General features: G+C 31.6%; 4 protein-coding genes across 13 annotated transcripts in view; 2 read left to right on the plus strand and 2 right to left on the minus strand.

Moving 5' to 3' along the window:
• Positions 1-5,119: 5,119 nt before the first annotated feature.
• On the plus strand, positions 5,120-53,114 carry LOC111635166 (sodium/hydrogen exchanger 2-like). Of its 7 annotated transcripts, none has more exons than XM_023380039.1 (26): positions 5,120-5,254; positions 33,811-33,900; positions 40,992-41,103; positions 43,011-43,084; positions 43,174-43,218; positions 44,018-44,060; positions 44,140-44,205; positions 44,764-44,845; positions 44,918-44,945; positions 45,370-45,479; positions 45,545-45,620; positions 45,695-45,765; positions 45,846-45,957; positions 46,984-47,065; positions 47,192-47,287; positions 47,355-47,476; positions 47,598-47,674; positions 48,594-48,722; positions 48,799-48,888; positions 48,998-49,063; positions 49,227-49,330; positions 49,492-49,560; positions 49,822-49,925; positions 50,126-50,286; positions 51,200-52,282; positions 52,438-53,114. In XM_023380039.1, exons 1-25 carry the CDS (start codon positions 5,212-5,214, stop codon positions 51,692-51,694), a joined length of 2,547 nt encoding a protein of 848 aa, XP_023235807.1. In that variant the 5' UTR covers positions 5,120-5,211; the 3' UTR covers positions 51,695-52,282; positions 52,438-53,114. The 7 variants fall into 7 exon arrangements, with proteins under 7 accessions (XP_023235807.1, XP_023235806.1, XP_023235809.1 ...); XM_023380038.1 differs by having other exon boundaries at positions 51,200-52,251; XM_023380041.1 differs by having other exon boundaries at positions 51,200-52,220.
• Positions 53,115-54,343: 1,229 nt separating this feature from the next.
• Positions 54,344-61,151, minus strand: LOC111635168 (4-hydroxybutyrate coenzyme A transferase-like). Its single transcript, XM_023380047.1, has 8 exons — positions 60,935-61,151; positions 60,416-60,568; positions 60,113-60,346; positions 59,853-60,041; positions 59,251-59,466; positions 57,650-57,787; positions 55,026-55,154; positions 54,344-54,897 (listed from the first exon to the last, which is right to left on the minus strand). Exons 1-8 carry the CDS (start codon positions 61,119-61,121, stop codon positions 54,713-54,715), a joined length of 1,431 nt encoding a protein of 476 aa, XP_023235815.1. The 5' UTR covers positions 61,122-61,151; the 3' UTR covers positions 54,344-54,712.
• A 2,939-nt stretch (positions 61,152-64,090) lies between these two features.
• LOC111635165 (4-hydroxybutyrate coenzyme A transferase-like) lies at positions 64,091-72,836 on the minus strand. Its single transcript, XM_023380037.1, has 8 exons — positions 72,650-72,836; positions 71,584-71,736; positions 71,278-71,511; positions 70,168-70,356; positions 68,151-68,366; positions 66,656-66,793; positions 64,747-64,875; positions 64,091-64,678 (listed from the first exon to the last, which is right to left on the minus strand). The coding sequence occupies exons 1-8, from the start codon at positions 72,834-72,836 to the stop codon at positions 64,494-64,496; spliced, it is 1,431 nt and encodes a 476-aa protein (XP_023235805.1). The 3' UTR covers positions 64,091-64,493.
• Positions 72,837-123,496: 50,660 nt separating this feature from the next.
• LOC111635172 overlaps positions 123,497-141,835 on the plus strand; it is a 94,824-nt gene continuing 76,485 nt past the window's right edge. Inside the window, exon 1 of one of the 4 annotated variants that reach the window (XM_023380057.1) lies at positions 123,497-123,668. In XM_023380057.1, the coding sequence (XP_023235825.1) occupies positions 123,635-123,668 (34 nt within the window). In that variant the 5' untranslated portion in view covers positions 123,497-123,634. The remainder of the gene's footprint in view (positions 123,669-141,835) is intronic. The other 3 variants (XM_023380056.1, XM_023380058.1, XM_023380060.1) reach the window with 3 other exon arrangements.

The raw sequence follows: 141,835 nt of genomic DNA on the forward strand, positions 1-141,835 counted from the left end.
ACTAATTTTATACATTTCTTGTGAAAGAAACACTTCTTATTCAACGTCCATAAAAATTATTTATATTAATGATGTCTCCAAAGGTCAAGTTATTTTTCTGCCAAAAATTCGTTATTAGAAATCGCGGCCGCAGTTTAATGTGCTGTTCCGCGATGAAAACCAGCTTTAAGCAACGACATAATCGAACGGTACACACTCGGTAAGTAATCCTATAATTTTTTGTTTATAGCATAGTTTATACGGATTATTCCCAAAAAATTATACGTATTTTGGAAATGTTGAGTGGAATTAGTCTAGAATCGATTAATTTTATAGAAGAAAACCTTTCGAACAGCCTTAGTCTGTAAAGTTTCCACCTATCGGGCTGCGATTGGCTCGTGTATTTAATCGTTCCTACAACGTAAAATTCGATTAGCGTGTAACGTATCTAAGCGTTATAGGGGGGGTCTACTGTACTTTAAACTTTAGTATTTTTTATCATTAATTCTACTTCTAGTGATTTTATCTTGAACATTTCAAATTTTAACATTCAGTAACATCACTTGTTAGGTGTGTAGAATGCTAATTTCTATAGATAGACAAGTAATATTTATTTGTATTTGCATTATTTATCATCTATAGCATCCTCCCTATCAGTTGATATAAGAAATGTTATGTTTGTGTTGAATGATGATGAGCAAAAAGGGTTACAGGTATGTAAAGAGAGTGCATGTAGGCCTATATATATAGAAGTGTATTGTTTATTGACTTATAAATATGCTGTTTATACACCTCTTCACTCCTTCACACAGTTATAACATTTTCCATGTCAGCTGGATTTGAAAATTGTATATTTATCTATGGCTATTTTTAGATATATTCACTGGAACTTCACTGTATATTACATTACTTGATAGTTTTCTATGCATAATTAGTTATTCATTGACCTGTTATTCAATAAATACATACTGTAGTATTCATTTTAAGGATAAATAAACTTTTAACGTTGTTTAGACAATATCAGACACTCGCTAATCCGGCTGGATTAGCGGGCGTGCCGGATTACAGAAAGTGTGGAAACTAAACAGAGATGAATGAATGACCTTTTACCTTTCGGCATGTAATATGGTGCAACGTCTGGCACTTGATTGACATTTTCGTGTTAGCGGAACGTGCATATGCCGGATTGCTGAGAGGCCGGTTTAGCAGGAGTGAACTGTTATAAAGTACAAATTGTTAAACACGAATTGCTCACTTTAAAAGGTCAGTTCACACGGAGATTCGTCATCGAGGCGCGAAAAGCCACGCGAATTTCACGTCATTAGTGACGATGTTTCCGTTTTGAGAATGGCTCCGGAAGTCCATCACGATATCGAGCTTTTCCTCCATAGAAAAAAATATATATATATATTTCCACCAATCAGAACGGCGCATTTTGTCGACGTAATGGAAGTGACGAAGGTAGCGCGTGCGACTCACCTTCGTCGCTTCCGTCTTGGATTTTCGGATCAGCTTCGTTAGAAATATAATTAATATAATTAAAATAATTATTATTATTTATAACTAAAATAATTATTATTTTCGTTGTTCGATGAGAAGTTTTAATCTCATAACTAAAGACTAAATACTAAATTCTTACTGAAAATTTTTCCGGTAGATGGCAGTGCAATAAATAAATCGACATCATAAAACAAATGGGACTTTTCAATCGGTAGATTGCAAACTACTCAGACTAATTACAATTAATTAAGTTGAATTATGCTTAATTTTAATGGCATAAAAATTAAAATACAGTCGACCCCCCTATAAGATATAGATACGTTCCAATTTATTAGGAATCCGATTTCTTACAAGTCGTTCCAATCACAGCCCGACACGTGTCAAGTTTACGGACTACGGCTGATTGAAAGGTTTTCTTCCATAAAATTAATCGATTCTACACTAATCCGACTCAACATTTCCAAAGTACGTATAATTTTTGGTAGTTTTATAGGAATCGTAATTATAGGGACCGTAATTATAGGGGGGTCGACTGTATTGTAATATTTAGAGCAATTAATTAAAGCATATTTCCATCAGGTTTTTTTTCAGTTATATCCATTGTATGGCTAAAAAGTAAGGATCCATGTAAAAACCTTCGATATAATGGATGGTAAATGGATTATTTCATATCTATTGTAAGGACTTCTGCTCTTTGGCATCCATTTAATGGTTATAATAAGATATTATATCTATTTTTCATCCAATTACGCTCATTACATAGAAAGGGAATGAGGATCCAGGTAAAGGATCTTCACACTTTACAGCCCACTAAGCGAGAAACTAGGAATTTTTCGATGGATGGTCCCGAATATGTTAAGCCCCATTTGCCCCATTGAGCACCTGACTGAACCCGCAAATGGTCCTGACAAAGATGTCCCATTAGAGTTCATAGGAATAGAAATTCTACATAGAATAAGACAAGGCAACGCGCCGAGGAGGATGCCTCCCGGGAGGATTGTCATAGGAGCAAGTCTTCCGATGGAAAACTTGCTTCTATTTAGGTGAGGATCTACCTACTTACTGAGGACTTTCTACTGGAAATTGGCCCGTATTTTGGTCGTTAGACATGTGGCTAAATCGTTGATGAGGTGCGAACCCGCGACCTCAACGAGCTATGATTTTATATTCAGTGGTTTTATCCGCTGAACACTGATCAGCTCGTGTCCACGGGGCCCTAAAGAATAAAAAACAAGAAAAAATTATAAAAATAAATACTTAAATTTTAAAGTTTTCAAGAATAACTGAATTTTTAATTCGAAAATTGAAAAAAATATATATATTTTAAGAAAAATAATACATTTAATGTATTTAATAGTTTCTTAAGAAGAATATTTATGAATTCTCTCGATAATATATTAAATTTGCTTGAAGAAAACAAAATTAAACGAAGTCTGACTTGTTTATACATGTCTAGTCAAGTTTATCGATTGCATTATTATTATTATTATTATTATTTTGAAATTGAAGACTGAAAAAAATTCTTGGCTCACAAAAGCAGAAATCATTTTAAAAAGGAAACAACAATTTCTTAATTAAATTTTTAAAATTAATTAATTAATGAAATTTTTTTTCTTTCTTTCGTCTAACCTTAAAATGATCCTTGAAGTAAGCTAATTTTTAAGTTTTTTAAGTGTCGCTTCTACTTGAAAATAATTGTTTAAAAAATTAGTTTTTATATCATAAAAACTGTAGAAAAATGGACTGAAGTTTTTTTCATTTTTAGGCCCACCAGTGGCGAGTGGATAAAGCCATGGAGTGCCGTAGTGAGGCGTGGGTTTGCGCCTCACCAACGGGATGGCCGCGTGTTTTCTTCACGTGTTTAATGCTAAATTCAAGCCAGTTTTCCATAGAAAGTCCTCAGCATTTCAATCTCTCTATCAGTGGCCGAGTTGATAAAACCACTGAACTGGTAGTCGTGGGTTCGCGCCTCGCAAACGGGCTGGCCATGTGGAGTTTTCCGGGTTTTCTTCATGTTAGTAATACCAAAAGGGCCAGTTTCTCATAGAAGGTCCCAACCGGATGGCATCTCCTTGAACTTAAAGAGGGGACAGTTTCTCATAGAAGGTCCAAACCGGAAGGAATCCCCTCGACCAAAAAGAGGGGCCAGTTTCTCATAGAAAGGCCCTCTTGGAAGGCCTTTCGTTGCCTAAACAAAAAGAAACAAAACACTGAACTGAACCCACAACTATTTAAACTAGTTATATATTAATAATACAGAACACAGGTATATTTAAAAATGCAGTTTCTATGGTTAACTTTCGAAGGATTAAGCATTAAAACTGTTAATTCAGGAATTACAATGGGCACATACGGAAAATTACAGTACAGAAGTGTTTTTTATCTATAAATTTAACACTAAAGACCATTAATTCATTGACGACATTAGAAAAATCACAAGGAAAATGGAGGAAAATCTGTCACGAGTGACTTCAGATAACAATAAATGGTGAAGCTCATCACAAATACAATCATTTCACCTTGATACATTTACTTTATTCTGTTTAATTTTAACTTTGTATAGAATATTTATCCATTCTTTTATACCTTCTGAATAATTTCTTTTACGTTTGTACAGAAAAATCGAACAAAATCTCTCATAAACCAACTCAAATATGTACACAGAGCTAGAGAAATCCATTAGTTCTGTCGTATTTTCCGATCAATTATCTTTTATATTTTTTTAAATAAAATATAAAAGAGAATAAATAATTTTAAATGATAATAAAAATAAATAATCTTCTTTTCTTTTATATGCCGTAAAATCGGTTTATTTATCTGTAAACAACGCCCTTGTAGAAACGGCTCTTCAACCTTTCTCATGTTTAAAAAACATCCCATTATTTATGAATGTGTCTTGGGGTTCGCGATCTACCAGTTGAGAATTAAGTTATTAGTGCCTTAAAAATTTTCCAATTTTATTAATACAGAATAGAAATTGTTACGTTTCTTTTAGAAGAACTTAAAACTGTATGTATTATATTAGAAATAAACAAGATTCCCCAACCTTACTCCAGTAAAATTATGTAAATATACATATGAGTGGCTCGCGAGCTATTGGTTGAGTAACTAATTGTTAGCACCTTAAAATTCTCTTATTCTAACAATCCCGAACAAAAATTGTTACATCAAACAAGCGATTTCTTTTAGAGGAACTTAAAATTCCGTGAATTATATTAGAAATACACAACAATTTCCCAACCTTACTCGAACGTAATTATGTAAATATACATATCAGTAGCTCGCGAGCTACCGGTTGAGAAACTCATTGTTCCTATCTTAAAAACACTTTTTTAGTAAATGCCGACCAGCAATTTCTTCTCCGACGGCAGATAAGAAAAGATTTCCTACGAGGAAACGGCCATACCGATTATTTTTTCTGTCGCACGAGCAATTTTTATATCCCTCCAAACAATATAAGAGAAATTTCTCGGTAAGGTATTATAATTGTTATCGGCGTATTGTTTAATTAAGAGGGGGACGAGAGAATAAATTTTTTAAAACGTTAATACAAAGCACATTATGGGAGAACGTGTACGCCGCCGGATAGAAAAATAGATAAAAGCCGTGTGACGTCACAGGGTAGGTGCTGCACGGGAAGTTGTCGTAACCGTCGTGCACGAGAAACCAGAGATTCAGAGACGTCCGGGATGCGATCGAGTGAGGTCTTGTCGTTGCTTGTGTTTAAGTCACATGACATGTCTCACCCCCTTCTGGCGCTCGTACGTGACACATGGTGAGTACGTCACCCCCTATTTTCTATATACCTTATTATTAAAACGTGTGTTCGTACCTGGTGTTAACGTCATGTGTAATGTAAAGAATTAAGTGTGGATCACTTTAATGAAAGTGAAGGAGGATTGACTCTTAATTACACGCAAGGATTCGATGCTTTAACAATGGGTATACTTACTTAATAAGCGGAATTAACAGTCCTTTTAATAACTAAAGGAATGCATTTAGTGTTGTTAATAATTCTCGTGTAATTTTATTGTATGCGAGGATTCATAGATGTAAATAACAGGGTAAGGATGGGTTTTTAATGACTACGTGCAAGGATCGAAAGTCATTAATTAACGATTCCTATGCAAGGATTTTTAAATATTAAAGGTAAAGAATCGAAGTTATAACGGTGATTCTAACAAAGATTTAAGGATCTTCAAGGATTCTAATAAACAATCCTTAATATGTAAACTTAAAAGGACCTTTAATGAATCTTTGCCTAAATGATTTTTTAATAACTATGAATAATATGCTTTAAATCCTTAATTACAATTAAAAAAGTCCTTTATAGATTTGAATCCTTGACTAAAGGGCTTTTTTAATAATTGCAATTAAGGATTTAAAGCTTTATTAGAATAATAAAGGGGTTCATTAATCATTTAGGCAAGGATTCAAAGCCATAAAGGACTTTTTATTAATTGTTATTAAGGATTTAGTATATGCAAGGTTTTAAAGTCTTTAACGATCTAAACGAAAGGTATTTATTTATTAATGATTCTTTAATACGACGTTTTAATTAATGATTAAATATCCTTATTAATAATTGCAAAGATGTAAAGTCATTTAAATCCTAAACAATTGAAAGATGACAATTCAAAGCCATTAATATTTTTATGAAAGGATTCTTAAATATAAACAAACTCTCAATAATTACGACAAGGATTCAATGAATCTTATTGTATGTAATAGGCAAGGATTGACTGTTGTTAATGACTTCTAAGTAGTTGAATCTTGTTTATGTAAAGGTTCAAATCCTTTAACGATTTATAAATGAAGATTCAAAGCTGTAAATGACGTTTTAATAGTTTTAACAAGGATTTAAGACTATTAATTAATCTCATTATGTATTAAGATTTAAAGATTTGTATACAAATATTCACAGTCGTTAATAGCTGATCTTCGTTATATGCAAGCTTTTAATGATCCATAGACAAGGATTCAAAGCCATTAATGAATCCTTCATACATTAATTCGAAGCCATTAATGAGTCCTTAATACAAGGACTTGAAGTTATTAATGAGTTGTTATTACAATGATTTGAAACTATTAACGAGTCCTTAATACATGAATTTAAGGCCATTAAGGAGTTGTTAATACAAGGATCCAAAGCTATTAATAATCCTTAATACAATGATCCAAAGCCATTAATAATCCTTAATATAAGGAGCTAAAGCCATTAATAATCCTTAATACAAGGATCCAAAGCCATTAATAATCCTTAATACAAGGATCCAAAGCCATTAATAATCCTTAATACAGGAATTCGTTAGCAATTAATGAATACTTGATATACAAAGATCCTTTAGCCATTAATGAGTTTTTAATACAAGGAATCAAAGCCATTAACAATTCTTAGTACAAGGATTCGAAGCCATTAATTAATGAGTGCTTAATACAAGGATTTAAAGCCATTAACAATCCTTAATACAAAGATTTTTTAGCCATTAACAATCCTTAATACAAAGACTTTTTAGCCATTAACAATCCTTAATACAAAGACTTTTTAGCCATTAACGAGTGCTTAAAGCAAGGATTTAACGCCATTAGCGATCCTTTAATACGATTCAAAGCATTAATAACATAGTAACAACAAAAATAGTTTTCTTAGAAGTAATCGTCGTTTATTAATAGTTTAAAAATACATCACAAGAGTAATTTCCCATTGGACACTTCATATAATAGTTGTAAGATTTCAAGTGTTATGATTAAAAAAAGACTCTCTCTCGGCCAATGAAAGCTTTAAAAAAATAATAAATAAGTTTAAAATCTTTTAAATTCTACAAAAGATAACACAACTAAACATAAAAGCACCTTTCAATTTACGCACATTTCCTTGTTTATCTATCAAGTTTCTTCAGAAAGGAAAATAATACTACCACAAATACGTCCAGACAAACAGACGACCTTCCTATCACAGTTAGTTCCTTTGCTAAAAGGAAAGCCGTAGATCCTGTTATTATGTTACGTGATTTCTTTTTCCTCGTTGTAACATAAAATATATATATATTTCCTAAGTGTAACACTTAATAGAGGTGTAACAATTAATAAATTAGCCTAATAGTAACAGTATACAGTATATGGGAATGTGTACATGTATAAAACGAGTAACTTACGTTACGCTTTCTTTCATTGTGAACTAGTTTTGTGAGGTTACGCGTTACTTTATCGTTAGAAAATGTATAATACATATTTTAAGCGTAACGCCGTTAAAAATGTATACATTTACACGCGTATATTTCATTTGTTACGTTATATAAATGCGTAACATAGCGTAACAATGCCGTAACAATTAATTAATCGTAACTAATAGTTAATAAATTATTTACATATATAAATTAAAATTGTATATATATATACAACGTAACTTATGTTACGATTCTGAAATGATGTAACGTATATAGCCTATATACGTGCATTTAATATAGTTGTTACGCTTAGGAATAACTTAGCAATCATTAAAGTAAACATGTCCATAGATAATATATGAGTTTACATACACGTAACATAGTTGTTACGCTATAAGTCTAACGTAAGAAGGCGTAATACTACTATAATAATAGATAAATCATTATAAATTTTATATAAAGTAAACAAGATAGAATTAATGTATATACCTAAAAAAAACAGCGTAACTTATGTTACGATTTAAGATAAAAATCTATATAATTAGAACAGCATTGATCGGGTTTCTAACCATTTTAAATTGGATATATTTCGTGTAAATCCTCCGTCCTTGAACGTAAAAAAATCCAAAAAAAAAATGGAGGATTTTTATAAAGTAGTTCATGGACCAATTAACTAATATAAGTGGTTACTTCCGCCATGTTTAAATTGTACAATGCGAGAACAAACACTAGCATAATTCAAAAAAATAAATTAAATTAATTGATTTATTTTTAAATTCGATTCGAAAACGTCTACACCGTATTGAGAAACTTCACTTTGATGTATATGTTACGCTACTTTAAACGATTTCTATTATTTTAATAATAGCGATAGAGGAAGCTCATTGTGTTCAGACATACGGAACGTACTCGCCTCTATCTACATTGTGTTTTTTCTAGTGTTGTTTGCACTTATTTCTTAATCTTTTTAATAAAGAAACGTTGACATTTTAGGTTTTTAGGGTGATTTTTTTTGGATAAAAATTGAAAAATTTCCAACAAAATATGTACACAATAGACTTTTCTACACAGGAAATAATCTGTTTTGTACACATTCTATATAGAAAAAAGAAACACAGCCAAGCTTTCTCCCCTTGTAACAAATAAAAAAAAGGAAATACAATGTTAAGTTTCGATTTTTTTTTTAAAGATTAAGATCAATATTTTATATATTTTTAGATGAAATATGTAACACAGAAATAGATCCTCTTCTACAATTACATAATTATTAGGAAACAAGCAAAGATACCCCTTCTCCATTAACTTGCATTCCTATTGGATAAAAGAATTAATAAATAAAGCCGATTACACAGGAAACACGTAAAAATTTCACGCGTTCTATGACGTAACACACAGAAAAATAACATACGTAATAATAATTATTATATGATGTATTTACCTTGCACTTAACCCGGTTGAACACAGAGTACAGTGTTATTTATTCAAAAAATATAATGGAAACACCAGATTTTTTGGGGGTGTTATTCGATATATATATTAAGAGAGGGAGTTGTATTATTTATGAAGGTTTGAGCCAATCTTTATCGTTGAAGTGTGGAGCACAAAAGAACACTTCTCACTCGTGAGGTGTTCTTTTGTGCTCCACGGTTAATTTCGTGGAGACAAAGTAAATGAAAAGAAAAATGTTTCTGTTGAATTAAGGCAATGTCCAGCTGTATTACTTTCCTTTTTTTTTATTTTCTGTGTGTGTTTAAGGGGGTATGGTATAACACGTGTTTACTTATGAGAAGATATTATGTCTGAGATAGGAACTTATTACGAAGCAGTATACAATACAATAATAACATGGTGTAAATATTGTATGTAATGAATATACATAAAAGATAATATAAACGCTTAACTTTGCACTGAAGTGTCACATAAACACACTGCAGAAGCATCGTAACACTTACTCACAGCTTTGAAGCGTAACATAAACACTCAAATCACATACAAAACCAACGTATCACGCAAACAATACATAAAATACACTCGATTTAATACAACGTAATAATAAATTAACACAGAAAAGACAAGAAACCTCACACCACAAGACATAAATGATGTGATATAAAAGAACGAAGTGTGTATATTTTGATTTGGAACTTCCATAAAATCAATAAGTCACAATCACTCCGTAATACACAATAAATTTCATCGTAGACACTTCAACTGCACTCTTACGTAACTGCGTTTTATGGACTTTTTTTTTCTATAAAAATCTAAAAAAAAAAAAAAATTCACGTTAGAGTTCGTAACTATGGTGTTTTTTTTTTTGAAGTTTTCGGTGTAATTTACACATAGAAGTAGTGTTTTTTTCTCATAAAATCTTTCACTAGAAGGCACACCAAGTGTAACATCCGATTACGCGACATTCTTCTAGAATTTTTCTGGAACTTGTATAAATTCTAATTGACAAAAATGTTTTTTAAATAAATTATCCATGTTTTTATTATCTTATTCTTTGCTTCTCCGTGATTTATCCTGTTGCTGGGATACTGGGAGAGTTCATTGTATCCTGTTGTGTGAGTCTGGCACACGAGTTCATTGTTCCTGTATCGTTTTCTTAGATGTTTTTTCTTTGAAGGAAAGTTTTCAAGGATAATTTCTGAAGAAAGAACTTAATCCTTTAAGAGTTATTATATATATATATTTTTGTTTTTAGACTTTTTACAAATGAAATTCTCGTGTCGTTCTTCGGAAATTATCCTTGAAAAACTTTCCTTTAAAAAATCTTAGTTTAATCTATTAGTTTCTAACGTATCGGGTGGGCAGACAAACGAACGAACTGGTAAAATAATTACAGAAAAAAAAAAAAAAACATAAAACAAGTCTTTTTAAATTGGCCAATATTCTATTTTATATAAATTAATTTCAAAACAATTTTTTTAATCACGTTATACGAACTTTGACCTTTGGAAATAAGGTTAATTAAATCTTTATTTTTGGGACCTTTTGTTGATATTTAATTTTAGATGCTGCAGAAGAGACAACCCCGAAAATAGGTATTTTTTTCCCTGTATCTTTTTGTGGTGTTTTTTCATTGTTTTCTGGTCGAGGTGATCTTTTCATTAACGTTTGTTTTACTCTCGATTGTTTGGCACGTTGTTACGTCTGTCAACTTCACCTGGTTATCAGGATTGTTAACAATCCACTAAATGTCACAGCTTCTCTTCGTTACACGTGTGACGAGTTCTACTTTCTAACATTAATTAATTGCTTTTCCTGTGCGAATCTAACGCGTAACCGTTACGTTTGCCTAATAATATTGTAGAATATCGTCTGAAAAAACGTCGTAACGTGTTTAAAATGCTGCTGTTGACTTCCTTTTTTAGTGCGTAACAGTGCCAATCAGTAAGATCGTGTTACACGTTATGATAAGGATCAATAACGTGAGTAAATTTGGCTCATAATTCTTCTAAAATGGCGTAACTTAAGGCATTTTGATACTTCTTTTAGAGCGTAACAGTTATATTTATGTATCAAACTGTAAGAAAATTGTGTTTTAGATGTAATTCAGAGAGAATATTCTTTTGAAAAAGATCGTAACACGACTAAATTTGGGCTCGTAACTCTACTGTATAGTGTGTAAATCGTAGCTTCTTTTAACGCGTAACGGTTACGTTTAGCACAAAATTCTTTAATTTCCTGTAGCCGTTTTCTCATCTAATGCAGTTATTGACCCTCTTTCGTTACGTCAACGAGAGAAATGTTACTCTAGAATATGATTCTAGATAAAACTAGACAAGTAGGTCGCGAGCGAGTGGTTGGGTTACAGAGCTTAAGTAGGTTGTATATTTTTGTGTATATAAACTACAACAATAAATACTTTGCAGAAAATTATCATAACAAAAATAAAATCTTTGCACAGACCCATCATATATCTTGCATCTTTTGAGAAAGCCATTTGTTCATAGTCATGAGTTTGTGATTGTAATTTAAAATTGAGTTATAACTCACATCCTCTTTCAAACTGTCTTCTAAACATAGATAACCTGTAGGTTATGTACTCAAAAATACTTTTAAGAGAAACAATCAAAATTTAAAGTAATAGTTCATTATAAAAAAAATTCAAATAGAGTATCATAAAAAAATTCTAACATGCTACTTAAAAGAATAATATATCAATAGTATAAAGAAAAATATGNAAATTGCCACGAGGGAACCATTTTGAAATTAACCAAGGACATTTGTAATTAAATTAGCGCTCACCGGTGACCGAGTGGATTAAACCACTAAACAGTGGTAATGTAGAAAAACATTATAAATAATTTACTAGAATATATTTTATTATAGAATGCTTTAAAATAATAGTTTAATTATAGAAATTATTATAAATTTTGCGTAATTTAAGTCAAAATCTTTGTACTGGTGCATCAATATGTGTGTCATCAGTAGACATTTTCCTATAACCCCCAGCATCACTTGATCTCAATTCCTCGGATTTCTGGCTTAGAAATTTGATATTTTTAGGTGGTCCTACCTTAATTTGGTAACTGAAGGATACAGTAAACAGTGCCTAGCTTTTATTTCTTTATATTTATGCTCGAATATGCTATTTATAACACACGAAACTCTATCCCTTTTAAAGAGAATCGATGCTTGCTAGAGATAGAACCGAACCCACGTTCTATAATATTTCTAATACCGTTTATCACTGGAATATCCTGTTCATAGATAAAATTTGCATCTCTTAATCACGACAAACGACAATTTATCATAGTATTTGATTCATGTGTTGATAGTGTTTTGGGTATGTTCCTTGTTCAAAGAGGTAAAGATTTATGGTACAGGAAATTTTGTAGACACTTAATACTTATCAAATCACGTGAGCAAGAGCTTAATAGTTGCATTTTTAACAAATGTACAACAATATTTAGTGTTTAAACCCCGTTTGGACCCCCTAATTGGGCATTGAACGATGTATTTCCTCCCTCTTTACGAACACAGAATTGGACTTTTACAGTTACGGTTTAATTAATTTATAACTATTAAAAACCATTAAATAATGAAAGTTTGGAGAGGGTAGAATTTGTGGAAGCTTTCACTTGTCTTCCGTTCACGTATAAATAACGGAAATTCTCATCATTACTCACCCCTTCCTGTCATTCACCCTTTAACCCACAGATAATTGTCTAATTGTCTGTTGTTGTAGACGGTTATTTTTGCAAATTTCACGTAACGAAATCATTATTTTTAGCCTGTTTGTTTGTCGATCGGTTCGTAATGAATCAAAACTAGTGACATGTGTGACGTATCGAATGAGGTTATAGCGAAGTTCATCCCTTTCATCGGTTATCACTTATTTATCTGCTTGGACAGGCTCTTCTATTTAGAGGTTATCTAGGACATTTTTAGGGCCCCACCCAAACTTTTCGGTTGACAAATGACCTTAATTGATACTTAAAGTTTCCCCCTAATCCTTTCGCAGACACTTATATTTATTCTGGATAAGTTTTATTAATTTTAAATGGAATAAATGGATCGAAAGGGATGATTTTTTTCAAGTAATTTGATCCCTTTTAAAGCATTAGAGGGTCTCTTAGGGATTGCAAATCGTTAGTTGAAAAATAATTAATTCTAGAATAATTATAAACTGACAAATAACATCTAGAATTACATGTTATTCAAAAGAAAGACTGTAAAAGTAGGATTGTTACAGACTAGGATCCGAACCCACGCCCATTTAAGGGGCGTGGGTTCGGATCCTAGTGGCTTTATCACGCAGTTTGCATTCATTGAAGGATGTTTTCGACCTCACAAGAGTTTAATTCATATTTCTGTCTGTATTTGTAAGGATGAGGTTCGGACCTCATTTAATGCAAAACATATTTACATCCATAGCTCTGAATTTTAGCCAGAAAAAAAGGAGAAAAAGATACATTTCCTACCTAGATTATCAAGATGATGGTTCTGACCGTATCCAGATCTTTAAGGCGGTGGGTTCAGATCTCGTTCTGAGAGAGTAGGCTTAGTTTTATTATTTATTTTCATAAGAAATGGATCCTATTTAGGTGTTAAATCTAAATGAGATTCGAACCCACGCCTAAGAGATACAAACTAAACTGCAAGACGTGGGTTCGGATCGTACTAAAATTTAAATTTACTTTTCTGCATTCATTCTTTTTGAACGAGGTACTGTACAATAAATACACTTACCTTTTCATTTATTACAATAATTATTACGGATTTACCTCGTAAACAATGGAAATTTATGAGAAAAAAACACAATAAATTTATTGCGAAAAACGGATTACGGTACACAATACTTTGATAAATTGTCACCGAATGACAAGTTTGACAAGAAACAGCGCGAGGTATTATGTAATAACACTTTTGTATGGGCTTATCTTTTTATTTCGACTAAATTTCCATTACAAATTGTTAAAAAAAAAATGCAATTTCATCCATAAAAGTAACAAACATTTTTGGATTTTTACAGTAATTTAAATGTAAATTAATGTAAAATACTCTTGTAAATTTACGTGTTTAAATTTTGTATTATCTCAGTTTATTTAAAATTGCCACGAGGGAACCATTTTGAAATTAACCAAGGACATTTGTAATTAAATTAGCGCTCACCGGTGACCGAGTGGATTAAACCACTAAACACTGGTAGGTTAGTCGCGGGTTCGCGCCTTACCCACGTGAAGTTTTCCTCATTTTCGTGTCTAACCCCCTAAATAGGGTTTCGATTTCTTATAGAGATGCCTTCTACCTATGTAATTTCGTCAAAGGAAACCATACTTGCGATGAATAACAATACTTTTCTGACATCTATTGTTGTTCGCTACTAGTGAAAAACAGGTCTCTGATGAGCATTTTATTTAATCTTCTGTTCGAGGACAGACAAACAGACGTACGAACGAGCAAATTTAAATATCAAAGCCATCGTTTAATGCATCGTCTTTCATTCGGATTAAAGAGTTTTCATACAAACGTACACTACCGGAAATAAATACGTACTGCGTGAATGGAAAGATGCCAAAATAAAATGATTAATTGTAGAGTGAAATATATAAATTAATTTTATTTAACTGTTGTTTATTTACGGGATCGTAGCTAAATTATTATATACATTTATTTCTTCCACAGCTTTACAATATAAATTTAATTTGTAATCTTAAAACTGAAGAATTCAAGTCGAGAACAATTGTATAATTCTTGATCTGTGTACTGTAGAACTGTAGTACTATAATGCTATCCTTGCTGATGTGAAATGATATATTTATCCTCGTTAAATAAGCATTCAAGGATTCAGGGAAACATTCCAGAATCCCTGAAGGATTCTAGAATGTTATCCTTGTAATATCAAGCGCTTATATCATTTCACACCACTGCAGTAAGGCTAACTGCAGGCTACAATTATCCTTGAGATTCTATAATACTATTTAGTAGTACTTACATTTAATTTAGTAATATACATTTTATGAAAGTATAGAAGGGAAAAGTTTAATTTAAATGGTATATAGAAAATTGAATACTGTAAATAAAAGGGCTAGTGTTGTAAATTGTTTCGTCTTATACAATACTCGAAACTCCAACAGAGACAGTTTCTTGTTATTCTTAAACACTAGAGAGTATCTTAATGCTGAGTGTTCTCTACAATCCGTACAGTATTGTAGTTTTACATTGTGAAGAGTATATCACTGCGTAAGGTTTCTCGTAGTCTTTACATTACCGAAAAGACTTCAGTGTTTTCAATATATTTCACATTAAGTAGTGTTTTATAGTGTCTGTGTTGTGTGTAGTGTAATAGGGAATCCAGAAATGCTTAGAGGGGTGCAGAATGGAAAAAAATATGCCTTACAAATGTTTTACTACTTCGCGAAAACACTCCCATAAATCTGGTCCGATATAGTGTATAGTCTCTGTTCTAGTGTCTGTCGTAGTCTTTGTTCTACTGTAGTGTCTGTGATATATATCTGTGTAATGTCTATTGTAGTCTCTGTGTAATGTCTGTCAAGTATCTGTATAGTATACAAGGTATGTTGTATCCATATAGTGCCTGTATAGGGTCTGTTGTGTCTGTATAGTGTTTTTTATAGAGTCTGTTTATAGTTTTCTATAACATTGAAGAATGTTGTGAAATATACATTACTGTAATGACAATGAGTATGCAAAAATGAATAATGTGTCTTTGATGTTATACTTTATTAGGAATAGAATATTGTTTAGATATTTAAAGAGCAACAGTGTTTTATAATAATACATGCATTATTAATCAAACGTTTGTGAATTTTTAGATTTTTCTTCCTAAAATGTTAACGAAATGACAAGAATTTTAGATAAAAGCAAAAACTTTTGTCAGTAAAACACAACATTTACTGAAAATTCTTCTATATTTCTCTGTGAAAACGAAAGAAATTAGTGCTAAAAGGGAACTAAATATACCGAAAACAGGATGCCATTTAAAAATTAAAACAAGGATTTATATTAAATAACATCCTGTATAATTTTCATGCTGATTAAACGAAGAATTTATGTAAAATGTTCATAGTTCTTAATTTTCATTTTATTATTTCTTTAATAATTATCATTTGCTCACTTATTTACCGAGCAAAAAAAAAAAAATCATAAGAATATGCACTTCAGTTTTCAACTAGGAGTTCGAGAGCTTCGGGTTGGAATTTTTCATTTTTATTAAAAAAATATTATTTAATAACAATTTAAAATTCCGTTATTAAAAATTTTAATTTTTAAAATGTACTTATGAAAACATAATTTAAAAATTTCTTCGTATATATTGGCATTTTAAAAATATTTTTAGAAATTATTATATTATATAATAATTTTCAACAAGTAGGTCGCGATCTACTAGTTGGGAAATACTTTGTATTCAATTAAATATTAGTGATTATTAATAAAAGTAGATGCTAATTCTTATTTATAATTTGTAAAATACTTTATAAAAATATATAAAAAGTTAATTTATTATTTATAAAATGTGAGGATATAAATATTTAAGAGAAATACGAATCTATATTTTAATTCTTTAGAGAATTTCAGCGAAATAATAACACGAAAGAATAAAAATAATCCGACAAAACACAATATAATGACGTAAATCAAAACTGTATGATATAATAGAAAATAATATAGAAGAAGAATATAACAATAGCATCATTAACAACAATAATATAAAAACAATATACAACACAACAACAGTAAAATATTAAACTAACTCAATAATACAATAAAACACAACAACACATGAGCAGAACACAAGATAACAACTTAGCACAGTATAAAAATAAAACAACGAAGTACGAAGTACTGCACAACACCAATAAATAACGCAAGAATACGATGAAAATATATAACACAATTGGACAACACAATTACAGCAAAATAATCGTGTTTTGTTATTGTATTGTCCACGATTGTTATATTATATGTTGGGTTCATTGTGTTCTAGTTCTAGTTATATTGTGTGCTCATTGTGTTCTAGTTCTAGTTATATTGTGTGCTCATTGCGCTCTAGTTCTAGTTATATTGTGTGCTCATTGTGTTCTAATTCTAGTTATATTGTGTGCTCATTGTGTTCTAATTCTAGTTATATTGTGTACTCATTGTGTTCTTCTATTTGTATTGTGTGTTCATTGTGTTCTAGTTCTAGTAGTGATGTCTGTTCATTTTGTTCTAGTGTGTTGTCTGTGCATTGTCTACTAGTGTGTTCTACTTTATTTTAGTTCTAGTTCTTCAATTTGTTCAAATTATATTGCATACTCTTATCTAATAATATCCAACGGATATAATACAAACAACACAAGATATTCTTAGCAGAAAATGTACTATTGATTAAAAATATTAGGAAAGCTTTTTGAATTTCAGATATAAAAATTAATGTTGCCATAGTTACATTTATATTATCTCGTGATGGATTTGACTAATGTAAAAATCCAATAAATCATTTATTTTTTATTTTTCATTTTTAATTTATATTAATGCATGATAAGCGATAATATTTTACATCATTATTAGTTGCAATGAATCATCATTTTATCATTATTGCATTTTTTAAATTTATTTCGTTTCGATTTATAATTTTAAAAATAAATTAATTAAATTACACAAGGCTTTAATGAAAAATTTTACATAATTATGTGTTAATAACGTTTGAATTTTTTAAATTTGAAAATTTAATTTTAAATTAAATTAAATTAAATTTAATTTATTTTATTTTAAATTTGAAAATTAGAAAAGTTCAGAAAATTTAATTTTAAAAAAATCAAAATAATTAAATAATTGAAAAATTCGGAAAAATTCAAAAATAAAAAAATTCAAAAAGCCAAAAACTAAAAATATTCAAAAATTTAATTTAAAAAAATAAAAAATTTCAAAGCAGCCAAAAAGTCAAAAATTCAAAAACAAAAAATTCAAAAACTAAAAACATTCAAAAATTTAATTCAAAAAATAAAAAAATTCAAAAATTTAATTCAAAAAAATAAAAAATTCAAAAAAGCCAAAATCTCAAAAATTCAAAAAATAAAAAAATTAAAAAATTTAATTCAAAAAAATAAAAAATTCAAAAAAGCCAAAATCTCAAAAATTCAAAAAATAAAAAAATTCAAAAATTTAATTCAAAAAAATAAAAAATTCAAAAAAGCCAAAATCTCAAAAATTCAAAAAATAAAAAAATTCAAAAATTTAATTCAAAAAAATAAAAAATTCAAAAAAGCCAAAATCTCAAAAATTCAAAAAATAAAAAAATTCAAAAATTTAATTCAAAAAAATAAAAAATTCAAAAAAGCCAAAATCTCAAAAATTCAAAAAATAAAAAAATTCAAAAATTTAATTCAAAAAAATAAAAAATTCAAAAAAGCCAAAATCTCAAAAATTCAAAAAATAAAAAAATTCAAAAATTTAATTCAAAAAAATAAAAAATTCAAAAAAGCCAAAAAGTCAAAAATTCAAAAAATAAAAAAAATTCAAAAATTTAATTCTAAAAATATTTAAAAAATCAGAAAAGCCAAAAAAAAATTTAAAAAAGCCAAAAAAGTCAAAAATTTAGAAAAATTAATTTAAAACGTAAGAACATTGATTGAAACAAATAATTAAACATGGACAAAATTTAGTAAAAATTCAAAATTTTATTTCAAAAAAACTCAAAATCAAAGTAAAAGTCAAAAAATCAGAAAAAAATGGGGGGAAAATTAAAAAATCAGGAAAGTTTAAAAAATCAGAACGTTTAATTCAAAATATTCAAAAACAAACTCTTAAAAATTTTAAAAATTAAAAAAAATCAAACTTCAAAAAAATACTTTTGTGATGTTTTAAAAAACACAATTTACCACTTGTATTTTCTGAATAGAGTTTTTCAGAGGAAATTTTTATCCTATTAAAAAAAATCTATTTTTATTTCTTTAATTTGTTTTTAAAACAGGTGTTTAGAAGCATTTTAATTTAATACCAAGTTGCATTTAGTTAAAAATAATTTAATGGACGGACAGCTGACGAATGCGAGAATCTATCTTTTTTTAATAATAATAAAAAATGGCGCTTGTTTTACTTGTTCGGTATGCAAAAGATGTAGGCAATGTTATCGTGAGTACATTTTTGGAGTTTTTATATTGTGATAAATCTAAAAATATAAATTTATAATAGTATTATTAAATTAAACGTCCGTTACAGCTGTCGTCGATATGGTAAAATAACAATAGATCTAAAAATAGCCTTGTAACAAACAGATTCCTCTTGTTTTGCAATGTTATGCGGCCATTTTTTTTCGAATTTTCGTCAAATTTTCTGAAGTTTTTTTGCAATTTTGTGATTTTTTTTCGCTTAATTAATACGTTTTTAAGCTCGTATAAAATAATTAATGACTCGAATTTATTAATTAGTAAGCAGATTTGTGTAGTTTTGCAACGTAGTGGCAGTTTATAAGCTGTTATTATTTTAGAATTTTAATCGGATTTTATGCGTTTTTTTAAATTATGAGACCTTTTAAAAATATAAAAATTAGTTTTTTTAGGTTAATATAATGTAATTAATACTAAATTTTTAATTTATTTTAAGAATATTAGTGATAGAATTGTTTATACAGATATTTTCGCTTGTTACTTTCCCAGCTGTTATATATTATATAACAGAGGGAAAGTATGGTGACTGGTAAAAAATGGCCTCCAAGGTTTTTACACTTTTCAATTCAGGAAACTTTGAAATGTCGAGAAATGCAAAAGATTTAGGGGTTTCTTTCTATATGTATGGATGCCAGTGGGTCTGTGTCGTGTATGTGTGTGTGGGTGCACGATATTATTCACCCACTTTAAGGCTTAATAACTCTCGTGCCACTTGTCGAAAATTTCTGAAATTTTGCAGAGAGGTATGTGTATTAGGGTCATTGATGTCATAAAAGTTTGGTGGTGAAAGGTCGAGGGGATGGGAAGATACAGGAGATCGCGTGTCGTGTCGCGAGTGTGATCGGACTTAATGAATATTTTACTCGTTATTAGCTTGAACAACTTCTTATAAAACACATTTCTATATTAAAAATTAAGTTTTTTTTTGTTATATAATAATTAATAATATAAAAAGTTTTAAAACAAAATCTTCAAACAGATGGCGCCACACAAAATTCGAACTTTTCTTCTGGGAAAGTTACGCAACTCATTGCTGAATTTATTTCTTTTTTAAACTTTTAATCGTTCATAAACTGCCATTTTTTTAATTTTATAAATTTTTTCTGCAGTTCTTTAAAATTTTATTTATTTTTTCCGCCCACAAAACATATTCCAAAGCATATAAAATAATTAATCATTTAAAAATAAATACGAAATTAGCGTATTTTTTCGACCTTCTTAAAAATACAATGAATAGAAATCTAAAAAAAACATTCAGAAAATAGCAAATAAACAATTTTTTATGCTTGGTATCAAGATTTTTTTAAAATGTTTTTTTGGCGTGAAGAAAATTCATTTTCAAGTGAAACTGCTTAAAAATTAATTTAGAAAGGTATTAAAACTTTTAATTTGATTTTTTGAAGTGTAACTTAATTAAAATGTTGATTAAAATTTGTGTAGACAGTAAATAATTTCGTCATTCGACGAAATTACGTGACTTGTAAAGTCATACCAAGTTTTATACGAAGTAATTAAAGTAAATGGTCCTTCAAAACACGAAAAAGAAATATATATATATAAACTTTCCCCCTAGAAAAATTCCTGAAGTCAACACTGTACGTAGGGCCCCCTAATTCAAATTCTCCTGTACCCCATTAATCTATAATGGGCCACATATATATAGGGAAATTCCTATACTGCGTATAGAAATGATTCAAAGTTTTTTTATTTATCTAAACAACGAGTTGCGTAACTTTCCCGGCAAAAAAAAGTTTAAAAAATTGTGTTTGGTGCCATCTGTGAAGAGATTTTATTTTCAAACTTTTTACATTATTAATTTATTACTGTGTAAATCTTAATTTTCAGTGTAGTGAGGAGTTTTATGAAAACATTCTGTCTGGAAAGTAATACAAGAATATAATTAATTCCTATCCATTTTCATTGATGATTTTATTCCTTCGAATATCGTTTTCTCTAAGGATTTGTGAGGATCTATAGTTTAATTTCGAAGATTTTCATGAGTATTACCTAACCAAATCTTCCAATTTTGTAACCCATTGTATACGATCGAGATCCTCAAGTATCGAATGATCGTGCCAATCTTATTATGTAGTATTCAATTATGCTAATCCTGAATAATCCTGTTAGTAATTATTATAACATTATCAGTTAGGATTTCAACTACTTTTGAAGATCCTTATTGGATTAGATAATGCAATACAAGTGGGCGATCTGCCAAGGAGGTGCCTCTCCCACGAGGACTTTTCATATTTAGATGTAGATACATCAAGAAAACTAGGAAAATTTCACGTAATTAACAAGTTAGCGAAGCGCGAACCCACGACTAACCAGCGTGCAATGAGTTTTTTTCCACTGTGCCACTGGCAACCCGATACAAGTTCAAGAGGTTTGTTTACAGGAATCTGACAAAACCGACTTGAACAGTGTAGGATAGCGACAAGTTATAAGATAGAAATGTGTAATTTAAAATCATTAAAAGTATTAAATTTTGATTTAATTTTAAAAATGTCTTTCAAAAATACGCTTAGAACAAATTACTCTGTTAGATAATTTGTAATTTAATTAAAAGAAACGATAGAGCGAGTGAAGCAATCCATTAAACGAGGCGAAATTGGATGAGGAAACGCATTTGAAAATTAGTTATGTTGAATAAAACACCTGTGAACTGAAGTGAGGAAGATTTAAATAAAGCAACTAGTCGTACAATATAAATATTTACTAAGAGACGTTGCCCTTTTGTAAATGATATTGCGAAATTCTGCGGATGCTACGGGTTATTTTTGTCAGTTATTTATACTTTCTCCCATCATTTTAAAAAGTTCGGTTGTTTTTTTTAAATTACTTCATGAATTGTTTTTGTTTTTAATTTATATTTTGTACTCGTTACGTTTCTTTGTCACGCGTGTATTCAGTATAACATATCATTGTTCGTGGTAATTTCAATTAAAATCGTGTGTTAATTATTATAAACTAATAAAAAGTTTAATTTTCGGGATTGAGACGAGTTTTTTAATAAACAAATAAAATTTGTAAATGATAAAAATGAGTAAAATCTTCGTTAAGTGAGGCTCCACTCGAGATATGACACAATGCTCTTTCTAACTCCCCACTTCCTCGATCTTTAACTACCAAAATTTAACAGCATCAACCCCCTTAATACACAAACTTCCCTGCTAAATTTTAGAAATTTTCGACAAACGACACAGGAGTTAATAAGCTTCAAATTGGGTGAACAAATTTGTGCCTCCCCTCCACACACACACATTCTCAAACACATAGACACGCTCTAAAACATAATGTTAGATTTCCATAATCTCCATACATACATAGAAAACCCCTCAATTTTTTTTTGGCATTTCTCCACATTTCAAGATTCTCTTGAGTCTAAAAATGTAAAAATCTCAGGGGTCATTCTTTGACCATTGCCATACTTCTCCTCTGTTATGTAAAACAGCCGGAAAAGTAAAAAAAATTAAGAGAGTTAATACATTTCTACACCTCTTTACAAGAAATATAACAACAAATTCCTTCTGAAAATAGTTTTGTTTTTATCATTGAGATTTTAAAATTTGTTTACAAAATTTTACTTGTTGTTTGTATCATTTACCATTGAAAGAAAAAACATAGGCACAACGGCTCTAAAGGAAATCCTTTAAAAGGATTTCTTATAAAAATTTCTCACAGAATAAACAAAGAATACTTCTTTTATTTCTAGAAATAAATTACATTTTTGATTTTTATATAAATCGTACAACTGCTTAAGTCTTCTTAGACACTGTAAATCTTCAGTTAATCTTTGGCATTAAATTAAATTGTTTGGAAAGTTTCTTTCACAGAAATTGTATGTAAATTTTTGATCTCGAAATGTTTTGTAAAAATATAATCTTTACTCTCAATTTCCACATAAATATACTTTTTCTTCACAATTTTTATTTTTCCTGCGGTTATAACAGGGAAAATATGGGTCATAAATTGACATTTCAAGGTCCTTCGAGTCCAAAAACTTTTAATTTTTTGAACTTGAAGGACCTTGAAATGTCGAGAAATACAAAAAAAATTTACGGGATTTTTCTGTATGTATGGGTGTTAGTATGTGTGTATGGGGGGCATGAATTTATTCACCCAATTTGAAGCTTAATAACTCCTGTGTTTTTTGTCGAAAATTTCTCAAATTTAGCACGGAGGTTTCAGTATTAAGGTGGTTGATACTGTTAAATTTTGGGGGTGAAAGGTCAAGGGGTTGGGGAGATAGAGACGGTCACGTATCGTATCAGGAGTAGGGTCGGAATTAAAATTTTACTCATTAGTATTTACAACTTTTTTTTTTTTTTTTTTTATGAAACTCGTCTCTGCCCTCAAAATTAAGGTTTTTGCTATTTTATAATAATTAATAATATAAAAGGTGTTTTAATAAAACATCTCATAACAGATGGCGCCACAAACAATTTTAAGTTTTTTGCTTGGAGGATCACGTAACTTATTGCTGATTTTTTTTGGTAAATATAAAGTTTTTGATAGTTTTATTTTTCATATTTTTATTTACGATTAAAATAAAGTAGCAATATTTTGTAAACAGAAGAGCAATTATTTCTTGTCATTTCTTTAAAAATCAGGGCAAGTGCTAACGATCTGTTTAAAAACATTTGAATCTTTCGGGACGAAGTGACTTATCATGTCGTAGAAAGACATTTTTTATTTTTTTGTTCCAAATAAAGTTGGATCCAGTCCCAAATTTCTATAGTAATAATAATACTTTTTTTGTTTATCAATAAGTAACAAACGTGTAGATTAATTATGCTACCCAACTGCATAATTTACCTGCTCAGCAGTTCATACACTACCCAACTACATACTTTACCTGCTCAGCAGCTCATACACTACCCAACTGCATACTTTACCTGCTCAGCAGTTCGTACACTACCCAACTACATACTTTACCTTAGCGGTTTATATACTACGTAGCTACATTATCTTAGCAGCTCATACGCATACTTTATCTTTTCAGCAGTTATTATTCTACGAGTTATATACATTACTTTTCTTACATTTCGCAGTATTTTATTTATGTCCATTATTACAACAATAATTTATCATTCGTTGTCTTAAGTTTTATTGGCGTTTTCATTCAAAGAATCGCCACCCTGCTTGAGAATTTGTACAGTAGAGCGTCGTTTATCCGAATCAATTGGGGACTGCAGTTGTTCGGATAACTTATTTTTCGGATAACCGAATTATGTACGAAAAAATATATTAACCTATCCCGTGTTGAAATTTTTCTCCGTTGCGTGTCGCTTCGCGTTCAATTTTCGTCGATGTTAAGCCTAACGTAAACTTTTTAAAATAATAATCGTGGCTATTGTATCGTTAAAAATGATTTCTTTATGTTTTACAAACGAAATATATACATTGAAAAATATAAAAACAAATAAAAATTATACTTTAGGCCGACTGGAATTTTTTCGGATAACCGACTTTCGGATAAACGACGCTCTACTGTATAAAGATGACAGAATCGTTACAAACTTGTAGGGTGGGTCGAATGTAATTGTTTTTAAATTGCTGTTTAGAAAGGGAAGTTTTTGAAATACAGTACCAAATTATGAAAACAATAAGACGTGCTTAGTGTCACAATGAAAATATCAATATACCTTTATAGATTTCCTACAAATGAAAAGATGAAGAAGAAAAGACAAATCATTTTACGAATTGATAGAAATACGTTTGATTTCATTAAACACTTTACAGACAATTGCTTTATAATTGCACTGAATACTTTATAGAAAACATAAACACACAGAATTCAGCTGTTTTGATAATACAAAACAATTTTCAATTTATTTTACTCTGAAATTCTTTCTTGCTTCATATTTAATAGTTAATTAAAAGTGAGTTTTTTTTATATGATTAATTATGTACATAATCAGCAGAAAGTACTCTTACGAGTGACGAAACTTTATAATTACAACTTTGTAAAATCCTATACATCTGTTTATTTTGCCCATTGCCTCTTTAAATCTGTTCAGTTTGATTCTAAACTTTTCAATGGAAATACTAGTTTACAGTTTAATATAATGCCTTAACAATAGAAAACACTATATACAATAGGAGTAGATTGATGGAATTAGGTAATTTAGAAGCACCCAAAGTAAGTAAGTACTCGAGAAAAGTACATACTTCCTAATAGGTACCCTTCTTATGCTGGGTTGTCTTATTCAGTTAATCCCATTCCTATGGGAAATGCCTTCTATTTAAGTGTTAGACACGCGAAGAAAACCTCGAAAATTTTACGTGACTAACTCATTGGACACGCAAGAACCTGCAGGGTTCAGTGTTAAAGATGTTCATGATGTCAGTTAAATTTTAGCAGCTCGAACTTTTAAAGTTTTATTATACCCGTAATAAGTAATTTATATTAAGTGTACGCAGTTATATTATAGTATACGCTAACCCAATTATTATTTGGAGGCCATTTTTAGAAGTATAACGTGAAATTTGTCGAAACGTGTAATAATGGAGCCGTGTGAAATATTTGTAAGAGTCACGAGAACTCCTTTATAATTTAATATTTTATTACAAAGAACTTACAATCAATATTACATTGATTGCAATGAAGGTAAAATTACCAAAAATCGATTCTTTATTCTACTACAGAAGTTCTTTTTCTTTCGATATTTTTAATAAAAGAAGTTTGAATTTTCAAGTTGATCAATTTGAAAATCGTAGTTAATTGTTAGTTAGAAATGAATTACAATTAAAACAACCACTTGGCATTATTTACATTAATAAATGTCACGGATTTAATTTACGTTTGTGACTTCTAAACCTTCTATCGACGTTACTTTTAAGGGTAAATGGGTCGTTTATTGGTTTCGAAAGTGTGTTTTTGGAGCTCTTAATTGAATGATTGGAGGATAAACCATTTACAGGAGTATTAGAAAAATTCTTCTGGACATTCTCTTTGAATAATAATAGCACTGAAGAATATGGTACATATAAGAAGTTTACAGAAATTATGGGGCATACCGCGTGTCCTAGACGAGAAAACAGAAAAATTGAGGCACATATCGGAAGCAATGCTGAAAATCCTGAGCCACATAGTGGAGAGAAATTCACAAAGATCTGAGGCACATATTGGAGAGAAGTTCACAAAGTTCTGAGGCACATATTGGAGAGAAGTTCACAAAGTTCTGAGGCACATATTGGAGAGAAATTCACAAATATCTGAGGCACATATTAGAGAGAAATTCACAAAGATCTGAGGCACATATTGGCGAGAAAAGGATGAAAATCCGAAGCACATATTAAAGAGAAATCTTCAGACTAGAGACACATGTTAGAAATTCACAGAGGTCTGAGGCACAGTTGAAAATAAATTCAGAAAACTTTGAGGCACGTATTGAAATCGAGATGCACATCGTAAAGAAAAAAATGCAAAAGAATAACAGACATAACTTAAAAATCTGAAGTACATTTTGATAAAATAGCACAATACGACACACATCTCAGTAGAAAAATACAAAACGTTAGGACACAGAAAAAAATGCGAAACAATTCAATACGAGAATATCTCCGATAGAGTATCATTAAAAATAAATAAATTAGCAAATAATATGTTTTATAAACAATTCGCGGACTTAAATGACTTTTTTTGGAGGTAACCGAACTTTAATGCACCTGGCGAAGAATTCGAAACGACCAATGACATTCGCTCCCACGAGAAATTTTAGCCATTAGATTGGTGGGTGCCAAATTCTGTCGCAAGAGCATATTGTCACGAAGCTCGCCAGTTATTCTAAAGGAGTTATAAATATAGTTTGTAAAGGTCTGACCTTCATTCGGCGAATGCGATGAAACTGTTTAGCGCAGCTTCAATTCAATGAATGTTGTTTGTGTTAGCGTTGCTCCGTTTCGTGGCGACCTTCATTACTTAATTCCTCATTTAACCTAATTATTTCAAGTGGACGCAACGTAAGTATAATGGTACTTGTAGCTTTTTTTTTTCACAAATATCTGTATAAAATGCGTTTGCTCTACTATATTTGGATAATTAATTATAACTTCCTTGATCTATTTCGCGTGTTATAGACATTTTAAAACGAATTTCATGCCCTACATCCTCCATTTTTCATTTCCAGAAATTGTCTGCTTCTTAATTAGCATTTGTAGAATCGCCATTCTACAAATGCTAATTAATTTATAACATAACTAAGCCCCTCGAATCCTCGGATAGAGGATAAGCCTCATATTTTGAGTTTTTCTTATACACAAGAGCACTAGTATGAGGCATTATTATATTAAATTAATCTATATCTTGTTCTGCCTTAGTTGGGGAGTGGATTCAGGGATGTGAGCCAGGGATACTGACAATTGTAAGACTTTTTGAAGGGTCCCCAACAATGATTGAATGGATAAAACCCCACTAAATACAGCGACTAACGGGTCAAAGTGAAGTTTTCCGGGTTTTTATCGCGTGTCTAACACCTAAAGATGAGCTCATTTGCCATAGAAAGTCTTCCTGTGAAAGCATGGGCGATATGCCAAGGAGCATCCCCCTTGACATATCTCCTATGTATTGCATTCATCAAACCAAACCTTTTGAAGGCTTTCACAGGATTTATAAGCTATCGACAATGACGTTTAATATGCCCAAAAATTTGGCAAACGAAGGAGCAATGCTCAACTGCGATAAGACCAGATTAAAATTAAGATATTACACATAGAAACAGATAACAATAAATAGTATTAGAGCTACAGAAGGGAGTAGAAATAAGATAAGACCGCATTCCCGTTACACTAGAGGACTTCTACTAGATAAAAGTCACGTATGCTTTTGAATTTGAACAACCCTCATTCATCATCTACATTACACGATTAGCATACCATATAATGCTAATTATATTAAGTAGATAAATGAATTTTGCATTAAAATTAATACACTCTGTTACAAGCCCTTAGTGTATAATATATAAGTATATATTGGCCTTAATTTGCGTCATTACTAAATATGCAAATTCCTCTCTTCCTTACCCATTAATGAGCTTTAATTGTACAAGGACATAATTACCATAATTTATCCTAAATTATTCTATAAATCTATGGAATATACTGAAAAACCATCGAGTCTAGTTGATTTTCAATTCGAATTTTGTTCCGATAAGGTGAAATTTGAGTGTGAATGGCTCCCTGTTAAAATACCTTACGTGTCTAATCTAATTTAATGGCGTAACAGCTGCAATACAGGGTGATGTCTTCTGAAAGACTGCCGTTTTGTCACTTGTGAGTGAAGGGGATTTCGTTTCTCTCATTTTGCCATTCCGTTTTGTGTTGTTTAACACCAGAAAGTCGTTTACAAGTTTGTTTTGGAGACATGACAACGATAACAATCCGAGTGAGGTTAATAACACGACATGCAAACTCTGTTTAAAGTATAAACAAAACACGTTAACAGATCTGTTGTTTGTAATCGCTTCTTTTCTGTGTATTACGGGATCTCTCAGAAGAGAAGGAATCATCTACACCACAAACTTGAATTGGAAATTTCTATATTAAATTGGAAGCTAGAAAGATGTTGCTTCGAAAGTATAGAAGGACCCCACATCAATTATACAATAACAGGTGGTTTGCTTCATTGCGTAAGTGCTACGATGAAAAACAAATTAGTCGGATATTCTCATAAGAGGAAACTAAGAGATAAGCCGCGAGGCATTTTCTAAAAAGACAAATAACATTTTCATTACTCCTGTCTGTCATAGACTAACTCGTGTAAATAACTCGAGACGGAATTTCTACAAAGAATTTTGTTAATTAATTTTATATAGTGAATTCCTTATATTCTTCGTAACACCTGTTGAAATTGGCACCTGTGTTTAGAGGCACCTGGTACGTGGCACGCGTGTGAAGGCATGTGATACGTGGCACCTGTGTGAAGGCACTTGGTACTTATTTACGTGGTACATGTGTGTAAAGGCACGTGGTATGTAACAGGCACGTGTGTGAAGGCATTTGGTACGTGGCACCTGTGTGTAAAAGCACATGATATATGGCAGCTGTATGTAGAAGCACATGGTACAGTACGTTGTACCCGTGTTGGAAAATTTAAATAATGTTTACAGGATTTAGGGTCTTTACGAAGACATCCTTACCGGGGATTTCTACCAAATTTTTTTATTATTGTATATACACTATGAGAAGAAGCAAAGTTTATTGAATTTCACACACAAATTCACTTGTATTTTCTTGAAATATAATTCACTAACACTACGTGACATACCCACTAAATTTAGATTAAAGTTATTAAGCAATCTCAGGTCTAAATCGAGTTCATAAGGGAGAGTTTGTTTTGCTCTCGTTCGCATCACGTGATAACCAAATACGATACTAGAAGCGTTATTATGTAAAGTGGAAAGCAATCGAAAGTTAAAGAATAAACCAGAAACATATTGTTTATTTTCAATTTCTTCGCGGAGAGATTAAATTTCAAGTTATAATTTAATCAAAATTGAGTCACGTATTGTTTTCTTGTAGACTGGACACAACTGAATCGATCCTCTTCCAACTTGTTACGCTGTTTCTAGTTGATAAATGCTAAAGTATTTTTAACAATTGTGGAATTTTAATGAAGTTGTTACGCTTCAGAAGATGTTTTAGAAAGTTAAGAGTTTATATTTATATAATTATCATTCGAGACACGGGGTAAGGAGTCACGCTGCAAGGCTATAAGTGGATGGTAACAATATATTTGCATAGTCGCCAGCCAGACTGTTTGAATTACTTATCAGTAATGTTTTATGTAGTAACTGTATGTAAAATTTATCTATTTTTATGGTTGAAATGTTAAAGTAGAACGTATATACTTAGTTGTTAGAATAAATAACCCATAAAAGTTGGGTAACTCGCGATTTTCTCGCCAAACACTAACGTTTCGTGAATAGAATTGCAATGTTGTATTTAAACATTATGGATTTGTTTGAATGATCCGTAAGAAATGAAGGATTTTCAAGCAATTGACTGACGTTACACCCCCTTATAAATGGTCATAATCGTGAACGATTGTCAAACGAGAAGCCTTAGGTTTGTTTGAACTATTCGTGTTGGGATGGTGATGGGCTTATTAGAGAATTATCCCCATAAACTACTAATTGTGTTGGTAGAAAATGTGATTTTCCAGTAATAACACAGGATCTTCTCACAAATCGTCGCCATCTTGAATGGTTTTATAGGTGGTATCGTAGGAAAGCTTATCCCATTTGTTGGGGAACTAGTCATACATAAACGATGCATCGTAGCATTTTTGAAGCATTATCTGAGTGGTTTATGAGGGTGATCGTAATTTATCTGTTGGAAAATCATGGATAATTCATAAAGGAATTATGAGATTTGTTGGAAAACCCTAAATCCCTAAACTACCCCTTTGGCGTGATACACACGCGAAAAGAAGCTGCGAAACGTTAGCTAAATACTGTAGTTGTGTGGAGCGAACAATGGAAACAGGGAAATTTTCTAAAACGAATTACTCTATATCCTCCATTAAGAAAATAATGAAAAAAAAAGTAATTAATTAGAGGTAAAATTCGGAATTCGAATACTGTTTTCCGCTCGTAACCCATGAACCGACGGTCACGTGATAGTCCGGATGTAATTTCAGCGCGAGCCGACCAGGGACGATTGCTAAGCGTTACTAATTTAAATCGGTTCGTTCCATTATTCGACACCCAAGGATGGCCAAGGTCAATCGAGTAATTAAGCTGCCTTTGCAAATGATGCTAGGCAACCGGTACACGTGACCGACCGGGATGTTGCGATTAATAATTCGTACCGATAGTCACGTGGCACACAGTAGCTTCGTTACTAATGCCGAAGATCGGTTCGTTAGAAGGTTACGCTGTTATGTGTGTAGGTTGAACGAGTGACAGAGCGCAGGCTAAGGTTAATAAGATCAACATCGTCCCGAGTTCGTTAATTACTTCTAATACTAAACATTTTAATATTAAAATATTATAAGGTAGTGTAATCTCTAAACACGTGGCTCACCCAGTGGCGAGTTATAGCGTCATAGGGCCTTAAGGAAATTTGAATTAGGAGGCCCCGTGTACAGTGCTGACTTCAGATATTTTTCTTCTGGGGAATGTTTTGGGGGATATATTTTCTTATAAAGGATTGATTGGGCCCCCACCAACAGGGGCATTTTTCCGTAGGATATGCGCTACTGGGCTCATTCCCATTGTGTACCCTCATACCCATTCCCTCATACCCATTCCCCATACCTCATTCCCATTGTGTGGGCTCATACCCTAGCATTTATGACTAGTTAAGAAAGTTAAGAAAAAACGGCACATTAAAATAATTTAGAACGTTTAAGATGATTCATTGTTTACTTTTAATCTTTTTATTTACTCGAACACGGGTGGCCCCTTTATACGGATCCCCATCGGATCCGTATAATACAGTATTAATTACAAAGTCTATAAAATCAATTTACCTAATTAAAAATGCATAAAAGGAGGAAAATAAATGTATAAAGGGACCAACGAGGCTCTAACCAGAGCCTTGTGCACACGTCTGACATCGTTCCAATGTATTGCATATCACTATATTAAACGTATAATATCAGTTTAACCGAGCCTGTGATTGCAAATTTTATTAATAAATCATAATTAACGTGTTGCAAAGTGGCGAATCAAATTACGTTTTTTTACAAAAAAGTGAAAGTATCGATCACTTTCGTCCTTGAAAACTCTTTAACAAATGTCGTTTCTCACATCAATCAAGCATCAATAAGAGCGAAACGTGGAAAAGGAAATAGTCGTTCCTGTAGAAAATTTAAGATTATTAACAATATTTTATACAGAATTTATTACAATTCAAGAAATATTTATATAAATAACCAACGTTTTATGTGTACAAACGTTTACATATTGATACAATGCATCGTCTAAGCGTTTATGTCAATAAAATGCAAATTTATTTCCGGATTAGTTTATAAATTAATTTATGTTTTCTTTTCGGATTAGTTTAGAAATTTAGGTTATTTTAATATTAAATTTAGAAAAATTAAATAAAAAACATACTTAGAATTATTATTTTCATTTTTCCGACGGTGTACCTGACGTTGAAATAATACCGTAACACTTTAATAAGGCACGTTATAAAGGTGTTTGATATAATGGGCAAGTTAACTGTGATGAAATAGATATTTTGAGCATGTTTGATCTTATGGAATATATTATGGATGTATTTGATCACATGGTACATGTTATAGAGGCATTTGATCATTTGGGACATGTTATGGAAGTATTTGATCACATGGTACATGTTATGGAAGCATTTGATCACATGGTACATGTTATAGAGGCATTTGATCATTTGGGACATGTTATGGAAGTATTTGATCACATGGTACATGTTATGGAAGCATTTGATCACATGGTACATGTTATAGAGGCATTTGATCATTTGGGACATGTTATGGAAGCATTTGATCACATGGGACTTGTTATGGAAGCATTTGATCATGTAGAACATATTATGGAAACATTTTACCATAAGAGACATGTTTGGAGACATTTGATCATATAACACATGTTATAGGGGCATCTGATCACATGGAGCATGTTATGGAGGGGTCTGATCATATTGGACAAGTTATGGAGGTATCTGATTACATCAAGCATGTTATGGAAACATTTAATTAAGTGGAACCTGTTATCAATATTATAGAGGCATCTGATTACACTCTATATGTTATCGAACGATCTAATTACATGTAACTCGTTGTGAGTCATTTGATCACACAAAACAGGTCATTCAGGCATTTGATCTCTAGAGCTCATTACGGAGGCATTAGAAGAGAGAATTTGATATAAAATTTACTAAAAATGTTACTAAAAACACAAACAAGCGCACCAAAAAAAAGGCAAAACAGTTAATCTAATTACCAGGAAACGGCAAACAACACAGTAGAAAAGAGTAAAATTATTTAAAAAGAAATTGCAATTACATTAAATCATCATCGTTATTAACTTTTTGTATGTATTTTAAAAGACTTTAAAATCTCGCGTGCAGTTTTTTTTACACTTAAACAAATTGCATCAATCAAGATTTATCTAAAACGGAAACGAATTTCGCCACGTGTCTATCAAGGCAATAAACTGACACGCGATTCCAGCGACCAAGATATGCGATTTTATCGCAATCGAGTCGCGACCATAAATTAATTTCGAAGGAAGAGAAAAAAAAAATTTAATTAAACTTTTAAAAAAAGAAAACGGTTAGAATTTTCATCCAGTAAAATCGAAAGAGAAATTAAAATTATCGCTTGTTTACACTAACCTCGTCGCTTTCTAATTTATTTCTGGTCGGAAAAACGAGAGAAAAATTAGCGCGACTCGCAAAAATCTATTACCACAGCCGAAGCCAGGACATTCCAAGAAATGATGGAATTCTCTCGCTTCAGCGATTTCAACGTTTCTTTCTTTTTTTCTTTCTTTAAAAATGGAAGGCGATGAAGCGAATTAGTTAATTATTGAGAAATTTTCTCTCAACAGGTAGCGAGATGTTGCGCTTCAAGGTGTTGATCTTTACCTTGCTAACAGCTGCACAAGTGTCGGCTAATCTTACATCCTTCCATCTCAAAGGTGAGTTTTTTTCTCTTACTTTTTAACGTAAGTCGTGGGTTCGGAAACAATTCGGTATTGTTTCTGTGTTTCTAAATCTTAGATTTTCTGTTTTGTGCGTACTTTTTTGGGCTAAGGTGACACAACACAAGAGGGAGGGATACCGCACACTAGGAGTTTCTATGAGAAACTGGCTCCTAATTTAAATGATTAACACTTTTCCATGTGTCCAGTCTAACCTTTGGTGAGGTGCGAACCCGAAACTACTAGTGTTTAGATGCTTTTATTCCATACTGATGGGCCAATATTTTTAGAATTATTTTTCATAAATAGTTTTAGAGGAAGAGGGAGGGAGAGAGTGAGAAGTGAAAGTGAAAAGTGAAGTACAGGAGTGAGAGAAGAGAGAGAAAGTGAAAAGTGAGAAAGTGAACGTGAGAGCAGAAGGAGAGAAGGGAGAGGAAGAGTGAAAAGTGAGAAAGAGAACGTGAGAGAAGAGAGAGAGAGAAGTGAAGAAAAGAGAGACAATAGGAAGTGGGAAAGAGGAAGTGAGAGGTGAGGGAGGAGGGAAAAAAGGAGTGAAGAAAAGCGAGAAGGAGTGAAGAAAAGCGAGACAGTAGGAAGTGAGAAAGAGGAAGTGAGAGATTAGGGAGGAGGGAGTGAAAAGAGAGGGAAGAATGACGAATGAGAAAAGGGGAAGGGAGAGAGAAAGAGAGTGAGGTTGATGTAAGAAAAGAGAGGAAGATGAGGAGAGAGGGAAAAAAGAGGAGGATAAAAGGGAAATAAGTAAGAGAATAGCTCTTTATTCTATTCTATATTTCTTTATTCCGTTTTCTCTTCACTCTGGGAAAATAGGAGGAGGTAGGAGAGAGAAAGAATGGCGAAAAGAAGGACAATTAAGGAAGAGAGAAATGCCAAAAATATTCCTAAATTTATATTTTTCTAAGCGTTGGCGTTAATAAAGTAGGAAACAAATTAGGAGTAGAAACTTTCTAGTTTGTAAATTTGGCGAGTGTCATTGCCAGGAAGCAAGAAAGCAAACATTTCTTGTTTTCCACGCTCCGCTTGCACTTTAAATATATCTCCGAGAATTTTTCTTAACATTTTTACTTCATATTTTAGTCATTTTAATTCTCTCTTATCTTAAAAAATAGCTTTCGTTTTATCTGTTTGCGTCGGTAGATTTTGAGGTGCGAACTGTAAAACTGTACACTGTTTTATCTCTTTTTATAGACTCTTATCGCTTTATTAGCTCTGTTGATCTCTATGAAATGTTGTTTGCCGGCGATAATAAATACTTCGTTTTAATTATCTTCTGCGTATTGTGTAAATCATCCAACATTTAGTTGTAGTAATTGCACTTTGTAATCGTACTTTACTTGAAATATCAGTTTGAAACTTCAAACAAGTACGGTTTTAAAGCGTGATTACGTCCAATTTTATTAATTTTCTTACTAATAGAGAAATAAATTTAGCTAGAATTTATTTTAGAGTGAACGGCGAGAGGTTTGGAATTGATTTTCTTCCCGTCTATTCGAGTTAAAGATGATTACACGAGAGAAGGGAAGAGAAGAGAGAAGTAACTGGGAAATATGGAGTGAGAGAAATGATAGGAAAGAATAATGGGAGGCGAGAGTCAAAAAATAGATAAAGAAAACAGTGAGAATGATAGAGAGGAAAAAGGAGAAATAGTAGATAGAGATAAAGAAAAATAAAGGGGGAAAAGCAGAGAAAGATCAAGGAAGGAAAGAAGAAAGTAGAAGAAGAAAAACGAAAAGCAAAATAGATATTTAGAGAGAGTGAGAGAGAGAGAGAAAGAGAGGAGACAAAGAGACACAAGACAGAGAAAAATAGAGGAAAGGTTAGAGAAGAAAGACGGAGAAAACAGAGAAGAAAACAGAGAAAGACAGAGAAAAAGTGAGAGAAGAAAACAGAGAAAGAGAGAGAAAAGGAAGGAGAAGAAAGACAGTTCAAAGACAGAAAAGGAGAGATGAATAGAGAGAAAGACAGAAAAAAGAGAGTAAACAAAGAAAGACAGAGAAAAAGAGAGAGAAGAAAACAGAGAAAGACAGAAAAAAGATGGGAGAAAACAGAGAAAGAGAGAAAAAAAAAACAGAGAAAGATAGAGAAAAAGAGGGAAGAGAAGGAAAGAGAGAGAGACAAGATATAAATAAATTGCTGTAAACTCGAATACATGTATACCGATCCTTCACAACCGATTGTTTAACATCTGTGTAGAAAAAGAAAAAGAATTGATTTTAGCCGGATACTTAGATGAACAGAGAAAGGAAATGGTAGCCAATACTACTTTTCTACTTTCTAGATGTGTAAGTTCGTAATTTAATTCAGAAAAAAAAAGACTAACATTACCAGTACTTCTTCACTCATTTCCTAGATTAAAACGAGGATAAAACTAAAAGCATCAAAATTTCTTTTGACTTTATATGCAAAATTACAAATTTTTTATTATAGAGAAATTGTATTAAAAGTTTTCTAATTTCTTTCATAAGAAATTTTTAAGTGTAAAGTAAAATTTTTGTAATGTTGTAAGAGTTAAACAAATCGTGACGTTTTTGCATCTATGAGAGGAAGAGAAGAAGAAAAGAAAGAGAAGAAAAAAGGAAAAAATCCAGAAACAAGTTGCTTAACTTTACCGGCAACATTTGGTAGCGTCATCTGTTATGATATTTTAATTAAAAACTTTATATATTTTTAATTATTATAAAATAGAAAAAAGCTTAATTTTGAGGGTAGAGATGAGTTTTATAAAAGATTGTAAATGTTAATAACGAGTAAAATCTTCATTAATTTCGATCCCTCTCCAGATACGACACAAGACCCTTTCTAACTCTCCACTCTCTCGACCTTTAACCACTAAAATTTAACATCATCGACTCCCTTAACACAGAAACCTCCGTGATAAATTTCAGAAATTTTCGACAAAAGGTACACGAGTTATTAAGCTGCAAAGTGGGTGAACAAAATCGTGCTCCACTCAAACACACAGACACGTACTAAAATATCCATACATAAAGAGAAAACCCTCGAATTTGTTTTTTATTTCTTGACATTTCAAGATCTCCTGAGTTCAAAAATGTAAAAATCTTGGGGGTCATTTTTTGACCGATTACCATACTTTTCCTCTGTTATATATAACACTGGGAAAGTAAAAAAAAAGGGGGGGGGGAGAAAGAGAGAGGCAGTGAAAGAAAAGATAGGACAAGGGAGAGAGAAGAAAGAGAAAGACAAAGGAAGAGTAAGATAGAAAGGGTGAAATAAAGAGGACAATAGAGGAAAAGAAAGACGGGGGAGAGAGAAGGAAGTAAAAGAGAGATGAAAGAAAGGGAAAGATAGGAAAGGTGAGAAGGAAAGAGAGCTAGAGACAATTATAAGAGGACAATAGAGAGAAGGGAAGAAAGAGGGGGAGAAAAGACAGAAAAGGAGAGATGATAGACAGGAAAGCAGGAAGAGAGAGAGAGAGAGATGAAGAAAGAGATAGAAAAGAGAAAGAGGAGAAGAAAGAGAAGGCAAGAGAGAGGTAAGGTAAAGAAAGTGGGAAAAGAAAAAAGACACGAGAAAAGAGAAAGACAAGGAAAATAACACAAGAAAGAGTTAAGAAGAGGGAGAGAAATCATTTTTTACTTTCTTCCTCTTTTCTTATCTTTCCTATCGGAAAGATAAGAAAAGCGAGAGAGGGAGAGAAGGAAATCAAGATTTCACAGTAATAAAAATTGCTGCGAAATATGAAATTCTAAACCGAGAAGACGGATTATTATTTTTCGTGTCGTAATTCATAATTTTAAATTAATTTCGAAGTTATTTATTACAGAAATTTGAGTGGCTACACGAAAAAAAAAAAAAGATTTTTATTAATTAAAAATATTATTGAAACGTTCTTTTTTGTATTAATAATTTAAGTAATTTTAAAGTAATTCTATTCTTAAAATTATTTTACGTATTATCTTGATATTTTATCATTTATTTATTGTTTCTAGCTTTATTGTTTCTAGCTTTAAGAGCGTTGAACAAGTGTTCTTAGGGATAATGAATAGAACTGCAGCTTTCCTAAATCACTATAAACCACACTATTTTATTATGTTCAATCCTATGTTTCCTTCTGAATCACTCATCCTCAAATCTTTATCCCATCCAACTTCTATTGAACACAGAGTAGTATAATATAATAGTGTTCAAAGGCACAATAATCCACAATGGGCTTGCTGAAAAGAGGTCCTCTTAGTGCCCACACGGAAGAAAGATTTAAACAAAAGGAGCGTTGGTATCTTCATGGGGGCCCAGGCATATTTGAATTAGGGGGCCCCATGTACAGTGTTGACTTGAAATATTTCTCTTTGGGAAAATTTTTTGGTGGGAATTCCTCGGTACTGCGCTCTGCATCTGTGCCACACCGGCATTCTAGAGTACCCAAATATGGCCCAAATTTAATTACATTTTTTGAAAGTGGTTAAGTCAACGAGCGAGAATTCGGGATTATTTTTCAACCTATAGACTGCGATCTACTAAAATAACTCTGTATCTTGCAGTATGTGAGAAAGTTGAGAACCTTCTATTATACATAAAATCACTGGCAATAAATGTAATTATAAAGTGAAAATATTAATAAAAAATTTAATATATATTTTATTAAATTCAATAGAATAAATAACATTTTAAAAATTGCTTTTAATCATTTACATTGGTGTATTTGAGTGTAACTATGGTAATAACACACACAACAGAAGCAATAATAGCGTGAATAACTCGTAAAATATTATATTTTATAAGATTTTAACTTATAAAATAATTTTTAAAACATAAATTTACTAAAATTTTAAGAAAATTGTAATTTTATTTAATTTTTTTAAAAGAATACGAAGAAATCTAAATATTTACTTTCAATCTGTAGATCGCGAACGACATTTGTAATGCTCGAGTTATTAAACACGTGAGAAGGTTGGGAAGTCCTCGCGTCTTTACAAACTAAGCATTTTTATGTTTTCGTTTAACTATTTTATACATTGTTAACGTTTAAAGTCATATAAAAATAAATTTTTATAATTAATTTTTAAGAAATTATTATTAAAATTTGTAATTTTGTTAATTAATAATCCTTTCTAAATTCGAAGATGAATGCTTTGTTTACTTATCGAAATTATGAATAAATTACGCAGTTATATAATTAAATATTTAAATTATCTCTAACAATTTATTAAAATTTTTATTATCTGACAGTAATTTAATTTTAATTTTATTGTAATTTTAAACGGGAGCATCGCTTCATCTACGGACTGTAAGAGAGAAGAGCATGAGATTAATGTGAAAATATAAGGAAATTATTGAGAATTTTAATCTTATTTGATTAAAAAATGATTTAAAATAATATAAAATTCGATTTTTCAATATTTATTTTTATTATTTTGTATAAAATATGCAAAAAATCAATGCTTTTTTAAGCGAAAAAGAGAGTACTTGAGTCCACAAAAGCGCAAAATTCGTGTCAAAAAAAGAGAAAATGATTGAAATTTTGCATTTTGTATGATTAAAAAGGAATTAAAATATTGTAAAATATAATTCTACATCATTTATTTTTATAATTTCGTATAAAAAATTGCATTTTTTATGCCCAGTTTCGTGGTACCCATTTTCTATATTAACATTAAGAAATCTGTAGTTAAATTACAGTAAAAACCTGTCTAAAACGGAACCTTAATAAACGGAAACCTGCCGAAACGGGAAACATTTTTACAAACGAAGCGATTTTCCGTTAAAAAACCTGTTTAATGCAGAAACCTGCCAAACCGGAACCGTAGAGCTCACTTTACACAGATTTTACCGTACTCGACCCCCCTATAACACTGTTGATTATTCCGTTTTATATGAATTCCATGTTGTACGAGTCACTTAGATTTTACAAATACGTGAGCCATTCACAGCCTGGCATACGTATTTGTAAAATCTAAGTGACTCGTACAACATGGAATTCATATAAAACGGAATAATCAACAGTGTTATAGGGGGNCAGCAATTGAACGTTTTTCTGTGTGTTATGACGCACTTTTTACAGCAATTGAACGTTTTTCTGTGTGTTATGACGCACTTTTTACAGCAATTGAACGTTTTTCTGTGTGTTATGACGCACTTTTTACAGCAATTGAACGTTTTTCTGTGTGTTATGACGCACTTTTTACAGCAATTGAACGTTTTTCTGTGTGTTATGACGCACTTTTTACAGCAATTGAACGTTTTTCTGTGTGTTATGACGCACTTTTTACAGCAATTGAACGTTTTTCTGTGTGTTATGACGCACTTTTTACAGCAATTGAACGTTTTTCTGTGTGTTATGACGCACTTTTTACAGCAATTGAACGTTTTTCTGTGTGTTATGACGCACTTTTTACAGCAATTGAACGTTTTTCTGTGTGTTATGACGCACTTTTTACAGCAATTGAACGTTTTTCTGTGTGTTATGACGCACTTTTTACAGCAATTGAACGTTTTTCTGTGTGTTATGACGCACTTTTTACAGCAATTGAACGTTTTTCTGTGTGTTATGACGCACTTTTTACAGCAATTGAACGTTTTTCTGTGTGTTATGACGCACTTTTTACAGCAATTGAACGTTTTTCTGTGTGTTATGACGCACTTTTTACAGCAATTGAACGTTTTTCTGTGTGTTATGACGCACTTTTTACAGCAATTGAACGTTTTTCTGTGTGTTATGACGCACTTTTTACAGCAATTGAACGTTTTTCTTTGTGTTATGACGCACTTTTTACAGCAATTAAACGTTTTTCTGTGTGTTATGACGCACTTTTTACAATAGTCGGACGTTTTTCTGTGTATTGTGACGCACTTTTTACAATAACTTGACGTTTTTTCGGAAATGGCAACGAATTTCTAATGTTTTTCTGTATTGTGTGACCTGCAATTAAATGATTTTTGACCAAATAATAATAAATTTTCATTCGTTTTTTTCACTATAAACATTATCACGTTTTTTTAGAGAAAATAATTAATTAAAAACCTGTAATAGAATTGCTTTCCTAAATTGGTTCACAGTTTAAAAACTATTTAAAATTTAAATAAGACAGGTGATAAGTTTCTTGTTTGTGTAGATAATTTAAGAGCACAAGTGAAATCAAGTGATGTCAATTCGTCCGAGACCAAGATCCAAGTGGGAAACGATGGAAACAGTAAACAGAAAAGTGGAGGTATTCACGTGGCCACATGGAGATGGGATTACGTCGAAGATCCTTTCATCTACACCACTTTTGTTATCATTGCTGGAATGTGTAAAATAGGTAAAGTAGAAAGTGATTTCAAATTTTATATGAAAAATTACATTTATTTTTGAATGGGAATTTCTTAAAATTTAGTTTTTTTTCGTTAGGTTTTCATCATGCGGATTTCCTTTCTTCTATAATTCCAGAATCGTGGTAAGTAATCTCTAATTTTCATTTCTGTTTTGTAGGGTCTTTAGAATCCAATAAACTTACAGAACTTGTATACAATCCTCATACTTTGCTTACATCTAAATCTGAAAGTCGAATTCTTCAAATGTTTATTGAAGGATCTTGATGTTATCTGAAGAATTTATCGTGATCCTTTGGTGTCCTTCCTATCAGAAATCAAGATTCTTCGTGTCAAGTGATTCTTTAGAATTCAATTCTTTGAATCGAAGAGCAACATTTGAAGAACTCTAACCTGCTCTCAATAATCTCTCTTGTGTATTCAAATATTGGATATAACCTATACAAATCCCGCTATCATTTAAGTTGTAATTAATGAAAATAGTAACAAAATTGTGTTTAATCAGTACTTCTCCCGTGGCCACCAACGATTTCAGACGATGCCTTGAGGGGTTCATCGTGGAGAAAGCCGATCAACTAATAACAGGAATTGAAGATTGCAGCAATATGGGCATTTTTCTTACTCATACCAGATTATTCTCGCCATATGATTAGACTCTCATGATCACAATGGAGTTCGTACAGATGTCTCGAACAAAGTGTATGGTGTGTTCTCGCATACGTTCTGATAATCTCCTTTATAAGAACAAGAAACACAGAGGTGATGCGAATTCCCGGTCACCCTGCGTGAAGTCACTGATGGACAACAAAAACGTGACATTTCATAGTCATAAAGGAATTTTATACCGATAGTAAAAGCGGTTATGCCGTATATTAAATTAATAATTTATGGCTACGAAATAAGGATTGTAGTAATGGGCACCGAAGAAAAATGATTTATTTATAATTAAATTATACAGAAATTTTATTTTAAAATGTTTATTATTGTACTTTGAAAATTGCATAATAATTTGACTCCAATAAAAATTATTAGATTAAAAAATGAGGCCAAAGAAAAGGGGGGAGACATCCGATGCTATTCTGTGCTTGTACAAGAAAACACATCAATTATGTCAAGTATATTTTGAAGAAATCATTAAAAATCGTGATTTAGCTGAATATTTTTCGAATGAATCGACAATCAATTCTTTTGTCGATTTTAAATTATTGTTTGTCTGTACGTTGCAATTAACATTCCATGTTTATTTGCCTTTCGTGTTTCGAAGGACGTTATTTGTCAATTGACAATAGACTCGTAAAGATTAACTTAAAACCGCAGTTGAAGGCAGATTCTTTAGAATCTTTCCGTTTAAATAATTTCATTTTTAATATTGAACAATGGCCTGTGAACAAGTGGTGATCTTTCAAGGTATTTAGGAACATGAAAGTTAAAAATGGCGACATTTCAGCACACGGTGAGCTTTGAACTTATACGATGGTTTTTAATTAATTAAAGGTCGAAAATTAATGGAAATTGTCTCAAAGTTTCGCCAGGAACACCGAAAGTCCACACACGAATAACTTTTTCTTGTCTATGATTTATGACCTGATGAATGACCTTTTGCCATCTCGTAAATGAGAACGGAATCGTATATTTTTCCAAATGCAAAAGCTTGTCAGGCGAATAAATCTCATTAGTTGGGTCATTATCGTTTTATCTCGAGCTGCAAATTGCATTCTTCGAGTTACCTCCGAGGAAATTCCGAAAGATGGAACCAAAAAAAAAAAAAAAAAAAAAAATTAAAAGATAAACACAATCTTCACACATGCTATTCACGTGGCCACATGGAGATGGGATTACGTCGAAGATCCTTTCATCTACACCACTTTTGTTATCATTGCTGGAATGTGTAAAATAGGTAAAGTAGAAAGTGATTTCAAATTTTATATGAAAAATTACATTTATTTTTGAATGGGAATTTCTTAAAATTTAGTTTTTTTTCGTTAGGTTTTCATCATGCGGATTTCCTTTCTTCTATAATTCCAGAATCGTGGNTTTTTTTTTTAAAAACGAAAAAATAAAGTTATTATCTTTAAATAAAATTTACACTCATTTTTTGTATTATAAACAATACAAAAATGAATTTAAGATAATACAATACAATACAATACAATACAATTGCATTTACCGTTTTTTTTTTTTCAAATAACGTACAAGTGGTGCCATCTGTTACAGACATTTAGAACCATTTATATTATTTACGATTTATTTTAAATACAGTATCAATAATAAAATTTGCTTATACTGAAAAGTACTATTGGGTTTTTTTTCCTTCACGCCAGTAATACCGAAATCACGCTCTACTAACGCCCGTGTGAAAGAATACTTACAAAATACAAGGATTTCAGTGGAAAGATGAAGTGTACGCGAGTAAGTGAGAGGCCTGGTAGCCTGTCTGAAAGTGGCCTAAATGATTTGGCTCGCCGAGTGGATAACACTACAATAGACCCCCCAAAACACTGTAGATAATTCCGTGTTATATGAATTCCATGTTGTACGAGAGATTTTACAAATACGTGTGCCGGGCTGTGAACGGCTCACGTATTTGTAAAATCTCTCGTACAACATGGAATTCGTATAACACGGAATTATCTACAGTGTTATAAGGGGAGTCTAATGTATTGAACACTTATCGCATCTTACTAACCACAAACTTTCTATTTATAAGAAACGACGTTTTCTTTGAAGTTTTTATCATAATAAATTAAAATCTGTAATAAAAATTTAGTTTTATATATTATAAATTTAGAAATTTGTTTGTCAGTTTATTAAATTTTCTTTATTGTTTTTAGCTTGCTTATTATGTTGGGAACGGCAGTAGGAACGATCGTTTAGTGAGTATGATTTTATATAATTAATTAGATTTTGGAAAGGAATTATTTAAATATTTATTTACTTAAAAATATTTAATAGTTTTACAGGATCCGAAGTAGTTCCAACTTTCAATTCGGATACTTTCTTCCTTTATTTACTTCCTCCGTAAGTATAAATTCATCCATTATTCTCATTGATTTCGGTGTGTCTTTTGGTGGGATAAGATAACGCGACAAATGGGCCTGCCAAGGGAAGTAATTTCTGTGGAAAACTGGCTCCCATTTAAATGTTAATAAACATATTGCTTTGCCCCGTGAGCTCCAAGAAAGCCTTATTCCTAAACCCATCGTAGGTTCTGCCAGGCCCACAATGAGCCAGATGGCGAGAAATACAGTACAATATATTTAGGACGGATTACCTCTTGAAAAATTCCTAGAGTTGCTCGCTCGGAATCAATTCCGGATGCCCCAGAGCGCCTCAACCGCTTTGGCCAACTGGCCATCTCATAACATTACTTGTGAATTTGTATGGTATTGCAATGGGATTGCAGAACACCGCTTGGGAAATTTGATAAACATTACAATGAAATAAAACGTTGTTTCACTGATTAATTATATAATTATTTTTATGAAATCTTAATTAATGAAGTGATGAGATTTCATATAAGTAAATTTATAGAATTTTATTTTAGTAATTTATTTATGATATTATTCCGTGTTTTAGGATAGTTTTAGATTCCGCTTACTCTCTTCATGACCGTGCCTTTTTTAGTAACTTAGGAACAGTTCTACTTTATGCGGTTTTGGTAAGATAATGCTTAATTCATTTGCATATTTTTACAATTAATATTCTAATTTCAATTTCTTAAATTTTCTAGGGTACACTGCTAAATTGTTTTCTAATAGGTAAGTTTTATAACAAATATATTTTTGTTCTTATTTTTAATAAATCTTGAAGTATACAAATTTCTATATATACAAGTTGATCCCCCATAACACTGTTGATAATTCCGTGTTATATGAATTCTGTGTTGTACGAGTCACTTAGATTTTACAAATACGTGTGCTGGGCTGTGAACGGCTCAAGTATTTGTAAAATCTAAGTGACTCGTACAACATGGAATTCATATAACACGGAATTATCTACAGTGTTATAGGGGGTCTACTGTAATTGGAAACTTTACACCAGTCTTAAATACGGAGGGTAGGATTTGATGGAATAAGGCAACCCAACACGAAGATCTGCCAAGAGATGTGCCTCCCGGAAGGATTTGCTATGAGAAACTGGTCCCTATTTAGGTGTTAGTTAAATACTCTTATTTTCCCACAGGACCTACTTTATTTGGATTATGGAAAGTGGGTGCATTTCGCGCATTGAATTTAGGAGCTATCGAGTGCCTTATATTCAGTGCTCTGATATCAGCAGTGGACCCCGTTGCTGTAAGTAACAATGTTTCTTTAAGGAAAAAGGAATCACAAACCAAGTTCACCACAGAATTTTCCAGGTGTTAGCTATATTTCAAGAAGTCGGAGTAAATAAATCCTTATACTTTCTGGTATTTGGTGAATCGTTACTAAACGGTAAAAAAAATTAATTAATTAATTTGAAAATAAAGTTTTTAATTGTGTAATCCTTTGTTAATGTACTTCTACAGATGCTGTTACAGTTGTATTATATACAATGATGGTTGCTCTATCGACTAGCGAGAAAATTACTGCAGAACAGGTATTTGTTTTATTTTTTATATTTTCCTTAATATATCTTTATTATAATGTAAAATATTCTTAAAATCCTTTTCTTTTCAGATAGGATTAGGTGTAGCGACTTTCTTATGTGTCAGTTTCGGTGCATTGTCTATAGGAATTATTATGGGATTGCTGACTGCAATTGTAACTAAATACACCACAAATGTAAGAGGTAATTACATGTAAAACGTAATTATTTTAATATTTTACATTTCTGTGGATTTGTTGTTGTATTATGATAATACACATGTCTTCAAGTTTAGTGTATGAAAGAGATCGTGTCATAAAAATTTCACCTAGAAGAATTTTGTTCATTGCAATGCCAAAATGGCACTTAGGGCACTTAAATAATTTCTTTTGAGGCCAATTTTATATTTTATATATTAAGATGTAACGATTTTTTACCATAGTTTGAGTTAGGGTATCATACTGGTTACCCCTGCTGTGACCGACTACTCCATTAAAGACTGTAGGGCAATAGGGAAAAATTAAAATAAGGATTTTGGGGATAAAACTTGTGAGAAGCGCAATAGGGATTAAGGAAAAGATAACATTAGAGATGAAGAGATAGGGAATAAAATGATAATAAGGACAGATGATACATTTAAGAGGAAGAGGTGAAGCGATTTGATCTTTTTCAATTTATTTAAAAACGTGGATGCCGCGAATGATCATGGTATGGAAGATGCGTGGAAAAAGACCAAGAGGATGATGAAAGAGATGATGAATAGAAATGATTCATTTAGCAAGAGAAAGAGAAGTCTGCTGGACGAAGATAGAAGAAAACAAAGGATACTTCACCCGATTGTTCCTGCATCTAGGACCGTTCCGAATAATTTTGGTGCCTGAAGCAAGTTTAAGGACATTGACAATGTACTTATGTATTTCTGTAAACATTAACATCTTTCCAATTTGGCGCCTGAGGTAGTTGCCTCTCCGCCTCATCTAACATGTTGACACCACCATGCCTACAGTAAAAATACTAATAAAATAAGAAGACATATTATGTTAGATTAGAGTTTAGTCATATAGCCCTTAGTATAGCAATGTCTTGTGTCAATAAATAGAATTGAATCATACTTTATGCTACATGCTATTTTGTAAGTGCCATTGTTTACACTAGAAATTTCAACATTGACAACCACATCTTACTACACAAGTACTTTATTTTACTGAGAATTTCTTTATTTTATTACAGTTGTGGAGCCATTGGCTATGTTGGGAATTGCATATTTATCGTATCTTTTGGCAGAAATGGTCCATTTTTCGGGAATAATTAGGTAATAAAATAATTACTAATTATCTTAATTTAATTAGTTCAGTATTCGAATCAATTTGGATCATAAAATAATATAATTATGTGTATATATTTTTAAAATTTAACATGAAAATTTCCCTGTTTTCAGCATAATAGCGTGCGGTATAGTACAAGCCCAATACGCCAGACGTAATATATCCGAAAAGTCTTCCATAACAGTAAAATACTTCAGCAAAATGCTGAGGTAAATTATTATAAAATAAAATTTAAAGCATTTACATAAATTACATTAATATTATTGTTATTTTCAGTGCTATATGTGATACAATTATATTCCTGTTCCTGGGGATGGTGTTAATAAATGACGAACACGAGTGGCATACGGGATTCGTTTTTTCAGCCGCAGCCCTGTGCTTTATCTATCGTTTCGGGAGTATGTCAGTTTGTTTTTAAGTAAATTATGTACATACAGTATAACCGAATAAAAACACATCAAATATAAATAAAATAGCATTAAATTTCCATATTTATAAGTAACTTTTATGTATTTTCAGGCGTTTTCTTACTTACTCACATCGCTAACAGCTTAGAAAGGGTTCGTCCAATTAATATGGAAGAGCAATTCATTATGGTAAATTAATTAATATTTAAATTTTAACTGAAAACAATGTAATTTTTAGAATGAAATGGTATTTTATTCTCTATATTAATTGACACCAGATTGTGGTTCGATTGCAAAGTGGGGTAGCCAAAAAATCAGTTAACCGAGATAAATTATGCCTCGGTTAGCTGATTTTAAAGCCCCTCTGTATAAAAAAGACTATTGTTACTTCAGTATTGTTCAGTATTGACATTGTCACTTTTGTTCTTCTAACTTACATAAGTTCTTACACAGTAAAGTAACTTTATTATAACTTATAAGGGCCTCTTAAACAAGCCCATTGTGGGTTCGAGCAGGCCCACAATGGAGCAGGACGGGTCAAAACTTCCTGGAGGTTTCGACCTGTTTGGGTTTAATCCCGGGTCCCCAGAGTGGCAGGCCGTTACCTTAACCGCTCAGCCATCCGAACGTCTAGCAGCGTAACTAAAACCAATATTAGGTGTCCAAAATAGAACGTGAAAACCTACATTAACCCCGATGTAACAATGTAAACAAGGTAAAAGATTAATGTGTATTATCTCAACCAAAAGAACAGACTTCGTGTGTCTTGCAACCGTTCCAGTAACATTCAAATAACGTAAATGATAAATTTGATTATGGTTTAATACAGTAGACCCCCTATAACACTGTAGATAATTCCGTGTTATATGAATTCCATGTTGTACGAGTCACTTAGATTTTAGAAATACGTGAGCCTTTCACAGCCCGGCACACGTATTTGTAAAATCTAAGTGACTCGTACAACATGGAATTCATATAACACGGAATTATCTACAGTGTTATAGGGGGGTCTACTGTATTGAATTTATTAAAGTAATTTTTCTTGTGTTTTTTTGCTGAAAATTAATTGAAACTTTCAAAAAACAAACAAAAACGCTTTGATGTGTAGGCTTACGGAGGATTAAGAGGGGCCGTTGCTTTTTCTTTAGTCATCATGCTCAAAGAAGATGATGTTCCAAATAAAAAGTTATTTGTTACTGCCACGTTATTCATTATCCTTTTTACAGTTTGCATTCAGGTAATTTCTTACTACAAAAATATTATAAAATCAAAACAATATATATATGCAATATAATCCTAATATTTTGATCTAGGGTGGAACCATCAAACCTCTTGTTAGCCTATTGAAAATTAGGAGACAGTCGGGAAAAACTACCAGCCTCTTTACTGAAATTAATAATAAGGTAATATAAAATTAAATAAAAATTATTGTTTCGATATACAAGTATATAGGTAGGACCACCCTGTATATATTAATTTTTAGTTAATATTACAAGCGATATAATTTTATAGGTGGTGGACAATATAACTGTTGGAATCGAGGAGATTACTGGTGATCATGGTGACAATACTTGGATGGTAATATTTATTATTTTATTTATATTCTTTCTCTAATTATAAGCGTTATAGAGTAAGTTATATGTGTAAGGATTAATCCATAGGTGTATATTTTTTCATTGAATCTCGTTTTTTATTATAGATTGTGTGTGAATCTTATGCCTCATTTTGTGTTTATTTTCAGCAACGGCTTTATCGCTACAATAACCAATACATAAAATCGTGGTTGCTATCATCATCGGGGGATGATGATAAACTAACGAGGATATACACCAAAATGGTTTTAGAGTGAGTATGGATGATTATAAGAGATGTAACAATTTAATTCCTGGAATGCACCTACGCGTGGAACCTAACACTGAATTGCTATTGTCGCTTTTAAAATGCATCTATACACTACACAAGTGTATAATAAACATTAACTAATTGAGAAATGGTTCTCTGTTTAGGGACCACTACGCTCATCTGTATGGACCAGCAACAGTAATCGAAGAGAATCGTCCGCTTCCTACTTTCATGTGAGTTTAATTATATGAATTATTATGTGAATTTGGCAAAGTTTAATGGGCCGCACAAAGAATTATCCAATATATTTCAAGTCTGAATATCATTAACGCCATTTAACAATAGTGTTGGCGTACGAAAGATCAATGATTATGAAATCACTAGCTTCGGTAAACTTGAATATTGGGTGATGATGATCAGCATTTTTCACACTAATTCTAGTGGAAATTACACACGAGTTTACACTAAAAATTATAATTCATGTGTTTTTTTAGTGGTTCCGATTATTGCGAAATGGAAAAACTGGATTTGGGTGAAGAGGAGAACGAAATGATGATAAAAACTGACGAAGACGAGAAGAAACCTCTTAGAATAGAAGGTAAGCATCATCGTGTATCGTTAACAATATGCAGTAGGTAGGTTATGTCTGTGCATTCTTCTACGGTAACAACTCATATTTACAAAGCTGACAGACGTAAACTGTTTAAGGAGGGGTTCGGTAAGGTTTAAATCATTTAAAAACCTATCAGAATATTTAGTTATTATTTAAGGGTTTTTTTCCTCTCTTTTAATTTTTAGAAGAATCTTCGGTAGAAAACGCCGCTCCTGCCAACGATTTAAACAAACGTCGACATACCGTTATCAACATGCTTGCACCTTCTCTGAGACGTAAACATCCTCAGGAAGACAACACGTCGGAACTCCTTAAGAAAGCGCTATTGCATAATCCTTATAATAAGGTTAATTTCAATTTTTTTTTCTTTTATATAATTTGATAATCGATTAAATATTTCAACAGTTTGATATAATACAAGAAGCCAATTCTTTGATGTGCTCTTTATCTAGTTTTCTTAATTTCCATTGATCATTAAACAATGGAAACTGCGAAAAATACTTATAAATATAGTGGAAACTAGATTTTTTATTTATAATACTAATAAAGAATCGGATTTTTAATTGGGGATACAATGAGATCTGGTAATACTAATTGGGGATACTAATAGAAAATGGGCTCATACTATTTTGATATATTAATAGAAACTTTGAATACAACTGGAACTGGGAGTACTATTTAGGGATGCAACGGGAACTGGGAGCACTATTTAGGGATGCAACAGGAACTGGAAATACTATTCAAAAATTTTAGTCAAATATTGACATATAAAAGCAAATACAGTATAAACTCTTCTATCCAAAATGGCTTTCTAAACAACAAACACTGTATCGTTTTGTATACCATAGACTATAGTTTACAGAGATCAAACTCTCCAGGTAAACTGGAAATTACTATGTTATCTGTCGATTGTAGCGCCGCGAAACTAGGTCACATAAGTAACATTACGTTCAATTTTCAGTAAATTAATTTACTTACAAATACACTACGTGCATTACAGTATTTATACTTCACGAAACTTTAAATGCACAGCACTTGATGTACACAAAACACAAAACCCAACGATGTACTGGATTATCCGAAAGACCCCCTGATTCTATAATCACTTGTAATAACATTTAATTGAACAACACAATTAAATTTGACAACAATTGAATTGCATTTAATGTAAATAATAATAAATACAATAAAAATATTTTCTTTATTATTTTTTTAATTGAATTTTTCAGCTGAAAAAAAAATTTAATTCATTTTTCCAGTTTCATCAAAAATATAATCCGAATTTAGTGGGAGAAGAGGATCAGGAATTAAGCACGCACTTACGAGCTAGAAGAATTCGCGCTCGTCGTCTGACTTTAGCAGCCCTTCATTCGTGTTCGGCAACGGAAGATGAAGACATTCCAGAAGAACAAACGGAAAAACCTGAAGTTCAACCAAGAGTACAATCCGAATTATATTCCAGTCCCACAAATAAATTGTTAGAGAAAGCGTACAGACGTCGTTCGCTGATGAGTAGCAAACGTCCCAGATTGGAAAGAGCAAAGACTATATTTGCAGAAACTCAAGCAGAAAACGCGGAAGAGCAACCTTTAGTCAGACAGAAACCCAAAAGTGTTAACTTGGGTACGATATCCGAAGAAAATGGTGACGCGCAACCTTCGGACATCGTCCAGAGTCAAAGTCAAAAAAGAGTTAGACTTCAGAAGTCTATCACTATTGATACGTCTCCTGAAAATGACGAGACTACTATATAAATATTTAGTATTTGCCTTATTAATTATGCACCCGAAATCTCCATATGTTGCACAAACCGTGCTGTAGTCTGTTGGTCTTTTTTTATTGCACACAATATCCACGATTTCTTTACTAAATTACTCTTCCTCTTTCCATCTATAGAATATGGAATTTTGAAGACTATAATTCCATAAATACTACAAAGGATTTACATACACTTAATTCATAAAACCGACAAGGATGTGAATTTTACTAGATTCTGTACATTTTTTTCTGTACTGTACTGTAGTAAGGAATATCTGCTCTGCATTCCAGTTACCGGAACAAGACTTGCAAACCATTCTTACAACAATTGTAGCATTGGTGTGTGAATAAATTGTTTGGGAAGTCTTTTATTGCTAACTAGAGTGCAGTTGAGGTGTCTGTTACCGCACCAGAGTGCAGTTCCCCGGTGTCTGTTACCGCACCAGAGTGCAGTTTGAGGTGTATGTTACCGCACCAGGGTGCAGTTTGAGGTGTCTGTTACCGCACCAGAGTGCAGTTGAGGTGTCTGTTACCGCACCAGAGTGCAGTTGAGGTGTCTGTTACCGCACCAGAGTGCAGTTGAGGTGTCTGTTACCGCACCAGAGTGCAGTTGAGGTGTCTGTTACCGCACCAGAGTGCAGTTGAGGTGTCTGTTACCGCACCAGAGTGCAGTTGAGGTGTCTGTTACCGCACCAGAGTGCAGTTGAGGTGTCTGTTACCGCACCAGAGTGCAGTTGAGGTGTCTGTTACCGCACTAGAGTACAGAAAGAAGAGTTGGTTCTCCACTAATTTACAAGAATTGTGAATGCCCTTCTCTGTAAATCACTCTATTCTAAAGTACTATATGATAATCGTAACCTCTTACGAGCTTTGTGATAATGAGACGTACTAATTAATAATTTTGAAGTAAATTAGGATATATTTTCTCTAAACTGATATCTAAACTATTTTAGAATACCTCGTATTCAAAATAAAAAGAGAACTAAATTTATGAATAACAGAATTTTTCTCACTCTAACTAAAGGGGATAATTATTAACAAATATTTTTAATATTGTACAGTACTACTATAAAAAAAGATGCTTCCAGAAGTGTTTTAGAGTACAGAACTGATTATAGAATCACAGCTGTATCTAGAACAGAACGTGACGTTGTACCACGGGTGCTAGAACTTTAAATAAAGGGAAAATTCATCGTGCACAACACTGACACTAGAAGCTTGTCTCTGATTTATGCTGCAAAACGAATATATTTGAAGGTGAACATAATTGTTGCAATATTTTTTACGTTTGAATAAGACTAATACACTATGAGAAATATATATATAATGTTTACCGTGAATAATTTTGGCATATTCGTGCATTTTTTATACTTGTTGTTTATAAAAGTGAAGTGCTCGACGAGTAGAATATATAAAGAAAAAAATGTATTATACAAAAAAAAAATATGTGGAATAAAGGTAATTTGAATTTATTAAATTCTGTTTTTGATTTTAACCCGAGCCTTACTTTTTGGTATACGTGTAGTTTAAGTAAATTTAGATGTGTAAACGGGCCTCCGTATATTGGGACACTTGGAACACGTGCTCCTTTTTCTCCTGGGATGTCCTTTTCCTAACTCCAAAAGAGTAAAGTAGAGTTTTTCGGGGTTTTTTCACGTTGCAATACATAAATGGGCCACTTTCTTAAGTCCTCTCGGAAATTATTATCCCTCGGGAGATCGTCTACGTTGCCGTACACAAGCAGACAAACTTTTTGTTGGCCTACCAGTGGCCGAGTAGATAAATTCGGCCATTGAACATTGATGGTCAGTCGCGGGTTTGCGCCTGATCAATGGACTGCTTGCGAGCAATTTTCCGGGATTATTCCCCGTGTCTCAATAGGCCCACTTGTTGTTGTTGAGATCCAAGGTTTCCTAGTGTTGCCAGACATTTCATTGTCACCACATTTAGCCATCTCGTTAATCTTTTCAAACCACCTATTATGTACTACTCTACCACTTGATGGCAGAAAATTGAACTGCGCGTGTTTTCTGTACCAAGAACACTTTATAATTCTCACATAAATACATGAATATATCAATTATTTGTACAATTCCTTTAATTTATTACCATCTAAAGACAGTGTATTATTGGTTTTATTGGATTGGCAACGCACACACGGGCGATCTGCCGAGGGGGAAAATGCCTCCTGGGGTTACTGACACAAATTCCGATGGCATTACAACTGTAATCATTTACATATCTGTCTGAGACATAGATGTATGCAGAGTTTTGCAATAAAAGAACAGTTTCAACTCAATGAGGTAAGCATCTTTTGGTCGATAAGTGCATTATAAATGGAATATCTTGAATTTAGTTTTATATTAATAAAAATAATTATGTGTACGAGTATAAATATTAAAGTAAATAAAATAAAATTATTTATGGGAATATTTTCAATATATTTTATATGATTTATATTATTATTAAACTAAAAGAAATTTCGTTCGCGTGTATCTTAAATATTTTTTGCAACACTCCATTTAAAAAATTACCCAACCTTGCTTTATAACAATAGAGAACTTTATGTAAAATGGCTGATGATATTGTTTTATTTGTAATTGTTTCTAAAGTAATAAAGATGTCGAAAAGGGTGGAGATAAGCTTATTTATTCTACAAACAATTACACTTATAAATGGGCAAAGCACAGAGCTGTAACAAATGCATTAATTGAAATTTCAATCACGCTAATATCTCTATTTTCCATTCTGTTATATAAGGTAGTTCCTCTAATGTCTTAACAAGATCCATTAGAAGACTTTTGATGGATAACCGTGCATTTGTACGAATGTTTCCGATTTATGTCATTCGTTTTTGTTTATCACTACAAAACACATATTCAAAAATAAATGCAAGATTTAAAATAAATTTTTTCTGCCATTAATAATAACGTTGCAGATTTTTATAAATATATATTTTAGTCTATCTTCAACAAAGAATCTATTGCCAATTATTCTTCATCTGGTATTCTTGATCAAGGTGAAGGCATACACTTAAATCTATCGAATGCGGCTCTTTCTAAACTCTCTCTGTCGTCGGGATGAGCAATTCGAATTAATTCGTAAGCTCTCTGTCTTAGAGTCTTGCCGAAAAGATTAGCAATTCCATATTCTGTAACTACGTAATGGACGTGGCCACGCGTGGATACAACTGCCGACCCTAAAAATTTTTTACATTTTACTATGAATTGTGTTGAAAAGCTTTCAGAATTTGTCTTTCAATAGATTTAAAACCCTGAAATCTTTTCATATGTCTTTTTTAACCTGAAAGCTTTCAAGTCTACTTACCAGGCTTTAGATGAGGAACTATTTTGGCTTCTCCCTTACTGGTCCTAGAATATAATACTAGTATCGGTTTTCCCTTTTGGTCTAAACTTTCAGCCGCTCCTCTTAAGAAATCGGTCTGTCCTCCAAGTCCTAATGTATTAGAATGGAAATATCTTATTTCAGAATATCTATTAAAAGCCAGTTAATATTTTATACAAATATTTTTAATAGTTTTGTATTAAAATCTGTAGAACACAGTTAACATTGAACGATGAGAGAAAATTTCCAATAGCCATGAAACAATGGTAAATACAACGATGTAAACTTGCATTTGATTTATTAACAGCGTACCATCAAAGCTTTAAGCCAGTGGCCAAACAAATCTTGTTGTGGCCAAATCCGGACAGTTGCAAAATTTACTTCAACCGCGAAGATATCGAAGCACCTATTGCTCAAATATCTTTCGAACTCATCTTTAAAGGGTTATCTTTTTCATTATTTATAACAAATGATACCCATTTTCAAATACACTTTTAACTGGATATTGAGCCTACAGCTCCGAGGACCAGGATTCGAGTCCAAGTCAAAATTTTCAGGAAATCTTTTTATGGCGGTCGGTTCTAGATAAGTAGGATCCGTCTTCTCACCAACCAGCCGCTCCGTTGTGGGCCTGGGTATTTTTTTAATAACCCTTGTGGGCGCTAAGATGGCCTCTTTTAGCAAGCCCATTATGGGTTCGGAACACGGACAAGACACTTCTAATTTGAGATGAAAAGCATATATTTTAAATTAAATAAATTAAAATATGATTAAAGATTTCAGCCCGGCATTGTGATCGTGTCACAATAAAATAATTGCTCGTTTTAATTATTATTATTATTATATTCACGGTTATATTTGGAGGGTGGGATAGGGCAACGCAACATATGAGCGATATGTCGAAGGAAGATGCCTCACTAGAGAACTTTCTGTGTTCTTAGTGAAAATCATATCCCTCATCTCAAGAGGACTCGGAAACTTGCACGTTGTTGATACGCGAACCCATGATCGACTACCGGTGTTCAGTAATTTTTATCGATTCGGCCACTGGTGAACTTATTATATTCATTATTAGTTATGTGTAACACATACTGATGGTTTTTATGTACAGTAGAACCCCTCCAATTCCTCACCTTTGGGACTGGGGGTATGGTCGGAACGCAAGAAAGGTCGGATTATCAGAAAAAAGTAAAATAAAAAATCTTCCCCTTTGTCCAGTCTTTGTAGCACTGCTAATTTTTCATTTAATGAAAGAGTAACGTGTTTACGTTTCACTCCTGACATGTTGAAAGCACACACAAAACTCTACACGTACACACAATGTAAAACATATACTGTAACGAACACAGAAAAACGCTACGGACGGTGAGTCACCGACGAGTCGGGACAAGTTTCTCGACTCCGACCACGGTCGGATTAACCGGAGTGAGGGACTAGCCGAGGGCGGACTAGAGGGGTTCTACTGTATTAGCTACTAATAAATAAAGTGTACTTGGGACAAATACAAATATGAATATACTCAGCCAACGGAATGACCAGGCTTCAGCCAACCACTCTAGAGATCCAAGAATGAATCCTGGCAGGTCAAAAACCCCAGGAATTTTTCGAGGATGATCCGTGTTGGATATGTCGGGCTCCATTTCTCGCCCTATTGTGGTCATGGTCGAACTCAAGACTGGCTTGAAAAAAGGCCTGCTTAGTGCCGAAGGACGGAAATAATTAAAAGAAAAATTGTGTATATTGGAATCAATATAATAAATGTTATTTTTAAAAATTCATATGTCTCAAGCATATTTCTATATTTCTAGTATGTCTATTTGCACTGATGTACTGGCAATGCAATTGTACTGTACAGTACAATTGGATTGCCGGATTGATTAGTTTGGGTACTGCTACTTTAAGTGAATAAGTTGCTGGTTTTTCTACATTATACAGTATATGTAAATTTCTTTCTCTCGCTTGTATTCTATGTGTTTTTTGTTCTTCGCACTTAGTATACGATATCAATATGGGGCATACTTTGGCCGAAATTAAAAATTTAAATTTTATTTCTTTAAGTTTCCCATAACACTAAAATTGGAAATTCAAAAATATTAGATGAGCAGAGAAATGACTTAACCTATATAGCATACGGTATGACCCAAAATTGAACTATTAATATTATTTTAAGTAGAATTAAAATCATTATGGACAATTTCGTGATATCATTCGTGGGTCAAGTGGAAAAAACTGAAAACTAGTATTGATCGCAGATTCGTATGGAATTTCTCGGATTTTTTTCAAGTAAACAGGGGCCAGTTTCCGACAGAAAGTCTTCAGATCTCCCTATGTTGCGTGGCCTTATCTCATCAAACTAAACCACACCAAATAGAAGATATACAAACGTAAAAACTACGAACAGTACAGTAGACTCCCCTATAACACTGTGGATAATTCCGTGTTATATGAATTCCATGTTGTACGAATCACTTAGATTTTACAAATACGAGAGCCGTTCACAGTATTTGTAAAATCTAAGTGACTCGTACAACATGGAATTCATATAACACGGAATTATCTAGTGTTATAGGGGGGTCTACTGTAGTTTAACAAAAACAATAGCTTACCCGAATATATGTATGGTCCAATACAATCGGCTGCAACTTCTCCGGCTAAATCGATCTCGATGCAAGAATTAATGGCTACCATTTTGTGATTGGAAGCGATCACTCCCGTGTTGTTAGTGAAACTGATATCCCTCATCTCTATATTATAATTATCAATGTATTGTGTTAGTTATACATGAATGGAAAACATTGTGAATTTTAGACTGAAATCAAGAACAAATTTTAAAAATAATATAACGAGCGCACATATTTTATTGTGTATTAATATAAATTTAATACATTAAATAAATATAGCCTAAACATTATTTTATATTAATTTATTATATAGTTCAGCAGTCTGGCTTCCGCGCAACGACAATATAAAATGGCGACGATGAAGCATCGCCAGTGTGAGACCCGAAAGGCCCTGGGTCTAATTTATGAATTTTTATTAATAATGGTTAAAATATCGACACAAAATATTACTTCATTTTTTGTGAAAAACTAGTGTTTTAGACGTGGGAAAAACCCAGATAACAGATGCTATTTCCTTTCACAGAAGAGAACATCCTCTGACTTTCCCTTATCTGGTTAAAAATCTCACTCAGATGGGAAATGGTTACCCCTCATTCATCCCCCTTTCGTCCGTTCTCACGAAAGAGTTACTGGCCGATGATTGGTCGAAATTCAGGAGATATAAGGGGAAATTAGTCCAAATTCGAGGAGTTCTTCGACAGATCCGAAGCGTCTGAACTCCACGCAGTTCTCCTCCTGATGACTAACGCCCTTAAACGAGTCCCATAGACTAAGTTCCGAGTCTAAACTTAGTGAAGATACTTTTTTTGTGCACGTATTGATCTCCCATACGAAGAAGTAAATGAACTCTATCTACAAGGAGTCCCTTACCTACAGAAATGAAAACGAACGATGACAACTAAACAGGTCGTATGTTTTGGAATGATTTTGTGAGCTCTCTCTCTCTCGATCGCGCATTAGCATAGAATAAGTCTTAGCCTATATCTTGTCTCTTAATTGTCGTTCATCGATTATTTGTATTTGTTTGGTTTAGAATTATTAAATCTACTCTTGTTAAATATACTTAAATGTCTCTTCAATTGATTCCGAATAAGATCTCATACGCGTGTTAATCCGCGTATAATAAGATTGATTAACTGGTGTCGGGACCCTGACAATTTGGGATAAAGACCTCACAGTCTTGAATCCCCTTTTCCTAAAATTACTGCCCTCCTATAAAACGTTACGAGAGCCGATCTCACGATCGCGCGCCGTAAGTGTCGTAGACTAAGATCTACGTCCTGGCTGATCTCACACCAGCAATTTGTCGAATGTGAAGAGAATCGCTCGAGAAGCTGCAAAAAGAACACAGGTAAGCCATTAATGAAAGGAAGAAAATGTTAATAGAGTTAATGAGGAAACGCGAAATTTCAATGCTTTGTAAAATTCAGAGGGCTTTCCTTTCCCGCTTTTGCGTGAATCTGCAATTCAAATACATTATTTCGTTGTAAGAGATTTGATACACTCTTCAAATACTAGTAGATGTCGGTTGCAACAACAGATTAACAAGATTAATGTAAAGCCGAAAACAATTTAATTCTACTCACCTACGTCTATATTATTGTGTAGAAAATCATAAAGCTTTCTAGATCCGATAATATAACTAGTAAGTAGCTTCCCCGGAATAACGGTCTTGTATCGATTAGTAATGGCTCCAGAGTTAAACAGATCGACGAGTCCATCGCCGAACATTTCGGTGTGAACGCCCAAATTGCGATGTTGTCTAAGTGAAGTCATAACAGCGTCAGGAATCGATCCAATCCCTAAAATATTTATAAAATCTAATTTAGAATACGGCAAAGTGGAGTTTTCCGTGTTTAACACCCAAATGTTTGTCAATTTCCCATAGAAATCCTCTCTGGAAGAATCCCCATTTCTCTGGAAGATCGCCCGTGTATTGCATTCCAATGAATCTTATTATAACATGGGTTTTTTTATAGCGAGGTACTAAGGACGGAAATATTAGAAAGAGATATATGTATATAGTATTTTGGCGCCCGAAGCTAAACCCGTTGACCACATTCACTTGTTAGTCTATGCATTCGCGAGACGTTAGAAAAAACTTGTATTGAACCTTCTATGGGCAACTGATCTGATGTATTACGAGGTTGTTATTGCAAAACATATTTATTAGAAAGTCACGCCTTACCTATCTGAAACGTGGCACCATCATCCACCAAATTATCAGCAATTAATTTCCCTATTTTTAAATCCATTTCTGTAGTTTGCTTGGACGGCACCTCTATTAGCTCGTGATGCCCTTCCACTAAGAAATCGAAGCGATTTATATGAACTTGGCTATCTCCAAACGTTTTAAGTTGGTTAGAATTGACTTGCGCTATTAGGAAAAGAAAATAATTGCAATTTCATTCTATAGAAAACTTAAATATTATTATAATAAATTCATACCTATAACACATTTGGCAGTTTCGACCGCTGCTCTAGTGCATCCCACGGAGCCTCCTAACGAACAGAAACCTCGTTCGTCCGGTGGAGTTACTTGAACTAAAGCAACGTCAACAGGTTGTCGATGTAAGTACATCGGGAAATCCGTGAGGAAAATAGGCATGTAATCAGCTTTTCCAGTATTTACGACATGGCGGAGAAACGGACTAACAAAGGGTACAATGCAGCGGAACATATCTGAAAGCAATCATTTTTATAAATAACGAATAAATAAACATCTAACTCAGTTTCTTACTCTTACAATACCTGGAGATTCTGATTCCAAATAACTGAAATCGCCGTAAATTAAAAGAGAATAAGTAACGGGTTTCTTTTGTCTGGAAACTTTGGCATGTTGTATAAATGTTGAAATAAGCTTTTGTGGTAGAGAATATAGGCCATCGATAAATATTCTATCACCTGTAATAGAATCGATTAAAATATGATACTGTACAAGTCGATCCCCCTATAACACTGTTGATTTTTCCGTTTTATATGAATTCCATGTTGAACGAGTCACTTAGATTTTACAAATATGTGAGCCGTTCACATCCCGGCACACGTATTTGTAAAATCTAAATGACTCGTACAACATGGAATTCATATAAAACGGAAAAATCAACAGTGTTATAGGGGGTAGACTGGTATTTAATACTTAGAATAACGTTAAAATATACATAAATTTTTAACTTGTTTTTTTTAACAATATTTAGTGTTCACTAAACGAGGTAGCAATGACGTTCAGAGAGCGGGTGATTAAAATTATACAAGTGAAAAACAACTCACCAGATTTAATTACGGAGACAGCTTCTTCCGCAGAAGTCCATTTACTTTGTTTTCTTGGATAGTGATTAGGATTTTGAGAATAAGTGAAGTAACTCTTACTGACAATCCTTTGTCTCAATGATGTAAAAACTGGATTTAAACAATTTCTAGAATAGAATAAAATATTTCTAACACGTCTGGTCGCCATTGGATTCTGATCTGAAAGATTTGCTTTACTTTTTATAAACATTCATCACTATTGATAACATGCGTAGATTATGCAGCTAATTCTGTTGTCTATGCGCTAACTGAACTTAGAAGTGAATTTATAAACGTCAAGTGTTTATATAACTATTATATAAACATTTATATAAACATTTGACGTTTATAAATTCACTTCTAAGTTCAGTTAACGCATAGACAACAGATTCAATCACCCATTAATATTGCCCTAATTTTGCCTCTTCATTTAACGAATCGAACACCAATATACACGCCGAAGACACTGCATGTATTGTATTACGAGCGAACTGAAAAGATCAAGAACAATGTTCTCAGATGCCTTCAATTAGGAAAGAATTAAGATTAATATTTTAATATATGTATGTTGGTATATATATATATATATATGAGAATTTTTGCTCAAATATGATCATTTTAAATGGCAGATATGATAAATTGTAACCTCAAGTCTGGCGACGTAAGTGCCATAACGTTGCCATAACTGTTAAATCAATTATGGCCGACTCATCAATGGAAGGAAATAAGTTACTTTTACAGTTAGACAAAACTATTAAGCAGCTCTACAGTTTCTCCTCCCAAAAAAGAAGAATTAAATTAAGAATTAAAGAATATGGTATAAACTTTATGTAGAAAAGAACCATCATCACAATGGTTTTACCATACAGCATTGCAGAGTCTTTCCTGAATTAATGCGTGGCAAAAGGAAATGATATTCAGTATGGTAAGAAAAATACAGAGATAAAAAATGCAAACGTTCGAAGGAAAAAACGTTCCATATTGATACGTCTTTTCACGTATACTATGAAACTTTGTATATATAACATCGGTGGTCAATGTACTGTACTTGTGCTGTATACTTTTTCAAGGTCATAGGTCAACTTTCAAGGTGAAATGATGTGGCAAATTGCCAAAAACAACGTAAACATTTATCGAGGTCAAAGGTTAGAATTTTTAAAGTAAGAGATATACAGGGAGAATAAAAAAACATTCGGAAAATATTTAAAACTTGTAAAAATAGATTTAGAATCATAAATATCAGGCTTTTTTAAATAATTTATAAAGATAAATAAGGAAATAACATCATTTTTGTACGTATTTTATCAATTTTGTAATAGATACTAGTGTTATTTCCACTGTTTCCACCTTACCACATTTTTAAAAGTAAGTTTATTTTCACTTATTTTGCAGTATTCTTTGCATTTTATAAATATATTTATTAAATATTATAAAATGGCAAAAAGCTTAATTTTGAGAGTACGGATGGATAAAAAGCACGGGAGTTATTAAGCTTCAAACAGGGTGAATAAAGTCTTGCCTCCCACACACTAACATTTATACATACAGAAAATAACACCGAATTGTTTTGCATTATCTCGACGTTTCGACGTCTCCAGTCCTAAAATGTAAAAGTCCTGAGAGTTCATTTTTCGACCGATCGCCATACTTTCCTCTGCTATATATTACAGAGCCGGAAAAGTAAATACAATGACAATTTTTGATTAAATGCACGCTCAGGCTATATCTGAATCAGGCTGTTTCTAGTATCATTAAATAGGGATAGGTCTGATAAACAGATTTACTGGAATTTATCTGATCAATGCAGATTATCAATGTAATCAACATTAACAACGCTTGTACCAGGAATACCGACCGAGGTAAGTAAAGATTCCCGGAGGGTAATGGAATTTTGAAATTTGGAACACAAGGAGACAATGGAAAATTTGAAAATTATCTGAAATTCTCGAAATAAGAACAATGACAACTGTGGGAAATTCATTAAGTGCTTTATTAGTATACTTCATACAACTTAATCAAAATACAGTTGTCCCTCTATAGTCCGACATTTTTTAATCCGACATGCTCAGTAGTCCGACGCACCTCCCGTCAAGGTACCCCCGCGTTTTTTTATGCAGCGAGAGTGTAGCGAAATGACGTCACGATCAGTATTGGCCAATTAGAAACCAGTTTCAGTGTGTTCGCTGTAAAGCGCTTCTCGAGCGCTGCATAAAAAAACGCGAGGTACCCGTCCCCATTACGTGTCTGCTTGCACAGAAGCATGTCGCGATGTGAATCTCCCCATCCAATTCTTACTCGATGACACACATTTCGTGTGTTTTATGTGAGCAGTTCTGTTCGAACAGTTGGAGTAGAGAATATTGTATGTTACTGCTAGCAAAACAATGCGAAATATGTAATTATTTTCGGTAATCCGGACACTTTTGGTAATCTGACACACCTTTGGTCCCATACCTGTCGGATTATCAAGGGACAACTGTATAGGGAAATGACATAAGAATTTTAAAAGGGTCGATTGAAAAAAAGTATTTTCTATAGGGGCGATCAATGCAAGAAAAAGATTGGGAAACCTTAGCCTATACCCACGTTATTTTTTTAATGTTAATATAAGTTTTTATTAAAACATTCTTACAAGTAACATAAAACATACTTACTGTTAAATTTTTATAAATTAAATATATAACTTGCAAATTATTAAAACAAAACAAAACTGTTATTTTACAAAAAAAAAATAATAATTTATTAAATAATTCCGTATACAAATCGGATCAAATCCGCTTCAACGATTACTTTCGACACCCTTCGGTTAAAGGAGAGTGTCGCGTGGGTGTCGATACAGAGTAGTCACACACATTTAATTCTCTAAATATTTTCATTTACACGTAATACTAAGAATACAATAGAGAGGTTGAGGCGCACGTTTTAAACGTGTAAACGTGTACGTGTGACGTTCGGCGCCGCTTTCCCGTAAGCCTAAAAGTGTGACGATGGTGTTTGGAATGTCGAGCGTGATTCCACCGACTATCCAAACACCATTGTCAAACTTTTAGGCTTACGGGAAAGCGGCGCCGAACGCCACACGTACACGTTTACACGTTTAAAACGTGCGCCTCAACCTCTCTAATATGGCGAGCGAGAGTTTACATAATATCTGATTAAAATCAAATATCGTACAAAAGTCGAAGGTCTGCAGGTTGGTCGTTTGATTCTTTTTATGTCTGAGGCGATGAATGGTCACCGATCAAAGTCTCACACCCGACTCGATAGTCTCACACCCTTCGAATCTCTTTTATTCGAAGCAATATTTCCTTTCGAAATTACATATATTAATAGTATATATCTTGTATACGTAATTTACAATTAAGATGTTATTTTGGTTTGCTCATTTATCAGAAACTGAGATCCGTTTATGGCAGGCACGAGAAAGCCATTTGCAAACTATTCATTCTAATTAATTCTTTCTTTCTTAAATAACTCTTTGCGCTATTGAGTCTATTATCAAAGAGTTTATTGCCAGTTATTTCTAATCTTGATTTCTCGATCAAGGTGAAAGAATGCATTTGAATCTATCGTACGCATCCTTTTCTAACTTCTCTCTGTCATCCGGATGAGCGATTCGAATTAATTCGTAAGCTCTCTGTTGTAGGGTTTTGCCGAAAAGACTGGCAATTCCATATTCCGTAACTACGTAATGGACGTGGGCACGCGTGGACACAACTGCCGACCCTGAAAATCTTTATATTTTTACATGTTACGAAATTTTAATTGTTATAAATAAATTTTTGTCAACGAACCTGGTTTTAAACGAGGAACAATTTTAGTTTCTCCTTTCTTAGTCCTCGAATGTAACACTAGTATTGGTTTCCCCTTCCAGTCTAAACTCTCAGCCGCTCCTCTTAAGAAATCGGTCTGTCCTCCAAATCCTATTGAAATACGCTCGATATATCGTATTTTAAGACCGATCATAAAATTCTTTACTATTTAATAATTACAGAACGATCGTAAAGTCCCTCCACAGTGGACGAAGAAACGGAAGGGGCTTCCAGGAACGTCACAGATAGGTCGCGATTCGAAACAGTTAAAGTCGTAACGTCACAGTTCGGCCCGACCGATCACACGGGCGCGGTCCACTGCCAACGACTTTACGATCGCACTGGGAATAAATACTAGAAAAATAAAGAATACAGTTAAATAATCATAAAATAGGTTTCGAAAATAATCTGCAATTACTTCTTGTCTTTTTTACTTTTTCGGCTGTTATATATAACAGAGGAAAAGTACGTCCAGCGATCAAAAAATGACCCTCCAAGATTTTTACATTTTTGGACTCAAAACATCTTGAAACGTCGAAAAATGAAAAAAAAATCGGGTATTTTTTGTATGTATGAATACATGTGTTTGTAGACGTATGAGGGAACGATATTTTCACCCTATTCGAAGCTTAATAACTCCTGTGCTTTTCGTCGAAAATGTCTGAAATTTCGCAGGGAGGTTTGTTTATCGGGAGGATTAATAATGATAAAGTTTAGTGGTTAAAGGTTGGTGGAGTGGGGAGATAAAGGGAGTCGTGTGTGTATCTTCAGTAGGGTCGGACTTGATAAAGATTTTACTGGTTATTACCATTTACAATTTTTTATAAAGCCCATTCCTACCCTCAAAATTAAGCTTTTTGCCATTTAATAATAATTAAAAATATAACATGTTTTTAAATAAAATATGATAACAAATGGCGCCACCAAATGTTGCCGGGAAAGTTAAGCAACTCGTTGCTGGATATTTTTTTTTTCAGTTTTGCTTCCTCGGGTTTTATAAAATTAACATAGGGAGAGTGCGGAATCGATGAAACTGTGATCCTAATTTTTTCATGTCTCGACGTTTTGACACTTAAAGAGTCCAAAAATAAAAACAATAATAATAAATACTTTACCAAAATTTTGTGTCTGGGCATCTGTTTTGCGTTGTATCTCAGGACCAAATGAGTTAAAAATTTTGAATTTCGCAAGGTTATTTCTACATATGGGGCTTTGTTGATATTAATATTTTGGTGATTAAAGTTCAAGCGGATTGAAAGGAAAGATGTGTCATAATGGGGTCGATTTAATAAAAATTTTACTCGTCGTTGGCATTTACAATTTTGAAAGTCATCCTTAACCTCAAAATTAAGTCTTTCTCCTTTTTATAATTAATGTAATACAAGTTATTTTTGAATAAAATCACATAACGGATGCTTCATACAAGACTTTATGCTAATGTGTCTTAGCGTTTTTTAAACTTAAATGTTCTTTTGAATAGAGAAATTTATCACAATTCCTTTTAAGTTTTTATTATTACTTAAATTTTATATTGTAAATTGATAATTATCGAACTTATGGCTCCTGGAACGGGAGGACTTCTGGACTTCTGGCTCCTGGAACGGGAGGGAGGTTCAGGGAATGGCTCCCTGAACCCCCGTTTCAGGAGCCAGAAAAGTCGAGAAAGAGTCCTTTAATATTCTGTACTGGTTCATTAATGTAATTTGGCAACATCTTTAAAATTTTTGTATTTTTACCACCGACAAAAGAACTGATTAAGCGAATTTTAATGCTAGAAAGTTGGAAAATTGCACCGACATTTACACGAAACTACGCTTTAAATGATGTTTGCATACAATTTAGAATCTGTTATGAATATTTATAAACGTAAATCATATACAGAATAACTTACCCGAATATATGTATGGTCCAATACAATCGGCTGCAACTTCTCCGGCTAAATCGATCTCGATGCAAGAATTAATGGCCACCATTTTGTGATTGGAAGCGATCACTCCCGTGTTGTTAGTGAAACTGATATCCCTCATCTCTATATTATAATTTAAAATATTCAGAACGTAGGCTAATATTTTACATGTTACTATAGTAACATATTAAGTTACAGTTCGAAAGGAATTCAATTATAAGCTTAAAAAATAAAAATATTTGGGTTTTAACATATTTAGAAAACAATTGACGATGTTGCGAGTTCACAAAATAATCGAATAATTGTAAATTAAATCTAGGCTGTGTATTTTTCCAGATTGGAAAATGAATGCGGTCTTAATGGAATCCAAGAACCTAGTTTTTTAAAACTAGTATTTTTATAAAACAGTGTTCTTAGTTCATATTAAAGTTGGATTCCATATATATATTTTTCTTCGTATAAATTTCTATGTTTCTACCAAAAATCAAGCGTATTTGACTGTTTTTACCCCGAACCGAGTAGTTTTATTCACTTGGCCAATTGAATAAAATCACTGAACAATGGTAGTTGGTTCCAGTTTTGCGCCTAATCAACGTGCTAGCCACGTGCAGTTTTCTGTGTTTTCTTTACGTGTCTAACACCTAGATATAAATCAGTTTCTCATTGAAGGCCGGATGGCCGAGCGGTCAAGGTGGCAACCCACCACTCTGGGGGACCCGGGAACGAATCCGGACGGGTCAAAGAATCCCCAGGAATCTTTCGGGGGGGTGGTCCGCTCAGATATGTCGGGTCCCGTCCCTCACCACCCGGCAGTCCCATTGTGGGCCTGGGCGAACCCATAATTGGTTTGCAAAAAAAAAGGCCCTCTTAGTGCCCACAGGGCGGAAAGAGTTAAAAAAAAAAACACATATATAAATCAGTTTCTCGTTGAAAGTTTTCTCGGGATATTCCCGTTAACAAATTACCTTTGTATTGCATAATTAATACAATTGGGTTTTTATTTGGCTGCGATTTTTCAAATTGCAGCCAAATAAAAACCCAATTGTATTGATTATGCAATACAAAGGTAAATTCCCACTGTCGTCCGTCTGGCCGGCTCGCTGTCCTTTCTTAATCTCGAGAACAGATTTAGATAGATGAAAATCAAGACCGGGTGTGGAAACCGTAGGGGAGGAGGCCCCGATATATACGAATTTTCCATACAAACCAGAAGTCACGTACAAGTATATCAATTCAAACGTTTCCCCCCGAAAGGTGTTAGATAGATAACGAACACGACTCTATTGTTAAAGGAAAATTATGATGTAGAGAGGCAAGCCACTACTAATTTGAGACGAAGAGTATATATATTTTTAATGAAATAAATAAAATAATTAATTAAAAATTGTAGCCAGGCATTGTGACAATGTCACAATAAATAATTGCTCATTACTATTATTATTAGCATTTTTACTGTAAAATTAGGCATAATTTTACTCACCTACGTCTGTATTATTGTTTAGAAAATCGTATAGCTTTTTAGATCCTAAAGTATAGGAAGTGACCATCTTTCCGGGAATAACAGTTTTGTATCGATTAGTAATGGCGCCGGAGTTAAATAGATCGACGAGTCCATCGCCGAACATTTCGCTGTGGATACCCAAATTGCGATGTTGTTTAAGCGAAACCAAAACGGCATCGGGAATCGATCCAACACCTAAAAAGCATTGCCAACAAATTATTCGTATCCACAAAACCTAGTTCATAATGCATCCACACACTTCATCTATCGTTGTTAATTAATTTGTAACTATTTTTCTTAACCCCTAGCCTGAAGCACTAAAAGAAAAAGTCCATTCGTTCAGTTTAAACTACACGATTTCAATGGGTGAAAAGAATCGAGTAGACAGCTATAATAGCAAACAATGCGATATTAAAAAATCCAGCAACGAGTTGCGTAACTTTTCAGGCGAAAAATATTTATGCTTAATATCTCCCGAACCAATGGTCCAATTTTTCTGAAAATTTCTAGTAACATTTCTCCCTGATATACAAACATTTCTGCAGAATACCAAAAGCTTTCAACAAAAGGCACAGAAGTTATTAAAAATCAAAATAGGTGAACAAAATTATGCTCTCCACACACTCTAACATCCATTCATACCGAAAAACTCCCAAAATGTTTTATATTTTTCGACGTTTCGAGGTCCCCGAGTCCAGTTTAGATGAAATTGAAACAGATAAGTATAGAGGGAAATAACTAGTAAATAAATATTAATCGTATCATATTATGAACCTGTTTATTTAATAAGGTCCGTTGCTAAATGTCTGTGAACCATATCAACGAAGATTCTGCGCCTAAATGTAACACTCTATTGACATAGCGCTGTTGCTTCAGATTTCTCTGCATCCAAACGACGAGCCATAATGTTTCGAAGGTTATATTTATGCAAAACCATTTGTTGTATCTTTCTGGCGTCCTCCCAGACAACGCTCTGATTGAATTAGTACAGCAAGTATCGCCACTGGACTCAAAGCCAATGGCTATACAAACAGTGCTGTTCGCTGATGAATTTCGATTTAAGTTCCAACCTGGCTCTTAAGAATTATGTAAGATAGCTTGGACCTATTCGATATCATTCCAAGATTTTGAAAATGAAGTTTTGAAGTTACATTTTCACACTATAAACGATCTATATGCAGGGGTGGAGAAACCTTTTCATGATAGGAGCTATACAATGCCCATCAGAAATATACGAGAGCGATCGCAACCTTTCTGGAATGCCTATTGGCGAGCCACATCTTATATATAGTTAAAATGTTGTAGTTTTCAATGTTACTTTACTGATACTTTTTGAATAACAAGTACACAATCATTTAACTCTTTCGACTTTATGAATATAATGTACCATAAGTTTTCAGTCGCCTGTTCGAAGATAAAATTATACTTACAGTCCCTGTGTGTGCTATACTATGTGATAGAAAACTTACAAAAATATATCTGTGTAAATACACTTATATTTATCAAGTTTATATAAAGAAATTGTATAGGCCTATTGGACCCTTATGTGGTCTGCCGTTTTTAACAAACTAATTTCAGTTCTACGGCTCGTACCTTTGTTTTTATCAATGTTTAATCGTATCGAGTGAAATCGATCCTTGTCAATCCTATAAGCTTAGTGAATTCTACGGAAAATGAGTCCATAATAATCGTTTTACCATGTAAAACAATCACAGAACTTCAGTATCTATCGGGATTTATAATACATTGGAATTATTTCGAATCTGGTTTCGAACAGGAAAGCATGAAATCTAGTATTTTAGAAAACGATCATTTAAAACAAATTAACCATTCTACGAATTAATCTATATATCCAGTTTACCGTTCGGCTAATTGTTCTCAGCATCCAATTAATTGTTAACGTACTAATAGTTCGCAAAATTACAGAACATGTCCAAGTTGCATTACTGTATTCTTATAAATCAAAACGTAACTAAAGTAAGATACTTTTTCTCACCTGTCTGAAGTGTCGCATCGTCATCTACTAAATTATCAGCAATTAATTTTCCAATTCTTAAATCTTCTTCCGAAATTTGCTTCCTCGGTATCTCTGGTAATTCGTGATGCCCTTCCACTAAGAAATCGAAGCGATTTATATGAACTTGGCTATCTCCAAACGTTTTAAGTTGGTTAGAATTGACTTGCGCTATCGGGAAAGAAGATAATTGCAATTTCATTCTATAGAAAACTTAAATACAGTCGACCCCCTATAAGATCATAGATACGTTCCATTCTTTAGGAAACCGATTTCTTACGAGTCCTTCCAATCATAGCCCGACACGTGTCAAGTTTACGGACTACGGCTGTTTGAAAGGTTTTCTTCCATAAAATTAATCGATTCTAGACTAATCCGACTCAACATTTCCAAAATACGTATATTTTTTGTGGGAATAATCCGTATAAACTACGCTATAAACAAAAAATTGTAGGATTACTTACCGAGTGTCACCATTCGACATTGCCATTGCTCAACATTGTTTTCGTCGCGGAACAGCTCAGCAAAGAGCGGCCGATTTCTAACAACTTATTTTTCTGTGAAAACTTCGTTGAACTTCGGAGACATCATTAATATAAATAATTTTAATCGCCGTTGAATAAGAAATGTTTCTTTCACAAGAAATGTATAAAATTACAGTACTGTATTAGACTTACGGTACCTAATTTACATACTGACAGACGATAGTTAGCGTAAAAATCTCCGTAGCGTGGCGCCACGCTAGACGGCGGAAATTATATATTTAATTATAACAAAGTTACAATAAGTTAATATATAATTATATATACAGTACCTAATTTATATATAATTAATATATAATTATATGTACAGTACCTAATTTATATATAATTTATATAATACTGTCCAGACGATAGAAATCTCTCCGTAGCTTGGCGCTACGGACGGTGGGAAAGTAGTTCGGCTGCCCGATGACGTTTTACGTAATTATAGGAGGTTTTTTACCTTTTTTTTACGAATACCGTCACAATTTTTTCGTAGTTTTATAGGAATCGTAATTATAGGGACCGTAATTATAGGGAGGTCGACTGTATTATAATAATAAATTCATACCTATAACGCATTTGGCACTTTCGACCGCTGCTCTAGTGCATCCCACGGAACCTCCTAACGAACAGAAACCTCGTTCGTCCGGTGGAGTTACTTGAACTAAAGCAACGTCAACCGGTTGTCGATGTAAGTACATCGGGACATCCGTAACAAATATTGGTAAATACATAGCCCTTCCGGTATTTACTGCGTGACGGATATTTGGACCAACGAAAAATGCATTGCAACGAAATACGTCTAGAAATACAAATGATCTTTTAAACAATAAAATAAAATGAAAGTGTCGAGGTGAAATTTTAAAAAACCTACCTCGATTTTCCTGATGCAAATATTCCAGATCTCCGTAAATATAGAAGAAATAAGTGATAAGATTATTAATTTTGGAAGCTTTGGCGTGTTGTATCGTTGCCGAAACGAGCTTTCGTGGAGTTGAATTTATGCCTTCCACGTATATTCTATCGCCTGTAATAAATGATTAAAATAATTTTTAAAATAAACGTTTGTTTCCGATAGATTAAGCAAAGCTTCAGAATAAAGTAGCGCAACACGGAAACTGTCATGTCGTCTTATATAAATTCAAATCACTACCTTATAAGGAGCTCTAACCGAGTTAAATTTATATCTTTTGGTAGCAAATAAGTCATAATGTGATAAGAACGAAAAAGGAATAGTTATTTTCCCGGCTGTTATATATAACGGAGGAAAAGTATGGCGATCGGTCAAAAAATGACCCCCCCGAAGATTTTTGGAGTCAGTACATCTTTGAAACGTCGAGATATGCAAAAAAATTCGGGGTTTTCTCTGTATGTATGAATGTTAGTGTGTGTAAGTGTGTGAGGGAAACGATTTTTTTCATCCTATTTGAAGCTTAATAATTCCTGTGGTTTTTGTCGAAAATTTCTGAAATTTTGCAGGAAGGTTTGTTTATTAGGGAAATTGATGCTGTTAAATTTTGGTGATTAAAGATCGAGGGGGTGGGGAGATAAAGGGGGTCGTGTTTATCTCCAGTAGGGTCGGACTTAATGACGATTTTACTCGTTAATAGCATTTACAATTTTTATTATAAAACTCATCCCTATCCTCAAAATTAAGCTTTTTTGAATTTTATAATAGTTAAAAATATAACAAGTTTTTTAAAAGAAAATTTCACAACAGATGGCGCCACCAAATGTTGCCTGGAAACTTAAGCAACTCGTTGCCAGATTTTTTTTAAATTTGACTTAGACAGGTGCTTATGATTTATACCGCGGGTCGACTACGTTAAGCATTAGTAATTTATTTTAATTATTAATTGAAATAAACGAATTAAATACTTTAATTGCAGATAATTACATAAAAAGAAAAAAGTCATATAAATAAATAAATAATGACTCACCAGATTTAATCACAGAAACGGCTTCTTCCGCGGAAGTCCATTTTGTTTGTTTAGGTGAACAGTAATTAGGATTTTGAGAATAAGTAAAATAACTGCAACTAACCAGCCTTTGACTTAATAAGGCGAAAGCGCGATTTAAATTACTTTCCGAATGTAATAAATTATTCGCAACACTTCTAAACGCCATCGAAGTATTGTACGAAACAACAGATCTGTGATAGACGTGTGTAAAAAGCGCTATATTTATAAACTAGTTCACTCGTTTACGAAATCTTATTTTGCAAACGATTGAACTAGTTTACTCCAGAAAGCCTTTTAGTATTTATTTCTATCCGATTATACAATTATCAGAGATTAAAATTTCAATAAAATACCAGTCGACCCCCCTATAACACTGTTGATTATTCCGTTTTATATGAATTCCATGTTGTACGAGTCACTTAGATTTTACAAATACTTGAGCCGTTCACAGCCCGGCACACGTATTTGTAAAATCTAAGTGACTCGTACAACATGGAATTCATATAAAACGGAATAATCAACAGTGTTATAGGGGGGTCGACTTGTATTGTGTAATAATTGTAAAATGAAAAAAAAACGAGTCTATTTGATCTCTTATCGTTAAGATAAGGTTGTTTTTTTTTTTATCAGTTCATTTTAGTATAGACAATTCTCGATAAGGTGAACTCGTTTGTGCCAAATAAAAAATATCACCTTATCGAAGAATAACAGAAATTTCTTTATTTAAATGAGACGGTAATTTTGACTCTTTTCAACGAGTCATAACATTTAGTTCGATTTCGTTTAATTTATCAAAAACGAATCGGGTAACATCAGTTTTATTATACATGTATTATGTAGCTGCTTCCGAGCCGGTAACTAACGTGACACAATAGAGAGGTTGCCGCCGACGTTTACAACGCAAAAACGTGTACGTCGGACGTTCAGCGCCGCCGCCTTTTAAGCCTAGAAGTTTGACAATGGCGTTCGGAACGTCGAACATGATTCCACTGACGTTCCAAACGCCATTGTCAAACTTCTAGGCTTACAGGAAGGCACGTACACGTTTTCGCGTTGAAAACGTCGGCGGCAACCTCTCCATTCTTATTCAGTAACATTTTCATCATTACTATGAATCGTATCGACTATCATATTTCGTGAAATGGTCTTTACTTGTTAATTCTTTAGAGAGAGGCAAATTACTGTCACCATTAATCCAGTGATGACTACCATTGTTACTTAATGAACTTAAGCCGCCATTTGCTACATTAAACCAGAGGAGGCTTAAATTTATTAAAGCTTAGATAAGTTGGTCCAATCCTGGCCGGCGGTCGAGAGGATAAAAGTCCTACCGAAGAACTTCTCGCCCACGTGTCCCATCGCCGTATATAAACAGACAAAATAAAATATCATCATTGAATGTATAATCGTGTATATTATCATAAAATCTTGGGTTTTAAAACAATTAACAATTAATCGTTTGGGCGAATTTGAAAGTTTGCAATTGTTTTTTTCAAAATTATATCAAATTTAGTTCACCTTATCGAATATTTTTAACGTTAACTGTATAGCAAATGTATGAAAATAGTTCACGTTATCAAAGTTTCACCTTATCGAGAATTGTCTGTAATAACAATAATACTGAACTGATTATCCACTTAATATTGAGGTTCTTACCAGTGGCCAAGCGGCCTTCCTACCTTGAACACTAGGAGTTAAGTCGTGGGTTCGCGCCTCGCTCGCTCGGATGGGCTATCCATGTGAAATTTTCAGGGTTTTCTCCACATCTGTAACTCCTAAATAATGGTAATAATGCGGTGACGTCATTACTGGTAAAGCGTTACCTGATGAACATAATTGAAACTAATTTTGGCACGCCTGAAAAAAACACGCGTTTCCACGTGCACTAAAAATGTTTACTGACTTTTGGATCACCCTGTATACCGCCATTTGTTTTCCACTTCTATGCATAAATGAAGCTTTATTTAAAATGTTGAAAATTGCTTTTCGAATACGTAGAAATTGACCAGTTCTTGTAAATTATTCTGTTTAAATCTAGAGTTTGCAAGTAAATTGGCATTCACAAAACCGAATAACCCAGATTCTTCTTTGCAAAGTTTCGGGGTGGACGATCTACCTGCAGTGTTTATGGTATAGGTTTCTTCCCGTCTTACTGGACAAAGATTTTCGAGATTCCGACAGCCGGAAAGTATTTTTATGGCGGGTAGAGGGATGACAATTTGTCCAAATCGTCTTCTTGGAGTTGGTTGTCGCTCCCTCTTTGGCCACCACACGGATGGCATCGTCTTCCGAGAGTTGAAACGGGAATAAACCTAAGAAAATCCCGTTCCCAAGGGAATAAACCCAAGAAAATCCCGTTCCCAAGGGAATAAAGCCAAGAGAATCTCTTGGCTTTATTCCCTTCAGTTTCCCAATTCGATCTTTCCATATCCGAACGTAATTGTTTTTATTACTGAAATTATAATGCCAAGATTTAGTGAAATTATTTACTTTAAATGAAATTTCTTAAAACCGATATAAGCATTGTATGACGATAAGAGGTTACTGCTTCTTATTGCTTCAAACATGTGCAGAGAAACATGATTTACAGGATGCAAAACGCGCAGAATTCTGTTACTGTATTTATTAAATTAAATGTTAGTTGAGTTTACTAAATCAAGAAACGTATATAAATGTAAAAAAATCATTTTATTACACTTAAAATTATAAATATAACACGTGAACACGAGAAAAAAGCCAAAACTTCTAATTTATTAATTACATATTTTATTGTATAATTAATATACATTAGAAAAATATTTTTGTATGTAGTAAAGTATATGTACTTTATTACATACTGCAAACAAAATGGCGCCGATTGCAACAAACACGGAAATACGTCGCTATCACGTGGTTTAAAATCTCGATGCTGATTGGACGAATCTTCGAAAAGCAGACGACAAAAATCTATCCCGGGCGATTGCGTCGTTTGCGCGCGCTTTCTTGTTCGGACACGTCGAACGACAAACTTTTAGAAGTAAAAATCTATTCCGTATCCAAATTAAATTTTTTATATAAGTAACGTTACGTTAAAAGAGAATATATTTTCTTGTAATAATAAATACGGATATAACCGAAACTAAAACATCTATCCGTCTAATCAGGAACGACGTCAGTTTGACGTCATTATTCATATTTTTTAATTATAAATCTCAAGATATGACGTCAAATTGACGTAAGATTACAAAATACCATTCAAACCAAACGAACAAACCTAAGTAATTTAGACTCATTCCACAGCAAATTTTAAAATATACTGTACGCTGTCAATCGATATAATTTTTTAAAACGGTTTAAAAATACGAACGTAATTAATACCACAGTTAACACACAAATACTCGTATGTTTATTTAAAAAAAGACAGGAAAAAAAGGGGGAAAAACAAAATGAAGTCGAACAATGCTCCTGTGATAAGTATCCAAGTGTTCTGGTACCGAGAGTGTCACGATTGGCGTCTGCGCCTGCGGTAGATCGTTTCGGGGGCGAAGGGCGAAGGTGGTCAAGGGTTTAATAAAAGAAGTAAAAATGACGCAAAAATGGATGTAATAAGGTACGAAGACAAACAATCTGGATTGTAACAGTGAAAGGAAGACAATGAAATAATGACAACAGTGGTGAGTGTCTTCCTTTAAATCATACCTCTCTATGACAGTGACATTGGAAGATGGCTACTGCGCCTGATCCAAAGGCTGCGGGTTCAGTACCTGTACCAGCCAACGAAATTGAACCTTTTTACCCCTCTCTTTCTCATCCAAAACTTACTTTATATCAATTCATTAAAACTACTAATCAAAACACAACCGAATTTTACATTTTTTACATTGTCATTTCCACATATCTACTTGTCATTTACAGTCAGATTATATATTATAAACAGTTTTACATATTACAAATAAATAAAACATATTATTAACTTTTATTCCTCCTTTAAAATACTTCGGTGGATGATAAGCCAACGTTTTATGTGTTATTTCCAATGGAATCGCGTTATATATTTTTTCTTTTCGGTTTTTAGTGTCTTCTGTTGCGGCGAATCGTTTTAATACCGACGAGAAGGTGTTTTTGCGTAGATAAAAAGGATCCTTTCGCAGTTTTTAACTTTTTTTTAACAAATTCTCTTTGTACCGGTATTCCGGATACGGTCTCGATTACGATTGAGAAAAAGCGATGTTATAAATGAATAAGTATATATGCCGTATATGGTCGAATCCGGTTATTAGCCCGGTCGATTAGTAGGACGAAATGTTCGAGAACGGAACCAAATCCTATAATGTGAGCCCCGCCGTTTTGTAGCTCCGGTCCCGATGCCTTGCTATTAAGCAGAATTGACGGTATATATATATATATATATATATATAGACTGCTTTTNGTGCAGTACACTGTAGAAAGTAGCATACCTTGGAAATATAAATACAAGTATAAAATGGTGTGACCAAGAGCAGTACATAGGCCGTAGTGTAACACTATGGAGCAGAAGTATGCGAGGACAGATGTACAATACACGGAAGTAGGAATATACAAATACATTAAACAGTAACTATGACATGACATTGCCGCGGAGAGGAGTTAACAAATACAGGTGTACCGATGGCAAAGCCAACACAATATAGAGGTAATTGCGGAGGAAGAGTCTACGTCCGTTACATATTAACCCGTGATGAAAACGTGGCCAGGCCGCAGGAGCGGGCCAGGCAAACAGTACAGATAATTGGGAAGAAGGTACAAGAAGAAAACTTAAGTTAAAATTATCTACAGAGCTACATGCATACGGAATTACAGTTGTTACAACGAGATACATCTCGAAATGCGATATATCCAATATACATAAACAGGAATATTTAGTACATAAGAAACCAGTTACTGAGTATTTATACACAGAAATCCATCAGCATGGGACAGAGCCCACTTACTTGGAAGGTGCTCTCGAGGAGGACCCTTCAGTTGGTGCTAGTCCCTTGATGAGTATTAGGAGGGTCAAGGGCTGCAGTAGATTTCAGAAAGTCGATAATGACACTGTAGATGTTTCGGTCTTTAAGCAACTTGCTGTGTGAGCAGGGCCAGCTGTAATTATTCTTGAGTACCTCGCCCATCAGCCTTATCCGTTGTTGCTCGTGGAACTTGCAATCCCAGAGAAGGTGCCTGGTGTCATGTATAGATGAGTTATCACACGGGCAGGTGTCAATAGATTTGATGTTAAATCTCTTCAGGTATGCATTGAAGCAGCCATGCCCGGTGATTAGTTGTGTCAGTTGGTAGTTCGGGGTGAAGTAAGTCCACTTTAACCTATCACCAATGTTCGGGATAAATTCATAGGTTGTTCTCCCCGTAACACCATTGTCCCATTCATGTATTGAAAAGGTAATTAAAACTTTAGTTGTTAGACTCGGTAACCTGTGGAGATACTGTCACAGCTTTGCATCGAGGTCATACTAAGAGAGATTTTTTTCTTACATTTTATTAATTTTCAGTCTGTTGTCAATTATGGACTCCAGTATGATCTTCAACCTCATAATGTTTTGAATAAGGACATTTTTTATTAAATAAAGTTTATTTCCTTTTAAACAAGTTAGGCAATTTACCTTACAAAGAATTGGCATATATATTACAGTCTCATTTAATGTTACCTGAATTAACTAATCATTAAGCATGTTGATGAATTCTTTTTATAAAAGAATAATGGCTTTATTCTACTCTAGGATATTAATTTACATTTGTCCATGAGAACTAAGCATTATAATTCAAGTTTATATATTTCCAATCTTCAATTAAATGTTGTTTGTACTTTTATGCATCATGCAATCATAAATGTTAGTGATGTGTAGCATTTATGTACCTCATTTGTTCAATTTAACCTTTACTGTAAAAGATGTGTATATTATATTATTGAGTTTTAAATTTGTTGTATTTTAGTGTGGGCGTGTTCATTCTTGTTTCTATGGGAGCCAGTCATTTCTAGCCTTTATATTAAAAAAGTTTTAACATTAAAATTAATAAAATAAAAATTATATATATTAAATAAAGAAATTATCTGTTAATAGTTATACTATATAAACCTTCAGAACTCAAATTAGTAAGAAATTACACTTCAATGGAGTGAATTGATTAAACACTTGAAACTCAAGAGCTTTCATTCCTTGCTGGTTCAAATTCACTAACATAAATTCTTCCAAAAACAAACACATTAAACATTATACGTTTTAAAAACATTCCATGCACTTTAAGAACTAAAGTTAAATGTTTTTTTTTTCCTGTGATCTATTATTAAATAATTTTAACTTTTAAATGTTTAAGCTATTTGGAATGTTTTTAGATAATAGTATTTAATATTTTTATTTTTGGAAAGAAATTATGCATCTGAAGAGCAACTTAAAAAGCTTANTAAACTGCTTGTTAATTAACGAGAAGAACATCAAATATTTAAGAAGAAAATCACATATATAAATTTTTCTTCAATTTCAAAATATTGTTAGGATGATATAAATTGAGAGTAAATATTTTTTCCAAGCAGAATATGCCTAAAGAAATGATTTATTGTGAGTTTTAAAAGAGAATCGTTTAAGCGGAAGCTGTTATCGAGGGAAAAATTAATTATTATTAAATTCTTCAATTTATTGCAATTTTCTTCAGAGGATAAACACTGTTTTTCTCGGTTTTTAATTTAAAAGTTCTCCGTGTTTTGACAATTTTTTTTATTTTAAACAATTGTTGAGAATTGAAAAAATGAAAATTCTGGGTAATAGAATTATCCCCTTTATAAAATTTATAAGGAATACATTCTAATCTTATGTGAAACTTCTACAGAAATGTAGAGATTTATAATAAAATGAAAATATTTAGAAAGAATAAATTGTCTTCCTTATTGCATTGAAAGAATGATTTTTGTATTTAATGTACAAGCAGAAAAATAATTTATATACGAGACTTAAATTTGGCTCACATAGTATTAAAATATCAAACTTTTCTGAAATTATAAATATACATTTTCTATGGCAGAAAATATTTTTGGATATTAAATATGTTTAATGTAAGGAAATAATAAAAATAGTAATAGTAATAATTTGAATTTAATACGTATAATTTCAGATGATTTGTTTATGAAATATTTTGGTTCACTTTGAAAATAAATTTTTTGAAACATTATAAATATAACAATTTATTTATTTAAGTATTTTTATTTGTCATTTTTATGTATGCATTATTCAACATTATCATATTGAAAAGGTAATTAAAACTTTAGTTGTTAGACTCGGTAACCTGTGGAGATACTGTCACAGCTTTGCATCGAGGTCATACTAAGAGAGATTTTTTTCTTACATTTTATTAATTTTCAGTCTGTTGTCAATTATGGACTCCAGTATGATCTTCAACCTCATAATGTTTTGAATAAGGACATTTTTTATTAAATAAAGTTTATTTCCTTTTAAACAAGTTAGGCAATTTACCTTACAAAGAATTGGCATATATATTACAGTCTCATTTAATGTTACCTGAATTAACTAATCATTAAGCATGTTGATGAATTCTTTTTATAAAAGAATAATGGCTTTATTCTACTCTTGAATAATGGCTCTATTCTACTCTAGGATATTAATTTACATTTGTCCATGAGAACTAAGCATTATAATTCATGTTTATATATTTCCAATCTTCAATTAAATGTTGTTTGTACTTTTATGCATCATGCAATCATAAATGTTAGTGATGTGTAGCATTTATGTACCTCATTTGTTCAATTTAACCTTTACTGTAAAAGATGTGTATATTATATTATTGAGTTTTAAATTTGTTGTATTTTAGTGTGGGCGTGTTCATTCTTGTTTCTATGGGAGCCAGTCATTTCTAGCCTTTATATTAAAAAAGTTTTAACATTAAAATTAATAAAATAAAAATTATATATATTAAATAAAGAAATTATCTGTTAATAGTTATACTATATAAACCTTCAGAACTCAAATTAGTAAGAAATTACACTTCAATGGAGTGAATTGATTAAACACTTGAAACTCAAGAGCTTTCATTCCTTGCTGGTTCAAATTCACTAACATAAATTCTTCCAAAAACAAACACATTAAACATTATACGTTTTAAAAACATTCCATGCACTTTAAGAACTAAAGTTAAATGTTTTTTTTTTCCTGTGATCTATTATTAAATAATTTTAACTTTTAAATGTTTAAGCTATTTGGAATGTTTTTAGATAATAGTATTTAATATTTTTATTTTTGGAAAGAAATTATGCATCTGAAGAGCAACTTAAAAAGCTTAAAAGCATTTCAATTTTAAGTGTTAAATAAATTTACTTCAATAAAATATAAGTTAATAAGAAATTAACTATTTTGACAAAATACAAAAAGAAGTATTGATTTTATTTTATTACAGTTTATCCGATTTTTATGAGAAAATGATAGTGACACGTGAATGATTATAAATTATCTATTAAGTATAAGAATGAATTTTAAGTTATTATTCTTTTATTCGTATTGGTATGAACCCTATATATTTAAAAATTTGACTATATATACATTAAATAGATATCTATTTATGGTTATAATATAAAAGTATTTTTTTTTATCTCTATTTTGCCAGAAAAAATAAAAAATGAACAGTGAAGATCAAAACTGTTTTATTTACAAAAGTTAGATACACTTTTAAGCTATTTTTCTTCATAATTGCTGTTTTGATTTAGGCATTTATTATACCTTAGCACCAACTTTTCCATACCTTTATCAAAGAAGGTTACCACCAGGTCGTTTAGCTAACCTTTCAAACTAGCCTTCAACTCCTTGTTAGTTTGGAACCCCCATCCTCCTAATTGCTGCTTCAAGTGAGTGAACCGATGGCAATCTCTTAATGCTAAGTCTGGGCTATACAGTGTATGATCAAACACTTTCCATTTGAACTTTTGAAAGCGTTCCTTTGTCTGTACTGCAGTGTGAGGGAGCATTGCCATACAGCACTGAGTGATTTTCATCCATTCACTCACTTGAGCAGTAGTTAAGAGGGCAGGAATTCCAAATTAATGAGAAGTTAAAGGCCAGTGTGAAAATAAATAAGACCTACTTGAACTTTTAACCGATGTGTATAGAAATTAATCTTTCCAATACGAATGTTTTCTTAACCCCTTCTGGGCTCTTCTTCAGGTGAAATAGCTGGATCGAACCGTGTGATTCAAACTTAGCAGCGTTCAGATTTATTCAAATTTTTTCGTTTGAGGTTCGATCCAGCTATTTCACCTGAAGAAGAGCCCAGAAGGGGTTAAGAAAACGTTCGTATTGGAAAGATTAATTTCTATACACATCAGTTAAAGGTTCAAGTAGGTCTTATTTATTTTACACAACCCGGTGTGCAGTTGCTGTTTCATAGCCAGTGTGAAAGTTGGCTGAGCAATTTGGCTGCATCTATCTTTAATGAGGGTATAGAAAAGCTGGTGTTACAGTATGATAAATACTTAAATTGAAACAGCAATTACAAAGAAAAGTAGTTGAAAAGTATATCTAATTTTGTAAATAAAACAGTTTTGATCTTCACTTTTTTTTCCCTGGCACATTGAAGGTTGAAAAAAATCTACCATTTACATAATAAACTTTTCTGTTCCTTAGGCTTGGTGATATATAAAAAAGAACTTTACAGTTAAACTGTCATTATAACTCAAAAATTTTAATCTAATGCATATGTTAGATTTATATTACCAAATTTTTATTATAATTATAACCAACTATATTTAAAATTGAAAAAACTACTTTAATTTGACAAATATTTTACGAATTCAATGCTTCTCTTACCTTTTTCAATCTTCCAATTTCCTTCTTCTTGATCTCTCTTTTAGATCTAGTGTGTTTATGAATTCTTTGGTGTCTTGTACATCTTTTACTATCATTATTCCGTTGCTTCTTGGCAAAAAACTTTGCTGTGTCATCAAACATATTCCTCAGATTGCAAACTAACTTCCGGTCTGATGGATTCAACTTTCTAGATTGGGATGGACTCTTTTGATGTTTGATGACGCAGTAGTTTCTCTCCAGGAGTCATCAGAATATTGATACCAAAACACAGACAGGATGCCAAGTAATTTGTAAACACTGGATCTAAAAGAACAATTTATTTTGTGGAAAAGCAGAATTAGGAAAATTCAAACGTTTTATGAGTTTAAAAGAATTTTAAATTATATAATGATGATTCATTTTATATATAATTATTTATTACCAGCACTCAAAAATGATGCAATGAGGAAACTGCTTCGAGTAGCAAAATGAAAAGTCAAAAATGTTCAAAAGAAGAAAAAATAAATAAATAACAATAACTAACCTGAGAAAAGGGCCATCAAATAGCAGTGGATCATATGTCATAGTTGGAGAGTGGAGATTTTCCAGCATCTCTGATCATGCCATCAGAAAAGTACATGCCATTTTTAGATGCAATTGTGTTCAATTATATTCAAATGCTTGTTCGAATTTTATTCCGAAATGAAGAATCATCGAGGAATAATTTAAAAACTTGAAGAACTCGGAAGGAGTTGAAAACATTCGTTTTTGTTATTTTTGTCTGTGAACAGTTTTTAGACATATTTTTAGTAGTCACTAAGTTCATAATTTACACACTGCTTTTATAGAGGCTACAGAAAAATCCATAGTTGTTGACATCTGTACATGCATGTTTATCATTTTTGTTCCAAAGAATATTGTAATGTGAATAGTTTTGGAAATTTAATCATTTAATTACAAATAAAAAGGAAAGTTTAATAATAGCAGCAGAATAGAAAAAATATGACAGAATTTATAAAATCTTACTTTATAAATATTTCCAGAATAATTTGACAAGAACCAAATGAAAGAAGCAGTACACTTTGTATAACTCCACAATATATTTAATAAACTAAAAATGTTTTGACCTACATCATAAGCCTTTTTGAGTTGGAACATCAAATTTAAATGAAAAAGAACAATTAGTATGCTCTGACTCCTGCTTCTAAATAATTTAAAATATACTTTGATTTATATTAATCCAGAATGGCATTTCATCATTATCAAGTGAATCATTAGGCATACCTATTGAAACCACTGAAAATATTTATTATTTCACAGAGCTTTTTATTTTTGTCACTATCGTCATCTTCAACCTTACATTGACAAGCAAATGTTTTTCATTTGTGATTTATAGTAAAGTTTTCAAAAACACGTTATTGGTCTTTTGACAATAAAAATTTAGAATTACTAACACAGAATGTATTTGAACATAAATTCCTGAAAAGAAACTACAGTAATTATTGATATGCAGAGAAAGATGATGATATAGGAGAAATTATCATAATGTAATCTTGCATACAGAAGGCTCCTATAATGCAAGATAGGAGGTTAATGCTTCAATTAGGAACATTTAACCTGAACCCATATAAATTACATAATAGAAAAACAGGAGTCTGAGTCTCTACTGACTCCAACTTTTCCTCTAGCAGCAAATTTGTTTCTGCCTCTAACTTCACAAATTTCACTCCTGGCACTGCTTTTATGGATATGGATGCATAACTGAAAATTTAATGTAAGCATTGGCATCATTCACCAATGACACATTTTCTTCATATTCTGATGTGGATGGATGGTAGCTTCTCTGTGCATCTGAACTGTACGTGTGATTATTTTAGCTTCTAATGACAATTCTTGATTGTAAACATTCATTCACCACACTGGGATATAGTTAATCATGTACTCTGAACCAATTACAGTGTGTAGATAATGAAAACAAACAAAAACAAACTTTTTCAAACTCCTTCACAGTTCTTCTTCAGGTTGTTTAACGATTCCTCGATGGTTCTTTGTTTCGGAATAAAATTCAAACAAGAGTTTGAATATAAGTTTGAAAAAAATTATTAAAGCCTTGTCATGCCTGCTCAAACAGTCACCCTACCAGGACTCAGTGATCGGCTAAACCGTGTTGTCAATCAACTCTTGCCAGACCATTGACAAAAACCATTTCCTCTTTATAATTTATGCACGTAGATATAAAACTGGATTTACAACCTCCAACCATCTGAGGTGTTCCGTGGGGGCATAGCGAGAATGAACTTGGCCCGGTTAAAGTTCGCTACGATGACAGGATCTGTTGCATAAGTAGAGAGGGCCATGGTGGTTCTCACATGGTGGTATGATGTATCAACCAGATGTTCTTGTAATCTGATCCCTATGGAGTGGTTAGTTGACCCTATGTATACCAAGTCTTTATCTTATCTGTTGTCCCTTATGGGGACACTATATATGCCGGGGAGTCTGTCTGGGTTGGGAGGGTCTTTCCCATTACGTAGCATGTCAAAAATAGTCAGGCACCTTTTTCGAACTTATATTCAAATGCTTGTTCGAATTTTATTCCGAAATGAAGAATCATTGAGGAATCATTAAAAAACTTGAAGAACTCGGAAGAAGTTGAAAACATTTGTTTTTGTTATTTTTATACATCGTAATTGGTTCAGAGTATGTGATTAATTCTTGATTGTTTTCAGATGGATTGTGACATGACATTTCTTCACTTTAAGTCACCATCTCAGCACAGCAGCCACTGATTTCCACGCTTCAGCATGCAGAAATCTTTCTTTGAACATACAAGTGGTTTGCCTTTTGTTTTTTTGTAACTATGCATGCAGCCTTTCTCAGTCACTGCCCAGACTACTGATGCAGGAATTATAAAACTTGATTGATTGATATATGTGCACATAAATGTTTTTTTTTATGATTGCATTATTATTACAAAAATTAGCAATTTCTCAGTACCTAGTTGCTTTCCATCCACCTTGTATATAACAGCATATAATTTAAAATATTTTGAAGATTAAAAAAAAAAACAAATATGATTTGAAAATATTTGAGTACCAGTAATAAAATTTTCAACTTCTATAAATTTTTATTAATATATTATCCACTCAGCAGTGACCGATGAATATATTCGTCAAGGGCAATCATGTGGCAGTGGTGAGAGACGAATATATTCGTCAAATTCTTTTGAGGGGTATTATTATTATTATTATGGAAAGTATGTAGGAGGCGTTACTCAAAGGTATTTCCTCTAAGGGGATGAAATGAAGTGAGAAGGTCTTAGACGGAAGGGAAAGTGATTGATGGCAGAGGCCAAAGAGGATGAAGGTGGGAAGAGAAGTTGGAAAATGAAGGTGGGAAGAGAAGTTGGAAAATGAAGGGGGGGAGGTCATGAGCCACAGTGGGACGTAGAATTGAACAGTGGAGGATACACTAGTTACCGGATGATACAATAGCTATATACAGAGGATATATAAGTTGAGGATAAGTGGAGTACCGTAGAGGTGCAATACACTGTAGATACTTGCATACCTTGGAAATAAAAATACAAGTATAAAATGGTGTGACCAAAAGCAGTACATAGACCGTGGTGTAACACCATGGAGCAGAAATATGCAAGGACAGATATACAATACAAGGAAGTAGGAATATACAAATACATTAAACTGTAACTGTGACATGACATTGCCGTGGAGAGGAGTTAACAAATACAGATGTACAGATGACAAAGCCAACACAATACAGAGGTAATTGCGGAGGAAGAGATTAAGTATACGTCTGTTACATATTAACCTGTGATGAAAACGTGGCCAGGCCACAGGAGCGAGCCAGGCAAACAGAACAGATAATTGGGGAGAAGGTACAAGAAGAAAACTTAAGTTAAAATTATCTACAGAGCTACATGCATACAGAATTACAGTTGTTACAACAAGATACATCTCGAAATGCAATATATCCAATATACATAAACAGCAATACTTAGTACAGAAGAAACCAGCTAAGCGGTATTTATACACAGAAAGCCTCCAGCATGGGACAGAGCCCATTTATCTGGAAGGTGCCCTTGAGGATGACCCTTCAGTTGGTGCTAGTCCCTTGATGAGTATTAGGAGTGTCGAGGGCTGCAGTTGATCTCAGAAAGGCGATAATGGCACTGTAGATGTTTTGGTCCTTAAGCAACTTGATATGTGAGCAAGACCAGGTGTAATTATTCTTGAGTACCTCATCCATTAGCCTTATCTGGTGTTTGCTCGTAGAACTTGCAATCCCAGAGGTGCCTGGTGTCATGTATAGTTGAGTTATCACATGGGCAGGTGTCAATAGATTTGATGTTAAATCTCTTCAGGTAAGCATTGAAGCAGCCATGCTCAGTGATAAGTTGTGTCAGCTGGTAGTTAGGGGTGAAGTAAGTCCACTTTAACCTATCACCAATGTTCGGGATAAATTCATAGGTTGTTCTCCCCGTAACACCATTGTCCCATTCATGTTGCCACAGTTTGAGGGCCTGGTCATAAGCCCAGGACTTAACTTTAGACCTGGGGATCTTGTTTTAAGAGTAGATGAGACTGTTGGAACTGGCAGCCTGCTTTGCAAGCCAGTCTGCATCCTCATTGCCAGAGACACCAGAGTGCCCATGAACCCACTTGAAATGAAGCGTGTGCCGGTGCGTATTTGTAGAAAGTAGGTGGTGAATTTTTTAAATGCACTCACCTCTGTTGTATGGACTGTAAAGGGAGTGACGAGTCTATGTAAACACAGATGTCCATTTGATGGGGGAACCACTCCTTGTACACGTGTTCCACAGCCTTATAGATAGAAAGGATCTCGGCCTGTGGAACCGAGCAGTGGGGCCCTAACCTGAAAGCAGACCTGTGTGTTGTGTAGTTTCTGTGATTAAACAGAACAAAAGCAGCACCAACACTGCCACTGTGGAGTGAACCATCTGTGTAGATAGATACATCCATATGATGGGTATGGGAGGCACGGTTCTGAAGCCACGGATACTCTTGATAACTGTTTGAATTGGTGGATTTACTTTCTACCTTATATCGATTCAAGTGCTCCCTGAGCTGAGAGTCGAGAGTCAGTAAGAAGTCTTTGCAGTTATTGCAGGAGTCCTTTGAGTGATTATTAGTGTGCCACAGCCACATGAGCATCCTGGCTTTAATGTGGGCTGGTAGAAGGTAGGCAATAACAAGTAAGGTGGAAGTAGGAGCCGTGCGATATGCCCTGCAGATACGAAGGGCAGCAATCCTCTGCGCCTTGAGGAGTTTACGCTTTGTATGCACTTTCTTAGTGGCAGCTGCCCAGATGGGAGCAGCATAAAGGAGGATCGGTTCGATAGCCCCTAAATAAATGTGCCGGACAGCCTTATAACTGACTCCCCAGGTGTTCTTGGCTATACTAAAGAGGGCATTTGAAACCCGGGCCGCCTTAGCACTGACCATCTCGATGTTCCTTGTCCACTGAAGTTGCTGTTCAAAGACCACGCCAAGATAGGTGAACTCAATCTTCCTTTGGAGACGGTTACCGTCAATGTGGATCCTCAGGCTTCTCTATAGGGGAGTGTTCTTAGAGAAGAAGATGTACGAAGATTTACTGAAGTTTATGGGGAGCTTCATGCTATTGCTCCAGTCCGCCACTTTGCTGAGGATGTTGTTACTGAGGACGGGGAGATTACCACTGTTTTGGTTGGAAACCAGGATGATAGTGTCATCAGCGTATCCTTGGACGAGGGCATCATTCAAACCATTGACGGTAGTTAGAAGATCGTTGTGCACAATAGTCCATAGGCCGGGCCCGAGATGGAGCCCTGGGGGCAGTCTTTGGTGACATGATGAACATAGTTGTAGGTGGCAGGGTACATACCTGTCTGGCAATCCTCCAGGAAACTAATGCAGATCGAGAAAAGATTCCGTGGGCAGTGATAAGCCTGGACCTGCCGAAGGATAGAAGGTCACCATAAATTGTCGAAAGCACCCTGGAAGTCGATAGAGATAAGCAGAGTGTGCTTACCTTCTTCTGTAGCATTTTGTATGTGCTCAACTATGGTAGAAAGAGCAGTGATGGTCGACTTACCAGGGGTGAAACCATATTGGTGCGAACTAAGGTGGTTGTTAGTTCTAAGGTGGCAAAGGATCCTGCTGTTTATCAGCCTGTCAAGGACTTTCCCCAGGATGGGAAGGAGGCTGATAGGTCTGTAGTCCGTAGGATGAGTGGGGGTGTCACCCGGGCGCTTATGATGAATTTAACGGAGGCAATCTTCCATTGGCTCGGGAAATAACCCAGTGAGAGGCAGTGGTTAAAAATAGTGACAAAAGTAGTTGGAATAGCAGTGAAGGCTTCCCTTACCATTTTCCCCGTGATCCGATTGATTCCTGGTGCTTTTTTGATTTTGACAAGATTTATTGTGTGGGCAACTTCATTAAAAGTAAATGGGGGATCCTCCCGCTTGTCAGATGGGTCTCTGAAGCCTGAGTGAGTATTGTGGTGTAATTCACTATCCGTGTCTTCGGTGTCTTCAGGGAAATGGTAGCTGAAAAGCTCCCTCATAGTTTCCGGGAGAGTATTCGTGAAGGTGCCGTCGCTGGTCATGACTGCCGCGGGTGTGTTTGCCTTACCCTTCTTCTTAAAGGCGATATAGTAAGGCTCACACCAGGGTGTGTTGAAGCTGCTGCAGAATTTTCTCCACGCCTGGTGGCACTTATGGTTGATCAGAGTTTTGTATGAGTTGAATTTCTCAGTGTATCGGGCCTTGTGGGTCGCTCTAGCGTGCATGTCTGTCTGTCAGTGATACAGCTTACGAAGCCTTTGAACCTCCAGGCGATGGCTAGCTAATTCATTGTCCCACCAGGGGGCCATAGACTTCTTGTTACCTGTGCTTTTGCTTGCCATTTTGTGGCTGTAAAGGATAACCCTGTTGAGTTGAGAAACACAGTTGTCAAGTTCAGTGGTTGTCATATTCATGATAGGAACATCAATAGTCCAGTTGGTCTTCATCAGCTCTTGGAAAAGTGGCCACTGGGTACAGTAGCCCTTTTCTGAAGGCCTGCTATCGTTCATGTTGATATTGAGGTGTGTCACAATGTATCTGTGGTCACTCGCACTGGGGGTCGTGATAGTAGAACAGTGACTGATCATGAGAGCCATGGGAGTGTTAGCCAGGGTGACATCCACCCAGCTTTTGCCCCTTGGCGAGAAGGTGGGGAGGGGACTAGAGTTACATGAAGTAAGATGGAGAGCTGCTATTAGCTCGAGCAGAAGGAAGCCACGAGGATCCTCCCTAGGACTATGCCAGAGGAAGGATTTTGCATTGGCATTCCCACAAATGATCCACGGCCGGTCCGCCATGGTGTTGCTGATCTGATCAAGGTCATTGAGGAGAAGCTCTATGCGCTCAAAAGGAGAGCAGTAAATCGAAGAGATGAAGAAGGCATTGTTTTGGGTATAAATAGACCCAGTAGTGACGTAGCCGGTGGACAGCTGAGGCAAGAATTGGACGGTTACGTTGGTTTTCCTGATTAGGATTGCAGTCTTGGTGCCAGGATTAATGCTTTTGGGGGGAATAGTAGCCCAGCTGCCAAAATGTGAGAGGTGACCTTTGAAAAGATACAGCTCTTGAATGACAATAATGTCTACATCAAGATCCTCAGCAGTCTTAATAAGGAGGGATGATGGAGCCTTACCTTTTTGTAGATTGATCTGCAAGATTCTCAGTTGACTGGAAGACTGTGTGGTTACTGAATGCTGGTTAGAGGCCATAGTTTGTTCGGCTTACTGTGTTGTATTTGATTCTTGTTGTTATAGGACAGATTGGGTCAAAGGCATTGTGATCATTTCTGAACTTCATGTCTATTGGCTGATCGGCATTGGCCTTCTTGCAGTTTGTACAGCATGGGGTCTTTTCCAGACGGCAACACTCTGTGTAATGATGCTACTTGGCACAGTGGCTGCACCGCTGGGTGTTCGGGCAATCACTGGCGTGATGGTTTTTTGAGGGGTATGCCAAAAACTAGCCTAAAACTACCGCGAAAAAAAAAATTCACATGAAAAATGAATTATGTAACAATAAAAAAAGACTTTTATTTACTAGACATAACTGTTTACAAAATCTTTTTTTGAAACAGTAATGAGAAATAACGCGTGAAAAAATACTCTAAAAATTTCGCACATTTATTCTCCATTACTAAGAGCACTATACCTGACTATTCCACTGTTGAAAGGTTAAGTAAGATAGAATTGACTTTTTTAATATAAAATAATAATTTGAATAGATACTGAAATTGTTATATGAGAATATTAAGTTGACAGATGATAGTTTAAATCACTTTAAAGTATAATTTACCATGCAATAAGGATCAAATCTCAAATCAACTAATCTATTCTTCATGAAGTTTAATAGTAATAAATCCTATAATAAAACAATCTTAGATATCACTCAAAAATGGTGAATATTAGTTTTTATTTAATACGTTAATCACTCATGTAAAGTAAGAGTTAAGCTTTTTCACAAATGTTCTTTTTGAAAGATCTAATTATGTGTGAGTTTTATAATCATATAAAAATATTTATAAATTCTTTTTTATATATCTGTTTTTATTTGAGTTAATATCATTCTTTTTTAAAATAGATTTGATTGAATAAAGATAATTTGACAATGTTTTTTTATAACAAAATTTAGTAATGTAAGTCATTTTACCAACAATGTTTCAAACTTTTTAATTTGAAAGATAACTGATTTATTCAACAATACAGGTATATCATTAATCTGTTATAAGGCTGGAAGATATCATTTATATTTTGTTTTGAAGCATTGGTTTGGGAATGTATTTGAAATTTGGTGATATTTTTTCTAAAATTGAATATGTTATATACTTAAAGATGGTATATTTGGATAGTTTGTAAAGTCTATATTTTACATCCAATTAAGTTGTTTAAAATATCTTAGTATTTACTAGAGTTTTCTTGTTTAAATATGCTACTTTACTTTACTGTACTTTAAAAAACAGCACACCTCTGAACCTCAAAAGTATAATTCCAGAATAGTTTAATGCAGATTACAGGTGTTAAATGAAATGAGTATTTATTTTCACTAATGAATTTAATCCCAAAAAGATGCTAATTGCAATGATAAATTAATTTTGCATCCATTCATTGTTTTAATGCAGCTAAAACACAAAAGGAATTCATCTTCAGGTTAAAGTGTTCTTAAAAGGAATGCAGAAAATGGAATATTCTTAAGATTATTTGAAAAAATTATAAACGAGAAAAAAAAAATTTTTTTAAATTTTTAAATAATTTTTTAAACCGATGGTTCCTTTTGGTATAAAGATTGCCAGGCATAAGATAATTTTTGTTCATCGTTGAAATTGATGCAACGAGCTCTTTTCAGATTTGAATATCTCAAGAGCTTCTAGTGTCCTAATTTGGTCGTCATGCTTAGATCACCTTATAATGGAAGCTTTGTCTAGATAGGCTTGAACGTCATTGTCTGTGGCATACCTGGCTAGGATGATGTATTTTATTTTATCAATATCATATTTGTGTTCCACAAGCCTTACTTTTAATGATCGTGTGCATCTTCGACACTCAAGATCAGATTTAAATCTATTGTCTCTCAATGGAATCCTATAAACTCCTGGTACCCTAAGCATGTCAGTGTTGTCCTTTTTGTTTCTGAGGATATTATAGATAGTGGGAACATGTTTATATGTTAATCTATCATCTTTCTGACAGGCAATTTCTTTATATAAGTTTTTCATGTTGTGGTTATAATTTAGAACAATGCAGTACGTGTTGTGAGTGTTTCCAATCTGCAATATACAGTAGAGAATCAATTATCTGAGTACCGATCAACTGAAACACCGGTTAACCGAAAATGTTCCAGTCGGCAAATTCAAAATTCCACTAGTGCTGTGGCGCTGCAGCACTCTCCCCCCTCCCTGCCAACCTAAATTGTAGACCTACTTTAATGTACTACTTTATGTAAGGTATGTATTTGTAAGACGTGTGATACAAAATATATACAGTACAGTTTTGTGTTTAATATATTTTTTTGTAAATGATCAGTTTTCCAAACAACCCCAGCCCCGAATTATTTCAGATAATCATTGCTGTACTGTATTGTTAGTGGGTGTAGAACGAGTATCCCTGTTGGAATAAGTATTAGCTAATTTACAAATAAGATAATTACTGTACTTTGTTTACACTTTGTAGCAAATGGTACATTGATCATGACTTTATAGCATCCCATATTGAGTGAGCCTGTAAACTTTTTAAAATATTTTTAACGTTCTTCTGAAGATGTGAAAAGCATCTTTCTTTAATTCCATATCATTTTTACTTTCTCTGACTGCTAAAATGTAACAAAGGTTACTTTCTGGGCTGTTGATATATAATATTGTAATCATGTCATATTTGACTTTCCGGGTGTTTGGAAACTTGATATTTTGAAACCCACTAAATCCAAAAGAGTAAAAAAAAGAAAACTGATACCAACAATGTGTGTTTCTTGGTGTCTATTTTTTGTTTAATATCTCAGCATGGATTAAAGATTAAGAAACAAAATTTGGCATGATAACTTGTATATGATAACTTGTTTATGCTATTAAATTTTAGTGGGTATAAGTCAAGGGGGTAGGGAGATAGGAGGAGGTCATGTGTCATATCTTGAGTGAGATTAGACTTAATGAAAATTTCACTTGTTATTGGCATTTACAATATTGTTAGAAACTCATCTCTACCTTCAAAATTAAACCTTTCTTGCCTTTTTGTAATAATTAATAATATAAAAGTTATTTTTTAATACTATTTCATAACAGATGGCACCACACACAATTTTAACTTTATGCTAATGTGACAGTATTTCTTAAACATAAGTATTTTTTGTCAGAAAAGTTATGCAACTTATTGCTGAATTTTTAATATTATTCAGTTATTGTTAAATAAAGTTAAAATTGCTTTGAGGTATTATCCCTACTCAGTAACATCTTAGTCTTTCATATCAACTGCTGCTGTCATAATCCACCTTCTCTTGCTTGTTTACTCTAATGCAGGGACGACAAACCTTTTTTAGTCTGCATGTCATATAGTAAATATACTTATCTTTAAAAATGTTTATGGGTGCCAAAGTTTTAGACATTGAATAATGATATTCAAAGAAATGAAATGAATATGCTTTAATTAGAATAAATGTAAAGAAACTGGTTGAAAAAGGATAATTGAAAAGACAGATGATAAACCAAAATCATACGATGTGTTGTGCGCCAGATAATTTTTCCCGACCTGTCACCTTACGCATGCATACCATATGTTTGCTATTCCTGCTCTAGCCCATCTTCCTTCGTAACTGATATTTGCGTTTTGCTTTCATCTATTTGACACGTTATTTTTTAATGGTTAAATTGGAATATTAAGTAATAATAAAAAAGTTTATTTCTAATATTTCAATTTTTTAAATATTTTATATGTAGATTAATTTCAGATGAAATCATATTTCAAAGCTTTTTATTTATTCAAGCAAACTTTTAATGTATGTATGTGTGTAATAATATATATATGCAGCATTTTACAAGGAATAATATTTACATATTTAAAACTTCTGAAATTATCAAATTTATAAATAAAACACATTGGTAATTTGTCTTATCTATTAATATTATTATAAACTAAAACTTTCAGAACTGTTATATTTTTGTATATTTTGACTTGTTTTTAAAACAGGAAGTTTTTCAAGCTTGTAATATTTTTGACATACTGTATATCTGTGCAGATAAGACAAGGTGTAAATTTTCATTAAAGTTTTATAGTTTTAGAGTATATCTGTCCTACAGGACAGATATACGCTAAAACTATAAACTATAAAGATATAAGACAATCCCAAACTATCAACAGCCTATGAATTTAGTTTAGATCAGCGATCATCATCTAGATAATAACACTGTATAACATATACAGAATTATGTCCTATTCGTAATTTTTTGAAAGAACTTCAAATTTTATTTTCTTGCATCTGGCAGCACTGCCTTGTGATTGTTGCAAACATTCACACTAATTCGGGCATTTGGGTAAAGACCTTGACTATTCACAAAAACGTCGTATGGACTATTCTATTTTGTGGACGTATCCTACTCTTTGCTAGTAAATAATTACAGTTTTTGCGTTTTTCTTATAATGATTTTAATTTATATAAATTCAATCTAATTTTTTTTGTATCTGTCCTGTAAGATGACCCTGGATTTTGGGGTCTTTTTTTATGATTTAACTATCGTCTTATCTGTGCAGATATACGGTAAATACTTTAATAAAAACAAAAATGCTCAGTGCATTATGGTCGGTCTTGATCTAGTTATTATTGTTCAGTATTAGTTAATTTTTTAATAGTGGAAACAAATTTTGTTAAACCTGTCATCATTTTATAAACTAATATAAATGAAACTGCTTTCTTCATGAAGCCTTTGAAAATTTACTTATTATCTGCAATTACCAACTCCCAAATTTCATATATTTTAAATTTTGTAATATGTCTAGACTTGCTAAAATGTACGTTTGATTATTTAAATTTTTATTTACAAAGGCCCTCCTTACCAACATATTAAATCCCTGCAACACCCCCACACTTGATTTGTCCCTTTTGTGGATCAATTTATATAACTATCTAAAACAATGTATCTAGCTCCACAATTTGGAGGCGTATAGCACATGTGCATTACAACCGTGCGTGTTTTTATTTTAAAAAAATTTTCTTACGTTCTACTGTTGCTTCCATTCAAAAACGTTAATATGCCTGGAATGAGTACTTATTTGTATTAAAAGAAAAGGAATTTTACCGTTTTTAACAACGTGATGAAGACGAAAATAATTATCGTCGAAAGCGCTTGTCGGTCTAGAGACATTTATTTGTAATTTTACACCTGTATGATAAAAGTTTCTCATATTCACAAAGATAATTTTTTTCTGAAACTGGGTTAAAGGAACTATTTATATGCTTGTTTTTAATTAAACCAATGAACTTGTTGAACTTTAAATGCAAATCATTTACTTAAAGCATATTTAGATTTACTAAAACTTATTTTCTAATTGAATTTGATTTGGCTGAATTTAGATTCCCAGCTAATTTCATCTGATTTTTAGATTCTGAAGCATATTTCTTCAGTGATTCATGTTTCGGTTTTTCTCTAGTGATATTACTGAACCAATAGCAGAATACTAATCTATAAGTATTTGTGTTTTTTCTTCCCCAAACTGAATAGCTGTATGAACGTGCACTGTGTTCTGTCAAAAATGCTTACATGACGGTACTGAGTTTTGCTGTTTTTAATGAAAGTATATAACACAGTACTGCATATTTAAGCTAACTGAAAAATTTAATATCAAATAAATACAGTCGACCCCCCTATAATTATGATCCCTATAATTACGATTCCTATAAAACTACGAAAAAATATACGTATTTTGGAAATGTTGAGTCGGATTAGTGTAGAATCGATTAATTTTATGGAAGAAAATCTTTCAATCAGCCGTAGTCCGTAAACTTGACACGTGTCGGGCTGTTATTGGAACGACTTGTAAGAAATCGGATTCCTAATAAATTGGAACGTATCTATATCTTATAGGGGGGTCGACTGTATTCATAATTTGAAGTTTAGACTATTTACAAAAAGTCAAAATTAACTTTTGAGTCCATCTTTAGGGCCACCATTAGAGGGCCAGAAGCAGTTTAAAAATGTGGATAAAAATGATAGTGTGAAGAATGTCTTTGTGTTTTTAATTGTAAAAGTGTCAGAAACCTACAGAGAAAGGCTGACATTTGATCTTTGTTTAACCATTGGGATTTTTTACCAATTTTTATCTGTGTTTTAAGAAGAGTTCTTCAAAGCAGAAAATTTTTTAACTGTTACTTCTATGGTAGTGTAATAAGGATAAAGATGGACTCAAAAGTTAATTTTGACTTTTTGTAAATAGTCTAAACTTCAAATTATGAAGAAATAAATCCTGAGTAATCACAAAAATTGCAAATAAATATTTTCAGCTTTTCTACAGATATCAGTATTGATGATTGCAGAAAGCAAAAATCATTTCTCCAGCATCATTAGCACAGTTCTCTGCTTATTTGAAGATTAAAAGAAAAAATTTTACTTTAAAATATGGTTCTAGCCCATCCTTGAGATTCTGTATCTCTGAGGATAGTCTGAAAATCCCAAAAGTACTAGGGTTTAAGTTAAATTGTTTTTTCTTTTTGTCTCGTGCCATTCTCTCCATTTTTTGTGTGATTTTTTTTAAGGGGTTTTCTTCAGTTGCCTTAAATAAGCAGTACTATGTTAAATCTTTTCACCTTTTTATTATTTAACAATAATACATATGAAGCTTATTATATCACATTTAATGTAGCAATACTTCTTTAGTTATAAAAGCTTTTAAAGTTTTAGAGCTTCAGTTTTTAAAAGAGAAAGGTGGTGATATTTTCACTAAAGTAAAATGTTGATAACTTTTCGGTTAAAATTTGGTTAGAATTTCTACTACACAAATACATTTTGGATTGAAAAGTTAGAAAAGAGTAATATTTGTAATATTCATAGAAATATATAGTATAAATTTTGTAAAAATTGTTGTAAAATATATTTTTGTTTCTTTGATCTTTAATACAATTGCATATATGTTAAAATGTTCTCTAAATGTACTGTAATAAAGTTCAATATTTATAACAAATAAGAAACAGTAAATACATTAACAGTTAAAATGATATTGAAGAAACTTTGAAATTTCATATATTTATAATCATAATACACTTAAAATGTATTAGTAAAGAAATTTTTTCAATTGCAATACTATTTTTTTGTTTTTTTCATTTCTTTAACAATGACTGTAATAAGCAGAAGACATAAAACTAGTAAAAACTAATTGCCAGGAAGATAATTGCATTTAAAAATTACAAAGAAATTCTTAAAAAATTAATATATATATATACACATTTATTATTTAGCCATTGCCAAAGGAAAATTTATTTTATGTTTTATGCATTGAGTTGGATAAGAGCCTACAATAAAAGGTTGTCTCCACCATAAGACTGTTCCTGAAGTGTGAAAAGAACAAAGGATGAAGAAAAATGAAGAACTTCATATTTTCTTCTGTTAATTTCTTATGGAAATTTTTAAGAATTGCTTTGTAATTTTTTTAAACTGAAAAAAATAAAGATTCACTGTATTTTGATCAATGCTTTTTGTAATTATTGTGCAGAATGAATGAAATATTAGTTTTGAGAATGAAATAAGTATTTTGAGACTTATTTTGATATGTTTATTATATATAGGTTTAAAAAAATCAGTAGAACTGATTAAAGTATATAGATAAATTTCACATTTTTTTCATGTTAATGTTGATTAAAGTCTTAAGATGACCCAACATTTACTCAGAAGGAAAAAATCATGTGAAATATATTATTAATATGTTAGGGTTGACAGAGATCTAGCCAAGGTTGCCACATAACACAAAAGTCTAATTTGTGATTCCCAGTACAATTGTAAATAAATTGCAATAAATATTTAATTTATCAACCCACAATGCCTTAATCTATATTAAAACTACAGAAGATTGGAATAAGAGGGAGGGAGGAGAAATGACAGGTTATGTGGGAGAGGTACAGTGCAGTACTTCAAAACTCAAAGTGGTGGATTGTAGTGACTTCATGCTTTTTGCTATTGCAAAACAAGAATCGTATGATGTTGGGCAAACCTTTTCATTGGTGAAACTGTACAATCTTTGGAGTTTCTATGACCTGGCAATCTTCCTATCCCTTTTGCTCATTGAAAGAAGCTTCTTCTATTGTCCTTTAACACATGCAAAAATGTATCCATTTTCTTCTGTCCATAAGTTATATACCCTTTTCTCTTCTCCTACTGGGTTTGTTTCCCCTTTAGACAAACCAGTGAACAAAAGAGAAAGATCTAGAAATATCTATAAATATTACTGTAACTAAATACATTTACATATAATACATGGCAGATGATTATCAGAAATAAATCTTATGAAATCTTGGTACAAATTAAAAATATTTTCCATAACTGTTCTATAAAATTAAAGTTTTAGAATGTTAAAACAGTAATGCTAAATAAATGCGTGTTTTTACTATAAGTTTTATTTATGTCAGTTATTGATTATTGTGAGGGAGTTAAAATATGTCATACACAAGTACACAAATGAAACGAAAATTATCACAAATATTTTTCTTAAATCAGCTCCAATTAATATAATTTCTATGCACTTGTAGCTAGAACTATATTTAAGATGATCAACACAAAACCTTCCTCACTTCTTCTAGAAGTATATACAGGAGTACGAACGTTTTCGGCCTTCTTGATAGGCCTTCTTCAGGTACACTGTGGTCTGTTAGAGCATCGGTTATACGACTAGAAATAAGTGAGGAAGGTTTTGTGTTGATCATCTCAATTAATATAATCTTGTCAAAAATGCTTTATTAGAGTCAATCTTGCATACAGTAAATTAGCTTAAGAACTTTAGGGTATACTATCCATTCCATTTTCAAGAATAACAACTTAAAACTAAAAATAAAATGTGAAAAAAGTAAAGCCTTTACATAGTCATTTTTGAAAGTCAAATGCATTAAATGTATAAGATGTAACTATGATAGACAATAAATTCTTTTGAACAATTGAAAGGCTGAGTTCAACAATGGTCTAATCCTGTTTTTTTAAATGTTGCAATATTGTACTGTAAAGTGATATACACTAGTTCTTCTTATTTTACTATTACATACTTTTTTGTTTCCATCAGTACTTAAATGGAACCCTAATAGCCATTCATTGTATTTAGAGACAGTATATTTAATACACAAAAATAGGCACTGTTAATTCAATTCCAATATAGAAGAGGGTTAGATCAATGTTGCATTTAGTCTTTCAATTGAAAAGAATTCCTGTCAACTATCTGTTAGCAGATATGCAGTAGAATTAATTGTTAGATAAATAGAACAGAAGATTTCAAGTGATTTTCTGTTAAGATTAAACTTTAACAAGAATGTTAGTTGATATGTATTAATAAAATTTACAAAAATATAGATGAAACTGGATGCAACTGCAATATATATAGCACACAAAACACCACTAATCCAAGTAAAAATATTAAAATTTCATAGTTAAACATTTTTCAGCCATATTCAACACTCATCATAAGGTTGTAGAATGGAACTTAGAACATAATATACAAAATTTAAAATAAAAAAACTCAGTAGTGTTATTTTATTGGAACTTTAACTGGAAATGTATCATCCAAATATAAATAAATAAATAAAATATAATCAACAAATAGACCAATTTTGACCCCTGGCACTAAGCATTTAAATAGGAAAGAAAAACAAAAATAATAAAATAATATGCTTTTAAAAGACTTTAAAAGACATGTTTAAACAGTTCGGTTTATTAATATAATATGTAAAATTATGAAATTTTAAATGAAATCTCATTGTGGCTCAGCAATAAACTGTCCATGGACTACATAGTTTAAGCATCCCTGCTCTAACCTATACTGTGATCATGCTATGCACATGCTTTTTTAAAAATTGTAACTGGAATTCAGTAGCCATACAAAAAGAGATGGCATCAACGTAATTTTCTACATTATATATATTAAAATTGTAACATTTTAAAGATATAATTACAAGTAGCCTCTCTATGAAACTGTTCTGATTTTTAATTTTTGAAAAAAATGCTATTGTTTTTACATATTTATCTATTTATATTGATGCAGATTATATAAAGTGGTACAATAAAACACTCCACCCAACTTTATTGGTATTGGATAGTGGACAAGATTTGATGTATCTGTTTGGTACAAAAGAATTTATTAGAATGAGAATGGATGTAACAATTTATTTATGATGAATTGATGACGAATATAATCTTTCAAGCTTTGATACTATCCAGGTAAGATGACAAATTAGTTTGCGTTCTATAGGATGGATTTGTTTAATGACTTTGCTAATGTTTGTAAATAAGTAAATATAAACAGTAACTCTTAAATTGTCCAAATTACTTGAAATTAATTTTAGATATAATTTGGTGAATATAACTAAACAAATTCATTAATTATTAAAAGATTTGTTACTGAATGTAGTTGTTAATAGTTTTTAGTTAAATTATATCTAAAATTTGTATAAAGTAAGCTGAACAATTTAGAGGATACTTGTTTGTATTTTTAACTCCAGAAGCAAATTTTGGTATAAAACATTTATACAAGGTGTCACAGAAGTCCCTGTGCAGTTTTGAACTTTAATATTAAGATATATAAATGTTACAAACTTATAATAAATACAATTCGAAAGCTATAAGTAATGAAGTTTTTTTATTCTTAAACTTTAGCATAACTGTCATCATGTATGATGATATTCCAGCCAATTTTCAAAATTGAAAACATTCATCAGCTGTAGATTAGTGACTGCATGGATTGCAGTTTTAATCTTGTGTTCATACAAATAATGAGATTTTGATACGTGAACAACTGTTTTGACATAATACTTCAGAAAAATTTCCGATAATGTTACATGTACCATTTTTAATCAGTAAATAAATCTGAAATTAAAAAAAAATTGTTAGTCTGAATTCACAAAGCTAATACATGTGGTAAACTTTGTAATGGTAATTGCTGTAAGTAAAACTAGATAATCTGCCAAATTATTGGGCTATAATAAGGCTAAGTTAATAAATATACATACAGTAATTTGTCTAGAGATAGGTGACTTAAGACATCAATTGTGATAATTTTAATAATCATTATAAATTAATTTTAATTTAGAATTTCCTGGAAGAAAAGAATTGGCCTGGAGTGAGAGTCTAATTCACAACTGCTCACTGTGCAGATGCATTGGCAGTTAAACTATCAAGCTACCATCCAATCTTTGCTCTAGAGCTTCTAAGTTACATATAACCATACAGGGGCTGCTCTGAAAAATTTTAAAAAATTGCCAATCATTTCTGTAGTTTTTAAGTTTTTTGTGAATTCAAATTATTATTTGCCACCAGTTTTACTTACTAATTAATGCAGGTGCCAATAGCACCTGCATATCAGTTTGGTATTTGGAAAGCAAAAGCAACATGTTAAGCTGTCACTTGAAAATAGGAATCATTTTTGAATAATTATTTAATGAATAATTCTGAATAACACATTTGATCACAATGCTTAAGCAGTATTTCACAGGTTCTGTCATGTTGAAATCTTTATCAAATTCCCCAAATTTCCTGTCAGCTGATAAAAAATCCCCAATCTGGAAATTCTGGTATTGCACAAAAATTGCCTTTGGTTCTCAACATCACTTCTTGCTTTCCTGTCTGAATTTGTCGTGACGTCATGACATCACTGGATGTGTCGTATGCACTGTGTGGTTCATGCGACTCCCATCACACAGGAGCTTAACATTCTGCTGCTTTTCCTGAAGCACACTTTGTGATTCAACTTCATACTGAATGTTGAAATAAGCAGGCTAGGCTTTTTACTGCCACTTTAAAAAAATATCACCATGTGGCAATTTTGGCGTTATGAGTGTGACCATCAACAACTCACAATACCAACTGAGGATGACTATGGACCTTGGCACTTAGCCGGCTATTGCTTTTACTTTGGCATAGTGTATATTTATATATATAAACAACTCCACTAACTCAATTAATTTAATTAAAATCTGATAATCTGCAAAATTATCAGGCTATAATAATAAGTTTGTAACATTAATATATTATAAGTTATTAAAGTTTAAAACTGCACAAGGACTTATGAGACATTCTGTGTAACCTATGTACTAATTTTTACAATTTATACATCAATATAATTCTAAATATAAAAATTAATAAGATATAAATGAGATATTTTTCTACATTTAAAAATTACAGTTGACTCTCAATAAATTGAACTTCATTAACTGAAATCTCTAAGACAAATTTTATTTTCATCCTGATGAACTCATTATGAACTCAATGCATTTTGTTTCTCTATAAATCAAAACAGTTTCAAGAGCATGTTTCAATAATTCTAAATATAGGATTCCAGTGAAAAATATTTTATGTTTGATATTGTGTGCTTTCTGTTGTATTAGAACCACATTAAAACAAGCTTGAAATAAAATCAAACATTTCATTATGTACAATTGGAAAACAAAGTTACTTCATATGTTAACTCCTCCGAAGTCACGAAATAAAAATATAGAAAATTTAAGGGCCATTCACACCTAAAATAACAACTTTATTCTTAAATGTGAATTACTCAATAAAATTTTACTGATAAAGAACTCTATTTTTTTTAAATTTTCAAATGTATATTTTAGAATGAAACAATGGACTGTTGATGTCATACTCATAACAGACTTTTATACAGTGGAAACTGGTTAACTTGAATTGATTAAAGGGAAATTTACTTTGAGTTACGGTGGTTCAGCTGAAAATCAAGATATTGTGCACCGGTTTATTAACGATCATAATCTGCCACAATAAACTATCCATATGATATTTCTGTGGGTCTTATTATTTAGAATCATTGTGTCAATGTAAACTCAGTGTTATCCAGAAACTCACATGCTTAATTAAATGGTTGATTCATTCACTCCTAAGTGTTTAGTACGGATTCTTTTAAATTGCAATATTTGGTGCCTAGAATTGATGTTTTTTTTAAAATATTTTTTATCACAAAAAAAACACTCTACAATTGTTATATTTTTTAAATTTTGTCACAAAAGTTAGAAATTTTATATAGAATAGGACCATAATTATTCAACTATCTAATATAATAGATAAATGGATTTTTTTTAAATTAATTTATTAAACATCCACTCATTTATTACATCAGATAGTTGGAGAGGAGAAATCCATCAGCAATCAAATTAAACAAAAAAAATCAATCTTCAAAAAAAAATCCCCAGCAAGTTTGAAAGGAAGTTAGTGTATTGCTCACACACACTGTCTGAAAGTCACCACCACACTCGCCATCATGTGACACGATGTTTATGTTTAGTTGTACTATACATGGACCACACTTCATAGAAAGTTTCTGATTAGTTTATTCAATGGATGAGTGTTAATTATTTTATTTAAAGGAAAAAGGATGTTAGTAAATTTCAGTGTTTATCTTTAATGACGAGCAAAATTGAGATTAAACAATTTTTTATTTTGTTATAGATATCATAATAACATCTGTTATAAAGTAAAAATTCTTATATGACATAAAGTTGTAGAGAAATATGAATAATATATGAAAAGAATGCATTTCCGATGCATTCTTATTCTACAAACAAAAGAAAAATAACCATTTCTGGGATAAATCTTCTGTTGCAGACATGAAAAGATCAAATACTTTTTTAATACAGTGCCATTATAATCAGTGATATCAATTTAAATTATTCTTTCTTGATCTAGTGGTGATCTGAAAATGAGATAAAATATCGTCAAAAATGTTTAATCGTTAATAAATCATTGTTCCTAAAGATTTTAAAATTTAATTGATATTTTTGATTAGTGTATCTTACAGCATATAAGATGAATGGATATATAAGTTGTCCTCCATTTAGCAATTCAAGCTATCCTGTGCTTTTTGCACTTGGCGCCAATTCTTTTTTACTGTATTTTGGTTTAAAAAAAAGGTAAAATTAAAATTCACACTTTTATTTATCAGGGAAAAAGAAGCATTTAAAGGAAGTTATTTAGAATTAATATATTCAAAAGCTGCTTAGCTTTAGCAGAAAATAATGGTGATAGTTTTATTAAACAATAATATTTTTAATTTGTACCATTACTGTGTGAGGTGATGAACAGTCTCTAATAAAAGGTTGACTTCGCTATAAGACTATTATTTTCCCGAGCTGTGAGAAAGGACATTGAGAGACTCATTATTGTATAATCTTAAAATGTATTAATTTTATAATTATAGTTTTGGATATTTTATCAAATAAAATTTTTATTCAAGAATTGGGCTATGTAGATGTTCCCTGCAACCAAAAGCCATTTGAGAAATTCAGTAACCTATGAGAGAGTGCAACTTCACATTTAATACAAGGGCAGGTTTCCACTTTTACCATGAGTTTTGTTAATAATGAATGAAAAGATTTGCACATTTTAATGAGCTTACAATTAATACTCTGTCAAATGAGTGTGAAATGACAATCATTTCACACTCATTTGACAGAGTATTAATTGTAAGCTCATTAAAATGTGCAAATCTTTTCATTCATTATTAACAAAACTCATGGTAAAAGTGGAAACCTGCCCTTGTATTAAATGTGAAGTTGCACTCTCTCATAGGTTACTGAATTTCTCAAATGGCTTTTGGTTGCAGGGAACATCTACATAGCCCAATTCTTGAATAAAGATGTTATTTGATAGAATTGCCAAAACTATATGCTTGTTTATAATTATATGCTTGTTTGAGAAACNATTAAATGTGAAGTTGCACTCTCTCATAGGTTACTGAATTTCTCAAATGGCTTTTGGTTGCAGGGAACATCTACATAGCCCAATTCTTGAATAAAGATGTTATTTGATAGAATTGCCAAAACTATATGCTTGTTTATAATTATATGCTTGTTTGAGAAACACTTTTATATGATGAAATAATTATATTTTGATAAAATCATTTTTGTTATACGTTTTAAATTACTTCTATAGATCATTTTACAATATTAATAGTATAAAAATTAATTAGATATTGTAATTTACATAACTTTTTCTAATTAGAAAGAATGTGTTGCCAAATCATGACTTACCTGAAGTACATTTATCTCTTAACATGATTTGCATTTATTGCAATGGAGAAGGTATGTACAATTTAACTTTTATGTACAATTTTTATATACATACATACAGCAATCTGAAATCTAACTCCAAAGTATCATACATATTGGAGTTTGATTTAAAAATTTTAAATTTTATCCAATTTCTTTGTGATAAATTTTTTCTTTAAAAATTGTGCTATTAATTTGTTTTATACTTTTTAGAAATTTTGATTCATTATAATTTTTACAAGTTTATAATTTATAGAATATTTGTTTAATTATTTAATATTTATTCAGTACATTTTAGGTTGTTTGCTGTGTTATCAAATTTTTAATTTATTATAACTTTATATTTTTAAGAATTTATAATTTTAATACATTTAAATTTTTAAATACTGTCTATTGTATATGTTACTATTTATAATTTAATTCTTAATATTAATCTTATTAATTATAATAATACTTAATAATAAATTGAATTTTAATATTGTTGAGATTATAAAAAATGGATTTTCTAATATAAGAAATTATAATTATGATTTCTTCATTTATTTTAAATACAGAATCAATTTTTTGTTTGTTGCATTATCATTTAATATCAATAGTAGCTGTGATGGGGTACAGTCATTCTTTAATCAATACTCTAGCTTTCACACATCAATGTAATTTAAATACCACCAGAACACATGTTAATGGAGGGGACTTTAATCGTGTAGTTATGAACCATCCCTGCATCAACTTTACTGAAAGATTCCTAGGGATTTAAATTTGGTGTTAGCTTATAAGATAAAACTCAATGTTTTCTTCCTCTTATCTAATGCAAAGGATAGCACAGATATAAAAGAAACAGGTGTATACCTTATCCCAGTACAAGATGACCGTTTAAGATGCAATTGTCATACATAGGATCTTCATACAGATCCCTGCAAGCCATAGAGAGAATACAGTTAGGTTTTTTCTATATTACAAAATGCCAAAGACCTTATCAATGCACAGNTACCTGAAGTACATTTATCTCTTAACATGATTTGCATTTATTGCAATGGAGAAGGTATGTACAATTTAACTTTTATGTACAATTTTTATATACATACATACAGCAATCTGAAATCTAACTCCAAAGTATCATACATATTGGAGTTTGATTTAAAAATTTTAAATTTTATCCAATTTCTTTGTGATAAATTTTTTCTTTAAAAATTGTGCTATTAATTTGTTTTATACTTTTTAGAAATTTTGATTCATTATAATTTTTACAAGTTTATAATTTATAGAATATTTGTTTAATTATTTAATATTTATTCAGTACATTTTAGGTTGTTTGCTGTGTTATCAAATTTTTAATTTATTATAACTTTATATTTTTAAGAATTTATAATTTTAATACATTTAAATTTTTAAATACTGTCTATTGTATATGTTACTATTTATAATTTAATTCTTAATATTAATCTTATTAATTATAATAATACTTAATAATAAATTGAATTTTAATATTGTTGAGATTATAAAAAATGGATTTTCTAATATAAGAAATTATAATTATGATTTCTTCATTTATTTTAAATACAGAATCAATTTTTTGTTTGTTGCATTATCATTTAATATCAATAGTAGCTGTGATGGGGTACAGTCATTCTTTAATCAATACTCTAGCTTTCACACATCAATGTAATTTAAATACCACCAGAACACATGTTAATGGAGGGGACTTTAATCGTGTAGTTATGAACCATCCCTGCATCAACTTTACTGAAAGATTCCTAGGGATTTAAATTTGGTGTTAGCTTATAAGATAAAACTCAATGTTTTCTTCCTCTTATCTAATGCAAAGGATAGCACAGATATAAAAGAAACAGGTGTATACCTTATCCCAGTACAAGATGACCGTTTAAGATGCAATTGTCATACATAGGATCTTCATACAGATCCCTGCAAGCCATAGAGAGAATACAGTTAGGTTTTTTCTATATTACAAAATGCCAAAGACCCTATCAATGCACAGAATTCATCTGGAATGTATTCCATCACCATTATAGATAACAGATTCAACAAAAAATGGGTCTCTGTAGAAGTAATGACTAGATCTCTACAAGCATATCAAGAATCATCAGTATTCTATCCAAAAGGGCCTTTTTTATCACAGTGTTAGTGACATTTGTATCTGAAAACACTATAAATTACTTCTCAACAAAACAAGTTTGGTCTAGTTCCTACTAGGGTGTATTACTCTGAAACATGTAGAGATACTCAATATACAAAGTTAATTTTCGGAACGTGGCCATAAATTACAGAGATGCCGAAACATTCTCCAAAGCATGGAAATCTATTTTTGAAGTACAGCTATAAGCTAAATCTTATTACTTAAAAAATAATATTTGGTTTCGTCATTATTCACGTTGCATTTTTCGTCCAATCAAATTTTTGTTCCATTCCTTTCTAAAGTAACATGAATTTCATTTGACTTTTTTAACCTGAAGATGACAATTTAAAAATCATCGAAAACATTGTTTCATTATTTTTTAGTTTGTGCTGGATATTACTGGTATAGTGATGTGATTTGTATTTGTAGCAGTTTAGTTCTGATAAAAAATTTTAATTTTTTTTTGTCATTATTATAAATATTAAAATTTTTTAAAATCAGCATCTTGAACCAAAATTGATAAATACACAATGAAATGTTATAGAAATAATGAAATACTTGTCTCTCATTCAGTTTCTGAAGCCTTCAACATATATTAAGACAAAAAATATTTTAAATTAATTTTATTTTAATATGTCATCATCAATTTGTGTATTTTAATTGAATTATTTATTTAATTTCAATGAGATGTAACCATCATATATAAATTCTAATGAAATAATTCAGCAACAGGAAACACATTTATTAATGATATTTTTAACTATATATGCAAAAATTAATTAAGCTAGAGAGNTTCATCTCCAGAGAACATTCTTCACAAGAAAAAGAAGCTGATTGTTATGAAGTGATTACTCAGTTAACCAAACCTCCATCCTTAACCATTGAATAAGGGGAAGAGAACACCAGTCAAGCCATCCAACAAGTCAGCAATGGAAATGAAAAATAAAAAGTTATATAAACATTTAAAAAAATTTTTATCATCATATCTAATGATGGAACAATGTGCTGATAACGTATAAGGTTTATTTTGAAAAGGATACATGTGGTGAGAAGATTAAGAGATAGACTGCTTTTGGAATTTGGAAAATTCTAAATCTGAAACTGGTTATTTTTAAATTCTAAGAATTTAATATACCAAAATCATTTTTCTCCTCATGAGATATGAAACTGATATAATGTTTTTGCCTGCCATAGTAATTGACTTCTTTTTGCAGTTCAAAGCATAATAGTATCATCCATATATCAATAACAGAGCAAAGAAAATACTTTGGCACATCAACAGTACAAGAAAGTAAATATTCTTGAAACAAAACATGATAAACAAGATAAAAATTGTTTCAATAGAATTTATTCTATAAAATCTTATAACTAGACCCTTTCAAATTCTTCTGTTTATCATCAGGATTAAATCTTTTAAAAAACGTAAATTACAAATCTAGTTTATATTTTCAAAGTTTCCAAAGAATAGAATTGTTATTTATGTGAATTTAAAAGTTAAAATAAATTAATTACGTAAAACAACACACACCTCTTTTAGATTAGCTAAGATGTAAATCTCATAACAGATTACAATTCAACATATTTAATGTTTCATGTTAAAAAAATCAAAGTTCTCACTTACATTGATACAATATATTCAAATTAGAACAACTTTTAATTGGAAGCTGAGATAGTCTCAAAAAACATTTTATCAAAATGAAAACCAGACTCCATAAATTATTAGTAGTTTGATTTGTTTAATTAATTAACTTTTTATATAAATTAATTACAGATCTTCTATATCAATCATTTTACACTTAAAAAAATTTACACTAACCAGAATAAATGCAAAAATTGTATCGTTTAACAGAAATCCTATTCTTTCAAATCTTATCACTATGAATAAAAGTTTAATTTGAACATTAGAAAGAACATGTCAGACCATATTCTGGAAATCTTCCAAAATTTGAAAGATATACACTTTATGCGAGAGTTTTCTGAAGTAATTACAAAAATCAAAACTTAGTGATTGAACTTTTTTATTCTCTGTTTTGATCATTCATTACAGCTATTGCTTCTGTTCAAAAAAAGTTATAATGGCATACGAAATTCAAGACACTTAAACAGACAAAAGAAATTTCAATTTTAAACAAATTTTTATTCACAAAATATTGTATTGTATTTTTTAATTTCTCTGTAACATAATTATATAAATTTAATTAAAAACTAATATTTAAAAACAGATGTGAACTGGAAAAATTACATACTAAAACAATCCTGCTGACTTTTCATTAGATATCTTATTATAATGTCATAGTCAGGATATATGTAATGAACCAAAGTGTAATTAGATCCTGAATCAAACAATGAAACTAATGTTGTTAACTTTTATCATTTTTGCATTTTAACTACGGGCGCAGTAGCCTAAAAAGGAAGGTCGTCTCCGTGAGTATTTGTGATTTTTATGAACTGCTGATGGTGCGAACAACGAAAGAAATGACTGAAACAAAAATTTTTTTTGTAAAAACGTCATACTTATATTTATTATATTAATATTAGATAATCGTTGGCCATGTAAAACTTATTATTTTTACTTATAATGTTGTCTAATTCAATATTCACTAGTGCTTGTGAAGATGATAGTAAGAAAACTCGTCTGATGAGGGTGGCAATGACAGCATTAACATATCATAAAGGCCGAAAAGCCTCTGCTGGAATAATATGTGGAACCATGTTAGATTTGTAGTGGACTGAGAGTTGTGGTCCTTTAGGAGATTTACATATGTGCAAATCTGAGAACGTTATTGCTGCATCTTTCTCTTTCTCCCAAGTAAATATTATGTAACTTACTGCGCGTTTAATTTCGAACACATTTGAATATTTGTTGCTTGTTCCTAACAGTCTTGTCAAAAATTTTAATTTTGAATTATATGTGTTCTGCTCTTTATTGAATTATTTCTGTTTGTTTTTATTAAATTTCTGTATTTGCCTGACAACAATGACAATAGGATCATCGAAAGTACTTGCGATAAATGAACATATAATGCTGATCTCAGTGATTTTTTTATCCTACTTTGTACTACAGTATACTTGTGATACTATACTTATGATACGATACGCAAGTATACTATACTTGCGATAAACGAACATATAATACTGATCTCAGTGATTTCTTCGTCCTACCATACAGTATTTGGTGTGAATATCAACCCGTTGATTATATTGCTGTTAATTGAAGAAGGTCAGTCAAACTGATTGAAAATGTTTTTAATTTTAATAAATACATTGCTAAGATTAAGAAGGTGATTTTTGTTTTTTTAACATTTTTTTCTAGTTTAATACCACCATTTCGAAACTATTTCTCTTGTTACTATCTTTTGAAACTTCTGATAATGATTATTATGATATAAATTTAAGAATTAAGTTATAAAACCCAAATTTTTTGAAATGGAAAAAATACATTAACAAAGCATTAATTAAATTTTTAAAATTATCAAAAATAACACAAATAATTGGCAAGTTATGCTAAACACTGGTGAAAATCAAATGACTAGAACAGATTTGAAATAAGTTTGTTTGATTGATGATCAATAGAATTGAAGAATGTCTGTTTCCCTGTCTGTTAGAGTAATTTTGTAAAACTTTAAATCAAGGAATTGAAGGATATTTTAATGATGGTAATATGGATATAACATACTGAAAAAAAAATATTTATTGGCTATTCCAAGCAATCCAAAGCCTACTGAATTTGGATGCCAACTCAGAAAAAGGTAATTGCAACCCAAGATGTTAAATTCTTTGGACTGAAAACGTCAAATGAAAATTTTAAAGGATTCATCTCCAGAGAACATTCTTCACAAGAAAAAGAAGCTGATTGTTATGAAGTGATTACTCAGTTAACCAAACCTCCATCCTTAACCATTGAATAAGGGGAAGAGAACACCAGTCAAGCCATCCAACAAGTCAGCAATGGAAATGAAATCCACAGGGATCATGAATTAAAGAGTGGTCCAGGTCATCCACACCAAATCAAAACTGGCTTGAAAGATAGACCTTGCAAACTTTTCAAAATGGTAGTGACTAAATCAAATTTGCAACACCAAACTGAAGAACAATATTTACAGAATGTAGAACTAATCCAAGAAAATGTCCAACAAGGGAATGATACAACAGGATTTGCCTATAGCATTCAACACTGAAATCTCCATCAAGGATGCTCTTTAAAGCTCACTAGCTCAAGAATGGAAAGATGCAATCAGAAGTGAGTTCATCTCTATCATCAAAAACGATACATGGCACCATGGCACATCACCAACCGCCCTCCTGGCAGAGATATTGTAGGTTGCTGCATTGTCCTTAGCAACAAATACAATGTAGATGGCACTTTTGAAAGATGAAAGGCAAGGTTGATAGTGAAAGGTTACGCTCAGCACCCTGGAATCAATTTCATGAAACCTTTGCACTAGTTGCAAGGATCAACTTTATCTAAACTGTCCTCATCATTGTAGCCAAACAGCATTTACTCATCAACCAATTTCAGTGTTGGACATGAAAACAGCATTCCTTAATGGAAACATTGATCAGGAGATTTTCATGCACCTGCCAGACCAAATCGAAATAATCCTAGAAGATATAATTAAAAGCTCAAATGGACAGATTCAAACCAAACCAGAACAAATGCTGCACTTTATCCATGAAGACAAGAAAATCTGTCAACTTAAAAATGCTCTCTATGGTCTACAACAGGCAAGTCTCCTATGGTATAAAATGACTGGTTGATGAACTCAAATAACTAGGCTTAACACCATTAAACTTTGATCCCTGTGTCTATGATTGAATTGAACAGAAGAACTTAACCTTTGTCATCATTTGTGTCGACAACCTCATAATTGCATCGTGTGACAAAATTTAAAAAGTCAAACTAAAGAAGACTCCAAATTTGTCCAAATTTGACAGGCAAGACCTGGGACCACTTCACTATTGCTTGGGCATTGAATTTGTCCAATGAGAAAAGGAGGAGGAGAAGACTATAATTCACATGTGCCAAAAGAAATATATCAAGGAAATCTTGGAACATTTCTCAATGGAAAAATCGAAACCAGTTGCAATTCCTCTTGACCAAAACTCAAAACTTCAAAGACCTGAAGATCCATCAGTTCAGGAAATGAAGAAATTCTCATTTCAAAAACTAATTGGTTGTCTTCTTTATCTTTCTACCTGCACCAGGCCAGACATTGCACATGCAATAAGCAAACTGGGCCAGTACTCAACATGACCACACACACTGGACTGCAGCAAAACATATCCTTCAATATCTAAGAGGGACAATCAATCTTGGCCTGACATTTGAGATAACTGGAGAGCCTCATACAGGATTCTCAGACTTTGACTGGGGAGCATTGATAGACAATTGCCATTCCTTCTCTGGCTACATCTTTATGCTTGCTGGTGGACCAATTTCATGGGAATCAAGAAAACAATGCACAGTTGCCTTATCAAGCTCCAAGGCCAAATACATGCACTAAAGAAACTCTATACCTACAAGAGCTTTTTGATGAACTCTTCAGAAGCAATAGATCCAAATTAATCATTTATTGGGGCACAATTGCTTGCTCAAAATCCAATGTTTCACTCATGGAGCAAACACATAGACATAAGACATCATTTCGTACGTGAATGCATTGAACGAGAAAGAATAAACATTGCATTTATTCCAACAAATAAGATATCTGCCACTCTTTTAATAAAAGGCTTACACTGCCCAAAACATGCTAAGACTTTTAAATGTGAAGTAAATTTTATAAGTCATGTATCAAGGTCACATTCATTATTACACCTTAGTCTGTAACTTAGTAAGCATCCACTTGGAATGAGGGAAAGTGTTGTTGAGAATATTGTGGTGCACTCCTAGGGACCAACCAAGCTGTTCATTTCTTTACCTTGCTACCATACTCTGCATCAACTACAACACACACACACACACACACACACATATATATATACACACATCATGCTGAGACTAAAAGAATAGCTGGTTGAGCTGTGGAAGGCCATGGGTGCTAAAGTCGTGCACAGGGAATGACTGGTATGGTTATATCTAAATTAATAGCTCTAGAAACAAAGATTGGACTGACAATGTGAAGATATGATGCAATTTAAAAATGTTAGTCAAAAGGATTAAAATATTGTTAAAGGGATTTCCTAATGTAAAGAGTTTGTTTATTTTTAGTTACAGTTTTTCACCTGTCAATTATCAATCTTTAAGCAAAATAGTCCTAATAATCCATCTGTTTCTATAATTTGATCAGTCTGGGTTTTTATAAATCAGTTTATAAATTTAAAACTTTAATCATACAAATATATTACAATATTTTGACTATTTTAGTAATAATAATTTACAATCCTACCAACTGTTTTTGTAACACTATTGAAGTATCATAATTGGAACATTAATATGTTGAACATTTATTGTTATAATTTTTGTAATAATAGAAAATGAAAATAATAAAGGAAATGAAAACTAAACTTTAAAAATAATTATTAGAATTAATTTTCTTAAACAATATGCCTTTTAAAATTTAAGATTATATCATATTTTATAGGAGTCAAAACAGCGCCCATACAAAGTATGGAGCTGTGACAGACAAAAAAGGAAGGCTGTCATGGCATCAACACTTAAAGAACTGAGGGAAAGAGGTAAATGTTAATCGTATTTATTTTCTTCAGCTTTTGTTTCTGTAATTCCTTCTGCATTAAAATAAAATGTTTTTGACAAAGAAAATATTTTTAAAATTCTTTTGTAAAATTTAGTATTACTTTTTTAAATTGAATACAATTAAATTTTTTGAATTATTATTATTATTTTTTTTGTTGTTGAATGTTTAGTAAGACATAAAAATGCAGAAAGATGTACATACATATAAAACCAATGCATTCATTATTTGATAATCTGAGTAGTAATTTAAAATTTCAAAATTACATAATTATGAAAGGAATTTATTTTATAAGATAGCCTCATTTCCATCAAAAGATTTTAAACCATTGTATATTATTTACTCTGTATATTTTCATCATTTTTCTGATTAAATCATAAATTAATAATGATGATAAATCATTATCTGAATATATATCTTGCCACATTCTTTAGTGTAATTTTCATTTTCATTTTTATTGTATCGCTTATAAGTTGTTGTTATTTTACACACAGAAAAGTAATAAAAAAAAAATATATTTCATTTTCAAATAATTTTTTAGCTTCTTTATAGTCATATTGTCCAAAAAAATGATATATTCAAATTATCAAATAGTGCAATTTCTTCCATAATAGATTTGTTCTATAACACAGGATGATCAAAAAGTCACTGTACATCTCTTTTATCATTTGTTATATAGTTAGATAATGACTTTTTGACCACCCTATATAAAGTTAATCTAATAAAATGCTCTTTATTTTACTTTGTTACTTTTTTTATTAAAATTATTCATATTCAAATTCCTTGTGCTATTAAACAATGTCTGATTTTTTACTTTCTTAATTCCATAATTTGATATCATGTTAATATAAATGTGATACATCATCAATTTATTAAATGAAAAATTTTAACTGCTTAAAAAAAAGTTATAATGTATATTCAGTTTTTCTCTTACAAAATAATATCTGTACTGAAATACGATAATTTAAATTTTCTTGAACATTCTGCACAGATTGATTCAAATAAAATTAAAACTGAAAAATTTAAAGAAAATTGTTTTCAACCGAAAATGAAAAAAATATCCTGACATCACTGTTAAATTTAAAACAATTTCTCGTTTTATATCGTGTAACAAACAATATTTTATCGTAATTTTGATTAACACTTCTAATTATTTTTTAATCAAACTAGAAACATTAATCAAAATTTATTTCAAGAACATTTATTAAAAAATTATTTAATTGTATGTATACAAATGTATATTTTATTGCAATTTTCTTTTCATTCATCTACAGGAGTGTAGATCTTTCCTGATATTTTTAAGATAGGATTTTGTTTGTTTTATATATATATTTATGTATGTACGGTATGTACAATTTTTTTTTTCGTTAAACTCTTTTTGTCTTTTGATCATTTAGATATTTTAGTAAATAAACAGATCAGAAAACATAAGTTTGCAAATCACATTTTATAATTAAAACTGTTTAAAAACTAATATTGAAGAGTATTTTAATACAATGAATTAGTTTCATTAATAAAAGTGTACACATTCGTGACAGACCTTTCGTTGTTGGCAATTACCTGAATTGGAACTTTTTACCTTCCCTGTTGAATCAAACATTTAAAAAACTGGATTATTTTTGGACTAAAATTAAATTAATTAATTAACTTAATTAATAATTAAATAGTTAAATCGTATAAAATAAGTCTTTAAGTCTAAAGATAGACAGTTAAATCATTATCTCATGCTAAGATCAATCATTTTGAATTTTAATTAAATAATTTAAATTATAGAAAAGATTGAGCCAAAGGAAGACTCAAATTTATAAAGCTGTGATTATTTTTAGACTGGAATTAAGCTAATTTATAAATGTTAATAACTGATTTAAAATAATCTGTTTATAGACACATTTGGCTATTAAAATCAGGCTATGGCTTATTGTATTAAAACCATTATAGGGCTTATTGATCTGTTTAAAATCAAAAATGCCAAACTTCATATATTAAATAGTGTTTTAAAATTATTCTGCATTTTATAATAGCTTAAATTTTCCTTTTTAATATGAGTCATAATGATACATTATTTATATACTCAATTAAAGATAGAATAAAGAAAATATAGTAAAGGATTTTGTACAGATATTTAAGCTGATTGAGGCTTCAGTTTAATAGTTTACATAATTATATTAATGGAAAGAAGAATCAGGAAATCTAATTTTATGATGGATTCAGATCTTAGAAATAATGTGCACAAAATCACAGCATAAAATGATTTTTAGGTCATTGTTTTCATAAGGAATTCTAGCATAATTAATGATTATGTTGAAAATAATTTTCAGATATGCATTTTAGAACAGTATAATTTAAAAAAAACAGCATATATTTATTAAATTAATTAATTTAGTAATCCTGACAATATTACATAACAAAATCAGATTTTATTTCCTGATCTGGATATGATTATTATTAATCTCAAGTTATCATTTTTCTTTTACACTTATTTCTTTATAATGAATATTTTGGAGAAATCAATGACTGGAATAATCTGTAACTTTCAGATGATGGCATTTCGTTTCGTNTAAATATTGTATTAACAAATGTCTACTTATGATTAATTATGTAATGTCAATTTAATAATGTAGTTTTATTCATCTTTAAAAAAAAAAAAAAAAGGGAAAAACAGTTAAGCGAAAAATAATTTTCATTGAGCCATGCACCAATTTTTCCAACAAATTTCATGCAATTTAGTCAATGAAATGAATGAAACCAATCACAGTATCATTCTCAAACTAAATCAACTAAATAATTTTAATTTTTTATTTAGTTTTAAAATGTCTTTGGACAAGAATAACATTGCCACTATATGGCAGTTCATCTGTAAGGGACAAAAGAAATATTGGTTGCATCCACACAACAGAAACAATATTGATCATAACTATTTTTCTGCTGTCATGGAATTGTAATAGGATCATAGAAACTTTCAAGCATTTTATAAAATGAGAAATAAGAAAAATTCTCATCTAGTTTAACAAGTTCACTTGGCAATAAGAAATAACTGAATCTAATGTGAAGTGCCCAAGTGGAAGAGAGATTATTTACAGATGCAGGTAAGTAGAAAAGTTTTTATTTATTAATACATCTAAAACTTAATTCACCTTTTTCTTTGTAATTAAATATATTGTATGTAAATAATATGTTATAATTGTGACAATAAATTGACAACCAATGTTGAAGTAATGACTATCAAACTATTGTGTTGTTGAGTTATGTGAATATTCATTGTATTTGATTCAATATTTAGATAAAATTTTATATAATTTGGAAAAGTAATAACATTGAAAATTTTATTGAAGCTTAGTCATTCTAACTGAAGCTACAAAGAGTAAGAATAAGTCCGAAAATGAAATACTATGATTACTTTCAGGAAGTGGTTCATTAACTAGCTGGCCACGTCAAGAGAAAAATTGCAAAAACTAAAATCTTAGCTTACATCTTCACTTAGTTTTTTTTCTCACAAGGTTATAATTACTTTAAATTAAACAAAACTTAAAACAAAAATGAAACAGTAAAAGAGAATCTTTGATACTTATGGGTTATACTTCATCAAGTCATGTCTCACTTTCCATTCTTACATCATTATGCTCTGAAACATCGCTTACAAAACAACGTAGACGAATTTTTATGGTTGACCAAATGAATTAACTCGATTTCACACAAATCAAAGTTTTAATTAAGGTTAATTTGTTTTAATAACATTTAAGAATATATTTTCGTGAATACATTCAGGATAACTGTTTTTTAAGATCTCAAACATACCATTCAATGTTTAATATTATGTATTAATATGTAAATTTTTCTTTGGCTGAGAATTTGTGTTTATGGAACATGTTGTTGAGAATGGATTAGTCATTCAAGTTTTGTCAGCATCTGAAGTTGATGTTTGTATTCTGCAGGAATGTGGTATATTATATTATATTTTGAAAGCTTTTGCAAGAAAGCCATTATAATGAAGTTATATTTAGAGTTAAAAAAAATCGAAAATACGAGCATAACAAAACAAATGTATGTGTCGTGTTGCACAAATAGATGGAAATGTCACAAAAGTACAGAATATACAGTGCATACTGTATATTCAATGTGGAACATCAAGAAAACGATCGAATTGGTATACTGCTGAATTTGAATGGAAATTATCTTGAATAGAAAATAAGTTTCGTAAAAAAAGTTCACAAGTTTTCTACTTAAAATTATTGGTAAAAATTGGCCATCCAATGAAATGATTTCTAACTGAAGGAAAGTAAGTTCTATTCTTTTAAGATTTAATCCAAGAATTGTTAATTAAAATGTAATTTAATGTAACAATAACAACCAAAATAATTATTTGTACTATCTTATAAAAATCATATTGTTAAATTTCAAATAAAATTTAATATTGAATTTTTGAATAATGTGTTATTTCATTTCTGTCATGTAGCAACCCTAAGTAATGTATATGACATTGGAAAGTGATGTGACGTACCAGGGGTACAACCCATGAGTAAAAACTTTTTCGTTAGAATGTTAAATATGTTGAATAGTTATAATTGATAAGTTGTAGAATTTAATGAAAATCTACACACAAAAAAAATGTAGATATATTTTATCATTACTTTCATTTGTATTATGCATATTTACTTGAAGTATTTCATTAGAAATTATAATTTATAATAGAAAGTTTACTGTTAAAAAATTTAAAATGAAAAGAACATTCAAGGATTTTATTTTTCACTAGATGTATAAAAATTAGAAATACAATGAATATGAAATNTTCATTTGTATTATGCATATTTACTTGAAGTATTTCATTAGAAATTATAATTTATAATAGAAAGTTTACTGTTAAAAAATTTAAAATGAAAAGAACATTCAAGGATTTTATTTTTCACTAGATGTATAAAAATTAGAAATAACAATGAATATGAAATGTTAATATGAATAACAGAGTATTTATACTAAAAGAAATAAATAAAAACACTGTATTTAAATGTATTTAACATATATATTATATAACACTATAATTTGACAGTTTATTCTCATACATGTATCTCTTGTCAATTATCAATAATCAAATAAAAAGATGTGTATTTTATCATCTCTTTTTAATTTCTATATATACACATAAATTTAACTTAACTGAATATGTATTAATTAAAATAACATTTGAATTTCATATACAGTAGAGCGTCGTTTATCCGAAAGTCGGTTATCCGAAACATTGTTTATCCGAAAGCATTCCAGTCGGCAAATTTTAATTTTCGCTAGTGCTGTGGCGCTGCAATCTTTGGCTATATCTTGGGCTACTCCAATATTTTTTTGTTGGTGTGTGTTTTAGCTGGCAGCATTGGCACTTTTGTATGGTGCTTTTCTGAGGATTGTGNCGTACTTATATTTATTATATTAATATTAGATAATCGTTGGCCATGTAAAACTTATTATTTTTACTTATAATGTTGTCTAATTCAATATTCACTAGTGCTTGTGAAGATGATAGTAAGAAAACTCGTCTGATGAGGGTGGCAATGACAGCATTAACATATCATAAAGGCCGAAAAGCCTCTGCTGGAATAATATGTGGAACCATGTTAGATTTGTAGTGGACTGAGAGTTGTGGTCCTTTAGGAGATTTACATATGTGCAAATCTGAGAACGTTATTGCTGCATCTTTCTCTTTCTCCCAAGTAAATATTATGTAACTTACTGCGCGTTTAATTTCGAACACATTTGAATATTTGTTGCTTGTTCCTAACAGTCTTGTCAAAAATTTTAATTTTGAATTATATGTGTTCTGCTCTTTATTGAATTATTTCTGTTTGTTTTTATTAAATTTCTGTATTTGCCTGACAACAATGACAATAGGATCATCGAAAGTACTTGCGATAAATGAACATATAATGCTGATCTCAGTGATTTTTTTATCCTACTTTGTACTACAGTATACTTGTGATACTATACTTATGATACGATACGCAAGTATACTATACTTGCGATAAACGAACATATAATACTGATCTCAGTGATTTCTTCGTCCTACCATACAGTATTTGGTGTGAATATCAACCCGTTGATTATATTGCTGTTAATTGAAGAAGGTCAGTCAAACTGATTGAAAATGTTTTTAATTTTAATAAATACATTGCTAAGATTAAGAAGGTGATTTTTGTTTTTTTAACATTTTTTTCTAGTTTAATACCACCATTTCGAAACTATTTCTCTTGTTACTATCTTTTGAAACTTCTGATAATGATTATTATGATATAAATTTAAGAATTAAGTTATAAAACCCAAATTTTTTGAAATGGAAAAAATACATTAACAAAGCATTAATTAAATTTTTAAAATTATCAAAAATAACACAAATAATTGGCAAGTTATGCTAAACACTGGTGAAAATCAAATGACTAGAACAGATTTGAAATAAGTTTGTTTGATTGATGATCAATAGAATTGAAGAATGTCTGTTTCCCTGTCTGTTAGAGTAATTTTGTAAAACTTTAAATCAAGGAATTGAAGGATATTTTAATGATGGTAATATGGATATAACATACTGAAAAAAAAATATTTATTGGCTATTCCAAGCAATCCAAAGCCTACTGAATTTGGATGCCAACTCAGAAAAAGGTAATTGCAACCCAAGATGTTAAATTCTTTGGACTGAAAACGTCAAATGAAAATTTTAAAGGATTCATCTCCAGAGAACATTCTTCACAAGAAAAAGAAGCTGATTGTTATGAAGTGATTACTCAGTTAACCAAACCTCCATCCTTAACCATTGAATAAGGGGAAGAGAACACCAGTCAAGCCATCCAACAAGTCAGCAATGGAAATGAAATCCACAGGGATCATGAATTAAAGAGTGGTCCAGGTCATCCACACCAAATCAAAACTGGCTTGAAAGGTAGACCTTGCAAACTTTTCAAAATGGTAGTGACTAAATCAAATTTGCAACACCAAACTGAAGAACAATATTTACAGAATGTAGAACTAATCCAAGAAAATGTCCAACAAGGGAATGATACAACAGGATTTGCCTATAGCATTCAACACTGAAATCTCCATCAAGGATGCTCTTTAAAGCTCACTAGCTCAAGAATGGAAAGATGCAATCAGAAGTGAGTTCATCTCTATCATCAAAAACGATACATGGCACCATGGCACATCACCAACCGCCCTCCTGGCAGAGATATTGTAGGTTGCTGCATTGTCCTTAGCAACAAATACAATGTAGATGGCACTTTTGAAAGATGAAAGGCAAGGTTGATAGTGAAAGGTTACGCTCAGCACCCTGGAATCAATTTCATGAAACCTTTGCACTAGTTGCAAGGATCAACTTTATCTAAACTGTCCTCATCATTGTAGCCAAACAGCATTTACTCATCAACCAATTTCAGTGTTGGACATGAAAACAGCATTCCTTAATGGAAACATTGATCAGGAGATTTTCATGCACCTGCCAGACCAAATCGAAATAATCCTAGAAGATATAATTAAAAGCTCAAATGGACAGATTCAAACCAAACCAGAACAAATGCTGCACTTTATCCATGAAGACAAGAAAATCTGTCAACTTAAAAATGCTCTCTATGGTCTACAACAGGCAAGTCTCCTATGGTATAAAATGACTGGTTGATGAACTCAAATAACTAGGCTTAACACCATTAAACTTTGATCCCTGTGTCTATGATTGAATTGAACAGAAGAACTTAACCTTTGTCATCATTTGTGTCGACAACCTCATAATTGCATCGTGTGACAAAATTTAAAAAGTCAAACTAAAGAAGACTCCAAATTTGTCCAAATTTGACAGGCAAGACCTGGGACCACTTCACTATTGCTTGGGCATTGAATTTGTCCAATGAGAAAAGGAGGAGGAGAAGACTATAATTCACATGTGCCAAAAGAAATATATCAAGGAAATCTTGGAACATTTCTCAATGGAAAAATCGAAACCAGTTGCAATTCCTCTTGACCAAAACTCAAAACTTCAAAGACCTGAAGATCCATCAGTTCAGGAAATGAAGAAATTCTCATTTCAAAAACTAATTGGTTGTCTTCTTTATCTTTCTACCTGCACCAGGCCAGACATTGCACATGCAATAAGCAAACTGGGCCAGTACTCAACATGACCACACACACTGGACTGCAGCAAAACATATCCTTCAATATCTAAGAGGGACAATCAATCTTGGCCTGACATTTGAGATAACTGGAGAGCCTCATACAGGATTCTCAGACTTTGACTGGGGAGCATTGATAGACAATTGCCATTCCTTCTCTGGCTACATCTTTATGCTTGCTGGTGGACCAATTTCATGGGAATCAAGAAAACAATGCACAGTTGCCTTATCAAGCTCCAAGGCCAAATACATGCACTAAAGAAACTCTATACCTACAAGAGCTTTTTGATGAACTCTTCAGAAGCAATAGATCCAAATTAATCATTTATTGGGGCACAATTGCTTGCTCAAAATCCAATGTTTCACTCATGGAGCAAACACATAGACATAAGACATCATTTCGTACGTGAATGCATTGAACGAGAAAGAATAAACATTGCATTTATTCCAACAAATAAGATATCTGCCACTCTTTTAATAAAAGGCTTACACTGCCCAAAACATGCTAAGACTTTTAAATGTGAAGTAAATTTTATAAGTCATGTATCAAGGTCACATTCATTATTACACCTTAGTCTGTAACTTAGTAAGCATCCACTTGGAATGAGGGAAAGTGTTGTTGAGAATATTGTGGTGCACTCCTAGGGACCAACCAAGCTGTTCATTTCTTTACCTTGCTACCATACTCTGCATCAACTACAACACACACACACACACACACACACATATATATATACACACATCATGCTGAGACTAAAAGAATAGCTGGTTGAGCTGTGGAAGGCCATGGGTGCTAAAGTCGTGCACAGGGAATGACTGGTATGGTTATATCTAAATTAATAGCTCTAGAAACAAAGATTGGACTGACAATGTGAAGATATGATGCAATTTAAAAATGTTAGTCAAAAGGATTAAAATATTGTTAAAGGGATTTCCTAATGTAAAGAGTTTGTTTATTTTTAGTTACAGTTTTTCACCTGTCAATTATCAATCTTTAAGCAAAATAGTCCTAATAATCCATCTGTTTCTATAATTTGATCAGTCTGGGTTTTTATAAATCAGTTTATAAATTTAAAACTTTAATCATACAAATATATTACAATATTTTGACTATTTTAGTAATAATAATTTACAATCCTACCAACTGTTTTTGTAACACTATTGAAGTATCATAATTGGAACATTAATATGTTGAACATTTATTGTTATAATTTTTGTAATAATAGAAAATGAAAATAATAAAGGAAATGAAAACTAAACTTTAAAAATAATTATTAGAATTAATTTTCTTAAACAATATGCCTTTTAAAATTTAAGATTATATCATATTTTATAGGAGTCAAAACAGCGCCCATACAAAGTATGGAGCTGTGACAGACAAAAAAGGAAGGCTGTCATGGCATCAACACTTAAAGAACTGAGGGAAAGAGGTAAATGTTAATCGTATTTATTTTCTTCAGCTTTTGTTTCTGTAATTCCTTCTGCATTAAAATAAAATGTTTTTGACAAAGAAAATATTTTTAAAATTCTTTTGTAAAATTTAGTATTACTTTTTTAAATTGAATACAATTAAATTTTTTGAATTATTATTATTATTTTTTTTGTTGTTGAATGTTTAGTAAGACATAAAAATGCAGAAAGATGTACATACATATAAAACCAATGCATTCATTATTTGATAATCTGAGTAGTAATTTAAAATTTCAAAATTACATAATTATGAAAGGAATTTATTTTATAAGATAGCCTCATTTCCATCAAAAGATTTTAAACCATTGTATATTATTTACTCTGTATATTTTCATCATTTTTCTGATTAAATCATAAATTAATAATGATGATAAATCATTATCTGAATATATATCTTGCCACATTCTTTAGTGTAATTTTCATTTTCATTTTTATTGTATCGCTTATAAGTTGTTGTTATTTTACACACAGAAAAGTAATAAAAAAAAAATATATTTCATTTTCAAATAATTTTTTAGCTTCTTTATAGTCATATTGTCCAAAAAAATGATATATTCAAATTATCAAATAGTGCAATTTCTTCCATAATAGATTTGTTCTATAACACAGGATGATCAAAAAGTCACTGTACATCTCTTTTATCATTTGTTATATAGTTAGATAATGACTTTTTGACCACCCTATATAAAGTTAATCTAATAAAATGCTCTTTATTTTACTTTGTTACTTTTTTTATTAAAATTATTCATATTCAAATTCCTTGTGCTATTAAACAATGTCTGATTTTTTACTTTCTTAATTCCATAATTTGATATCATGTTAATATAAATGTGATACATCATCAATTTATTAAATGAAAAATTTTAACTGCTTAAAAAAAAGTTATAATGTATATTCAGTTTTTCTCTTACAAAATAATATCTGTACTGAAATACGATAATTTAAATTTTCTTGAACATTCTGCACAGATTGATTCAAATAAAATTAAAACTGAAAAATTTAAAGAAAATTGTTTTCAACCGAAAATGAAAAAAATATCCTGACATCACTGTTAAATTTAAAACAATTTCTCGTTTTATATCGTGTAACAAACAATATTTTATCGTAATTTTGATTAACACTTCTAATTATTTTTTAATCAAACTAGAAACATTAATCAAAATTTATTTCAAGAACATTTATTAAAAAATTATTTAATTGTATGTATACAAATGTATATTTTATTGCAATTTTCTTTTCATTCATCTACAGGAGTGTAGATCTTTCCTGATATTTTTAAGATAGGATTTTGTTTGTTTTATATATATATTTATGTATGTACGGTATGTACAATTTTTTTTTTCGTTAAACTCTTTTTGTCTTTTGATCATTTAGATATTTTAGTAAATAAACAGATCAGAAAACATAAGTTTGCAAATCACATTTTATAATTAAAACTGTTTAAAAACTAATATTGAAGAGTATTTTAATACAATGAATTAGTTTCATTAATAAAAGTGTACACATTCGTGACAGACCTTTCGTTGTTGGCAATTACCTGAATTGGAACTTTTTACCTTCCCTGTTGAATCAAACATTTAAAAAACTGGATTATTTTTGGACTAAAATTAAATTAATTAATTAACTTAATTAATAATTAAATAGTTAAATCGTATAAAATAAGTCTTTAAGTCTAAAGATAGACAGTTAAATCATTATCTCATGCTAAGATCAATCATTTTGAATTTTAATTAAATAATTTAAATTATAGAAAAGATTGAGCCAAAGGAAGACTCAAATTTATAAAGCTGTGATTATTTTTAGACTGGAATTAAGCTAATTTATAAATGTTAATAACTGATTTAAAATAATCTGTTTATAGACACATTTGGCTATTAAAATCAGGCTATGGCTTATTGTATTAAAACCATTATAGGGCTTATTGATCTGTTTAAAATCAAAAATGCCAAACTTCATATATTAAATAGTGTTTTAAAATTATTCTGCATTTTATAATAGCTTAAATTTTCCTTTTTAATATGAGTCATAATGATACATTATTTATATACTCAATTAAAGATAGAATAAAGAAAATATAGTAAAGGATTTTGTACAGATATTTAAGCTGATTGAGGCTTCAGTTTAATAGTTTACATAATTATATTAATGGAAAGAAGAATCAGGAAATCTAATTTTATGATGGATTCAGATCTTAGAAATAATGTGCACAAAATCACAGCATAAAATGATTTTTAGGTCATTGTTTTCATAAGGAATTCTAGCATAATTAATGATTATGTTGAAAATAATTTTCAGATATGCATTTTAGAACAGTATAATTTAAAAAAAACAGCATATATTTATTAAATTAATTAATTTAGTAATCCTGACAATATTACATAACAAAATCAGATTTTATTTCCTGATCTGGATATGATTATTATTAATCTCAAGTTATCATTTTTCTTTTACACTTATTTCTTTATAATGAATATTTTGGAGAAATCAATGACTGGAATAATCTGTAACTTTCAGATGATGGCATTTCGTTTCGTGTATAAATATCTTCAAGCATGGAATATGGGTTTTAAAGTCTTATGAAATAAGTCTTAAATTTCTTTACTTATTAAAATTAGATAGTTGTATAAAGTTGTTGTTAATTGTTTAAAATTAAAAGATGAATTAAAAATACAAAAATCTTTTGGCCCATTACTTTTACTTAAATATTTTCGGTGTGTGTCATTATTATTCATTAACAAACTGTTTGCATATTGGATTCATGAATTCAGCTAAGATATTCTTTAATCAGTTTAATTTAATAGGCAAAATATATTTTGAAAATCAAATTTTCTAGTAAAATTACATTTAAGATTATTATTATTACTACTTATTATCTTAAGATAATATGCTGAAAACATTTTGAAAAATAAATGCATTTGATTTTCACGTAAATAGTTAATTTTATTTATATTATTTTCCTATTTAATTAATTTGCAATACAGTTCTATAACATGTAATAGGTTTTTCAATACATTGCGGAAATACCGCAACTCACTGAAGCATTCAAATGTCTTAAATTTAAATAATTATAAGATGATAGAATATAAATGGTAGACTTTTCAGAAAACGATGAATATATTCTGAAATTTCCACCAGTTTCCGGATAATTTAATGATTATGCAATATACATATACCTATGAATATACTTAAAAATATTATGTATTTAGTGTTTTGCAAACATCCATTTATTTTTACAATTCTCTTTATTTATGAAACACAACATTTGATAAAAATTATTCTTAAATAGAAAATTAATAAAATCAGATACAAAATATAAAGAATATAGACATTTTCTCTTTGTTAAATAATTAAATTTCTGTTTTCTCTCTTTCTTTATATTTACTAAGTCAATATTTTCGTTTTAAATTGATCTTTTATTATTTAATTACTATTAATAGTAAAATAAAATAAAATATAAAAAATTGTTAATATGTAAATTCGTTTTTTATCAGTTTTTCAAATATTTTATTATTATTATTTTTTTAATTATGCTTATGAATTCAACTACCATTATGAATTTTGGAATTACTGGTTTAGTTCCTGTATGAATGAATCAAAATAGTAATTTCGAAGATTCTAAACCAATAATTATGTAATGTCAATTTAATAATGTAGTTTTATTCATCTTTAAAAAAAAAAAAAAAAGGGAAAAACAGTTAAGCGAAAAATAATTTTCATTGAGCCATGCACCAATTTTTCCAACAAATTTCATGCAATTTAGTCAATGAAATGAATGAAACCAATCACAGTATCATTCTCAAACTAAATCAACTAAATAATTTTAATTTTTTATTTAGTTTTAAAATGTCTTTGGACAAGAATAACATTGCCACTATATGGCAGTTCATCTGTAAGGGACAAAAGAAATATTGGTTGCATCCACACAACAGAAACAATATTGATCATAACTATTTTTCTGCTGTCATGGAATTGTAATAGGATCATAGAAACTTTCAAGCATTTTATAAAATGAGAAATAAGAAAAATTCTCATCTAGTTTAACAAGTTCACTTGGCAATAAGAAATAACTGAATCTAATGTGAAGTGCCCAAGTGGAAGAGAGATTATTTACAGATGCAGGTAAGTAGAAAAGTTTTTATTTATTAATACATCTAAAACTTAATTCACCTTTTTCTTTGTAATTAAATATATTGTATGTAAATAATATGTTATAATTGTGACAATAAATTGACAACCAATGTTGAAGTAATGACTATCAAACTATTGTGTTGTTGAGTTATGTGAATATTCATTGGATTTGATTCAATATTTAGATAAAATTTTATATAATTTGGAAAAGTAATAACATTGAAAATTTTATTGAAGCTTAGTCATTCTAACTGAAGCTACAAAGAGTAAGAATAAGTCCGAAAATGAAATACTATGATTACTTTCAGGAAGTGGTTCATTAACTAGCTGGCCACGTCAAGAGAAAAATTGCAAAAACTAAAATCTTAGCTTACATCTTCACTTAGTTTTTTTTCTCACAAGGTTATAATTACTTTAAATTAAACAAAACTTAAAACAAAAATGAAACAGTAAAAGAGAATCTTTGATACTTATGGGTTATACTTCATCAAGTCATGTCTCACTTTCCATTCTTACATCATTATGCTCTGAAACATCGCTTACAAAACAACGTAGACGAATTTTTATGGTTGACCAAATGAATTAACTCGATTTCACACAAATCAAAGTTTTAATTAAGGTTAATTTGTTTTAATAACATTTAAGAATATATTTTCGTGAATACATTCAGGATAACTGTTTTTTAAGATCTCAAACATACCATTCAATGTTTAATATTATGTATTAATATGTAAATTTTTCTTTGGCTGAGAATTTGTGTTTATGGAACATGTTGTTGAGAATGGATAAGTCATTCAAGTTTTGTCAGCATCTGAAGTTGATGTTTGTATTCTGCAGGAATGTGGTATATTATATTATATTTTGAAAGCTTTTGCAAGAAAGCCATTATAATGAAGTTATATTTAGAGTTAAAAAAAATTGAAAATACGAGCATAACAAAACAAATGTATGTGTCGTGTTGGTGTATGCACAAATAGATGGAAATGTCACAAAAGTACAGAATATACAGTGCATACTGTATATTCAATGTGGAACATCAAGAAAACGATTGAATTGGTATACTGCTGAATTTGAATGGAAATTATCTTGAATAGAAAATAAGTTTCATAAAAAAGTTCACAAGTTTTCTACTTAAAATTATTGGTAAAAATTGGCCATCCAATGAAACGATTTCTAACTGAAGGAAAGTAAGTTCTATTCTTTTAAGATTTAATCCAAAAATTGTTAATTAAAATGTAATTTAATGTAACAATAACAACCAAAATAATTATTTGTACTATCGTATAAAAATCATATTGTTAAATTTCAAATAAAATTTAATATTGAATTTTTGAATAATGTGTTATTTCATTTCTGTCATGTAGCAACCCTAAGTAATGTATATGACATTGGAAAGTGATGTGACGTACCAGGGGTACAACCCATGAGTAAAAAACTTTTTTGTTAGAATGTTAAATATGTTGAATAGTTATAATTGATAAGTTGTAGAATTTAATGAAAATCTACACACAAAAAAAAATGTAGATATATTTTATCATTACTTTCATTTGTATTATGCATATTTACTTGAAGTATTTCATTAGAAATTATAATTTATAATAGAAAGTTTACTGTTAAAAAATTTAAAATGAAAAGAACATTTAAGGATTTTATTTTTCACTAGATGTATAAAAATTAGAAATAACAATGAATATGAAATGTTAATATGAATAACAGAGTATTTATACTAAAAGAAATAAATAAAAACACTGTATTTAAATGTATTTAACATATATATTATATAACACTATAATTTGACAGTTTATTCTCATACATTTATCTCTTGTCAATTATCAATAATCAAATAAAAAGATGTGTATTTTATCATCTCTTTTTAATTTCTATATATACATATAAATTCAACTTAACTGAATATGTATTAATTAAAATAACATTTGAATTTCATATACAGTAGAGCGTCGTTTATCCGAAAGTCGGTTATCCGAAACGTTGATTATCCGAAAGCATTCCAGTCGGCAAATTTTAATTTTCGCTAGTGCTGTGGCGCTGCAATCTTTGGCTATATCTTGGGCTACTCCAATATTTTTTTGTTGGTGTGTGTTTTAGCTGGCAGCATTGGCACTTTTGTATGGTGCTTTTCTGAGGATTGTGTGTCATGCTGAATTGAACGTTTTTGATACTAGATCAACTTCTAAAGTATATTTTTTTTTTGTTTTTATGTTTTTCAATATATTTATTTTGTTTGTAAAAAATAAAAAAATAATTTTTAACGATACAATAGCCACGATTATTATTTTAAAAAGTATATGTTAGGCTTAACATCGGCGAAAATTCAACGCAAAACGACACACGCATCGGAGAAAAATTTCAACACGGGATAAGTAAATATATTTTTTCATACATAATCGGTTATCCGAAAAATAAGTTATCCGAACAACCTCAGTCCTCAATTGATTCGGATAAATGATGCTCTACTGTAATTAAATTTTAAATTTTTAAAATAAATGCTTTATTATAAATTACAAATTTAAAAAATGTCTGTGTAAATATTTACATACGTTCTACTATTTATAATATAATAGAATCTGCGTATTCTTACTGTAATTTGCTTATACTGATAATAATAACTAAGTAGCATATGATAAGTGGGATAAGTAAATACGACCTACAGTTAGTGAAAATTATAGTTTTATTGATTCCTGACAATAAAAGCACCTGCCAAAGTAATTTAAAAATTTTTAACAAAGTAATTCATTTGGCATATAATTAAAGTAAGACAATGCCAGCAGTGCAAACTTACTGTATTGTTTAAAGCATTTATTAAGCCTGTTTTACAATTATCAAGAAAGTGTGGAATCAACGCAATTCAAACAGCAATATTTTGGCAGAATCATCCATACAATACATGCGTGGTTTTTACTTTCCACATCTGTTCACAATCAACTAGCAGATTTTTTAAAAATTTTCATATTATCTATATTAAATGTTTATTTCAGGTAGCCAGCTGTTTAAATTTACCATGAAGGAATATTTTCATCCTGTATTAGGACTGCTTTAGCTTTCTAATGAATATCATTCACTGTTCAAACTAAATTTGAACTTTTCAACTATTTTTCAGGATTGAATGATATTTAAAACTATACATTTTTGTTTTAAATTTGTAAAAACAAACTCCATGCGTGCAAGTATTAACTTTGCTTCTCAACAGCTAAAAGTATTAAATTTTACTTTTTCTTACATTAAACTGACTCTCTCATTTTTCTGTCTTGTAAATGTTTAATTATATCCTCCCAATTTCTTGTTTTCAGTATTCTGTTCCATCTGATGTTCATTTCTATTTAGTTCTGTGCATTAAAGATGATAATTTAATGCTTTTTTAATGTGTAAACGAAACATTGGCCCATAATCCTTATGTTCTTTATGCCGTACCAGCTTCTAAGTTTGTTTCCAACCTACTTCCACTTCTTTCTGTATGGCCCATTGTGTTAAAATTCACAGGTATCAGGTAATGGATTTGAAATGCTCTTTAACCCTGAAATTCACAGATGTATAAGTTGATCCTGTGTATAAAAATTCATTACTTGCTTTGCTTAATCCACTTGCATAGATTCCCAGCTTTTTTACTTCTTTCACCTCCTTGTCTGTTCTACTTATATGTATGATCAAGGTAATGTTTTAATTACTATCTGGATGTTATATGTTTTTTTGCTAATGGTGTTAAAATTCATGCTATAGTTTTGCCCAACACTGCTTCCAATTTATGAGCTATAATGTCATTAGAGTACCAGTGAATATATGAACTGATGGTATCTGGCTTCCTTTACACTTTGGTTCACTATTGTTTTTTTTTGCTACAAATTCTGTTATGTCTAAAAATTTTACTTTCAATGAGCTTTTTTGATCCATTTTGAGAGTAATGACCACTTTATTGCTGTTAATTGCCTTGATGAATTTTTCTACCGAGTTTCCATACATTTGGAGCTAGAACTATTTTAAGATGACCAAGACAAAATCTTTCTCACTTGTTTCTAGCCTTTTATACATGAGTATGAACATTTTTGGACTTCTTAATGGGCCTTCTTCAGGTACACTGTCAATGTTTTAATTACTATCTGGATGTTATATGTTTTTTGCGAAAACATTTATACACGTGTATAAAAGGCTAGAAACAAGTGAGAAAGGTTTTGTCTTGGTCATCTTTTTACTGAGTGTTCATTGTTCCAAATAATGATTAGATCATCAACATTAGTTTCATGTCACTATCATATTTCTTTCCTATCTGTGCTTCCAGTTAATTTACCACTATTTCTGCTAAGACTCCTGATGCTGGTGATCCCATTGGCATTCCCACTTCTTGTTTATAAAATTCTTTATTCTAGCTGAAATATAAGTTGGATGATATAATGTATAAGAAATCTACTATTATTTTAAATATGTCAATTCTTATTATGCATTTTTTTGCAAATTATCTCTTTAGTTAATGCTACAGCTGTTTGTATTTTAATAGAAGGGAAGACAATAGCATAATCCATGAGTGATAACATCTTCCTCCTCTACTTCAATCTGTGAAAGTGTTGAAATGAACAATATTGGGCTTTTTACAATATAATGGGAAGCAATATTTAAAACACTTAGTGTCTCATGTAATTTACTTTCCATAGTAATTGTTGGTGCTTACTTTTTCTCAAATACAGGTCTGAGTGGCTAACCTGGTTTGTGTACTTTCACTCTTCCAAATAGTTTAGGTGTTATCACACTATAAGAAGGTTTAAATGCCAGTAAGCTGAAAAGATTGCCATATTACCCATCACCTTCACTTTATTTGGACTTTGTTAAAAATTATATAGATTTTTTTTTTCATATTTTGAAACCGTGTTGTATCTTTATATTATTTTTTCAAAACTGCAATGCAGTGTAATAATCAACACTTGGCATAACTCATTCATTTATTTCATAAAACATATAAAACCAACTTTATACACAGTGTATAAAGTTGGTTTTATATGTTTCTAGTTGACTGAGGAGGGGCAAAATGAAGCTCGAAACATGTGTAAGAACGTGTCTCAACAAAAACTGAAATAAACGAATGAGTTATGCCAATAAGAACGTGTCTCAACAAAAACTGAAATAAACGAATGAGTTATGCCAAGTGTTGATTATTACGCTGCATTGCGGTTTTGAAAAAATAAAATTTTTTTTTTTGTTTAATTAATTAATATACTAGAACTGTTCATAATTGACACTGACAGGCACAAAAAACACCTTCCTTATTTACTTCAGCATCATTTATTCTAAATTATAAATGTTTTGGGCACATTTAGAGACCTTCCTCAAGTAAAGCAGGCTGATTCATTGATCAATGGATCAGCCTTTTTTACTTGAGGACGGTCTCTAAATGCGGCCATAACATTTGATGCTAGAGTAAGTGAGGAAGGTGTTTTTTGTGCATGTCAGTGTTAATTTTCTTTCTGTCGTTTGAATATATCACAGATACTATAATGCAATAAACAGAAACTGACATATTTTAACCCCAACTTGGACTTTGAAATCTATATTTGACTTGGACTTGTTGAATTACAAAATACAAGTTTTTCCAAATCTTATGCTGGACCAAGGTCAGAACATAGCTACAGAAATAATTGTTATTTTATTTACATGCTGTTTATGTATATATTTGATGTATATGTTTGTGTTTAAGAATTTTCTGACTAAATGATATGTTTAATAAATATATAAAATCAGCCATACTAGTGACCAGATGTACTACTTTTGGCAGTAAAGTACTGCTAAGAGACAGTTTGTTCTGCCAGATTTGTTGTTTTGCATTTTTTGATATTATACTTTACTATTATTTGTTACCAAAGACATATGAAATAAAATAATAAATAAGTTTGACTTATTTCTACAAGACATAAATGTTATTTCAGAAACTTCTGCATGAATAGCAATCATAAGTTTAGATGTCAATATATAAGGTTAATATTTATTGTTCATAAATGAATGTGAACAGAAGTAAAGTGAATGGAAACAAGCTAATATGGAAATAGTTTTCAAAAATCACATCACTGGAAGATGTGGCCTTAAAACATTTTCTGAACAGTGTCTTAGTGTAGAATTTTTTATAATTTTCAGTTGTCTGCTGGTTCATAGGCTAGAGCAGCGTTTCTCAAAGTGGGCGATAACGCCCCCTTGTGGGCACTGGAGGCTTTCAGGGGGGCAGTAGAAGACTCAAAGAGAATTGGGGGGCGTTAAGGAAATATAGAGGGGCGACGGCAGACAAATTCTATATATAAAAATTCGACGGAATATATATAAAATGTTGACATTTTATATATTTTTTATTTTTTATTGAAGGTCACAACTTGAATATTTCTAACACATTGACTTTTATTTTAGCTCAGCGTTTCTCAAAGTAAGCAATAACGCCCCCTTCTGGCACGATGAATAGATCTATGATAGAGGCAGGGTATTGAACGGTGACCAAAGGCAAAATTGGGGCTGATAAGAGGAAACATTGCGTTTAATGGTTTCCAGATGATGAGAACAATGTACAGTAAGGGCACAAAGTGTGAGATTCATAGAAAAGTTTTCCTAAGAATATTTCCAATCCTTTTCTCACACAAGAGAAAATGAGTTAGGGGGCGTTGGGTATAACTTTATGGAACAAAGGGGGCGGTGGATCGAAAAAGTTTGAGAATCACTGGGCTAGAGGATAGGCATTGTATTTGGTAGCAAGGAGTAGATCTTGATGAAACTGAACTCATCTGGTAAATCTTTCATTAAATTAGGAGGGTGGACTGGAGAATTATTTGTGGCCAAAAGAATCTTCAGTGGAAGATCCTTCTCCCTGAACTAATAACAGACAGTGAGGACCAAACACCTTAGTCACCCAGTCAGAAAAAACACCTCTGATTAGAATGTCACAAAACTCCAATTTTTCCTGATGTTTTTAATAGCTCTGGGATTCTCTAAATGGTATATCAACAGTAGTTTGACCTTGCAATATTCCAAAATATTGGCAAAAAGAGGAATGTAAACCAGCTTTTCATTGACTTATAGTCTGGCAAGATGGTCACTTCCTTTGTGATATATGTTCTGGAAGACATTCTCTTCTATAAAATGCCAATTTTTGTTGCAATTAAACACCTATTGGGAAACAATTCTTCCCTCCCCAATTATTTTTTAAAATTTCTCAATGGTGCTCAGCAGTGTCCCTGTCTGCTTTAAGGCTCCACCACATCTCACAACACTTTGTAATCCTTTTCTTAAATCCAGTAAACTACTCCTTGGTGCCAAAAACTCCTTTCCAATATCAGTTCTTGTACTAGAAGCCATAGTGTGAAGTTCTTTAAATAATTAATTGACATTTTCACAAATCATCATATTGACACTATCAGCTGCCATTTGTTTTTCATTAATCCACACTAATAGAGTTTCCATTTCTTGATATTACTGCTTAACTTAGAGAGTCCTTTCAGAACCTGTGCTCCTTTTTTTTTCTTTTTGTAAATTGTACTGATCATTGATTTGATTATACCATATTCAGGTTTTAGATCTCCCACACTTTTTCATTTTCTTGCTTGGAAATATCACTTTTAATGTCTAAGTTAATTAGCATTTTCACTCTATTTTGCTGGCTCATAGCTGAAATTATATAATAGAATTAATTGCTAACTGATTAATAACTGATATTGTATGTAAGGTTAAATTAATCTGTTAACAAAGATGGCAACTGAGGCTGTAGTCATAGCAGGAGGGCCTTGACATGACATGCACGAGGTGCTTCATCAACCAAAAGTATTCTTTAACATTTATTGTAGCATTCTGATTGTACTGATGATAACTGTTTATTATAACATTCATTTGCTATAGTAACCTGACTGTATACAGTTGCCCCCCCATAACACTGTTGATAATTCCGTTTTATATGAATTCCATGTTGTATGAGTCACTTAGATTTTACAAATACGTGAGCCGTTCATAGCCCGGCACATGTATGTGTAAATCTAAGCGACTCGTACAACATGGAATTCATATAAAATGGGATTATCAACAGTGTTATGGGGGGGTCAACTGTATATAATTTTTACCTTCAAAGTTCAACTGTATATGCTAGAAAAAAATTGATAGTTATTAGTCCTTAAAAACAGGACATTGTATCAACTCCACTACTTGAGAACCTTTTGAAAATGTGGAGATTGCATTTCAAAATACAAAAGTGTGAACTGAAAAGAATTTTATGTAAATGTTGAATGAAGAGAAAACTGTCAGATGTTCATTCTTTTAGAATGTAATTTCCTGGAGAAGAATGTTTGATGATTGAAAACATTTGAATAAAGAAGTTTTTACTGCATTCGATGGTTGTAGAATTGGTAGTTGTTGAAGGTTGATTGTGTGTGAAATATTTGTGGTTTAGAATTTAAGATTTTATTTAAATTGCTATTGGAATGCCTGATGATTTACGTTCTGTGTAGTGTATATATTTTTTAATTCAAATTTTGGTTATGACATTTGTATTTTGGAATTTGAACTGTAAAAATATGAAGAATGGTGTTCAACATGTTCAAAAATGTTAGTCTGTAGAGTTACCTTAAATTCCAGCAGATGTATTGTATGGTTATTGTATAATTTTCATGTCTGAAAAGTTTTTTTTATAATTCCTATTATTTCACAAAATAGATAATCATTGTGAGATTAGAGTTTAAAATCCTACAATCTCTCCTATGTCACAAGTCACTTCTGGTGTACATATGAGACCTAGACAAAGAGAAGGTAACGTGAGTGACCGAGAGTATCCATTTGGGCTCTAGATCACATGACCTCATTCTAACCATGGATACAGCACATTTTCTTAAAACAAAAAAGCACACCTAATTTTACATATATGTTTAAACTATGAATAATTAAAATAAAAAGGAAAACAAAAAACACTTGAAATACACTTACCATATGACTCATAACCATTTGTCAAACTGTTAAAAATGCAGTAGAAGTGCCTTCCAGAGGATCATCATCTTTGGCCTTCCTCTCTTTGCCTTTTAGTGCTGCAAGCACTCATTCTGGCTCCTTCCAAACTTGTTGCCTTCCATAACCAGGATACACATTTAGTTTATGCTGTAATATATTGTGCACCCTTTTGCCTGGACTAAAGTCAGACCATTTCATCAACTTCTTGTATATAAAAGAATACAAATATGAATCTGACGGTTCTTCAACAAAATGCTTAGGAACATTTTTACGGTCCTTTAGATATGACCACAAACATTCTATCCTTTGAGTATGAATTCCAGTTTCATGATGAACAAAATGCTCAGTGTGTTTGACTGTTTTATGTCCAATTTTGTGACCCTCCAAATTGTCTATATGTAAATATCTTTCCACTCATCAGGATACCACTTAGACATAGTTTCAGGATAACAAACTTATATATAACCCACCTTAAAGTCTCTTCAAACCTTCATTAATGTGAGTGACAAAATATACACCTCCCACAACCCAACAGGTTCCTTTTATTTTCCTTCCTTTCTCATACTTACTTCCTTTAACAAATTATTATCTCATCTATTTTGAAAGTCTTACCTATTCCACCTATTTTCAAACTTGTCAGATTATGAAGACAAACATCATTACATGCCTTAAAAAATTTGCTCAATTGATAAGAGGAAACATTGCGTTTAATGGTTTCCAGATGANTAGTAATGGATGCTGTGACAACAAATTTGAACATTTCTTACCTGAAAATTGGCTTGCTACTGAAAAGCACTCACAAGAGCATTTTAATCTTTCTTATTGATTCTGTTAAAGCATTGCTATTAGTTGATTTTTGATTTTATCAAGGAAAGAGCTATAATATACTCATTTTAGAATTAATGGTATCTTTTAAAAGTATATTTTATATTATCAATTATCAAAAAAAAATGTAACAAAAGTTTTAAGTCATAATTTTCAGCTGTTACCATTGTGGTGAGCACGTGGACGAACAATACAATGAAAGTTGTCTACAATAAAAGTTTTTATTGTCGGCTCGTGCAGTTTTACATATACAAAGTTCTTTCGGATCCCAACTCCAATATATATGATTTCCGTAACGTATACTTCTATTGGTACAAGGGAGTGACACGGTTTTTTTCGTGACAATGCAAGATTTTTCTTAACCTACCTTAACCTAACTTATATACTAATGAAGAAATATAGAATGAAAGAGTTAAAATTAAGATTTTAGATTAATAAGAACAAGACAAAATTGCTGGTGGGGTACCCGTATTTCCTTCCTTCCTTCCTTCCTTCCTTCCTTTATACTTCGCTAGTATGCAGGTAAAGACTTTTGCTGATTTTTCTTCCTTTCATCTCTTCCGTTATTTCTCTCTCCCAACGTTCTCAGATCATTCAGTTTCTCTCCGGTTTCGACGACCAGGACTTCCTTCTCTACCTGTCTGTCTCCTTCGAACGCTAGCTTCAGAATGTCCCTCTTCTCTCTGACTTGCCTCGGGGTCTCTTCCACACCCTTGTTTTCCGTTGTATTACTCAGAAACGTTTTTACCACCATCAGGGAGGAAAGACCGTTAGAAAGTTCGAGAAAGTTCATAGACAAAAGACTTAGGAAACTTAATATTAAGTTTAATACTAAAGACAAAATATATATACATTTGGTGGATCACCAAATGTATATATAATACCCGATATATAATATAGCTAAATACCAACCGAACGCCGAAAATCTATCAGGCTAGTTTAAGGCTAATTACTAAATGAATTACGTAACAAATTTGGCTGTAGATTAGCCTTAAACTAGCCCAATAGATTTTCAGCATTCGGTTGATATTTAGCTGCATTTAGAACAACGATCAACAAGATATTTCATACTGACTTGCAGTTTCAAGGACCTCATCCTTTTACATTTTTCACAAATATTGGAAGGCAAAAGACCCATTTTCACAGTGAATTTTACATCAGAAGAAATCCTCTCATTTAGGCATAATTCCTTATATTTTCCTCGCAACATCATGATAATATCAACAGTTGTGCATAAATGCTAATAAATATCCATAATTGTTATTTTTTTGAAAATATCACTAATAGAAAAATTAAACTCTCACATACAAATGCCTTGGAAAACTAAATTGAAACACAATTGAATCATGCCACCATGCATGTGCAGTAACAAATGATGTATTGGGTTGAACCGAAAGTTCATTTGGTTTTTAGAAAGAAATAAAATATACTGTTTTGAAATAAATAAATAAAAATTTTTAATCCACTATGTATTCACCCTTCTGTTTGATAACTTTACACCATCTGACGGATAGTTTCATAATTCCATCTGTGTGGAATTGGGTGAGTTTCTGATTGAAGAAATTATCAATGTGAGTTTTGATACCTTCTAAAGATTGAAATTCTATGCCATTTAAATTATTCTGCAATGAATGAAAAAGTTGATAGTTTGAGAGAACAATATACATATATAGGGTGACTCAAAACATCCCAGTTAAGTCTAGAGGTTTTGGTGGACGTTTAATGATATATGCAGTCTTGCGTTATCATGATGGAATACCACTCACTATTGATTTGCAAGTTCTGGACATTTTTGATGCACTGCAACCTTTAGTTCATCCAGTTGGAGACAATGTTTATTGGAATTAATTGTTTGGTTGTTAGGTAAAAGCTCATAATAAAGAACTCCTTTCCAGTCCCACCAAACTGAAATCATTACTTTTCTGGGATGCAAACCAGCTTTAGGTTGTGGCACTGGAGGATCACCTGGCTTACTCCAAGATTTCTTGCATTGAATATTGTTGTAAACGATCCATTTTTCATCTGTTATTAATTGCTTTAAAAAGGGATCGTCTTCGTTGCATTTTAAAAGTGAATCACACATAGAAACACACTTAATAAGGTTCCATTCACTTAATTGATGGGGAACCCAAACATCATAACAGGAAGTGCATCTAAGGCTAGACAAATGTCTGACAACAGATGTTTGGGATATTTTTAAGATGTCAGCTATCTCTCGTGTTGTTTTATGCTGATCATTTTGAATTAAAGTTGTTATGGACTCATCTATGGTTGAAGGCCAACCTGACCGAGGTGCATCTTCAAGAGAAAAATATCCCTCCTGAATTTTGAAAGAATTTCAGGCTTGTTCAGTCAGTAACTGCATCCTCCCCATATAACAGCACATATCTTTTTTTGAGTTTTTGTCGCATTTTTTCCTTTTCAGAAATAATAGAGCATGAGATGTCGAAAATGCATCATTTTATCTTCTATTTTAATGTGTTTTTTTTTTTTTTTCCTTAAAAGTTAAAAGATAAGAAAATTTTAAAAAATAGCTATAATTAAACTTACATAATAAATATGCAAATATTCGTAATGTTAACCTAAACAAGTTAAAACTTGATAAGCATGACTGAGCCGCTTATGTAAATACCCAAACGAACTTTCAGTTCAACCCAATACAATCAGTGTTTCAATATGCAAATTTCAAACACACAACATTCACAAACAAGATCTTGTATGAGGAGCAGAAGTAAGTATGATGTAGAAGAGATTGTAGGATTGTAAAATTTAACCCATTCTAAGAGTACCCAAATCAATAATCTAAGAACCATCAAAAGTACCATTCACTTGAAAAGCAAGCATTTTCATCCATTTTAAATGAATGGCAACATTTACTGCTCCATCCCCTTCACAGACCAGAGATTCAACAAAGAGTTGGAGTATGTGAGAGCCACTAGCAGACAAATTGGCTTCTACTCAAAGGAACACTATTCGTACATATCTAAGAGCCTCTACTCCACCACCCTCTCATCACATATCATGGATACCAATGTGTAGGTCCATTTGTACAAGTCCAGGATTTTCCATTGAACATTAATAAACACAACTCTGCTATCTTGAACTGATGGAGATATAAAAGGCAGTTTTGACAAAAAAGGCCATTGGCTTTAAGGATGATGACACTTTCCCTAATGCATGGAAAAATATACCTCCATTCAAAATAAAAATAAACAAACACCTTTCTCTATTCCAGCACACTTTTAATGCGTTGAAAAACGTTTTTGATCATTTGAATCAATCATCATCAGTTCAAAATTCGAACTATATAACAAATAAAGTATTCGAAAAAATACAAAAAAATTTAACGCTAAAGCGCATGCGCGTACTTATAAAACGTATAGATTAAACCTAAGTAATTAAAAATAACAACATTATATATCAATTAATATTATAAAAACAATTAATAACGCTGCCTACGCGGTTGCAATAGTTAATCTATGTTATCATAAAAGGACTTCCAGGCTGTTGATAAACTTTCGGCATCTCTGTAGTTGATGCACTGCGCGGTTGAAATACACAAGTATGCGCCTTGTGTATTTCAACTTATTCCAGGTGTTTCACCACTTGTATTGATCTTGTAGGTTTAATAATTGCGGCCTGATCCCAGTATACTTCAATTCCTTGTTGCTTTGCAAACACTGCGAGGACCATGCTATCAAGGCTCCTATTTACTGAGTATTTGTGCTCATCAATCCTTTTCTTCAGGTTCCGCATAGTTGCTTCTATATATATTAGGTCGGAGTTAAATCTATGGTCCTTCATAGGTATCGAGTACACTCCTGTCATGCTATTACGTTCATATCTTTTCTTATCATTTCTTAGAAGCTTATACACTGTAGGATTACGTCTATAAATTATTTTTACATTCCTATTTCTGGCAACTTTCTTAATAATTTTATTTAGAGACGGATGGTAATTAATTACAATTCTTTCCCTTAGTTCAGTTGCTCTTTGTTGCCGGTTCCGTTTTTGCATCCTTGTTATCAGTGCATCGATTGCCTTTCTTCCGTATCCCTGTTGCTCAGCTATGCTCCGTATATACTCCAATTCTTTATAAGTGTCATATATGCTGGTACAATGTGTGTAAGCCCTTGTAATCCATGATCGAAATGCTGCCAATTTGATATGTTCTGGATCTGAGGAATTCTTAGGTATGATGATTGGT

This window comes from Centruroides sculpturatus, unplaced genomic scaffold (genome assembly GCF_000671375.1).
Source record: "Centruroides sculpturatus isolate CEXI.00-Female unplaced genomic scaffold, Cexi_2.0 scaffold980, whole genome shotgun sequence".
In the NCBI taxonomy this organism is placed as follows: domain Eukaryota; kingdom Metazoa; phylum Arthropoda; class Arachnida; order Scorpiones; family Buthidae; genus Centruroides; species Centruroides sculpturatus.

Excerpts from the sequence above, each read along its gene's own strand:
- LOC111635166 (XM_023380043.1), top strand. The coding sequence starts at position 5,212 with ATGACATGTCTCACCCCCTTCTGGCGCTCGTACGTGACACATG. Across the intron at positions 44,206-44,763 it reads TTCCTTTATTTACTTCCTCC|GATAGTTTTAGATTCCGCTT; the intron begins GTAAGTATAAAT and ends TCCGTGTTTTAG. Across the intron at positions 45,480-45,544 it reads CAGCAGTGGACCCCGTTGCT|GTGTTAGCTATATTTCAAGA; the intron begins GTAAGTAACAAT and ends AGAATTTTCCAG.
- LOC111635168 (XM_023380047.1), bottom strand. The coding sequence starts at position 61,121 with ATGGCGACCAGACGTGTTAGAAATATTTTATTCTATTCTAGAAATTGT. Across the intron at positions 60,042-60,112 it reads AACTGCCAAATGTGTTATAG|CGCAAGTCAATTCTAACCAA; the intron begins GTATGAATTTAT and ends TTTTCCTAATAG. Across the intron at positions 59,467-59,852 it reads TGGTGCCACGTTTCAGATAG|GGATTGGATCGATTCCTGAC; the intron begins GTAAGGCGTGAC and ends TAAATATTTTAG.
- LOC111635165 (XM_023380037.1), bottom strand. The coding sequence starts at position 72,836 with ATGGCGTTTAGAAGTGTTGCGAATAATTTATTACATTCGGAAAGTAAT. Across the intron at positions 68,367-70,167 it reads CGATGCGACACTTCAGACAG|GTGTTGGATCGATTCCCGAT; the intron begins GTGAGAAAAAGT and ends AATGCTTTTTAG. Across the intron at positions 64,679-64,746 it reads TGTTCCTCGTTTAAAACCAG|GGTCGGCAGTTGTGTCCACG; the intron begins GTTCGTTGACAA and ends AAAGATTTTCAG.